This window comes from Rhizophagus irregularis, chromosome 5 (genome assembly GCF_026210795.1).
Source record: "Rhizophagus irregularis chromosome 5, complete sequence".
Lineage (NCBI taxonomy): Eukaryota > Fungi > Glomeromycota > Glomeromycetes > Glomerales > Glomeraceae > Rhizophagus > Rhizophagus irregularis.
In genome coordinates, this window is record NC_089433.1 from 1,944,789 (window position 1) to 2,063,542 (window position 118,754).

Consider the following 118,754-nt stretch of genomic DNA (forward strand, 5'->3'; position numbering starts at 1 on the left):
AACCATGCTACCTGTTCTGTGCACTGGTCAAAATCAATACTATCAGGTACATATCGGGTACCTGATATGTGTATAATATATGTGATATATGTGTATGATATTTAACAATACTACACATATCAGGTACCCGATATGTGTAGTAGAAATGTAGAAAATCGGTGACATATACTGTAAACATCACATATACATCTTACACATATCGGGTAGTCAAATATCGGTGACATATCTTGTAAACATCATGTATATATCTTATACATATCGGGTAGTCAAATATCGGTGACATATCTTGTAAATATCACGTATATATCTTATACATATCGGGTAGTCAAATATCAGTGATATATATTATAGATATCATATACTTAACACACATATATCGGGTAGTTAGCTATAAATTTCATATTAAAACTAATAGATATATATCTTTTTTTTATTTTAATTCAGATAAAATGAAATTCAACTTTATTAAAATTTAAACAATAATACAAGTCTTACTCTATCTACTACATACGTAAAATCAAATAAAGTTGAACATTAAAAATAAATAATTATACTATGTAATATGTAAAGTTCTACTGAAAGTAGCAATGATAATAAAATTATCTGTTTAACATTTAAAAAAAATATTAATGAAAATATTAGTAAGTATATTAATTAATAAGAGAAATAAAAATAGAAATGTTAATAAAAACGTTAGTGGTAAAAATATAGAAAATGTTAGTAAAAATGTTAGTAGAAAGAAAGAAAAGTTAGTAAAATAGAAAATATTAATACGAGAATGTTAATAAAAACATGTTAGTAGTATTTAATATTAATAGAAAATGTTAATAAGTGGTAAAAAACATTAGTGAGAGAAAAGAAAAAAAGTATTAGAACGTCAATAGAAAATGTATATATATAAAAGAAAAAAACAAGCATAATGAAAATATACCTTTATGTTTATTTCTAATATAAAAATAAATAAAAAAATATAATAATATTATTATTTCATAATAACTAAGTAAAGAGTTTGTTTTAAATAAAAAGTAAAAAGTTTAAGAGAAAGGTTTTTACGAAAGGAAAAAAAAAAATAAACAAAGTGCGAAATATAAATACCGAAATCATGTGATCAATCGCTTGATTACAACAACAAATTCTGATTGGGCCATAATTTTAACCCCGGGTTATTATAATTTATAATAGAATTACACTGCAAGTTAAACTCTTTATTGCTTTAAATTACCAATTAGTCACATATCGGGTACCTATCGGTAACCTATCATGCATATACCAGTCAACAAGTTAAATCACTGATTTTTCGTAATATCACAATAATAAATATTAATTTAGAATCTCCTTCATCCACTCAACTTACAGTTTGTATTATTATCCAAGAATCCATGCACTGGTTGAATGATGGCATATCAGGTCATAAGATATCATGGCATATTGGTTAAATATCAGAAACCTGATATAGCTTGATATGTAATATTAAAAATCATATACATATCAGTAACCCAATATGACAATGATTTGTTACCATAAGAGATATCGGTATTCTAATAGGTTGTTGAAATCTATATGAAAATAATCTGATTTATAAGTTACTCTTAAGTAGCTTTAATTGATTGATCGGCAAAGAGAAACTTTAGTTTTGGAACGGTTTAATCCATCTGAAGTATATTGTTTCATTTAATAACGGAAATACTTATTTATCATAAATATAAATATTTTTTTTTTTCCTTTTTTAGGGTAAATATTTTTATTTTTATTATTCATTTATTTGATTTTTTAACTTACAGTTCAGTTTTCTTGCAGGTTTCGTTCTCATTGGAAATAGATTTTGGTAAGTTTATTTTACATTTTTTCCCCTATATTTAATCCCTTTAATTTTATATTTCTTAACAAACTTTATTAATTGTTCATTATTTTCTTTCTATTTTAGGTGGATTTTCGGTCTTCTTTAGGACTTCGGAACTCGGAAGTTAACTTCCTTAACTTCAGTTGATATTAGACAAAACTTTTTGTAGATCGGTATCCTGGAATGAAACAGTAAGTTTCAGAGTATTTCATTTTACTTCAAAACTTTTTAAAATTTATCTTATCTTTATTAGTATTTTTTTTGTAGGTATCGATAGAGTGAGTTTCTTGGATCGTTTTTTTAAATTTGCTTTGAAGAAACTAATTATTTCTTCTTTTGTCAAGTTTGTAGGGTTCGTCTTCAATTATCAGGTCAGTTCTTTGGTAAGTTTTGAATTGAAACTAAAAGGAATTTTTTTTTTTTAACGAGCATTGCTAACGTTTCGTTAATATATTTTTTTTAGGTTTTGGGTTCAACTGGACTCCTTCAGTGAGTTTCTATTCGAACTTTTAGAAAAATCAAATTTCTTTTTAGCTAACATTTCATTGTTATTTTTTTTTAGGTTTCAGGTTCAACTGGATGACTGGATTCCCCTCCGTTCTTCAGTGTATTTCGTTCCAAACTAAAAAAAATTTTTTTTTAACGAAATTTCGCTAATGGTGGTAAATCCGTAATGATCATCACATTAATCTGATTTGTAATTGCCGATATCGATAATCTAATTTTAATTCTTCTTCAGTTTTATTTTTTTTTTCATTTAACTGAAAAAATTTTAGTAAATAATTGGTGAAGTTTTTTTATTTCTATTTTATTTTTATTCCTTTTATTATATTTTCTTTTTTATCTTTAGGGATATCTCTCAGACTTGGAGCTCAGCCCTTTATTTCAATTTGAGAACATTATTAACGTTCCCTTTCTTTTTTTTCTTTAGGGACAGTGAGACGCGGACTTCGGCCTCTTGGATACCGGGCTTTGGAATGGTAATTAGAATGGGAGAGGATTCTTTTTTTTTGATTTGAGAACATTACTAACGATCCCTTACTTTTTTCTTTAGGGATAGCGAGTCGTGGAATTTGGTCTTGAATGCTGGACTTCGGAATGGTAACTAGAATAGGAGAGCAGGAAGGGGATTTTTTTGATTTGGGAACGTTACTAATATTCCGTTTCTTTTTTTCTTTTGTAGATTCCGGAACCCGTTGGACACCATTTCGAAAGGACCCCGAATAATACTAATATAACTCACAAATGATCGGCATGCATTTACTATTAACTCTACGCAACTTTTTTTTTATAGTAACGCTACGCAAATCCAAATCTTAGTTCAAAAAAATTTTTGTTACTAATATAATTCATTTCACATTTTTTCTATTAAAATATTAATAAAATCATGCAAACCTCACCATTTTATATTAAAATAGTGTAGTTCGCACTTTTTTCTATTAAAATATTAATAAAATGGTGCGAAAATCACCATTTATTTGTTAAAATGGTGCGTTTCGCACTTTTTCTATTAAAATATTAATAATATCATGCGAAACTCACCATTTATTTGTTAAAATAGTGCGTTTCGCACTTTTTTATAATAAAATATTAATAAAATGGTGTGAAACTCTCCATTTATTTGTCAAAATGGTGCGTTTCGCACTTTTTTATATTAAAATATTAATAAAATGGTGCGAAACTCTCCATTTATTTGTCAAAATGGTGCGTTTCGCACTTTTTTATATTAAAATATTAATAAAATGGTGCGAAACTCCATTTTTTTGTTAAAATGGTGCGTTTCGCACTTTTTTATATTAAAATATTAATAAAATGTGCGAAACTCCCGATTTTTTTGTTAAAATGGTGTGTTTCGCACTTTTCTATTAAATTATTAATAAAATGGTGCATTTCGCACTTTTTCTATTAAAATATTAATAAAATGGTGCGAAACTCTCCATTTATTTGTCAAAATGGTGCGTTTCGCACTTTTTTATATTAAAATATTAATAAAATGGTGCGAAACTCCATTTTTTTTGTTAAAATGGTGCGTTTCGCACTTTTTTCTATGAAAATATTAATAAAATGGTGCGAAATTCACCATTTTTTGTTAAAGTAGTGCATTTCGCACTTTTTTTTTATTAAAAAATATTAAAATAATGCGAAATGCATTACTTTTTGTTACTATATACAATTAATTACCAAAATCCGTAATATTGCAAATTTCATAAATATATTACGGACCCATCCTTAATGGTTTTGCGCAACTTAATTTTTATCAATATTATACAATTGATCAACATATATTTATAAACTCTACGCAAACGTGATATGTGAGTTATCCCAAAATTGACCGATCTACGCAAACTCAATTTATGGGTTTAAAAAGTAATTTCATATAAACTCTACGCAAACCCGTTTGTGAGTTATATCAGTATTATTCGGGGTCCTATTTCGAACCAGTAAGTAAAAAAAAAAAATACTTTAAAAAGAAGGCGTATAGATATATACTAACCTTCTATTTTCTTTTTTTTTTGTAGGTTCCGGACGCCATTTCGAACCGGTAAGTTAAAAATCGTTCTAATAGAAGGCGTATAGATATATACTAACCTTTTATTTTCTTTTTTTTGTAGATTCTGGACCCTATTCGTTCTTATTTTTTGTAGGTTCAGAATGCCGAAGATACACATTTCGAAGGTAACTTCAGTTTATTTTATTTATTTTTTTGTTATATTCAAGCGAAACGTTACTAATGCTTCGATTTTTTTTTTAGGGTTTCGGCTCTCTGGAACTCTCCTGGGCGGAATTTCGAAGGTATTTCTTTGAAATTAATTTATTTCTTTGTTTTATTTAAATGAAACGTTAACTTAAACGTTTCAATTTTCTCTTTTTATAGGTCCATGGCTTCCCGAGCGGCATTTCGAAGGTAAAACTTCAAAAACTTTTATTTTTATTTTTATTCAATGAACATTAATTAACGTTCGTTCTATTTTTTGTAGGTCCAGAACACCGAAGGTATAGTGACGGACTCCACTTCGAAGGCAAAACCATCGAAGTTTTTTAATTTTATTTAATGAAACGTTGGCTAACGTTTCATTTGTGTTTTTTTTATAGGTTTTGTAGGTCCACGGCTTTCCGGACGCGAATTTTGAAGGTAAAACTTTGAAATTAAAATTTTTTTTTATTTTAATTTGATGAACGTTAACTAATGTTCGTTTTGATTTTTTGTAGGTCAAGACATTGCCGGGTTCTATTTTGAAGGTGAAAGTTCGAAATGATTTTTTTTATTTTTTAACGAACATTATACTAATGTTCATTTTTCTTTTATTTTTGTAGGTCAGGACGCTGCCAGACTCCATTTTAAAGGTATTTTCTTTGAAAGTTTTTTTTTATTAATTTATTTAACGAATGTTAGCTAACGTTCGTTCTTATTTTTTGTAGGTCCAGAATACCGAAGGTGCGATTCTGGATCCATTTTGAAGGTAACTTCAATTTTTTTTTTTTTTTCAGCTAAACGTTCCTAATGTTTCAGTTTTTCTTTTTTAGGTATTTGGCTCTCCGAAATTCTCCTGGATGGAATTTTGAAGTTACTTCTTTGAAATCATTTTACTTTTTATTTTATTTTGTTATATTTTAGCAAAACGTTACTAACTTTTCGTGTCTTTTTTTTTAGGATCAGGAAGTTGAAGCACTCCCATTTCGAAGGTGAAACTTTTATTTATTTTTTATGTTTTATTAATGAAATGTTTTTATTAATGAAAGGTACTAACATTTTATTTTATTCTTTTTGTGAGAACCCAGCCGTCACTACTGCCATTTCGAAGGTAAAACTTCGAAGTCTGTTGTTTTTTTTTATATTTATTTAAACGAAATGTTGACTAACATCTCGACGTTTTGTTTCCTCTTTTTGTAGGTTTTTGACTCTCTGGACGCAGAATTTCGAAGGTAATACTTCGAAATTCTTTTTTTTTACTTTCTTCTAACGAACGTTATACTAACATTTATTTATTTTATTTTTTAGGTTCCAGGTTCCCTTTCAAACATTTCGAAGATGACAATTCGAAATGTCATTTGTTTTATTTTGTTTTTAACGAACGTTTGCTAAAGTTCGTTTTTCTTTTCTATATGGAAACCCGGGACCTAAAAAGTAAAAGTTCGAAGGTAAAGCTTCAAGATTGAGTTTTTCTTTTTTTCTTTATTTCTCTATAACGAAACTTTATTTCTTTTGTAGGTCCTGGACACCGTTTCAAAAGAATTGAATAGTTGTTTGCTGGAATCGAACCAACTGGAACAATGTTCCAAACCATTAACAACATAATGTAGATAGATAGATAGAATAGGATAAATGAATGTAATTTATGTATAATAATGAAATAAAAAATATACGTTTAAATAAATAAATAAATAAATAAATAATGTATATAAAATAAATAAATAATAAGAATAATAAGAAATCAGGTTTCGATGTAGCAAATATGCAACTAATATTATAGACAGTTCGGTAAGGATTAAGATTGCTAAAATTCTTCCGATATTCATATTACACTTACCCGATGCTGCTTGACCCAAAAGTCACATGACTTATACCTGATCTGCGCCGAGAACCGGTCACAAATCAGGTGGACTGATCAGCTCCCATTCAGGTTAAAATCGAAAACAAATAATAGGGGCTATCGGGTATATGAAATTTACCCGGTAGCCCTTCATTTAACTAGTGAAAGGTAATGAAGTATGTGGTCATTGTGGTGTGAATGGTGTTAGGAATTCCACTAATGCCATTTCTTTATCTTTTTTAGGTTTTTAAGCAGTTTTTAAACAGCTCTTAGACAAACGGCATGTAATGGAGTGTATATATATATATAGTTGAGTGTGGTATTGCTAATGGTGTTATAAAAAATAATAACTAGTAACGCCACTATTTTTTATTTTTAGGATTCTTGATAGTTCCTGGATAATCCTTCGCGGTAGGTCTTTTGGTTGGGTATTAATGGCGTTATTAAACTATATAATAATGCCTTTTTTATTTTTTTTTAGGTTTTAAGTCAGACGATTATTTGCAATAAGTTTCTTTGGGTGATTATATGGAGCGATATTAACACCTTTTACTTCTTTCTTTTTTGATTTTTAGACGATTCGTTGATAACTGTTTATGGTAAGTCTTTCGGGTGGGTGTTAATACAGTAGTACTATTAAACTATAATAACACCTTTTTTTTTGTTTTTAGGTTTTAAAATAGTTTCTGGATGTCTCCTTGCAGTATGTTTCTTTGAGTAGTTATGTGGTGATATTAATGGCATATTAAATCCATTTGTTTTTTTTTTCGTTAGGTTTCTGAATGGTTTTTGTGGATAAAAAACACAGATTTCTGTACTGGTAATAAGTTTCTTTTGGTTGGTATGTGAATGTTAATGACGTTAGGATGCAGTACTAACATAATTTCTTCTATTTTTTAGGTTCTTGGACAATGCTTTGAACGATTTTTGGATAAAACATTATGGTAGGTTCTTTTGTTAATGCAATAATGGTATTATTAAACAAAGCTAACACTTTTTTTTTATTTTTTTATGTTTCTTGGATTAAAACGCGTAATGTAGATCAGACATGATCGTAATGTCAAGATCAACTAAGACGTGACATCTGATATTAGAACTTAGAAGTTGCTTGTTGGAATCGAACCAACTGGAACAATGTTCCAAACTATTAAAACATAATGTAAATAGATAGAATAGGATAAATTAATGAACAATTTAAATATAATAATGAAATAAATATATTATATGTTAAATAAATAAATAAATAAATAAATAATAGTACATATAAATGAATAAATAATAAAAAGAAATCAGGTTTCGACATAGCAAATATACACCTGATATCATAAATAGTTCAGTAAGGATTAAGAGAAATATCGGATTGCTGAAATTCTCCCGATATTCATATAACACTTACCGTTATGTTCTGACCTGAAAGTCATATGACAAATCATTTGACCTGTGATTAGTACCTGATATATATTAGAAATATATCGGTGACATATTGGGCGATATATATCTGATTATATAGGTGCCCGAAATATACCAGTGTATATCGGTGACATATTGGGTACCCGATGTTGTACCCGATATATGTAAATGCCCGATATATATCTGATTAGTCACCGATATATAGGTGCCTGATATATACCCGATAGCATAGATTTTGACCAGTGGTGTACGAACACTTTGGTTGGTCTAAGACCTAACAGAAGGTCAAACTACCACTAAGACATTGCACTCTCAGCCCTCAGCTTTACCATTTAGGACGACCATCTAGCTATTACTGACTCCAAGTGGTATCGTAGAGTGACCACCTGGACAGGAAGTCTCCCCCAAGGTATAGTAGTGACCTCAAGAACAGGACTGCGCACATACCAATGGCCTCATAGGGAACGTTAGAAAGACACCATGACCCTTAGTTGAAATGTGCGGTCTAACCGTACACACTAATTCACCATGATGCAGTCCAACTACACTAATCCCTGTACTTTCATGCTATTGGTTGTAGCGTCCGCAGTAAAATTCTTTTTATTTCCGTGGTCATGGGAATCGAACCTGCGACCTCACCATACTCAGGCTTAATGAGGGACTCAGTTACTATCTACCGAAATAGGGTGACCAACCTTTAGTTTTATCCTTTTACTTTGCTATATTTACGGCCAGACCACCTATTGCCTCTTTTTGAGGCTAATCTCGGGTCTGTGTCCTATTATCTTCAATGGGCAACCATTATACCGAGTACTTAATTCCTCAGGTAACAGCACCACTATAGAAGACATCCCACATCGGGCCATTTTAGGCTGATCTGAAGCTAGGTACACACCGCCTACTCATCCTATACCCATTGCATGATACTGATACTCAATTTATTTTACGATCTTTAGAGAGCATCTACTTTCATGGAGGACTTTTGACAGGTAACATCAACCATCTAGTACTCTTCCATACCACTATTTTAGGTACTAAGTCTCACTCAAAGGCCACTACAGCTCGCGATTACCTAGTACTGATAGTACAGTTGTTTACCCCAAGTGGTATACTTTGTAGTGACCACTCAGACAGGAAGTAGCAGGCATCTGTCCAGGATCACCCCTTATGGTGGGTATCAACCACCAGGGATCACCAACCAGGACCCAAAGAGTAGGGAATCGAACCCCATAACCATGCTACCTGTTCTGTGCACGAACACCTTGGTTGGTCTATGACCTAACAGAAGGTCAAACTACCACTAAGACATTGCACCCTCAGCTTTACCATCTAGGACGACCATCTAGCTATTACTGACCCCAAGTGGTATCGTGGAGTGACCACAGGACCCCGAATAATACTAATATAACTCACAAATGATCGGCATGCATTTACTATTAACTCTACACAACTTTTTTTTCATAGTAACGCTACGCAAATCCAAATCTTAGTTCAAAAAAATTTTTGTTACTAATATAATTCATTTCACATTTTTTCTATTAAAATATTAATAAAATCATGCAAACCTCACCATTTTATATTAAAATAGTGTGTTTCACACTTTTTTCTATTAAAATATTAATAAAATGGTGCGAAAATCACCATTTATTTGTTAAAATGGTGCGTTTTGCACTTTTTCTATTAAAATATTAATAATATCATGCGAAACTCACCATTTATTTGTTAAAATAGTGCGTTTCGCACTTTTTTATATTAAAATATTAATAAAATTGTGCGAAACTCTCCATTTATTTGTCAAAATGGTGCGTTTCGCACTTTTTTATATTAAAATATTAATAAAATGGTGCGAAACTCTCCATTTATTTGTCAAAATGGTGCGTTTCGCACTTTTTTATATTAAAATATTAATAAAATGGTGCGAAACTCTCCATTTATTTGTTAAAATGGTGCGTTTCGCACTTTTTTATATTAAAATATTAATAAAATGGTGCGAAACTCTCCATTTATTTGTCAAAATGGTGCGTTTCGCACTTTTTTATATTAAAATATTAATAAAATGGTGCGAAACTCTCCATTTTTTTGTTAAAATGGTGCGTTTCGCACTTTTTTATATTAAAATATTAATAAAATGTGCGAAACTCCCAATTTTTTTGTTAAAATGGTGCGTTTCGCACTTTTTTATATTAAAATATTAATAAAATTTGCGAAACTCCCAATTTTTTTGTTAAAATGGTGCGTTTCGCACTTTTTTATATTAAAATATTAATAAAATGGTGCGAAACTCTCCATTTATTTGTCAAAATGGTGCGTTTCGCACTTTTTTATATTAAAATATTAATAAAATGGTGCGAAACTCTCCATTTTTTTGTTAAAATGGTGCGTTTCGCACTTTTTCTATTAAAATATTAATAAAATGGTACGTTTCGCACTTTTTTATATTAAAATGTTAATAAAATGGTGCGAAATTCACCATTTTTTGTTAAAGTAGTGCATTTCGCACTTTTTTTTTATTAAAAAATATTAAAATAATGCGAAATGCATTACTTTTTGTTACTATATACAATTAATTACCAAAATCCGTAATATTGCAAATTTCATAAATATATTACGGACCCATCCTTAATGGTTTTGTGCAACTTAATTTTATCAATATTATACAGTACAATTGATCAACATATAATGCAATATATTTAAAAACTCTACGCAAACGTGATATGTGAGTTATCCCAAAATTGACCTATCTACGCAAACTCAATTTATGGGTTTAAAAAGTAATTTCATATAAACTCTACGCAAACCCGTTTGTGAGTTATATTAGTATTATTCGGGGTCCTGTGACCACCTGGACAGGAAGTCCCCCCTAAGGTATAGTAGTGACCTCAAGGACAGGACTGCGCACATGCCAATGGCCTCATAGGGAATGTTAGAAGGACACCATGACCCTTAGTTGAAATGTGCGGCCTAACCGTACACACTAATTCACCATGATGCAGTCCAACTACACTAATCCCTGTACCTTCACGCTATTGGTTGTAGCGTCCACAGTAAAATTCTTTTTATTTCCGTGGTCATGGGAATCGAACCTGCGACCTCACCATACTCAGGCTTAATGAGGGTCTCAGTGACTAACCACTAAGATAGGATGACCAACTTGTTTTATCCTTTTACTTTGCTATGTTAATGGCCAAACCACCCATTGCCTCTTTTTGAGACTAATCTCGGGTTTGTGTCCTATCATCTTCAATGGGCAACCATTATACCGAGTACTTAATTCCTCAGGTAACAGCAATACTATAGAAGACATCCCCCATCGGGCCACTTTAGGCTGATCTGAAGCTAGGTACACGCCGCCTACTCATCCTATACCCATTGCATGATACTGATACTCAATTTATTTTACGACCTTTAAAGAGCATCTACTTTCATGGAGGACTTTCGACAGGTAACATCAACCATCTAGTACCCTTCCATACCACCATTTTAGGTACTAAGTCTCACTCAAAGGCCACCACTGGTAAAAAATGATTTATCCTACACATATCTTACACATATTGGGTACTCAAAATGTAGAAAATCATACACAAATAATACACATATCATACACATATCGGATACTAATATATATATCATACATATATCAGGTACCTGATAGGTATACTATATATATAAGTACCCGATATGTGTATGATATGTATATTATTTGTGTATGATTTTCTACATTTTGAGTACCCGATATATGTAAGATATGTGTAGGATATGTGTAGGATAGACCATTTTTTTACCAGTGCACTACAGCCCGCGATTCACCACAGGTACCGATAGTACAGTTGTTTATCCCAAGTGGTATACTTTGTAGTGACCACTCGGACAGGAAGTAGCAGGCATCTGTCCAGGATCACATTTTATGGTGGGTATCAACCAATAACCATGCTACCTGTTCTGTGCACGAACACCTTGGTTGGTCTATGACCTAACAGAAAGTCTAACTACCACTAAGACATTACACCCTCAGCTTTACCATCTAGGACGACCATCTAGCCATTATTGACCCCAAGTGGTATCGTGGAGTGACCACCCGGACAGGAAGTCTCCCCCAAGGTATAGTAGTGACCTCAAGGACAGGACTGTACACATGCCAATGGCCTCATAGGGAACGTTAGAAGGACACCATGACGCCCGTTGAAATGTGCAGCCTAACTGTACACACTAATTCACCATAATGCAGTCTAACTACACTAATCCCTCCCCGTACCTTCACGCTATTGGTTGTAGCGTCCACAGTAAAATTCTTTTTATTTCCGTGTCATGGGAATCGAACCTGCGACCTCACCATACTCAGGCTTAATTTATGTGATAGCGACTAACCACTGAGATCATTTTATCCTTTTACTTTGCTTATGTTTACGGCCAGACCACCTATTGCCTCTTTTGGACTAATCTCGGGTTTATGTCTCTATCATCTTCAATGGGCAACCATTATACCGAGTACTTAATTCCTCAGGTAACAGCACCACTATAGAAGACATCCCCCATCGGGTCCACTTTAGTCGATCTGAAGCCAGGTACACGCCGCCTACTCATCCTATACCCATTGCATGATACTGATACTCAATTTATTTTACAACCTTTAAAGAGCATCTACTTTCATGGAGGACTTTCGACAGGTAACATCAACCATCTAAGTACCCTTCCATACCACCATTTTAGGTACTAAGTCTCACTCAAAGGCCACCACTGGTAAAAAATGATTTATCCTACACATATCTTACACATATTGGTACTCAAAATGTAGAAAATCATACACAAATAATACACATATCATACACATATCGGATACTAATATATATATCATACATATATCAGGTACCTGATAGGTATACTATATATATAAGTACTCCCGATATGTGTGTGATACGTATATTATTTGTGTATGATTTTCTACATTTTGAGTATCCGATATATGTAAGATATGTGTAGGATATGTGTAGGATAGACCATTTTTTTACCAGTGCACTACAGCCCGCGATTACCTAGTACCGATAGTACAGTTGTTTACCCCAAGTGGTATACTTTGTAGTGACCACTCGGACGGAAGTAGCAGGCATCTGTCCAGGATCACATTTTATGGTGGGTATCAACCAATAACCATGCTACCTGTTCTGTGCACGAACACCTTGGTTGGTCTATGACCTAACAGAAAGTCTAACTACCACTAAGACATTACACCCTCAGCTTTACCATCTAGGACGACCATCTAGCCATTATTGACCCCAAGTGGTATCGTGGAGTGACCACCCGGACAGGAAGTCTCCCCCAAGGTATAGTAGTGACCTCAAGGACAGGACTGTACACATGCCAATGGCCTCATAGGGAACGTTAGAAGGACACCATGACCCTTAGTTGAAATGTGCAGCCTAACTGTACACACTAATTCACCATAATGCAGTCTAACTACACTAATCCCTGTACCTTCACGCTATTGGTTGTAGCGTCCACAGTAAAATTCTTTTTATTTCCGTGGTCATGGGAATCGAACCTGCGACCTCACCATACTCAGGCTTAATGAGGGTATTAGTGACTAACCACTGAGATCATTTTATCCTTTTACTTTCGCTATGTTTACGGCCAGACCACCTATTGCCTCTTTTTGGACTAATCTCGGTCTGCGTCCTATCATCTTCAATAGGCAACTATTATACCGAGTACTTAATTCCTCAGGTAACAGCACCACTATAGAAGACATCCCCCATCGGGCTACTTTAGGCTGATCTGAAGCTAGGTATACGCCGCCTACTCATCCTATACCCATTGCATAATACTGATACTCAATTTATTTTACGACCTTTAGAGAGCATCTACTTTCATGGAGGACTTTTGACAGGTAACATCAACCATCTAGTACCCTTCCATACCACCATTTTAGGTACTAAGTCTCACTCAAAGGCCACTACAGCCCACGATTACCTAGCACCGATAGTACAGTTGTTTACCCCAAGTTGTATACTTTGTAGCGACCACTGACAGGAAGTGGCAGGCATCTGTCCAGGATCACCCCCTTATGGTGGGTATCAACCACCAGGGATCACCAACCAGGACCCAAAGAGTAGGGAATTGAACCCCATAACTATGCTACCTGTTCTGTACACGAACACCTTGGTTGGTCTAAGACCTAACAGAAGGTCTAACTACCACTAAGACATTGCACCCTCAGCTTTACCATCTAGGATGACCATCTAGCCATTACTGACTCCAAGTGGTATCGTAGAGTAACCACCCGGACAGGAAGTCCCCCCAAGGTATAGTAGTGACCTCAAGAACAGGACTGCGCACATGCCAATGGCCCCATAGGGAACGTTAGAAGGATCTGTGACTCGGATTGAAATGTGCAGCCTAACTGTACACACTAATTCACCATGATGCAGTCCAACTACACTAATCCCTGTACCTTCACGCTATTGGTTGTAGCGTCTGCAGTAAAATTCTTTTTATTTCCGTGGTCATGGGAATCGAACCTGCGACCTCACCATACTCAGGCTTAATGAGGGTCTCAGTGACTAACCACCGAGATAGGGTGACCAACCCTTATTTTATCCTTTTACTGTGCAAACAGTCTTTTGACTTTATCTTTTATTCATATTTTAACATCGAAAATTGACGAACAATATTACAAAAATAAGAAAATAAACTAATAAAAAATAAAAAGAGTAGCTTCACGACTCATATAAGTAAAGAAATCTAAACTAAAATAAAATTAAAGCAAAGAAAAACTAAACTATTACAGAATCGCATACCCCAACTTTACCCGAAGGCCAGTGTGAGTCAACTATCCAACGTCCAAAAATCCAGTCCGTTACCAGAAAGAAATCCTAAGAGGTTGAACTGTTAAGCGGCGCAGAAAATCCAAGTGCGAGATCCATGATCCGCCCCGAATTATAGAAGAGGATATCCAAGAAATCCAGGAATCCTGAGAGACTGACGCCAAAGAAGAGTTGTGAATATGTGAAGAAATAGCAGTAAAAGGAGGATTTGAAGATGGGCCACGTAATTTGGAAGCAGCCGAGATACCCTGTGACTCTTCCCAAGCATGGAAAAGAATATTACGACATAACCAAATTTCACCATATAGTTCGATCTGGAAGTCGTTAAGAAGAGTCGAAATAGTCTTATAAATAACCGAAAGAGGGAAATATTGTTTCAGAAAATTCGTCAAATGCGCAGGTAACAATCCTCTAGTAAGCCAAAGATAGGATGAAGAAGGAGTTTCATAGTTCCAACAATCAAGAGCAGAGAATGCAACATGGAAATTAGAGTCCAAAGGTTTCAAGGACAAAAATGAGGATAGACACGAATCTCTGAATTTAACAACTTCAGAACGATGTGTCGAACATGGATTAAGTTCTGGAAGAATATAAGGACAAGTCCAAAGATGGTTCAAATCTTCAGGAGCGGAATTGCATTGTGGACAAAGCCAATCCGGAGAGTATAAATAAGGTTTGCGTTGTTGAAGAGTAGTTAAAGTGGGCAGCATATCCAGAAGAAGTTTGATACGGAAGATCCAGAATTCAGGACGACCATTCTTATGCGAAGCAAAGCCTTTAATTTGCGAAAGGCAAAAGTATATACCAGCCCAATCAAAAAGTGATGGAGAGCCAAGAGCAGTGAATCGTGCCATTGAACAAAAAGATAAAAGTGCGCAAGCATCTGCTATAGACCGGAGGAAGTGCCGAATATTCATGTCAATAGGCAAAGAATTAAAAGTTAAAAAGCATGGGACATGACAAAATGCCAAAGGTGAGACGGTAGGTTGCGAAGACAAATGAGAAGCTTTTGCCAAAGAGTCCACTTGTACATTGTAGAAATCATCACCATGAGCAGGGACTTTAATCAAATTGACAATAAGCTTACGATCTTTGATCAGTTGTCGAATAGAAAGCCAAAGAAGGTGATTGTGTTCACGAAGCAACTTCGGTGAGAAGGGAACATCAACAAAGCGTTTCCATAATGAAATTAACTGACTACAGTCGGTATAAACAGAGATTGAAGAACCATGGGAAAGAGCGTTTAGCCCTAATACAATAGCATAGATCTCAGAACGTAAGGCTGAAGGGAAACATGAAGGAATTTGTAAAGATGAAGATTCAAGGATAAGTCCGTCATCATCAAGAGCAAGCCAGGCAGAAGCCATGGAAGAAGGTGAAGAGTCTGTAGCAGTATGAAAAGAACCATCAGTATACAAAGATTGCACAGAAAGTGGCAAAACTTTATCATCAGTCGTATCCATAAAGGGAGAAGAGAGGGCGGAAAAAGTAGGTAAAGACGGGTTTGTCAAATGAACAAGAGCCAGAGAAGTAGCATAACTTCATGAAGTAGATAAAGTTATGGGAAGATAAGCCGCAAATACTTTGGCATTTCTGGTAGGATAACCTACGGTATCTGATAAGATCACATTAAAAAAGCATTTCTCACTATTACAGCGTTGTTTGATTGCAGATTTCTTGGATAGAGCGGGGATATTAAAGGAACAACCAGGACAAGGATTATAAGATCGTTCATCAGCAGAAGAAGATACAGAGAGCCAATGAGACATGATAGCAGAGTTTTGTTTCTTGTAGGTAATACAAACATGGCCTACGGATAGAGTTTGGGTAGCAGAATCAAAATTGATAGCCCATTGAGGATAAAAGTGATAATCTTTAACAGTATGATCTAATAAACAAGGTGAAGCTAAAGTAAAAGAAGAATTAATAAAATACAAGGGTAAAAATAAAGAAGAAGAAGAAGAAGAAAGAAAATTATTTTTAATAAAGTTAAACCAAATAGGGATCCGTCCTTTACGGCCCACAATACCAAGATAACGAAGGTCAGACCAATTCATAAGATAACGTCCACAAGGAGAAGCCAACTGGGCAAGTACGAAGATATTCAAATGTTTCCAAAGTTTCCAACTTATTTGAAAAATTGATTGTGGTAAAACAGTTCGGAGTGGTAACGCTAATTGTAAATCCTGCCTCGGAGGTTGGAAGGGAAGGGACCACGTGATACTTAGACGCGAAGAAAATAATAATGAATTAAACAAAGTATGCGTCCGAAGAGAGACGACCTGTGACCATGGTTCCAAGTTGATAGTAGTTGGGCAACTTTCAGCACCCAAATATCCTTGAAGATAGGAGATAGCATAGAGGGCAAAATCTTTGAAATCAGGATGAGTGAAAATTTTTTGCCAAGATGCAATATGGGAAGAAAGAAATCGATAAAAAGCATTCTGAATCGAAAAGGGAAGTTTAAAAAATAACAAGGCCAATGGAGTAGTCGCAGCAAGTCCAGCTTTTCTTCGAAGTACTGAAAACATAGGCTTGACTATTGAGTGAATAGTACTGTCAGAGAAAAGGGTGGTTTGAAGACGAAATTCCAATCGCGGAAGAAGGACAGCGTTATAGAGATAGGCCACATGTTGTGCTAATAGTTTCTTTGGACCCAGAAGAGCAGCCATATCTTTAACCATGGAGCGCGCTTGTTTAAGAACAAAAGCAGAAGAGGCGGATAAGGAAAACCAAACACCTAAAAAGCGAAAGGAAGTATTAAGAGATAAAGAAGAGAGAGAAAGAAAGGTATTGGAAATTAAACATGAAGGTGAAAGTTCGAAGGTAATCTTCGAAGAAGGAGAAGAGGATGAAAGAAGAACATATTTTGCTGAATTGGCTTGAACATTATTTAAAGTATAAAATTCAGCAGTAATAGAAAGGCAATCTTCAATTCCAGATTTTGAAGAAGCAATAAGGGTAGAATCGTCCATGAACGTCAAATGTGAAATTGGTAAAGAATGTTGTTCAAATTCAAGTGGAGAATAAGTTAAAAGAGCTGAAGATTTTAAAATAAAAGGATCTCGTGCTTCACAATTCAAAACAGTAAGTAAAGGGTCCAAGTAAATAACCCAGAGAAGAGGGAAAATAATTTCTCCTTGATCGATACCAACACGTACTCGATAAGCAGCTGTATCACCGTGACAAGTAATTATCTTATTATTTCATCGTGTAAAAAGATTCAAAATAAATTGCACTAAAAGTGCAAGGATATGTAATCTATCTAAAGCTAATTTAAGCATATTTAAGTCCATGGAATCAAAAGCTTTAGAGATATCTTGAGAAACGATCCATAATTCCTGATCATCAGTAGAGTCATGTTTTTGTTGATGGATAATCGCATCAAGCATTTTGATAGGGACATCCGTAGAACCACCAGGTAAACCAGCAAAATTACCACCTTGGAGAATTTTATTATCAGCAAGGATGTTGGAGAGACGATTCGTGACGACCTTAACTACACATTTACGAACTGTTTCCAGAAGAGTAATGGGTCGAGTGTTCTTAAGTTGAGCATCAAAATCATGAGGTTTAGGAATAGGATAAACTACAGCCTCACGCCAGTCAGCAGGGATATCACCGCGAGAAAGGCAGGTATTCGCAAGTAAAAGAGAGAAATCCAAGGCTTCACCGGATAAATGCTTTATTATTTCATAAGAAATTTTTGAAGGGCCAGAAGCTTTGTTATTAGGCATGGAAGAAATCACATCAGACCATTCTTGTAGAAAAATGGGTGCCAAAACAGGGTTATATAATGAGGCAGACACATCGGAGAGAGGGTGTAAGCTTGTTGCCAACGAACAGGAAATGAAGCAATAGAAGAGTAGTGGACCAACGGAGGAGAAACAATTGATTGGAAATGAGTAATAGCAGCTTGCTTAATATCCGAAGGATCCGTTAATAAAGTAGGAGTAGAATCCAGGACAACTAGGACGCGGTCGAGAACAATCGAACGTTTTTCTACTGATAAGGCAGAATCTATAAAAGTGCCAAGTGAGTTCGAAAAGTGTTCATCACGTAAGGCAGTGTAGTATTCCACGGAGTCCGTAAGATGTTGGGCAAATTTAGTAGATAGAAAGGCAGAAACTAAATTCTTTTGCGATCGTAAAAATGATTTAAATCCAGATACGGGAGTAGTAGAATAAGTAGGAACTGAATAATCAGGAAGCAAGGATGCAAGATTCATTAGATGAGTAGGCAAAGCAGCAGTCATTTGTGACAGTTGAGTAGGCCGATTAGGACGACGAGTTGTAAGACAATATAAAAATCGATCTAAAAACTTGTTAATGGCAATAAGTTTAGTTAATTCAGGAGAGTACGAATGTCGGTGTGTATTGGAGACTTTTTGAAAGGGTAAAGTTTCAATTGCAGCACTGAGTATGGTGGCTTTCAATGCATGCCACATACGATCAAGAGAAAGAGAGGAGAAATCAAAATTGGGGTGATATTGCTTGTCTAAATATACTCCAAGAGAATCATCTACTTACGTGGTAAAATTATTCCATTGTTCAACTGAAGTGGAAGTATAAGAAAAAATAGTACGCGTTTCTTTTTTTTGTTTAAGACGAGATTTAGCTAAAATAGCCAGACAAGAACTGAAGTCAAAAACAGTTGTAAGAACTTTGTGATCTGTAAAAGGACGATCAAGGAGATTGGGGCAAGTAACCACTTGCGAAAAGAGACCAGGAGCGGGAAAACCAGGTGAAGACCAGATATAATCCAGTCTAGAAGATCCATTATCATGAAAAAAGATAGGATCAGGACCATCAATAGAAGAATAGGCTTGATGATCGGTAAAAAATCGAGAAGAAAGTAAACGAAGGAGTTTAAAATGATTGGGGGGATAATTAGAATGAGCAACTTCATCAATATTGAAGTCACCAAGTATTATTACAAAATAATTATTAGTACGTGCATGATCAAGCCAAGAAAGAAGTTTGGCAATAAGATCATTGCAAATAGATTGATAAATAGAACCAGAAGGGGGATAATATATAGAAATAATAGAGATTTTAATTTGATGAAAAAATAAATCTAATTTAAGAAGTCGACCTTTCCAAGGATCGATTGTTTGAACATGTTTATGAAGGGGGTTACGTAATAAAATGCCAACACCATCATGAGGATGAGAGGAGGATGAGCAGGCCCAATAGGACTGAAAATGATGTTGGGAGTGTTCGTTTTTAAAAATAAATTTAGTATTAGAAGGGGAAAGGCGGGTATTATTAACAGATAGAGCACCAAAAGAAGAATGAAGAAAAAAATTAAGCAAATGTTGTTGTTGAACAGAGGAACATAATCCATTTACATTAATTTGACCAAATTTAATAAGGGGAGAAGGGTGGGGAGAAAAATTATGTTTATTGTTGTCCATCATTATTACACACTGATAAAACGGTAATAAAGAAGGGGAAAGAAAAACAACAATTATTGATTAGCTTGGCCATGTTGGCGAGCTAAGATGAGGTTGTTTTGTTGGATTCCTTCTTTAATTGAACCAGCCAAAGAGGCAACAGTATCAGAAAGAGAGGAGAGACGCTGTTCCATATCAATAGGAGAGGAAGGAGCGACGTTGGAAGGTGGAATAGGAGCAAATTGAGGAATCGGAGTAAATCCACTTGTTGATTGTAAAGGAGGAGAATTAATATCAACAAGGATATTGTTATTAGTATTGTTCACTAAATCATCCCATCCTTGCATAGAGGAAGGGATGTAGGAGGGCGGTTTTGCGACAAAAGGTCCTGGAACAGGAGCACAAGCAGCCATAGCAGATTCCAATTTGGTGATGCGGCTGTTCATGGTAGCAAATTGTGTGGTAAGAAGGGCTAATTCTTCAACTACTTTTTCAAGAGCAGCACCGATAGATTTCCAATCAGTAAGCACAGTAGGAGGGGCAGGGTATGTAATATTCATGCCATCAGCATAGTGATCAAGTTCATTTGCATCAGGAATACGACGATGTTGATTATTGTTGTGCTTATTATTAAGATTATCACGATTCTATGGTCGGCGTTGAGAGCGAGAACGAGATTGTTATCGATTATTAGGTCTGGAATTAGAACGATGGCGAGAAGCACTAGTATGGTGATGTCCATCATTATTATTATCAGGGCGGGCAAAACGATTATGTCGTTTAGCAGGATGAGAAGGAGGCAAATGCTTATTATATAAAGCACGTAATTTATCATTAGATTGCCAAGGGCGAGAAGGGCGATTAGGTCTAGATGAAGAACCACATCGGTCAGGGTTACAATTAGGGCGACCACATCGATGACAAAGAAAAGTGACTTCATCCGGAGAATGCCAGGTAAGGCCAACATTCTTGAGGGTGCATAAAATAGATTTTGCATTTTCCATAGCCGTTTCAGAGGCAAAATGGCAATAGGCATAAGGCTTGGGATTATAAGAATTCATAGAGAAGGGAACATTAATAGATTTAGCGGAAATTTCATCAGCAATTTCGGCAAGATCGACCGCAATAGTACCACGCGGAAGACCAGCAAGTAAAGCAACAAAAGCGCGTCTTTCAGCGCGTTGGTCAGGTGAGAAAGTAGCGGGGCAGACGCGTAAGCAATGTCCACCACAAAGGACGCCCCAAGTAGAGTCGAGGTTCTGTAATGCACCAGTAGATTCAAAGGTAATGTATGCAGTACGATAAAGTTTAGATAAATGGGTATGGCAGCGAGTAATATTGCCATAACGACATCAGGAAATTTTATAGCGCAAAAAATTGCGTAAGTTTACGATTTTGTAAGTTTATGAAAGTTTATGGCATAATATTTCGAAAAATTTCAAAATATTACGTAAGTTTACAATTTCGTAAGATTTATGTGATATTACGGTTAAAATATTACGTAAGTTTACAATATCGTAAGATTTACGCAATATTATGGTCAAAATATTCTGCAAATTTACGAAACTGTAAACCTGCGTAATATTACGGTTGAAATATTTCGAAAATTTACGAAACTGTAAACCTGCGTAATATTACGGTTGAAATATTTTGAAAATTTACGAAACTGTAAACCTGCGTAATATTACGGTTAAAATATTTCGAAAATTTACGAGACTGTAAACCTGCGTAATATTACGGTTGAAATATTTCGAAAATTTACGAGACTGTAAACCTGCGTAATATTACGGTTAAAATATTTCGAAAATTTACGAAACTGTAAACCTGCGTAATATTACGGTTGAAATATTTCGAAAATTTACGAGACTGTAAACCTGCGTAATATTCCGTTTCGAAAATTTACGAGATTGTAAACTGCGTATGCAGTAGAACGTATACAAGGGGCATGTGATACTATTGAATAATCAAAAATAATATAAACACCTTTTCTTTTATATAAACACCTTTTTTTTAAGTTTGGGAAAGCAAATTTATTTTTATTTACGAATTTTTTATTATTTACAATTTTTATGTTAAAAATTAAAGTAAATTCTAATTTTTATTATAACTTAATAAAAAAATATACATTTGATACTTGTTCGCTACTATTTTATAAAATAGTACCCAGGCTGTACGGCGTGGACGTCAGTATCAGTCACAGCCCAAAAAAAACGTGAGTCTCCAGCCGATATTTGGTACGGACTGGGCCTAGCTACTCACTTAATAAATAAAAAAATAAAAATAATTATCTTCTACGATACGTAGGTAAGTTTCTCCTTCTCCTACGATCATCACGCGTATCTAAAATTGATCAAATTTATCAAATTTAAAATGTGAACGTAAAATAGAATGTAATATTAATTATAAAATTTTATTATAGTATAATTACCCGGCCTCTCCCAAAATCTCGTTCTAAATTCGCGATAATATCTTTGGCCGGTACGCGTCCACAGCCGCCGCCCAGGCCGATCAGGGGTACCATTACGATAAAGGACATAGTTCTAAATATCAAAATCAGTTTGAATATTCGGTAAATACATTTAATTTAAATGAATGTAATTTTATTTATTTACTTACATGGTAATCCCTGACGAGGTTCCTCCACTTTTGGCTGCACTGTTGCCCGGAAACCCTCGTTCGAAATATTCTATTTATTCTGATTCAATTAAATGGATTGGTTAATTTGAATTTAAATTCTTTCTTAAAGAAAATTATAGATATTAGTCATATGAACCTATTGGCAACAGAGTCCCCAAAAATCATGGCGGCTTCTACCATTAATATTATGGTAGGCGCGGTTTCTGTCGCGGCGTATGTCGACAAGTTCGTCCATCATAGCCCAGTTCCAATGGACGTTATAGGAACGATGACGTGTTTGACGAGGCATTATTAGATTTGATTTTATTTTTATAATTTGATTTTGGGATGAGTAAAAATTTGAAAGAAAGTCGTAAAATGTCACTTTAAATAAAATTTGAACAATACCTCTTTGGTTTGATTTTATTTCTCGTTTCAATTAAAATTTAATTTATTAGACTTTTCATCATTAAACATATTAATTAAATCTCATGCGGATATGGATTATCTAAATATAAATATCATGATTCTAAATATAGATATAAATCACTTAATTTATTTTAATTTTTTTTTAAAAAAAAATCTTAGTTTGATTTCAATTAAAAATAATTAAAAATCATGTACATGTTTTGGTTATTTAAATATAAATATCAATATATTATATTTAAAAATAAAACAATTTATTATTAGCACATTCTATTGAATTTTAAAAAAAAATCATCAATATATCATATTTAAAAATAAAACAATTATATTCTGATTAAATATTTTGCGTACATTTCTTAAAAAAATCATAAAAAAAATCTTGTACGTCGTACATGCAATTACTAAATATCATCCCCTTGTGATAAATAAAAAATTACGCAACACAAATTCAACACAAACTCAACACAAATTTAACAAATTTAACGAAATTTGGCCAAAATTAACAAATTTTTTACTAGAATTATCAACACAAATTGAACACAAATTTCAGTCACGATTTATTTATGTCACGCCCGTGTTGTTAATAATTAAATAAATAAATCTGCATTTTATTTATGATATGGAAAACGTGACCATAAATTCTTTTAAGGATATAATTTTATTAAAATAAATCAAAACTCCTATATCAAGTGACTAAAAAATATATTTATTTACGAAATATTCATTTTGTTTATCAAATCGGGGTACTATGTGAACGACACCATGTATAGACTCTATAGCTACAAAGTTATATAATTCTATTAATTTTAAGTGAGGACATCCATATAAATATGGGTTCCTTTTAGATTTAAAATCGTACCATTGAATTAATGCAAGATTTAGCGGTGGGTCTGTTAATACTTCTGCTAACAATAAGGCCTATAAATAATAAATATTTATTAATACTTTTATAATAAATTATTACATAAATTGGAAAAATACCTGTCCATAACAAAGTCCTTTGTCTGATATATAATCATTTGATTCTTCAGAATCCATTGAAATAGCTATGTCGCTAAACCATACTTTATTATGATACCTGTTTGTGGCACACATTATGGCACCATTTTCCAGTGTTACCGATCTGTATATGTTTATTCGGATTTCACCAATAATTGTGAAACCATCAAGTAAATCTAGATATGAATCCAGACAACTTATAAATCTAGCAAAACCAGTCTGCATTTTATTGTCTACGGAATCTTTTTTTTCATTAAAAAATGTATTTGCATTTTGTAAAGAGAATTCAAAGAGTCTTGCAGAAAATTTACAAGTGTGAGGTGTTTTTGCCGGATTCACTGAATGTTGAGACATTCTAATAGATATTGCTTGACGTTTTATCTATTAATTTAATTTCCATCTTAAGTTATATAATAAATATATACAATAAATAAAATTTTCAAATACTTACAGTTCGTAAAATCTGAGGTTTGACATCTTTTTTATTGCTAATTCGGTAGGGTATTTTAACGAAATATTTGTGAAGACTTTCGTAAGTTTCTGTAGTATAGCCATTTATTACGCCATAAGATCGTATTGAGTCAATAATATGATAAACCCATGAATGCAATTTAGGTAACTTCAAATTGGAAGGAGAAACAAATTTAAAAGCCTTGACAAACATCCGAGCCCATCTATGTATTGCATTCTAAAACTTAAATGTTAATTTAATTTATTTAATTTAAATTTTCAATTTTACTAAAATTTTAATACATACATTAAATTTCTCCAAGTCACTTTCACTAAATTCTTCATATCTACTTAAAATATACATTTCATTCCAATATTCGTACAATTTCGTAAGATCATCATTATTTACAAAATTATCTACTTCATTGTTATTTTCATCATATAAATTATCAATAACAAATATCATGACTTTCATCAAACTTCGATATTCATTAGCAGTTAATCTTGCAATTGACTGCAGTCCATTGGAAAAAATTTTAATGGCGGGAAAACGTGGGATTGCTGCTAGACGGTGATCTACTTCTTCAACTAATTTATTACCATTAACATGTTGCAATTTTAAGATATCGCACGTGAAGATAATTTGATAACGAAATAAACCTAAATCTAAATGATGCATTCTGTCAGGAACAGTAGCCAAGTAGATATTTATATTCCTTGATAATATAAATATTTATAATTAATAGATATATATGTTATTATAATTATTTCTACTTTTGCATACTTACGGTAAATCCCAAAAAAAATTATGTACAGATTCTATGCAAACAGATCTTTGTGTATCATTTTCAAAATGTTTACGCATTTCATCATGAGTTCTTAGTATTACATCGTTAACCGATAAGTCTATATTTGCAAGATTTTCCCTTTTAACTAAACAGGAGTGACATGGAAGGTTTGAATTGGAGGATTTATAAACTAAACAAAAACTTGCGGCTTTCGGCCAATCTGCAATAATAGTTGAAACTCTAGGATAAAACCAGGTATTTTCATTATTTATAAAAAGGTCTATACCATCTTTTAATAAAATAATAGGTTCTAGTAAATGACGTAAAGATTTATGAAAGGTATCACGAACCAGATCTTTATTTGCAGCTTCTAAAATTGGTAAATATCCCAAAAGTTGCTTTGCATCCTGTTTATTACGACGCCATATTGGGATATTACCTAATGTAATATATATTGGATGCAATTGACTTTTTCCTAATGTATCTGTAGTTGTTGCATCTGAATATAAAATAATTGATAATAATTTGGAACCAGTAGGTAAGGATTCTTGTGTAGTTTTCCACCATTTTCCAGTGTTTTGTTCACTGTAAATACTTTCTCTATTATACTATAAAATAATATAAATAAATTAAAATAAATATTATTTAAATTATTGAATTAACTAATATTTACTATTTACCTCATAGTTTTCGTAAGATAGCGCAAAATTTTGTGTTATGTCAGGAACAGTTAAGATATTTTTGATGCACTGTATTAAGTTTTGATAATAAAGAAAATAATCTTTATCTTTATGTTTTGTTATAAGAACTTTACTAAATTTTAAATTAGAAAACTTCATATTATTCATAAATGCTCGTCAGGACCCCGAAAAATACATATAAAGGTCACATGTAAGTTTGCTTAACCATATTAGTAAAATTTCCAAAAGTCATAAAATTTTATTTGCATAGATTTTGAGATTTTTTAAAAGGTTATATATATAGTTTGCGTAATAACAATCATTTTTATATATGTCATATATTTTAATTTGTGTAGTCAACGGTATTTTTTAATAAAATATATATATATATATAATTCCAGCAGTCTTCTACTAATTAGCAGCATAACGCCTTGGAATTCCAGCAATTTTCTACTAATTAGCAGCATAACGCCTTGAAATTCCAGCAATTTTCTACTAATTAGCAGTATAACGCCTTGGAATTCCAGCGATTTTCTACTAATTAGTAGCATAACGCCTTGGAATTCCAGCGATTTTCTACTAATTAGCAGCATAATGCCTTGGAATTCCCTAATAAGCAGCATTACGCATAGTATAATATATAAATTTTTGAAAATACATAATTGACAGCTAATCTGATTGATAATAGATAATTTTTTTTTCAATTTTTTGACTTTTAACAGACCGTTTTATTGAAAGAAAAAAATAAAATAATTTTTTTTGGTCTGTAACAAACCGTTTTATTCAATAAAATTTTTTTTTTGGCCTTTACTGTTATATTTTTTTAACAACAGGCCATTTTATTAAAAAAAAAATATTTGATTTAGAATGTTATTAATATTCCTTTTTATTATTTTTCTTTAAAAGTAACTTCTTAAATCTAAAATTTATTATTTTAGATACCAATATCTTGGAAAAATATGAGTTAAGAGAAAAGTATAGTCAATTTTTTTGGGAATATTACCATACTAATATTCCTTTTACTTTTTTCTTAGGAACTTGGAATTTAGACTGGAACTCCAATGCTCACTGTAAGTAAAGAATTTTTTAGCTTTATTTTATTTATTTTAGAAGTATTATTAACATTTCTATTGTTTTTTCTATTAGAAATAGTTTTTAGATTAAAACTAAACTGAAATTTTTAGTAAGTTGAGAATAGGGTGGAATTTTTTTTGTTTTATATGTGAAGTAGTATTAATATTTTTTTTCTTTAGAAATAGAATCTTCTTTTAGAAATGATTTTATAAATTATATTCTAAGTTTTTGTTATAATTTATAAAAAAATAATGAACAATCTTTTTGTTTTAGTGTTAATACTTGAATTATCAAATAATTAAATATAGTAGTATAAATAAATACGTCAGTACAAATTAATTTATGCAATTTGGCATTATGCTAGCAATTGAAAATCAATTATACTGGAAGTATATTCTAAATACAACTAATTAAATTAAAAAAAAAGCCATGATTTCATTTTTTTAATATACAAATGTCATAAAAAAAATTTGCTTATTCTAATATAAATTATAAAGTCAGAAGTCAACTTTGCGTATTGATCTTAGTAAAAACATTTGCTTATTTTAAAGCAAAATTTTGCCGATCATCTCTGACTTTTATATGTATTTTTCGGGGTCCTTGCTCGTCCCTGTTCGATATTTTTTGGTAATGGTGATTCTGTAAGATTTGAATGTTTATTAAAAAAACGTATTATTTCATTACCACCTTTATTATTTATTTTATATTTCGTTACTAATAACATTAGATTTTTATGAGCATCATTAGGAAATTCTGTGCAAGTTTTGGTATTGAGATTTTTGGGTTCTTCAAAAATTTCAGGCTCTTCAGAAATTTCAAGCTCTTCAGATGAATCTAATATATTTTCAAAGTTACTATCTTCAAGGCTCATCTCTGATATTGCACTTCCAATACTGTCAAATGACATATTTTGTACATCATTATCATCATCCACCTAAAATTATAAACCAAATGAGTTAGTATAATTTGAGCTTTTTTCTTAAGAGCTTTAAAAAGAATAATCTGGAATAACATAATTACCTCAACTTTATCATTTTCATATTCACTACTTAGATTACTTCTTGTATCCATTTCACTGCTATATTTTTCACTATCATTATTATCATCATCTTCTTCTACTTCTAATTCTACATTTTTTAAGCATTTTTGGGCGTGTTGAATATATGCAAAGCGTTGACTGAATATTCGCATACAAAGGGGGCATTTAAAACTCATGTTGCTAAATTAACGCGTCAAATTTGATGAAAAGTATCAATTCACTATTCAATTTATAAGATTTTGTGTGCTAATAAAATTATATTGCAAATTTATTGTAAAAATTTAATGAATTATTGAATGGATTACAATTGATTGAGTTATTTGAATAGATACAACTACGCAAATTTACGCATTAATGAATGGAACTAAGGCTGTAGAATGCTGATGGCTAATGTCGCGAGAATAATTAGCAAATTTACGCATTATATGAAATTCAAAATATGCGAAACACTCAGCAATTTTGCTGCCAGTACAACTACGCAAATTTACGCATTAATGAATGGAACTGGCTGTAAGAATCTGGTGGCTAATGTCGCGGAATAATTCGCAAATTTACGCATTATAGCAAAATTTAAAATATGCGAAATACTCAGCAATTTTGCTGCCAGGAACTTGCCGAGTTCGTGGGCTGGCAAATTTTGAATTTGCTGTAACGGGCTGTAAGAATCCGGATGGCTAATACGGCTTATTCAATCGGCTAATCATCTGATAATCAGCCGCAAATTTATTGGCTTAATACATTTTACAATAATGGACGGATGATCAGTTACAAATTTATGCGATAATCAGTTATAAGCGTTCAAGATCACTATCAATCTAATCAGCCAAATGAATTCACTCGCTGCAACTTTTTTTTGCCATGCATACAAGCCCCAACATGTGTAACATGTTATTTTTTTATAAATGGATGTTGATTAATACTTCAATTGTACTATATGCTTTTACGAGAGTTTTTTTAAAAATTCTCTCATGAAAGTGTTACAATTTTTTTTCGTAATATCACAATGCAAAATTTTTGCATTAGTTCATTCATTTTTCGTAATATTTCGCATTAGTTCATCCATTTTTCGCAATATTTCGCAAGTTTTTTTTCTTTTTTAGTATAGAATGGCGGAAATGACGTTATGACAACTTCCTCCTTTTTCTGAACCTCTGGTTCACGTATTCCCCCTTTTTCGTATTTTTAGTTCCTCATTTTCAAATTTCTGATTCATGTCTTTCCCTTTTTCTCATATTTTTCTCCTTTCGTATTTCTAGTTCCTCTTCAAATTTCTAGTAATATCTTTTTCTCCCTTTCGAGTCTAGTTCATATCTCCTCCTACAATATTATCCCGATGGCTACAAAACGTGGTGAAAAATGAAATATTGATGATAATGAAAGAATCTCAAGACGTAATACTGAGAAGAGTAGTGAAGCCGAGAAACGAATAAGATTATCAGACGATAATGTTGAAGGTATATATGACATGATATATATCATATTTTTTATAAGAAATTATATAATATATAGTAATTATATTTTATTGTTAAAGTTAATAAAAAAACAATAAAAAAACTATTAAGAACCAATTCGCAGATAATTTCTAAGCTTGAAGTTCTTATTACCGGACAAAAAAATCTTGAAACCCGTCTCTCGGGTATAGAAAAAAAGCTCAACGATGATAACAAAAATAATAATACAATAGATACAGAGTATATAAAGGTAATAAAGATGAATATTATTTAATGTAAACCTGAAATGCTAATCTCATTTGATTAGGAGCTCGTTAAGAAGGTGTCAAAAATTTTATTTGAAAATTTTGTTTATCCTTCGCAAGAAGAGTACAGACTTGCTACCGAAAAATATTTAAAAGACGAAAATCCAGAATTTATACGCCAGTTCAAAAAAAATCAATGGATTCTTTTTTTCGAAAAAAAAATTGCCCCAACTGTAAGTTAAAGCAATTATGAATTTTATTAAATTTCATACTAATATTTTTTTTAATAGTTAGTACAACAACATAGGAGTATAAGAGGGACGTTCACGTCCAGAGTAAAAGATGTAATGTATTCTGTTTATGAAGTAACTGGGCATAAATTACCGTCCATTAACACTCAGGCTAGTCCGTCAAAGATTCAGGAATGGAAGAGTAAGCCGGAGGTGAAAAGATGTTACAACATCCTATTTAAAAAGGTTAAAGATGGACAACCTACGACATATATGTCGCTGATAATTGATAAGTTGCGAAAAGATAATAAAAATCCCTCAAAAACACAAATAGCGTATGCGATTAGCATATGTGAAACGTACTTAAATCCTAATAATCAAAACATTCAAATGAGTGAAAGTATAATGAAGTCGAAGATAATCAACAACTTAGTAAGTTTTTAATTTACAATTTGCAAAATGTGAATTATTTGAATTACAGTTTATTTATTTATTTGTTGATTTTTAGCAAAAGTTGGAAAATAGGGATAAATTTATACATTCGGACGATGATTCTCATGATGGTAATGATGTAGATGATGGTGGTAATGGAGCAGCTGAAGGTGCTGCGACTAACGATGGAGCAGATGCTGCGGTTAACGATGGAACAGGTGCTGCGGTTAACGATGGAACAGGTGCTGCGACTAACGATGGAGCAGGTGCTGCGGTTAATGATGGCATAGCTGACGATGATATACTTTCTAGTGACTCTTATAATACAGAGGAGGAAGGTCGGTATGTAGATAGTTTATTAGAGAATTATGGGTTGCATACTTTACTAAAAATGGCCAATTTTTTGAAATGATTTTGTAATAATTTTAAAATACTACAAAAATACATTTAATACATCAAAATGTTTTTATTATATTTTTGCTATTATTTTGTAATTATATTATATCTAGGTCTATAAAAATAACTTAAAATAATATCACAATAATTTTTTAATGTTTTTGTTATTATTTTATTATTATAATATAATTAACTTTAATATTATTTTAATATTTTAATCTCAAAAAATACCTCAAATATATCTTGATATATTTTAAAAATTTTACAAAATAATTGCACAATTGTTTTGAAAGTTATTGTATCTAGATCTATAAAAATATTTCAAAAAATTGGCCATTTTTAGTAAAGTAGGAAATAAAAGAAATAAATATTATTTTTTATATATATCACACGTAATAGCATTTTTTTTACTATAATAATATAGTTTTAATAAATAAAATGGTTATTAATTCTTAACAATACGGGTGTGACATAAATAAATCGTGGCTGAAATTTGTGTTCAATTTGTGTTGATAATTCTGGTAAAAAATTTGTTAATTTTGGCCAAATTTCGTTAAATTTGTTAAATTTGTGTTGAATTTGTGTTGATAATTTTTAATTTATCACGAGGGGATGATATTTAGTAATTGTTTTTCTGGCCAATCAAAATTAGGCTGATCCTTGCATGTGATTTAATCATTTAATCATGCACGCGTTTTTTGTCTTATTTATTTTTGTCTCTTATTTCTTTATTCTTTTGTTCAATATTTTTAATTTTTTTGTCTCTTCTTTCTATTATTTCTTTAATTATATACAAACAATATATTTACATATATTTCATAATTTATTGTTTTGCAGGTATAGAAATATTTGTTTATTAATACTAATTATTTTCATTTTTTTTTACCTCTTTGTTACTTTGTATCGTAATACTAACAATAATATCCATGTTTTCTTTATTCCTTTTTACTTGTACTTTAATACTAACGATACTAACAATACTAACAACATGTTTATTTTTTTTTCTCTTTATTTCTTTATTCTTTTGTTCAATTACTTTGCAGGTATAGAAATATTTATTTATTAATACTAATTATTTTAATATTAACGCGTTTTTTTTACCTCTTTGTTACTTTATGTCGTAATACTAACAATACTATCTACGTTTCCTTTATTCCTTTTTACTTGTACTTTAATACTAACGATAATATCCATGTTTCTTTTACTCCTTTTACTGTTTCTTTAACTCTTTTTACCTTAATACTAACAATATTTCTTTTATCTTTATATCTAATACTAACGTTACTATAGCTGTTTCTCTTCTTTTTACGTCTAATAATATTGTTACTCTTTACTCTTTCTTTTTTTTACTTTTATGTATTCTGTATATTAATAAATACTTGTAATTTTTTATGGTTTAATAAAATTATATCTAATAAAACATACATTATATAAACTTATAGTACAGAAAATGAAGTATTATTTTTGAAACATTACGAAATATTAAGTTGTGTAAAATCACAGAATATTACGAATCGTCAAATTATAGAGCATTACGCATCATAGAATTTCGAAATATTTTAAAAAGTTGCGAAGTATTACGCAGTAAAATTACGGAATATTACGAATCGTAAAATTACGAAGCCTTGCATATAGTAATATTTCGAAATATTTTAAAAAGTTACAAAATATTACACTTACGCAAACTTGCGGCGGGTCTGAAAACTTACGAAATATTATGTAAAATTACGAAATATTGCGAACTGCAAAATTACGGAATATTACAAATCGTAAAATTACGAAGCTTTGCATATCGTAATATTTCGAAATATTTTAAAAAGTTACGAAATATTACGCTTACGCAAACTTGCGGCGGGTCTGAAAGCTTACGAAATATTATGATGTGTAAACTTGCGCAACTTTTCGCACTATATAATTTCCTGATGGAAAGAAGGTGCCACGCAAAAGCGCGTCAGTAATGAAAAGGGGAATATCAGTAACCACCAGGGTACGTGCGTGTTCGTCTGCCTTAATAGCCTTGGGGTCATATGCATGGAAATGTAAGCTGAACAAAGAATCCATAGGGGAAGCTGTGGCTTTGTCAAGATCTTCCTTTTTCCGGAAGTGTACGATGATCCTCTTCAAATCGTTGGATCCACTACATGTGGCACGACTACCATAAGAGGAGAACAAGGAAAGTTATCAATCAACCGCGTTGCACGCGTCACGGTTCGAAGCGAAGTGAGTCCAAAAGCCTTCGACGTCATTAGGAGCGGCCGAGGCGTAATAGAGTGTAGGTTGAGATTGTACTGCAGCTTGGGACGCGTCCAGGAAGGCAGCACGTTCTGGGAAGGAGACTACAGGAGTAATTTCTGGGCTTTTGCCTTTATCATTATTATTAGCAGGGGCGTGTTGAGAAGCGTCAAGAGAAGAGGTATCAGGTTGAGAAGGTATCTCAGCGGAAGTTGTCTCAACAGGGCCAGGAGGCGTGAGAGGTTTATCAACATTCATGACAGAGTCGTCAGCACTGACTCTGGTACGTTTATTAGTAGAGGTGGTCGAAAGTGGAGTGTTCAAAGTGTCAGGTAAAGCGGAACCTTGACCAGAAACGTTGCCGGCTGGAGAGCTAGAGGCAGGACGTTTAGAAGTAGTATCTTTGTTAGACTTGTTATTTTGTTTCTTGTTATCTTTAGCCATGTCGTAGAGTGTCGTAGTTATCTAAAATAAAGAAAATATAAAGAAAAAGTAATAAAAAACTTCGAAAAAATTTTTTATTTTTTCCGTAAATATTGTCAAGTGAGCAGAACGGGAGAGAGTTCCGTTTTATCCTTTTACGATCATTTGTGAGTTATATTAGTATTATTCGGGGTCCTGAGAGAATCCAGAGTGGGTTTTTATTGATATCAGCATCATGGATAATAGATTCTAGAGTAATAATAGGGTCACGACAAGAACCACCAGGAAGACCAGCGAAGTTACCACCTTTAAGGACATCATGTGAAGCCATAATAGTAGAAAGGCGATTATAAAAAAGTTTGACAAGAGATTTTCTGATCACTTCAAGTAGAGTAATAGGGTGAATGTTTTTTAGTTGACTCTTCCATTCGTGAGGCTTGGGGATGGGAAAAACCATTGCTTGTCACTATAAATCAAAAATATCAGCTTTGGAGAGGCATGTTTGAATTAAAATAAGTAGCAGAGCTGAGGTGCGAGTTCCAAGATGTTTGAGCATTTCATAAGTAATCATAGAAGGACCAGAGGCTTTACCGTTAGAAGTGGAAGAAACGGTGGATAACCATTCGTCAAGGGTAGGGGGATTCATTAAAGAATCATAGATGGAGGAAGACACATCATCTATAGGTTGGTAGGCAGCAGACCATCTATCAGGTAATGTATCAATAGACACCGGTGGTGTGGACTTGATAGGTACAAAGTTTTGGAAATGATTAATAACTGCAGCATCTATATCCTTAGGATCAGTTAACAACTGAGGGTGAATGGGATGGTCGATAAAAATACGATTCAGAGTGATACAGCGACGGGTGCGAGAAAGCGCTGAATCAATAAAGGAGGAAAGGTCAGTTTCAAAATTATTATTTCTATCATTCAAATAAGCACGAATGGAGGAATCTTGAAATTCTTTTTCTTGAAGCAACTGAAATCCTCGTAAGGATTTTGAAATAGTAGATAAATCATCAAGGAGTAATTTGAAATTATCTTGTCGACATGATAAAAGGGAGGAGGGCAAAATAGGAGTGAAAGTAAATACTTTCTTATACAATTGTAAAATGTTTTGAAGTCTAATTAAATGAGTAGACCACTTATGTTCATGAGCAGCAGAATAAGTTGAAGGATGTTTGCGCAATATACGTATCGAATGCAGCAGGCAATTTAAAAAACAATAATGTTGAGTTAAAATTTCCAGATCTTTAGGGACCTTAAGAGTATAATTGTTGCCAACAATAGAAGAAGGTAAAGTAGCATTGGCAGCTTTGAGGATTCGTGATTGAAGATATTCGCACATTTGATTGATATGCCAGGAGGAAAAGATTAAAGGTGAAACGTCACATAAAGCATCAGCTTTGTCAGTGAATTCCGTCCATTGAATATCAGTTACAGAATCAAATTTGAAGATGCGACAGGTTTGGCGCTTAAGTTGTCGAGCGCGAGCCAATTTAATAGAGGCAAAAAGTAAAGACATATCATAGTATGTGATAACAGGGTTATGATCAGATGTGCAAATGTCTTGAGCATCAAAGATGCAAGTAGTAAGAGCAAATCCTTTGAGAAGAGGGCAGGACCATACATAATCAACACGAGTAATACGGTCATTGCGATGAAAGGTACCTAAGGAATCAGAAAGATTAACAGGAGTACAGTCTTCATATCCATGAGAGAGGAGATGAAAAAAAAGGCGGTGGATATGTTTTGAAGCAATTTGAGGTTGATTAAAATAAATAGAATAATATTTATCTAAATGTATATTAAAATCGCTACAAACAGCATGGTAAAAACCAGCTTGTTTAGTAGAGGAAAGTTGCTGAATAAGCAATTCAATAGTGTCAGAGCGCAAAACACTTTCAGCAGGAGGAGGAATATAAATAACAAATATGCGCAATTTAACATTACCTTTGAAATATAAATTAACGGAAAGTAAACGTGAAGAATGAGATTTAAAATCTTGTATATGTGAAGCATGGGAGTTTTCAATAAAAAGAGAAACACCACCAGAAGAAAGAATTTGTTTAGAAGTATCCAAATCAGAAAAGAATACAGTATAATTAGAATGCGCTTGGATAAAAACTTCATTTGTTTAGGATGAAGATGAGTATCAACGATACCACCAAAAGAAATATGTTTTAAGGAAAAAAAAGTTGAAATTTCTTCTAGTTTAGTTTGACCATACATTTTGAGGCCATTAACATTAAAGGAGGAAATATTAAATGAATTGGGGATAAGAGAGGTGTTACTAGAGGAAGAGAATAACGATTCATGTGAAAAAATTTTTGTAACATTATCGGGGTTGGGAGGATTTCGTACAAAGGTATCATAATTAAAATTATTGTCTGACATTAAAACACAATGATAAGAACAGTCGGGGAGTTGAAAGTTGAAGAAGAAAGTTAATTAGAAGAAGCTGAATCAGCTTGTTCCAGGGGAGCACCACCAATGGAACTAATGAATTGTTTGATATGACCAGTGAGTTGGTCCAATTTACTTTCAATAACGACTCTACTATTTTGAGATCGTTAATTTCTTCTTGCGTGGAGGAGATAGGGGTAAAAGAAGGAGCATTCGGAAAAGGTGAGAAGAAGAAAGCGACGTGTTAGAAGCAATAGTGAATGTAGGCGAAGGTCACGTTAAAATACTTTTGGACGGTAAAGAAGATTGAGCAGATGACTGAATATTAAGCGGAACATGAGTTATAGGGGCATCTTCTTGCATGAGATCCAGTTCAGGTTCATTGGGTTTAGGAAGTGGATCAAGGCCAAGGTGTGATTCAATACGAGTCATCCGTTGGTCAGCAAGTTCAAGAGCGGAGATGCGTTTGTGAAAGTTAGCAACTTCACATTGTAATTCTCGCAAAAGGTTTAAAATGTTATTAGCATCGTCAGGAGATAATGCAGAGTTAGGAGTTTGTCGGGGTAAAGGACGTGCTGTAGAACGAGAGGAGGAAGAAAAGGAGACCGATCGTTCTTTGCTATTATGACGGGCACGTTGGGAGGTATTGGGAGGGGGTTTATTATGATTATTATCATTATTAGTACGGTCGTGGGAAACGTTATTGGCTCGTCCAGAATTGGAAGCATATCGATCTTTAGATTTGGAGCAAGATCGAGAGTGAGAACGTGCATTGGCGGTATTGGAATTGGAGCGGCGAGGTTGATTAACATTGAATCGTTCTTTGAGTTTGGCAACAGGGTCGCGAGTGCGACTTCTACCTCTGGTTTGCTTGAGTGGGCAAAAATTCGGAGCACAACCTAATTTGCCACATCTGTGACAAAGTTTATTAGTATTATCCGAGGAGGACCAGAAAAGCACTTTGCCTTGGAAGCTGACAGTCTGTTCCATAGCAGCATCCATAGTTTCTTGGGAATTGAATATACATGCTGCCCAAATTATTTTGGGATGCCATAATTATAATTTGGGATGCCATAATTCATTCGGTTTATATATAATTTACTATGTAAAGTGCCAAAATAATTTGGGATGCCATAATTGAATTTGGGATTTTACTTATAATTATGGCAGTCCAAAATAATTTGGGTGGCATGTATAGAATTGAAGTTGACGTAAGCCCATCTTTTGGGTTTGTAGGAATTTAAAGAAAGCGGAACATTAACAGCCTTAGCGCCAAGGTCACGGGTAAGAGGAGTCAAATTAATATCCTTAACATTGGGGGGAAGTTGAGTGAGGGTGGCAACGTATTGACGGCGCGCAGCCTTTTGTTCCACGGTATAGAAACATGGAGTAATTCTGAGACAGGTGGAAAAACAGTATACAGCCCATTGATCGGTGAAATGAGCGATTGAATCGGCGTGATCATACACAATGCGGGCTTGCTGGACTTTAGCATTGGGCCTGGAGAAGAGGCGGCAAGAGGTAATATTACCAAATTTTTTGAAATAAGCCATGAGGTTATCCTTCTTAATAAAGAAAGGGATATCAGTAACTTGGATAGCCCGGAGGTCTTCATTGGATCGGAGTTGGCGAGGGTCATGTGCATGAAAGATCAAGTCAGGGAACTCAGGATGAGAGGAACCAACGCATAAGTCGCGTGCTTCAGCGGTATGGAAGTGGATAACGAGGCGTTTAGCCTCACCAGAACCAGTCATATGAGCTTTTCCAGTGAATGACTCGTATGTTTCTAAAAAAAGGTTATTCACAGCCTCAATAAGGGCTTTATTGGTAGGGAATTTCTTGAGAGATTCAGGGGCAGCATTCGGCGCAGCCGCAGCCTGAAAATCATCTTTGGTTATGGCAAAGGTCACCACTGGATCAGGAGTTTGATCGTCAACTGGAGCACCATTGGTATCCAAATTGGGCGACGCGTTAGGGGGTTGTTGCAAGTCTTTGTTTGAAGGTACATGCATGGATGCGTCCACATTTCCAGAAGACGCGACGTGACTGGGCGCAGTTGGCACAGCAGAATTTTTCAGGGAGGAGGTCAAAGTATTTTTGCCAGAGATATTTTGTTGAGGAGAAGAGGAAGGTCCATCTACTCCAACGTCAGCCGTCTGGGCATCGGCAACGTAGTCTTCTTCCATAGAATTTTCAGTAATCGTACGATTACGTTTCTGCTGAATAGTGTTTTCACCATCGGAGCTTGAATTATCGGAGTTATTATTATTTTTTCGTTCTTGACGGGAAGCTTTCCTACTGTTAGGGTTATGACTTCCACGGCCTCTCTTGGCATAGTTACCAGACATAGTAGAGGGCTTTGAGTTGGGAATATATAAAATATAAAATTTTATTAGTAGCTTGTATTATTTTTTAAAAATAATAAAAAATTATTTTCGTCGGAAATTTTCGTTTTTGAAAAATTCAGGAGAGAGTTACTAATCAAAAACCACTGCTAGTTAAAAACCAGGCAAATGTGGCATAGTAGCCTTTATCTTTATTAAATTTATTCGAACATTACAATTTACAAAAAATAAAAAGAAAAATATAAAAATAAAACTAACTAAAAACAAAGCTATATAGTCTCCTAAGAAAAAATAAAGTAAAAAAATTAATCTAAAAAAGAAAAATCGCATTACACTAAATTTCCCCAGATCTTCTCCCTTGATATATTCCAACCAAAGTAGAAGCAACTATGCTAACAAAATAACGAACAGCGCGCCCACTATAAAAATCGACACTCCATCCTGCAAAAGCTGTTATTAAGTAGCACCGTTAGACGACCCATAAAACCCGAAAAGTGATTAAACCAAGGCAAACCATATTTCATCGAGTTTTTCAACCAATCGGTTCCGGAGTCACGTGAATCGTGTAGGGTCGGAGGTGGTAAAGATGAGTAAGGTATGTATATTGACAAAGGCAAATTAGATGGCTTCGGAGTAGTTTTCAATTTATAGGTGATATTCATCGCGTTTTCCCATCTACATTTTTCATAAGAACGCGGATTCCAAATTCGTCTTCTGAATTTTTGAACAAAATTATTGTGAATAGCAGCGACAACCTTAATCGCAGAAAATCTTGGAATGGATAAATCGACAAATAAGTCGATAAAAAGTTTGGGTAAACAACCACGGACAAGGGCAAAAGAGGACCAATTTGTAGAAGAAAAGGACCAGCATGAAAGAGAAGTGAGTTTAGCAATAAATGGAGTAGGATCAATGTTAGCCAATATACCGGCATCCAGAATTTTGGAAATCAAATGTTTTTGATAAGATTGGAGAATTTGTTGCATAGGTAGACGACGTCTTTTGCACATAAAAAGGTGCATTAGGTCTTCCATGCGGTCGATACAAGAACGGCAAGTTAATTCGTCTATGTATAAGTCAGGTCGGGTCCGTTTAAGCTTTTCCAATGTAGGCAAATCATCCAAGAAGAGTTTGAATTTAAAGGTTAAATGTCTTGAAGCGTGCTCGAGAGTAAAAGATGCGTCATAAGAAGGTTTGAAATTCAAAGTGAACCAAGTAAGTTCCCAGTCAACAATATAATCTGTATTAGATGATAATAAAGAAATAAAGTAAAATCGCGTTAAATTTAACAAGTCACGCATTAACTGCGTTTGATAATATTGTTTGAGGAGGTGTCGTGGATTAGATTCACAGACTATATCATTGTCATAAGTTAAAACAAAATCATGGGCAGAGGCTAGGTCCATTCCAGAAATCAAAATACTGGATGACGCAGTATGAGCAGTGTTGGCCAAGGAATCAGCGAAATCATTTAAATAGTTGCCAGAGTGAGCTTTAACTTTGACAGGAAGAACTGTCAAATTCTTGGAAAGGATGGTCCGTTCAATAATAGCCCAAAGCTCAAAATTGGAAGTTTTATAGTACAAACGACTATTCAAGTAGACGGAGGAAGAGCAACTTCGAAGACCATCAATGGCAGTTTGCGAGTCAGTATAAATAGTAACTTCTGAGTCGCGAGGGGAAATGGTTAAAACTGCGTAAATAGCGGCAGCTTCAGCTCGAAAAGAAGAAGGATTATCTCGAATAAGGCCATGAGCATAAGTGGCAATGGAGTTGGGAAAACCAGCATCTGGAACAATTTGCATCCAGGACCAGCCCATGGAAACATCAGGGGTGCCTAGATTAATAAGGGACCCATCAGTGAAAAAGATATAACGTGAGTCTGAAGACACAACCAACGGGGAATTTGAAAAAACAGCAGCAGCTGAGGATTCTATAGTGATAGGAGGAGCAAAAGCTTCAACAATATCATCAGAAGAAGAGACAAAATCAAAATCCAATCGACTATAATAAAGACGGACACCATCTTCTATATCAGCCCAAGTAAAAGAAGAAGTCACTTCAGAAGTGTTGCGTCTAATTCGCTCATTGGTGGTCGGCAAAATAAGCGAATGTTGTAAAGAAACCGTAGGCGTGCAAAGGGTTAAATCAGCATTCTGTTTTTTGGAAGGAGGCAAAGGAGTATGAGCAGCGCAACCAGGGCAAGGAGAAAGTCTAATGAGATCACCAGGTGAAGATTCACAATCAGGAGAAATCCAATGGACAATAGAACAAGTACCACGACTTGCTTGGACCAAAAGCTGTTTGCCAAAGAGGGGAGAGCCGTAGTCGTCTAACGTGACAATCCAATTTTTAGTAGTGGGAGGAGAGGATGTGCAAGGAGCCAATTCATAAAATGAAGAGTCAATCGTAGGCGTAGCAATAAACTGAGCCAGCAAACGATTGTTGGTGTCAGGAATAGTGGTAGCTTGCTGGATATCTTTATACCAATAGGGGATACGGCCAGGGCCACGTCGTCCAACCAAATTATCATAATAGGCTTTCCAGGAAATTAAATGAGTTCCTTGAGGAGTGACAAGCTGAGATAGATAAAACAATTGACATTTTCGCAAAATAGGAAAATACGCTTTGAAGGCCTTAGGTGTCATGCATTCGAATAAAGGAACGCGTCCATTCAACAAAGTTAGGTTCGGAAGCTTCGAAAGTTGAGTATGAAGCAAACGAAAAGGAGTAGAAGATAAGAGAGCAATAGTGCATGCGATATAATCTTTCTTAAAAGAAAAAAAGAGAAGACCATATAGACCAGTCCTTAATTAAAAGAGGAGAAATAGGAATTAAAAAATTATATTGTATCAAACTCAATCTATAAATAAAAAGAGATTGAATAAAAGAAAAAGAAGAATTAGCCATTAAAAATAAATTAGTAATATGACATTGTCGTTGATGAGCAAACAAATTAGTCAAGCCTAAGGCTTGAGATAAAAATAAAATGGGATTGGGTAAAGAACGAGAAAAATTTACTTTGTGTTTTACAACAGATCGTATACTTCGCGTAATTAGGTGGCAGTCAGATTCAGACAAGTGGGTGACTTGCATCCGGTATTCAAGTTTCGGTATAAGGACAGCATTATGCAAGTATACAACTTGTTTGGGAGAGAGCTTTGCAGGGCGGATGGTCGCAGCGAACGAGCAACATTCGCGTTTGAGTTGTTTTTTGACAAAATCCCGGGAGCTTTTAATATTAAACCAAACACCTAAAAAATGAAAAGAAGTTGTCATAGAAATTGGGGTAATAGTAATAGAGGGAATATTATTTAAAGAGGATAAACCCAAATTAAAAGTGATAGGAGATAAAGTGGAATTCGAAGTCAAAGGCAACGAATTAGTAATTAACACATATTTGCTATAATTAGCAGAAGTGTTATTAATCTGATAAAATTCTTCTGTAATGGATAACATAAATTCCATGCCAACTTTCGACGAGGAAATAAGAGTAGAGTCATCCATAAATACTAAATTATTAATCTTCAAATCGAAAGAAGGATTTGGAGAATCAATTAAGGAAGGTGTAGATAGAACATAAGGATCCATCATTTCATTCTTCAAGACAGTCAGTAAAGGATCAATATAAATAACCCATAAAAGAGGAGAAATAACTTCGCCTTGGTCAATACCAATGCGAACCCTATAAGCAGGCGTGGATCCATGAGCAGTAAAAACGCTATTAATGCGTTTTGTGAAGAGGGAAAGAATAAACTTAACAGCAGAAGCTGGAAGGCGTATTCGTTCTAGAGCAAAACATAACATCGTCAAATCGACCGAGTCGAAAGCTTTAGAGATGTCTTGGGAAAGAATCCAAAGTGGATTTTTGTTGATATCAGCATCATGGATAATAGATTCTAGAGTAATAATAGGGTCTCGACAAGAACCACCAGGAAGACCAGCGAAGTTACCACCTTTAAGAACATCATGTAAAGCCATAATAGTAGAAAGGCGATTATAAAAAAGTTTGACAAGAGACTTTCTAATCACTTCAAGTAAAGTAATAGGACGAGTATTTTTCAATTGACATTTCCATTCGTGAGGTTTGGGAATGGGAAAAACCATTGCTTGGCGCCATAAATCAGGAATATCAGCTTTGGAAAGGCATGCTTGAATTAAAATGAGGAGTAGAGCCGAGGTACGGGATCCAAGATGCTTGAGCATTTCATAGGTAATCATGGAAGGTCCAGAGGCTTTACCGTTAGGAGTAGAAGAAACAGTGGTTAACCATTCGTCAAGGGTAGGGGGATTCATTAAAGAATCATAGATGGAGGAGGACACATCATCCATGGGTTGGTAGGCAGAAGACCATCTATCAGGCAATGTATCTACAGATACAGGAGGAGTGGACTTTATAGGTACAAAGTTTTGGAAATGGTTAACAACAGCATCATCAATGTCCTTAGGATCAGTTAACAACTGAGGGTGAGTAGGATGATCAATAAAGACACGATCCAAGGTGATACGGCGGCGAGTACGAGAAAGCGCTGACTCAATGAAAGAAGAAAGGTCCGTTTTAAAATTATTATTTCTATCGTCCAAGTGAGCACGGATGGATGAATCTTGAAAATCTTTCTCTTGAAGCAAATGAAATCCCCGTAAGGATTTTGAAATATTGGATAAATCATCGAGAAGTGACTTGAAATTATCTTGTCGACATGATGAAAGAGAAAAGGGCAAAGTAGGAACGAAAGTAAAAACTTTCTTATATAATTGCAAAATGTTTTGAAGTCTAATTAAATGAGTAGACCACTTATGTTCATGAGCAGCAGAATAAGAAGAAGGATATTTGCGCAGTAAACGTATCGAATGCATTAGGCGATTTAAGAACCGATAGTGTTGAGTTAAGATTTCCAGATCTTTAGGGACCTTAGGAGTATAATTGTTGCCAACAGTAGAAGAAGGTAAAGTAGCGTTGGCAGCTTTAAGGATGCGCGATTAGAGATATTCGCACATTTGATTGATATGCCAGAAGGAAAAAGTTGAAGGTAAGACATCACATAAAGCATCAGCTTTGTCAGCGAATTCTGTCCATTGAATATCAGTTACAGTATCAAATTTGAAAATGCGACAGGTTTGGCGCTTGAGTTGACGAGCGCGAGCCAATTTAGTAGAGGCAAAAAGTAAAGACATATCATAGTATGTGATGACAGGGTTATGGTCAGATGTGCAGATGTCTTGAGCATCAAAAATGCAAGCAGTAAGGGCAAATCTTTTAAGAAGAGGACAGGACCATACATAATCAACACGAGTAATTTGGTCATTGCGATGAAAGGTGCCTAAAGAGTAGGAAAGATTAACAGGAGTATAGTCTTCATATCCATGAGAAAGGAGATGAAAAAATAATCGGTGAATATGTTTTGAAGCAATTTGGGGTTGATTAAAATAAATAGGGTAATATTTATCTAAATGCATATTAAAATCGCCACAAACAGCATGGTGAAAACCAGCTTGTTTAGTAAGGATAAGTTGTTGAATAAGCAAATCAATAGTATCAGTGCGCAAAACACTTTCAGCAGGGGGAGGGATATAGATAACAAATATACGCAATTTAACATTGCCTTTGAAATATAAATCAACAGAGAGTAATCGTGAAGAATGGGATTTAAAATCTTGAACATGTGAGGCAAGAGAATTTTCTATAAAAAGAGAAACACCGCCAGAAGAAAGAATTTGTTTAGAAGTATCCAAATTGGAAGAGAACACAGTATAATTAGAAAGACGTTTGGATAAAAACTTCATTTGTTTAGGGTGAAGATGGGTATCAACAATACCACCAAAAGAAATATGTTTTAACAAAAAGAAAGTAGAAATTTCTTCTAATTTAGTCTGACCATACATTTTAAGGCCATTAACATTAAAAGAAGAAATATTGAATGAATTGGGGATAGGGGAAGTGTTACTGGGGGAAGAAAACAACGATTCATGTGAAAAAATATCAGTAACATTATCAGGATTGGGAGGGTTTCGTACAAAGGTATCATATTTAAAATTATTGTCCGACATTAAAACACAATGATAAAAACAGTCGGGGAGTAAAAGTTAAAGAAGAAAATTAAACAGAAGAAGCTGAATCAGCTTGTTCCGGGGGAGCACCACCAAGGGAGCCAATGAATTGTTTGATATGACCAGTAAGTTGGTCTAATTTGCTTTCAATGGCGACTCTACTATTTTTGAGATCATTAATTTCTTCTTGCGTGGAGGAGATAGGAGTAAAGGGAGGAGCATTTGGAGAAAAGTGAGAAGAAGGAAGAGAAGTGTCAGGGATAATAGTGAAGGTAGGCGAGGGTCGCGCTAAAATGCTTTTGGGAGCCAGTGGAGATTTAGCGGAAGATTGGATATTAAGCGGAACGTGAGTTATAGGGGCATCTTCTTGCATGAGGTCCGGTTCAGGTTCATTGGGCAGAGGGAGTGGATCAAGGCCAAGGTGTGATTCAATACGAGTCATCCGTTGGTCAGCAAGTTCAAGAGCGGAGATGCGTTTGTGAAAGTTAGCAACTTCACATTGTAATTCTCGCAAAAGGTTTAAAATGTTATTAGCATCATCAGGAGATAATGCAGAGTTAGGAATCTGTCGGGGTAATGGACGTGCTGTAGAACGAGAGGAGGAAGAAAAGGAGACCGATCGTTCTTTGCTATTATGGCGGGCACGTTGGGAGGTATTGGGAGGGGTTTGTTATGATTATTATCATTATTAGTGCGGTCGTGGGAAATGCTATAGGCACGTCCAGAATTAGAAGCAGATCGATCTCTAGATTTGGAATGAGATCGAGAGCGAGAACGTGCATTGACAGTATTAGAATTGGAACGACGAGGTTGATTAACGTTAAATCGTTCTTTGAGTTTTGCAACAGGGTCGCGAGTGCGACTTCTACCTCTGGTTTGTTTGAGAGGGCAAAAATTGGGAGCACAACCTAATTTGCCACATCTGCGACAAAGTTTATTAGTATTATCGGGGGAGGACCAGAAAAGCACTTTGCCTTGGAAGCTGACAGTCTGTTCCATAGCAGCATCCATGGTCTCTTGGGAGTTGAAGGTGACATAGGCCCATCTTTTGGGTTTGTAGGAATTTAAAGAAAGCGGGACATTGACAGCCTTTGCGCCAAGGTCACGTGTAAGAGGAGCCAAGTTGATATCCTTAACATTGGGGGGAAGTTGAGTGAGGGTAGCAACGTATTGACGGTGCGCAGCCTTTTGATCCACAGTATAGAAACATGGAGTAATTCTAAGACAGGTGGAGAAACAGTATACAGCCCATTGATCGGTAAAACGAGCAATTGAATCGGCGTGATCATAAACAATACGGGCTTGCTGGACTTTGGCATTAGGCCTGGAGAAGAGGCGGCAAGAGGTAATATTACCAAATTTTTTGAAATAGGCCATGAGGTTATCCTTTTTGATAAAAAAAGGGATATCTGTAACTTGGATAGCCCGGAGATCTTCATTGGATCGGAGTTGGCGAGGGTCATGAGCATGAAAGATCAAGTCAGGGAACTCGGGATGAGTGGAACCAACGCACAAGTCGCGTGCTTCAGCGGTATGGAAGTGGATAACGAGGCGTTTAGCCTCACCAGAACCAGTCATACGAGCTTTTCCAGTGAATGACTCGTATGTTTCTAAAAAAAGGTTATTCACAGCCTCAATAAGGGCTTTATTGGTAGGGAATTTCTTGAGAGATTCAGGGGCAGCATTCGGCGCAGCCGCAGCCTGAAAATCATCTCTGGTTATGGCGAGGGTCACCACTGGATCTGGAGTATGATCGCCATCTGGAGCACCATTGGTATCCAAATTAGGCGACGCGTTAGGGGGTTGTTGTAAGTCTTTGTTCGAAGGTGCATGCATGGACGCGTCCACATTTCCAGAAGACGCGACGTGACTGGGCGCAGTTGGCGCAGCAGATTTTTTCGGGGAGGAGGTCAAAGTATTTTCGCCAGAGATATTTTGTTGAGGAGAAGAGGAAGGTCCATCTACTCCAACGTCAGCCGTCTGGGTATCGGCAACGTAGTCTTCTTCCATAGAATTTTCGGTAATCGTACGATTACGTTTCTGCTGGATAGTATTTTCACCATCGGAGCTTGAATTATCGGAGTTATTATTATTTTTTCGTTCTTGACGGGAAGCTTTCCTACTGTTAGGGTTATGACTTCCACGGCCTCTCTTGGCATAGTTACCAGACATAGTAGAGGGCTTTGAGTTGGGAATATATAAAATATAAAATTTTATTAGTAGCTTGTATTATTTTTTTTAAAAATAATAAAAAAAAATTATTTTCGTCGAAAATTTTCGTTTTTGAAAAATTCAGGAGAGAGTTACTCGCTAGTTAAAAACCAATATATCGGGTAGCAGATATGTATCAGATATGTACCCGATATGTAGGGATGGTTAGGTCGGTCCTGATCTAGTCCTGGTCCTGGGACCTATAAGTCCTATTGAACGGACCTGCGGACCAGGTCCTGTTAGGACCAGTCCTGGACCTGGTCCCAGGACCTGGTCCTGACTAAGTTATTTATAGATTTTATGAATTTTAGTAATAATTAAATACAAAAAAAGTGAGTTGCGATATCGGGATTCACTTTTTTATATTGATTTTATATAAAAAAAGTGAGTTGCGGTATCGGGATTCACTTTTTTATATTGATTTTATATAAAAAAAGTGAGTTGCGGTATCGGGATTCACTTTTTTATATTGATTTTATATAAAAACAGTGAGTTGCGGTATCGGGATTCACTTTTTTATATTGATTTTATATAAAAAAAGTGAGTTGCGGTATCGCGATTCACTTTTTTATATTGATATTAATATAAAAATGTGAATCGCAATATCGCAACTCATTTTTTATATGATTTTAATAATATAAAAATTGTATTGCAATATTGCAGTGCACTTTTTTATAATTTATAATTACTTAAAATCAAATTTACAGCAAATTATACATATATAATTTAAACATATAGATCTCTTATAACCTTATTGGCTAGGACTTTTTAGGACCTGGTCCGCTTCTGGTCCAAAATTTGGACCTAAAGATCTGCAGACCAGGTCCTAGGACCAGGTCTTTAGGTCCAGGACCTAGGACTTTACCATCCCTACCGATATGTGTAGTATTAATGCAGAAAATCGGGTACCCGATATATGTAAGATATGTGTAAATATATATATCGTCTACATATTATTTACATATCATATATATATCGGTACCCGATATATATATGATATATATATTTACATATATCTTACACATATCGGGTACCCAATTTTCTGCATTAATACTACACATATCGGGTACATATCTGATACATATCTGCTACCCAATATATTGGTTTTTGACCAGTGCAGGTGGGCTTTCATGTTCTGAAAAACAGAAAAACTAAGATTTATAAGTAAGTACGAATCTTGGTTTAATTTTTTTAATTTTTTTTTAATATTAATGAACAGTTACTAATAACCGTTCTTTCTTTTTTTAAGCTTCGGGTGGGCTTCTGATTTTCGGGAAAAGAGGAACCAAGATTTGTAAGTACGAATCTTGGTTTATTTTTATATATATATATTTTTTTAATATTATAAACGATTACTAATAACCGTTCTTTACTTTTTTTTAGGTTCGGGTGGGCTTCCAAAGAACGGAAAAGATTCTTTAACGTCAAAAATTTTTTTTCTTTAATATTATGGCTCATCCTACAGAAGAATGTGATCAAAACGCTACGGTCTATATCAGTAACCTTTGATGAATATTGTACTGAAACTCTGATTTAGGAGTTAATACTTCTGGCAGAGGACATGTTGGTAATTTTCACTCTCTCTGCTTATTTTATTTTGTTATAAATTCAGCATTACTAATCAGAAAATATATTTTAACTTCAAGTCAATGTTCATTTACCAAAAGATTGCATAACTCAAACACATCAAGATTGAGTTTTGTGAGTTTACGAATAAAGATGATGCAGATTAAAATAATGAATCAAATCAAGTTGTATGGGAAGCCTATTCGTGTTAATAAAGTAGGCAGTTTGTTTTTATTGTTTGTTGTGTAGCATACTCAAATATTGATTTATTTTACAATATTTTTAATTTAGATTGCATGAGATCCCGATACTGGTAATTAGTAAAAGATATGGGTTTATTTCATATATTTTTTGGTTTTTTATCCGAAATTTCTTTTTATTTCTTTTTTTTTATATAAATACTTTATTTATTTTTTAGATACACTTTTTTTTATAGGATGCTGAACTCAAACGAACAAGACAGCAGGACAGGTAAATGGGGTGAATGGTATGTGTTAATTAAGGAATGTTTCTAATGTTCTTTTTTTTTTTTGTAGCACTGGACTTTTGGAATGGACTTAGCTTGATGAGGTAAAGTGAGAGTAGTGTTTTTTTTTAAATTTATTTTTAAGAAACGTTCTAATGTTTCTTTTTCTTTTACTATAGAGACGCTGGCTTTTTGGGGTTGAAATGGACGAATTAGACTTTATGCTGATGAGATAAAGAGACTTAAAGGAGGATAGGAAGCGTTTATTTTTAATTTTTCTAAATTTTTCTATTTTTAGGACATTTTACAGCATTAAGATTGTGATATTAAAACATTATAATGGAATTATGATATTACGGCAGAATTATACAAAAAGTTATACAACTATCAGATTGTGGAAGATTCATTTCTCTTTTTTATTTTTTAATCTATTTACATTTATTTAATTGATTAATATTGAAATTTTGCTTTATTTTACTTTCTCAGGGACATTACACAGGTCAAAAAGTGAAAAATCAGGCACCAATCAGTCACCAATCAGGTAGCTGATTGGTGACTGATTGGTGACCGATTGGTACCTGATTGGCATTTTCGACAAATACCATCACCAATCAGGCAGTTTGCTAACTTTTGATCCAGTGATCAGAAAAGAATGAAATATAGCTCATTGGAATCGTCTCAACAAGACGAATCTAATGGTAGTAATATCATATTTCTAGGATTAATACTTGATGAGAAATTAAGTAAAATATAAAAATAAAAATGTATCATTTATATTTTATTTAATTTTTTATTAACTATTAATCCTAGAGATGCGATTTTACTACCATTAGATTCGTCTTGCTGAGACGATTCCAATGAGCTATATTTCATTCTTTTCTGATCACTGGATCAAAAGTTAGCAAACTGCCTGATTGGCGATATTTGGCGAAAATGCCAATCAGGCACCAATCGGTCACCAATCAGGTACCTGATTGGTGACCGATTGGTGACTGATTGATGCCTGATTTTTCACTTTTCGACCTGTGTTATTTCTAATATTTTAATTTTTTTTTTGATATATATATATATATATATTGCTTCTAATTATTTTTTTTCTGAAATGTTTCTTTTTTTTATAGTACAATTTTATTTCATGATATCCTTTAAAGATAACTTCAGAATTTTATAGATTTTTTACTAAAAAGATATTAAAGATATTAAATCATATGAGCCAATCCTTAGAATCTAATTTTTTTACACAAAAATAATTTTATTAAAGCAAATATAAATTATCATTTATATAAGAATAATAAATTTATACTAGATAATGCAAAAAAAACTAATTAATTATATAATTTTTAATTTTTTTTTAATATAAGATATCATTAAAATTTAAAAGATCAAATATAACTCTCATGATAAAATCATTGATAATTCTTCGTAGAAATAAGCTATACAAATAAATTTACATTCATTTAAAAGAAAAATTGAGATCTATCTAATGAATCTAAAATCAAATGAATTGAATCACTAGTTGCTCAGTAATCACATTCAGTATATTTATTGAATTTTATCTAAATTTGATCATTAATTACTTCACATGTAGTGATTCAATTTGAATGATAAATTTAAAATAATTCGTTTATATATAGATGTTTAGGAATCATCAATTATATTAATAATATAAAATTTTATATGTTTAATAAAATCTGATATAAAAAAATTTATTAAATACCTGTAGATGCAAGCTACACAAATGAAATTATATTCATTTGAAAATTGAGGTCTATCTAATAAGCCTAAAATCGAATAAATTGAATCACTAGATTGTGAATAATTACGTCTAATATATTTATTTTTAATTTTTTAAATTTGATTTGACTTTGATCGTTAATTACGCCTCATCCAGTGATCCAATTTTCCTGATCTTTGATTTTTACAATAGAGCAAATTCTCAGCTTTCAAATGAATGTAAAATGATAATGTTAGCATATCTCCAGGAATAATAATGCATGATTTTGTCACCTGCATAAAGTTCGATCTGAAAATTTTATTTCTTACCAAAAAATGCTTTCATAAGAGAATCCCAAATTCTTTTACTTTATTTAAAGGATTAGTAGATAGATTAAGTAGACATCACTATATATATAGTGATGTCTACTTAATCTATCTACTTACACCATAGTGATGCCTACTTATAGATATTAATGCCTACTTACTTATTTTTAGGTGTCTATGCCCCTTCTGATGCTTTATTGCTACCCATCTGTTTTCACTAGTCTGTGACTGTTTGGTTGCTTTATAGATATTTGCTTGATTTTATTGTTCTGCCATCTTTTTACTGCCTTGTAACTATTTGCTTGTTTTCATTGCTCTGTAGCCTTTTTGTGGCCAAAATGCTTGGCCGGCCTTGATTGCTAAAAATCATGTTGTGATCGGGTGGCGCAGTAAATTTGCTAATCAGATTTTGGCCGGCATTATGCTATATTTTTGACCTAATCTTTAGGGCGGAATATCTTGGCTTCCTGTGATTGGATTCATGCGGTTTTAAGCTCGTTCTGATGAGGACGTTGAGAGCTTTCCAATGATGCTAAGATCGCATGAATCAGATGCCTGGATGCCGAGATATTGCATCCTGAAATTTATGCAAAAAAAATATGGAATAGTGCTAGCCGAAATTAACGAAATTCTACTGCGCCTACTGCGTTAATCATGTGATTCAGTTTCTCGCCAGTTCCAGGCACTTTCCCGTCACTTTCTCGCAACCTTCTTGCAACTTTCAAGGGATATTCAGGATTCGATCTGGTGTATCAGTTGGTCGGAGATTTGGAGATGCCTATTTGATTGCCGGATGAGGCACAAAGTGCCGAATTTGCAATCCATCTATTTGCCGAAGACATTTCACAATCCATTTCCTCACTTTTTGATTGCCAGGGATGAGGCACGAAGTGCCGAATTGGTGACCTAGATGTGCAATCCTGCCTTCCATAACCCTTTTGATTGCCGAGAATGAGGCACAAAGTGCCGAATTTGTGCCCATTCTTGCAATCCCGCCCTTTATATGCCCTTTCTGATTGCTGTGTGAGGCTCATGCGAAGTGTCGAATTGGTTCAGGCTATATCGCTTTCATATCTTTTTTCGTGTATTCTCCTGAACCTTTCTGCCTTTCCAGTCTCTTTCCTGCCTATCGGTGGTAGGCCACTCAAGTGAAATTTCTCTTTTCTTTCCTATATATAATTCTGCTTGAGTGGGTTACCATAAACTTGCTTGTTTTCGCCTTCTAGCTCTTGTTCCTGTATAGTTTCTACTCTGGGATACTTTGGAGTACTACTACATCGATTACTTTTAGGCATTATTATATTGATTACTTTGGGGTACTACTACTGACCCAGTATTTTGCCCACGCTAGCAAGCATATTCGCTCAAAATTATATAGAATTTTTATTTTGAACTTTGCTAGTTTCTCTGTTATTTTATACTGCTTTCTTGCATATACACCATGCTTCTTGCGCAAAAAAATGCTGGGCCTCACCCCGGAGTAATAAAGCTTTTCTCAAGCTTAACTGACCTTAATTATAAGCCTGGTCATAATAATCATGTGTATTTCCAAAACTTGTCTATCAGTAAAGATGATGTCGCTCTTCTAGATACTTATGATCCTGAAGAGATTTTAAATAAATATATAGTTCGGGTTGCAGGAAAGGGCTTTACAGTAGTCGATCATCCATCCGAAGTTTATGGGTTTCCTGATGCTCACGAGTGCATTGATGGGAATTTGCCTCTCCGTCTGGTTCTAGATATTGATGCGAGGCAAAAGCCCGATCCCATGAATCCTAAATTTCCTTCCTTAGATGAGAGTAAAATTTCTCGTGAAGATTTATTATCCAAAATCTTAATTGCCTGTGTCGATATTATAAATACTGATTTAAATTTTGCAATATTAGATGCTTTTACTTTAGCCAGCTCGTCTAATGCTAATAAATGCAGTTGGCATATTGTATATAAATATGCACGGTTTATTGACTACAGAGATCTTAAGGGTTTTGTGGAAAAAGTCGCTGATAAGGTTGGAAAACCATACTCAAAGTTTATTGATATTGGACTTTATAAATATCGCTTTAGTCTCCGGCTCCTTGGATCAGCAAAGGAAGATAGAGTTAAAAGACCTGCGATTTCTTCAGTTAAGAAAGGATATCACAAACTAGAAGATTATTTAGTTCAGCCTAAGTGGAACGCTTCTGAAATCTGGCCACAGACCTTTTCTCCTGAGAAAGAAGAGAAGAAATTTCAGCCCATCGAAGATGAAACCGCCTTAAGTAACGGAGCCAGCTTAGTTATCGCAAAATATGGATGGCTTGAGATCAGAAAAATTGGGAATGGATTTGTCCACTTTCAAGCCCAATTATATGAAGCATGTCCTATTTGTGAAATCAAGCACGAAAAGGATCAGTTATATGGCTTTCTTCGAAGTAATGGCTGTTTTGTACTCAAATGCTATCGGCAGAAAATTATAAACCAGATCATAAAGGATTAGCATTTGGAAAAGTGATCAAAATTTCTGCAAAACCTAAGCGAGGAATAGTCGAAAGAATAGGTGATGCTATATCAAATCCACGCCCCCTTGTAGAATTATCAGAGACAATGATTAATGTAGAAAAATTAAAGGATGCTCCAGAAGTATATCCCGATTTCTTGGGTATTAAGAAAATGACAACACTTATTCGTTCTCCTCTGGGAACATGGAAAACCACTACATTAAGAGAGATTATTATGGCATTGAAAAATAAGATACATGATCTCTCTTCTTTGCCATGTTATATCTGGGTTTCTTACCAAAAGTCTCTTAGTAATGAATCAAAAACGAAACTTGATGAGCTAAAAGCATCTGGTTTTCGAATTTGCAATTATCAAAATATACAAGGAGACTTATCTATAAATGAGTGGGATATTATCATAGTACAGGTTGAGAGTCTTTTCCGTATCGAGTTTACAGCCCGTCCATTTGTAGCTATTCTTGATGAAGCTAATGCCATTATGCGTCAAATGTTTAGCGGTACAAATGCACGAGAATCTGAGAATGCAATACGTGATGTACTAAGATCTGCGAGACATGTTTTGGCCATGGATGCTTTTGCAAATAAATCAACACTAACCTTCCTCCAGACTTATCGTGGTGAAAATATTTGCATAGTTGATAATAAGTATCAGCCTCGTATAGGTGAGACAGTTGAATTTATTTATGATCCGAATAGCGGAGCTGAAGCCATGCGAATAGGATATGATCTTTTGAGGCAGGGCAAACGTGTAGCATTCGTATCTACTGGAGCAGTGATGGCTAGAGCGTTAGTAGAAAAAGCATCTAAGTTGTTTAAACCCGACAATTCTCCTGTTAAAGCCCGTGCATATTATGGGAATATGGATGGGAAGCAGAGACAAAAAGACTTCTCTAATATTGATGTTGCTTGGGGTGAGCTTGACTGTGTAGCTTACACAAATACAGTGGAGGCGGGAATATCATTTGAGGTTACGGGCCATTTTGATATAGTTATAGCTATTACAAACATCACCACTCCAGTTCATGTTGAGGCTCTTGCGCAAATGCTTTATCGAATTCGTGACTGTCCTTGTCGTATTGTTTCTGTGTTTTATCAAAAAAATTCTAATGAACTTTTTCGTCCACCAGGTCGTGAAAATATCCGAGCAGAACTTGAAAGTGCTCGACCTAATAATTTGCCTACATCAATAAAGGGTCACTGTGAATGGGATAGCAACGCCGTTTCTTATAAAATCGATGAATCTCCTGCTGTAATAACATTTGTCGAAGTTGAGCATCAGAAACGGCTTTCTGCGAGATATTTTATTGAGAAGCTTTGTAGTCTTATAGCCAGTACTGGTGCTTCTCTCCAACTAATAAAAATGGATGAGAGCCGAGGAGTTATAGGGAATCGTAAAAAAGTCCGCAATGAGGTTAGAGTTGAAGCACTAGTTATCAAGGAAACAGATTTTGATGCAGTTGCTACTTCCCGAAATCTCGATCCTGAAGAAGCTGAAAATCTTAAGTTTGACCAAGAACGCTCTATCCCAGATACTATGGCACTTAAACGTTTCTATATGCGAAATATTTATGGTAAAGATATAGACAATGAGATTTGGGATAATCTTTGCAATAAAAAGTTTGTAAAACATTTCAGTCCGCCCGAACCTCGGAAACATTTCTTGTGGTTATCTCACTTTAGAAAGCAAGGCTATGATGAGGAAAGTGCAATGAAAGGGTTAGAGGTCAAAGATATTGCGCAATGGGAAGATAGCCATTATAAAGCTGGTTATAATTCTGAGAAATCAATAGCAGAGGACTTGCACAAATCATATTCAGCTAATCATTGGAAAGTTATAAGGGAACTCTTTCAAATACTAGGCTTTACCGGCATAGATGATAAGCGTATTCTTTCCAGTAATATAATATCAGAAACATTCACACAATCCTGCGAGAGGTTTATAAAAGTCCTGGATCAATCCCTATTACTCTTCGGATTTAAGTCTCGTGCTAAGGTAACATCGGATCTTAATTCAGCTATAAGGGCAATTAATGCAATTGCTGGAAATTGGTGTGGCTATACTGTAAAGATAAATAGGAAAAAAATAGGGCCTAAAGAAAAACAGGTTTGGGAACGTTCATATCAAATTAATCGGCAACCATATGATGGTCTTGGTTTTGGAGATAAAGGTACGCCAGAGCTTCCACCATATAGGCCGAAAACAGATAATGATATTCAGGAACTCTTTGATTCTATAGGGCAAGACAAATAATACTTCAGCTCAGATCGTTATTCAACTAAGTCTTGACCATATCTGATTCTGTTTTAGTTTTTTTACTTTCGCGCCAGGCATGGTCATAAATTCCACCATGTGTGCTACAGATTCCAGTATCGGAATAGGTTCCCATCTTACAAACAGGGCATATTGTTCTAGGACGGGCATAAAAATGTCTGGAACATCCTAATTCGCTCATGCACCCTTTTCCACAAATCGAACCATCTCTCTTGATATATTGGCAGATAAAACGACCCATACGAGGTAATTTTGATACTAATAATCTCAAAACTTCATCTTCACTTTTATTATAGATATTTAAAATTCCTTTGCTTTAGCGGGTCAGCTTAGTAACCGCGTCTTCGGCCAAAGTTACAAACCCTACTCACTCTTTTTGCGACTCTCTAGCCAGTTTTTCTTATACATCATACGAAAGCCAGTTCGAGAATGGATTGGCCCATTATAGGATGCACACATTTTATTTGGTGGAGACTTATAGTGTCTGACACACCCGCCCTCGCGAAAGTATCTTTTCCCGCCGATAGACCCATCATCTTTCTTATTTAGGCAAGGCCAAGTTGGGTAATTCTCGTCCTCCGAATCAGATATGTATTCATCAAAGAGACCAAAGGGCATAGTACTTCTTTCTGGAAAAGTTTTTAAGATTAATATACGTTAAACTTATCTTCATTTTTATTATAGATATTCAAAAATATATTATGCCAGTCTGGGAAGTGCCTTAATGGCAGAGCATAAGCTATATCATTTTTTTTTTCGCTCCTAGTCAAGAGCCATCTCTGTTATTTTTCCTTTTCGAAGAAGTATAGCTCTGAGGGAATTTTTCGAATTGAATTTTTTCTCACATAATATAAGTAGAAGAAACAACTGAAGTCTACTTATATCAACATGTCTACTGTAGAACCCACCCAAAAGACCCGGAAAGCGAAAACTAATAAATTTGTTTTGATTCTAGAACAGTTCTTAGAAATATATAACTTATCCGCAGAGTCCAGCCCAGAGCAATTAAGCGAACATGCCCTGAACTTAATGCTTTACTTCCAGATTGGAAGGCCCGTAAGTGCGTTAAGGAAGCCCTTGCGAGAGGCACTGAAAAGAGAAGTGCATTTAGCAAAGAGCAGAAAGAGGCTCTCGTGCCAGATCAGAGAAATATAATATATTCAGTCAGGAAAAGGGCTCAAGAAGTCACTAAAAGTGAAGATAAGTGGGATATTTTTATTAATACTTTAGATTTGGGACCAAAAGGAAGTAAGGATGGAGTAATTGATGATAAGGAAATGGTTGCTTCTAGCTCAAACCAATCACGATTTCGTAAGTATTTAGCAGAATACGGGGCCGATCGTGAACTTATTGATCGCTATGCCAAAGATTCAAAGACCACTACAGCTTCCAATAAAATCCAGCAAGAGCGGACTGAGAAGCGCTTGGCTAATCCAGGTAGAACTCCAGAACATTTCACCTTTGAGAAAGTGCATAGGAGACTCCAGAATATCGATACTTCTAAAATTCCCTCTATGCAGGATCTCGCGGATGTGAGAGTGATGCTGATACGATGAGGCCTGCTGAAGTATCATCTCTCCAGATTATTAATTACAAACCAGATTCCGAAGATCCGCCAGCGTGGTATAAAGCTGGTTATTCTTGGTATTGCACTGGATGTCGCAAACAGAGAGATAAACCGATGCCTATGCGCTTACTCTCTATGGAAAAGGATCCAGAACGTGCTAGGGAATTACTTACCTGGATTCAAGACGCTATTAAGGCTGGGAAGTTGCGTGATCCAGTTTATACTGAAACTGGAAAGCGTAATAATGTGCCATTTGCCAAATTCATAAAGAGTTTAAAAACTAATCAGGACGAAGATGAGATTACCCCCGAGCTTCTAAGAAAAATAGGAGCTAAACACGCCTCGATGATTCATGCCGGTCCAAATCCAACCCCTCAACATCTCGACAATCTTTCAGAAATCGCATTAAGACATAAAATTAACCGTCTTGATGCAGGAAAAAATTACGCTTTGGGTGATCCAAAATCAAAGAAGGAGCCCAAATCTGAACCAGAGACAGGTGATGGTCCAAACCCCCAAACACAGGCTTCTTCACCTGCATCTCAGTCTAGAAATAACGATCCAAAAAAGTCTCAGACTATGGATATGGATTCAATGTTAGCAGAAATCGATGCAATGTTAGCTGAAATTCGGAAATAGACGAGCCATACACAGCGCCTTCGGCCAGATTGTGCGATAAATATTCAGTTTATTTTTTTCAGATATATAAAAATGTTAAGAAGTGATATAGATGAAATGCCAGGTTGATTAATCAGCCCTCCCTTATTTCTCATATTTGTTCAGAAAAAGAATAGATTAATTGAATCAGACAAACTATCTGGTAATGGCTAAAAAATCAAGAAATAACAGGCGCAAGACAATGGGTAAGTTTACTACTAATCCCACACAATATTTGCCCCTATGCAATCCAGCCAAATATGAGCACACATATGATAGGGCAACCGGCTTTATCACTGTCAAGAATAAAAGACAGGATAGGATTGTAGGCGTGTTCGATTATCCCGAGCTGAGTGAATATCTGGGAGTTCGATCCAACTAGTCCGGAGCGGTGATCACTTCGCTCGAAAGAAGAATTTGCTGGGCCACTCCTGTGCGACAGAAAAATAAGTGGATCATCAGTCAGGTCATGTGCAACATAATTTTCACATATACTGAAAAGAAGCTATGCACGCTAACAGTACTTTATTTTTTATTAAGTATAATTGATCTACAATATTAGCAAAATGTTTGATGACGCGGATGAGGCCTATAATGAATTTATCAAAGAATATGGGGAAAGGTATGAATGGGGCAATGAAGGAATTCCCGAATTTACACCAGAGTGGGAAGACTGGGAAGATCTTTTTTGCGAAATCAAAATCTATTGGAAGACAAAGGCAATTAGGCATTGGAAAGAAAAAATACTTAAGAAATTTATATATAGTCTGCCCGGTATAAGAAATCCAGCATCATTATTCCATGTATTCATACAATCCAATGCTTTTTACCTCCCACAAATTTTAAGCCTAATAGAATTACCGTATAGTGCCGAGGAACTTCGATGGGAAATATGGCCGGATGGTAAAGATACAGATGAGATCAAGGTAGAAAATAATGCAGATGAGGTTGATAAGTTCCGGTGTGGATCATTGCTTCAAGATGAAGACTCAATAGTGGATTATTACTCGAAGATAAAGAGATGTAACGATGTTATCAAACTCTGTAAAAATCATCTTAAAGAAGTATTCATTAAAGGGTTAACGCCCAAAAATAAGCATTTCGCTTTAATGGATTTTGAATATATTTTTCCACCAGATTTACCTCTTGATGTATTGGTAATAATGCTTATTCAAGTAGAAAAAGGTACAACGTCTAAACTACTCTTGCAAGCATGCTTAGACTTTATATCACAACAGCAAAGATTTGCTATTTATAAGTCCCCAATCGGTACATACAAGATTCTCGACCGGAAGAGGAAAATGGATGATAACCGTAAACCGTCTTACATTTAGGTAAATTTAGGTAATATCAGTCCTAGTATTGTTAATCGGCTTGGATTTTTTTCGAGTTTCATCATTTTTTCGAAGCATTTTGCGATAATAGTTTTCGTGCCGGATTAACAACACTAATCAGTCCGGAGCAGTGATCATCAGCTCGGAAGATTTTGCTGAGCCACAAATTGTGCGACAAAATAAGTGGATCATCAGTCAGGTCTTGTGCGACATATTAATTTTTCCCGAACAAATGTGAGAAAATGTGAAAGGAGGTCTAGTTGCAACACAGGACCAACTCCAAAAGTAAATACTGACGGCAAAAGCATATGTTATGAAAGGCTGAGGGATAAGCAATTTCGAGATCGCCAGGCGTAAAACCAACTATGTCTTTCCGGTAGATCTACATGTGAAAAGGTATGAGAATTCTATTTGCATGTGCCTTCATAGAACTCTTGGCATCATACGACAATGCTAATCACTATTCTTATCTCCTTAACTTCGGCTTGGCGCTCTTTTTCCAGCAAGATATAAAGCATGTAGGAGTATGTGGAAGTTCAGCCAACTTTCCGCAAAAAAATTTAAGGTGCGTATGTGATAGAAGTTATGTATGGGAGCGAAGTGCGACATAAAAAATACTCACTATAGGCTCTTAAATTTAGGAAATTCGCTACACAATGACCGATAACAATGATAGGGATGGTATTGATATCACTCTCAATTGTCTTATCGTTCCCATAGGGAACCTCTTCGATCTTCCAAGCAACCAAGTAGATCAAGCAATTACAATCAACACAGGTCGAACGGTTGGCGGACTTGAAATTGCAATTCGTAACCGGTTAAACCAGTTAGGCCTGTTGGGGGTACAATTTTCTAATCTTTCTCTAAGTATTCGTCAGATCCATCCCGGAACAGTTAGCGAAAGACCAATGAACTCTCAAGCCTATATTTCTGTTTTTTTTAATGATCAATTTCAACCTCGAGCGGGTCACTTCCATGTCACCGTATATTCTCCATAATTTTAGTGTTATGTAGCGCTATAGTCGCAATTTTTATGTATTGTAAGCCGGCTTCCGGCAACGTTTTTATTTCATAAATAAAGTATTTTTATCGAACGTTATGAGAAACGGGTCACGTCTAATGAAATGGGGTGCGAACCCGATCACTATGTAATATCGGACTATAAATCTAACCAATCTAGCCTATATAAAAAAGCGTAGCACTATATCAGGTGATAAGTGAGAAGAGTCTTCACAGTTAGGGAGGCGCAGTGATTAGGCGTTCGTTGCACCATGCAATTGCTGATCATACGGCAGGCTTGTGAAACAGAATAATTTCTCACATATAGTGCTCACTCAGTATTCAATAAAATTCTTTTTACTCTTGTCCTCATATACCGCACTTTGAGCCAATAACATTTCGCAAAAAATACTATATAAGTCGGAAATATGTCTATCACTTTATTCTGTCTCGTTAAAGGAAATACAACCGCGAACGCTTTCTCTGTTAAAATAAACAGGGACGAGCCTATTAGTGAACTCAAGGACGCTATTAAGGCAAAAAAGTCACCAGAGTTCGACAATTTTCCTGCAGACAGGCTCAGGCTATGGAAAAAGGAAATTCCTGACGATCAGGACGATCTCTTAAGCAATCTCATTCTCAATGACGAACCCGAGCTCCTTGCAACAAGAGAAATTGGAGACTACTGGACTGAGAAACCGCCTAAGAGGCATATCCATGTTATTGTAAAATTGCCCCGTAAGTGTCTGGAGTGTCTGGTATAGTCTAATTTTTCGTCATTTGCCCTTGTAATATTAACACGCATTCGTTTCCAGTTCTCAGCTTGGAAGAGGCGTTGTCGTGTATTCCACCACCCATAACATATTCTCCGGACTGCGTTACCTCGAAGACCACTACTAAGGCTGTAGGTGACCCGCCGGCAAGTGTGCAACTTTGGGGAGACTTTTTCGAGCAAGTGAACAGCTTTCATTTCGACCAACAGCCGATATTCGAGAGGCCGAGATTTAATGATAGATTTGCTGTGGTCGATGAAGAGGATGTTCGTAATGCCATAAATGTTAATATTTGTATGATATTGAATGATCTTACAGGACCAGACTACGTATATTCAAGGAAATCTACTGACACTCCCGGCATACCAGATTTCAACTGTCATCTCGTGGGTTCATTGATCTTGGTGATGGAAGCTAAAAGAAAACATGTTTTAGAAGATATGGGGGAACAAACATTTCCCGAATTTTATCAGACGAGTAAAGGCAAGGATGTAGTTCAACAAATCTATAATTATATGGGAGGAAACGAACTTAGATATGGTATTCTCTCCACCTATGATAATCACTGGTTTCTACTCCGAGAGCATACAGAGCTCCGGATCTCAAAAACCCTCCCACTTCAATCTGAAACTCCACCTGTACTCAAGGCATATGCTTATCTAACTCGACGGGCGAAAGAGAATCCCAAGTCTCCTAAACCTCAAGTACTAGTGCCGGCTCATGGAGACAATAATTCACGTAATCTTCGGTCACATTCGAAATCGACTTCCAGCTCCTCAATAGATCAACAATCAACTTCCGGCACTTTTGCAAATCAACAATCGTCTTCTAACATCCCAGTAAACCAGCAAAAGTTTAGCTTCGCGGACTTCAAGTTTAAGGGCATACTAGGTGAAGGACGAAGTGGTAAAACACTCCTTTGCGAGTTTCGTGGCGATACGATTGCTTTGAAGAGCGTAGACTTGTCGAAGGCTCCATCGTATGTTCTGAAAGAAATGCAGAAGGAAGTAGAGATTTACAAGGAACTCGCTGATATCCAAGGCAAGTATATCCCGAAGTTGGTCTGTTATGGATATTATGGAGGAGGTATGAGCTTCGTTATCGGCATGACTATTGTCGGCACTTCGTTGAGCGACCAAAAAATAAAGAAACAGCAAAAGACAAGGGCTATTAAGGGATTAGAAGCGATCCACAAGCATGGCATCCTCCACAATGACATTCGGGAGGAAAACATCTTAATTAACGATGACGGTGGCGTCTATCTGATTGACTTCGGTATGGCAAGTCGGGAGGACACAAAAAAGAAGAGAAAGCTTTTCGAGGAGGAACAGCTCAAATACTCTAACTTGCTAGATAGATATAATACGTAAGATTTATTATTTCGCAAATTCCTATTTCTTGCAATCTTGCGAAGCGCCTGCGAAGCGCCTTAATGGCTAACGGCTAATTTTTTATAATTAATAATCATGTATTTTACAGACATTTCGTAAAGAAGGAGGGGCGAATTTCCAAGTCACGTAAATGTCAGGTGGTTAGTTAGACTGTAGGGATATACATTAGACATTTAGTATAGAAGCGTCATGTATCACGGGCAAAGTCCCGAACATTTGTATTTATTTTTAGCATGTATTAATAAAAATTTTCTTGGCATTTTCCGAGACCGCGCGGTCCCGGAAATCTGGTGACTTTATAACCTATTTCTCAATGACACAGTTTCTATATAATTATATATACTAACTATTTTTTGAATATTTCACTTCTTATATAAAATTTATCAATAATGTCATCCGAGCTTGAAGTATTGAAACAGCGTATCTTTGAACTTGAGGCTAAGAATGCCGAGCTTGAAGCCGAAAAAGCTGAACTTTTAAAGCGGATTATGGAGGAGAATACTAGACGTGATGTTAGAGTTGAGGAACTGGAGCAAAAAAATAAGGAGCTTGAGACCAGACTTGCGATAGTGGAACAGGCTTCCTTACCAGTGGAAGAGCAGACGTATAATGATAATCCTTCTGACAATAGTACATCTAACTTTAATTCAGTTACAGAGTATCATGAGAAACCATTGGTGGATGTGGAAACAGATAATTCCTTTCCTGAAGAGGTTTGCTATAATAAACAAGAACCGTTGGAAGAGAAAGATATGGATAGTTTCTTGCTTGAGGCTCATAAGAAAATCGTTAGTGATGAGATAAGGCAGAGAAAGCGAGAGGAGAAACTTCAACGTGAATCGACAGTTGCCAGCCCATCATACAACTCTGAAAAAGATGATCGGGTGATTTCGGAAATTTCGGGAGAGTTCGAAAAAACCGTTCCCTCAGGGAACGATCAGAGTCATGTGACTTCAGGTGAACCGGATCTTCTATCTGTGGAGCAAGACGATGACATGATTCAAGAGGAATCGCTTGATGAAAATCAAATCGTAGAACAAGGCCTAATACATGAATTATGTTCATCCATATTACCTGAAGATAATGTCAGCTCTACCGAAATCATCAGCTCTTGCGTTAGTTTAGAGAATTTGATTTCGGGTTCTGCCCAGCACTTATCTTATTTATTTGAAACAGCAATAAAATCCAGTCAGCAGGAAATATTAGACTGGTACAATTATTCCTTTGAATTTGAGAGCAAGGTTGATGCTCTTATGGCTGATGGTAGAATTAAGGATAAAACGGCAAGATCAACGATTTACAAGGAAATGAAACCATTTCTCCCTACTAAAATCACACAAGCTAACTTGCGCAAGAAAACTCATAGGGCTAGAAAACATTTTATGTTATTTGGAAAAAATGGGATTGGACTAGATAAAATTAAGCTAGTCTCATATAGCGCAACTGAGATTTCAAAACTGACTAATGCACAAATCCAAAATGTCATAGATCAAGTAAAAAAATATACTAGTGATCATCAGAGTCATATGACTTTAATAAAAACCGTTCCCTCAGGGAACGATCAGATTAAGGCTGAGGTAAGTACATCAGCAAATGTATTATCTGTATCTTCCTCCAGTCAATCTAAGCCAACTTATGACCGATCCTATTTTTGCAACAAGACATTGGATCAATATCCAAATTTATATAGAGAATTTAGTAGTGAAAATTTCGATTATTATGGTATTACCGATGAGAAATTATGTCCATTATGCAAGTTAGAGCATGGTGATGAGGAAAGCATAGAAGGTACATATAAAGCTGGATCTTATTTTATTAAATGTGAACAGCGCGAAATTGAGATGGTTGCATAGTCAGGTCACTTTGTGACTACATTTGCCAACTTATTTATTGTGATATTTTTTTACACATGTCAACTATTACCTAATTAGATTGATTTGCAATTATAAAAAAAGGCAACATGACCAAGTCCGATAAAATATTAACTCCCGAATACCTGGATTTGGCATGCCAAATTAACTGGGTTACCAAGCATTTTGACGGATAAGATTCGGTCCAGCTTATACAAAAAATATAAAAAAGAAACTGGGCATGAGCCATGGCAATTATCAGAAGTACATGCATCGGAAGTCATAAATTCGAAGCCAGAAAACAAAGTATCCTATTTATCTTCTTCTGAGCAATGTGAAGAAAAAGGGCCTATCACCTTCGAAGCCAGACCCGATCCAGAATTAATTATCAAATCCGTCTTAGAGCATTTCACATACTTGAAATTCCGAAATAGTTTCAGAGGGATTGATAATTATAATTTTGCATCACCTCAGCCGTTGAGCTCACCATGCCCTATTTGTGATGGAAAACATGGGAATTATGGATTACATGGCTCATGGTACTGCGAAAATGGGAATCAGTTCCCTTATGATCCTGAATTAGCGAAGTTGCTATCTCAAGATAAGTTGGAATATTGTCTTACCTGCAACACTTCAAGCAATAAACTCAAGTTCGCGATTGTGGCTTAGACCGGAGGAATTATGAAGAAAAAATATTCGTATATTATTTCGTTTCTTTTTTTTCGAATCTCGTGGGTGGCTTATGCAAAAGAAACTGGAATCGGATGCGCAGTTGATATTGGGAAAATTCTTGCCGAGATTTTTCTGAGTACGTCATTGAAATTAAAGTTTATCATATGATTAACCGGTAGATCCCGCTTCTATTGGTTGGAAGTGTGAAGAGTCTTCACGATTATCATATGACATAGCATGTATCGTGGATACGTCTCCTTTGCCTCAAGCTAGAATAGAGAAATATCGTTCGAAAAAATAATCGTGTATAATAGTCTACAATCATAGAATGGCATCATATACCCAGGGCTAGTCCCGCACCATGTAATTTATCTCAGCTCAATGTATTGCAAATAAAAAACGTTTAGGGCACTAACGGAAATCTGGATCGGCAAATTAAAATTGCCAGCGAAGATCCAGGGACTTTTATTCTCAAACTTTCTCGCATATTCTCAAAATTATTACGTATATTATTGTAAAAGGACTCCTTGATGATCTTTACATATGGGTAGCGTTAAATTCTTTTATTGTTAAATTTAAGGAGAGTCCGTTGATCAGATTTTCGTGATGCGATCATATTAACGTAATTTCCCCAAAAGCGTATAATAAAATCAATCCTGCAAATATTATAAAAAGGTGATGTCCTGGTTAGTGAACCCTTTTATCCGCCTTATGCAAGTAAAACGAAAAAATCAAGCAAAATAATAAAACTTACATCATCAATATTATCAAACTAACTCCTATATTCCGCAAAGTAATAACAAAGTAAGTTGGTTTATTGCTCGGCTAGTTTCTCTAAACATGTCATCACGATGTTAATCGGGTTTCCCGCCTCTTAGATGTTCCAAAATAAACCAGACATATTACTTCCTCCGGTCTTCTTGTTATATATCGGCATTTTGATCTTCGCCGAGAAAATCACTGACCATCATCACGCGTACAATAGACGCTGTGAAATTGCTCACATGAATCTCGTCACACGCAACGGCACAGCAAAAGTCTGGCGTAGTATATCAAATGGCACAAGCATCTTCACGTGCCGAATTCTTGAAACTTTGCGCAGTATCGTTCTGGCGATAACGCAGAAAAAATTAGGCAATCAATCCTTGTATATGAGGCGGAATGGAGTTATGTGAAAATGAAGCATAGCGGTAAGTGTGAATCGGAATATTGCATTGTTTATTTACCTCGGTTGCTAATCTCCGGAATTTATGCTATAGGTTCGAAATTTCTTAATCCCAGAGAAGTTTTCTTTCGAGAAATAATGTTTTGTGTATTTAGGAGAGATATAGATAGACAAAAATTCTGTAAATATGGGTGGAATAATTTATTTCGGAAATCTAGTATAGTAAAAGGGTGTGGGAGTGAGAATCACATAATTAGCAATAAAAGTATAAACAAAATTAGTTATAGATACTTTTCGTAAATGTAAGAGAGTAAAGAAATAACTTGATGCTGGGATTCGCATTAAATGGCCTAGGATCCGCGTACTCCCTCCCTCCTTGATAGCATCATATGTTTCATTTGCTTCTCTAACATTTTAGCTATGTATCTGAAAAATCAATAATAAAGTTTCGGAAATTTGCATTGAAAATTTTTCTTGGCAAAAGTGATCGTACGTACTATGTAATTCACGTGATGTTCATTTTTTATATATGGACGCGTGTTAAGTTCATCAGTATCAGTTAACTCGCGTTTCATTTTTCAAACACTAACTCAAACTTTCACAATTGATCATTTTTTTTTCTCTACTTAACGTTTTTTGCTTCTGCTTTCAGAAATTTTCGCACAATGTCCGTCACTCAAATAGATCTGTTGATGAATTCATACTTTGAGCGTACACCTACTATAGAGTGGTCATACGTAGGATTCCTTGAGGCAATGAAACCTTACTTAAATTCAGTTCAGGGTCCGCAGGACAAGCAAAAGTCCGTATGGCGAAAACGGTTTCTAACCCTTCTAACTAATATTCTTGTTGATGAAGAGGATCAAAAGACACAAAACGATAATAGTAAAACACGATTTGAAACAGCAACTTATCTGGTTCAACAGGTTAGCCAGCTTTCTACTTATTTAAACCTTATTTCTGAATCATCAAGTGCGACTTCTGGACGGTGTCGTCCTTCTAGGAGTACAGGGTGTCGTTCCCTAGCACATTTCACGAGCTTCTCCACTGTTGCACAGCCCAGGGCGGTGTCGTCCTCCTGTGGGTATGGGGTGTCGTTCCCCAGTGTGACAAGTGTGGGGTGTCGTTCCCCTAGAGAGCTCCTGATCATATATGGCATATACTACGCTTTTGATTTATATTTACTAACTGTAAGTATCCTTAGCAACATCCACCTGAAGCTACGAGATTTTTGGAAAATGTTGATTTAGATAGACAGCTGGTGACGAAAAAGGTGTGTATAGATCTTCTTTGAAGTATACAATGATTTGATTTTAACGTGTTCACTTGTCAAATTCTAGGATATCTTTGATAAAAAATCGCAAATAGAAGCATGGGATGTGCTCTGCATTTCTCGTAGTCAGAAAGCTGGCGAATACGTTAATGAAGTTAAGTCACGCATAATGAACCAAGCTGAGATGGCAAGAGATGAAGAAGCGGGTACATCATCTGGACATAAGCATACCGAAGGAGCTACAATTCCAGCAAAAAAGGTGAGATTAAGTGACTCTATTAACGTATTAATTCTTATGTTCCCAAAGATTTCTAATTTTTCTGTCCATTAAAGTCAGCGTTGGAAGATCCAAAAAAAGAAAATTCCAAAAAACGACCAGCCGAAGAAGCTCCATCAATCATCACACCTGCCCCCAACCTTCGCGGTCGTTCTCCCCCTCCATCCTATAAAAGTGGAGATAATTCTTTTGACGCCGAAGCATCAACTCCCTCTCCAGTAATGTTTCTTCGTTTTGTTTGCCATATGATGTGATAAGTTCGTTTCTAATCTGCATTGCTCTTCAAAGTCAAACGACCATGACGTGTCGGATACAGGGATTCATGAAGACGAAGATGAAAATCCTTTCATCACAAAGAATGAAGAGGGATCAAGGAACAATAAGGTTATTATTAATCGGTATTAAGTAAAGAATTTTTATTCATAAAACGTCCTTAATATAATCTTTTTATTAATTAATTCGATTTCTAATTATAGTTTAAGACAATTCTATCATGGCAACATGCCATAAACCGTATTGATATAAATGATGCTTCTACAAATGACGTAAATATCGAGAAGTATTATGAATTTATCATCACTTTTCCCGATATAGTAATAATCTTTTCTTGCCTATAGTGGGTGGCAGATGGTTACAACATTTCTCTTGATTTCCGTGAATTTCAATTAACATCGATAAACCTATTAGAAACCAATCAAACTTTTTCGTACGCAAAAGATATAGATCGGATACTGTAAGTGTTTGTTATGCAAACAAATCAATTTCAATATCTAATTTTTGTATATGTCTGCAGGTGTCTATCGTCTATAATGTATTGTAATGAAGTCAAGCCAGAATTTGTAACATGTTCCGAAAAAGTATGGAATAAAATTCGGCCAAGACCCTTAGTTCCAAAGATGTTGCCATCTGTCGTGCATTTAATAATAATTGAATATAATATGGTAAGTTTTTCATCAATTCTAACAAATGATCGGCAAAATTATTAATTTGTTATATTTTGTGATTAGTTTTTAAACGACAAACAGTTATTGGACATAAAATGGCATGAAAATTGGGTTAAATGGAGTACATTATCAACAGACGAGGATAAATCCATCTTCGATTGTGCACAAGAAGTCACGAAAAATTTGTAAGTTCTAATTATTGAGAACATCTTTGTACGTTGTTGATATTTACTGTATGTATGTTGCTTTTCAGTTTTACATATCTGTCTTCAGTGAGTTTCGATGAGGATAAAAAACTGGACGAAGATACCTTCGTTCACCGATATTGTCATAGAATTCTCGAAGAAATTTTTAGTAAAGATGATTTTTCATTGATCTGGTAAGTTCCATGTAAAATTATTACAATACACTATACAGTATATCAACCTATGCTCATATTTTTTGTTATCGGAACAAAGGGCAAATGGAGAGTCCGAAAGTTCGAAAGAAAGACGAATACTAGATGGGAATAATCATGGGAGGAAGCCAGATTTTCGTGTACTCTAGAGCTTGGACTCGCACTCATGTAACTCGAGTTGACTCGAGTTGAACTCGCACTCGAGTTAGAAATTTCTTGACTCGAGTCAACCGGGATCACGTGGTTTATAGTGCCGGCTGAACCCTATTTGTAATTCCTGCCGGCACTATGACTATAACAGTCTGGGTAAAATTATGGGTAAGTTTTTTGGCCCGCACTTTAACTTTGACTCAAATTAACTCGAGTTAACTCGAGTCCTGACTCGAGTCCTAGACTCGAGTACTCTTCGAGTCAAAAAAATTCTTGACTCGTTTTACTCGAGTTGACTCATCCTAACTCGAGTCCAAGCTCTAGTGTACTCTCAAAGATAGATGACGTAAATATGGAATTTTTATTTGGCGAGATTAAACCTCCGAGCAATTCAACTTCCATAAATAAAGGTATCATAAAGTTGGCAGAATTCACAAAAGGATCGTTAGATCTTATTATTAATAGTTATGGTTATGTTGACGGTCTGGAAACATATGGAGTATTGATTTATGGTAAGTTATCGATCACTATTGTAACTTTATGATGTTTTAATGCCGAGCTAATTAGATTTAAATCCAATAGGAAACGAAATCAAGATATTTAGCATGGATTTAACTTTTGACGGTTTATACCGTTATAATCAATTATCAAAAATCTTGTTGCCAACGGAAAATGCGAATTTCTTAAATATAATTACTGTAATATCTACCTTTTATTCTTTATTGGTAAGAGTCTTACTTTATAGTTCAAACAAGTTGCTTTGCTGTTTAATCACTAATTATTTTTATTATGTAGGAAAGGATAAGATCCACCATTGTAACTATGAATTCATCTCAACCATCATCATCCTCTGGTCACTTGTATTGTCGAAAGTCGAATTCGTCACCTAGAAAAATTCGTGTACCGATAGTTAGAGTTTAGTTATGTTCACACAAATTCAAATGTTGACTTGAAATTAACAGTATTGTGCTTTTATGTTAATGTAATTACTTATAATATTGATGTATGTGTGCGCTATATGTATATTAATAAAAATATTAGCAATATTCACGGTATTATAATATTGTCAGATAAATGCATTGTATTATTTTGGTGATTTTTGCCATTTATCTTTGCAACCTTGTAGTGAATACTGAAATATGTACATCGGAAAAATAAGAATTATGTGGAAATTTCCGTGTTTATTATGTCAAATGCGTACTAACCTACATATTTTTGCACGCGATTTCTCATTTTGATCTGGCTGAGCAATGAAATGAATAGATCAAGGGAGGTGAAATCTGATTGGCCAATCATCTTATGATTTATAGAAACTCGCCAGCGCCTAAAACTCTCCTAGAACTATCGAGGAACTGGCAGGGAGTTAGGGTGATACTGTGATATGATATACGTTGTACCACAAACCAATTTAGCCAAGGCGTTGTGCATATGCATGTAAATATAAAATTAGCATAGTCGAGATATGGCCCTATATAAATCCTCAGTATGCTTATAATCGAATAAAAATGAATCTGATATTTATTAGAGTATACTATTGCTAAATTGGCTAAAATCGCTAAAAACAGTATAAATCAATAAAATCGTTATATTCTGTTATAATCTACCAAAACACTAATATGGATTTAGATAGTAAAGCCTATTCCAAGTTAATTCATGCACACAATAGTATTGGAGGCTCTGAAGAATATATAAGAATTATTGTTGCAATATTGCCTTTAGCAGAAAAACATGATTATGAAACACCAGAAATGTGGTGCTCTCGTATTCGTGATCCATTTAGGAAAATACTAGAAGAGAACTATTCCAGGGGAATCCTTTCTAAAAATGGATATATTACAATGTATGGAAAGCTATATGTAGATGATAAGATTCATAATCGTCTAACCAATTATATATATTGCAGTGTATGTAACTCCTTAGTTTTCATACCTGCAAATAGTCTTTTTGAGGATTGCTATGGAGATAACCACTTGAAGAGATGTATTTCTGGAAATACTATTTCGAATGAACATGCAAGAAGAAATGAAATTCTCCAAACTATTGATAGAAGGGAATTTCAGATCTGGCAATATAAACAATACATATTACAAAAAGAGGCTAAAATTAATCGTCTTCAGCTAGAGCTTTCATCCCAATCTATTCCACATTCAGAAAAGGATAAATTGGCATCGGTATCATATGATATTGATGGAAATTTTACGGCTAGCTATGAAAATTATGCACAATCTAAAGCAAAAGATACTATGCCAAATGCTTCAAATTTCGAGCCAGCTTATATTTCACCTACTAGACAAGAAACGATTTTACCAACTTCTTATCAATCATCAAGTCCTAGCCAAAGGCGCTCAGAGCAAGGGATTACAAGTGAAATATTTATCTCATCTCGGTATGCTAAACAAAATAACTTATTACCATCTATAGACCATCTTAATCAGCCCGCATTAAGATTGAGAGATAGTACAAAAATCACATTCGTTTAACGACTGAGAAATATATTAATTATAGACTATTGAAGATTAATATCATTTAGCTAAAAGCGCAATGTATAACTTATACTTTATTTTTTATGCTAAATAATCTGCATACATGATCGCCTAGTAAAATTGGTTGAAGGCGCTATACATTTCATGTATCACCTGCCAAATTTTTCAGATTAGTCCTTAACCCAGATCCTGGTTAAGATCATGCGCTTTCTGAAGATTGATATAAATTGATCCAAGGGGTTCTCCCATTCTCTTTTATAATCACAAAAAAAGAATGTCATTTCACAAATCTCACCCAAGGCAGAGAAGAACATGTGAAGAATATAAAGCTGAGCTGGAAGAAGAGAACTATCATCTTCATAGTGAATTGCAGATAGAAGTTGATACTAATCGCCAGAATGAGAGACGAATTAATCAACTGGAACGGGATTATACCCGATGTGAGCAAGAAATTCAAGATCTTAATAAGGAGATAGAGCGTCTTGAAAATGCTTCGAAAGAAGAGATAGTAGAGTTAAAATCTGAAATCTCTACCCTAAAAAGTCAGCTATATCAAGCTAGGAATGATGTGCGAGATAAGGGAAAATATATTTCTAGTTTAGAAGAGCAGTTAGTAGAATCTGAGGAACAAGTTAAGAAATTGCGATGCCGGATCAGAAGCATCTCATCACGAAAAAATTCGCCTGAACGAGGGAATTCTCCAGACTTGTATAATTCTGATGATAATATGGCCACAATCACAGAGCTAGCAAATGCTATAGATGGTTATGTGGATAATAGAACAACAACTAGGGATATTCTTATAGACCAAATAAAAAGAGCTACAAGGCAGATACGCCGAAAAGAAAATAATTTGCATCAGGATTTAGTCCGTGAGCAACGAAGGCGTTATGATGCAGAAGCTGAACGTGATAATGAAATTATACGAAGGCAACTTGCTGAAGGTAGGATAACTAATGTTATTGGTGATCTCCATCAATATCAAACTAATACTCAAAACCAGGTAAATAGAATGATAGGTAATATGGCAAGAAAACAAGCCCGTATAGGTGTGCTGGTACAAGAAAAATTTGCCTTACAATTATTGTATCAGCGAAATGCCCACCACTTACAGCGAAGTAGAGGGGATATAGGTCTGTTAGAATTTAATCGAGACAGGCTCTATGAACGATATGAGAAATGGAAAAATAAGACCCAAGCAGAGCGCCAGAATAATTTAAATTTACAGGGACAAATTTTGGCGCTTCAGAATAATCCACCTAATCAAGTAAACATGGCAGGAATACCTCATCCATATTTCAACTGGGATGATAGTATCCCAGACTTTCTTGCACAACTTAGACTAGACTTGCAGAATCGGGGAATAGATCCAAATGATAATGTAGCAGGTCCTCCAACAGGAAGAGATAATGCAATAGGACATTTAAGAGCCTGTATGAGAGGAAGGACTTTAGAATGGTTCGATGATGAGATTACTACAAAGCAGAATTGGGAGCTAACTAACTTACTCGATAATACAGGGCAGGCTAACTTAGTTGCAGTAAATGGGCGAACTGCAGTACAGATAGGGGCTAATGCATTAAATGAGGCTGTTGGCCAACCAGGAAATGCAATAGTCAAGTTAAGAGCTGTAGAAGATGCTTGGAATGAAGACTGGCGTATAGCAGGTGGCCGTCCTACTAATGATCCTGTAAATGCACCAAATGCTAATGCTGAAAATACAGTAGTTGTAGCTGGTATTCGATTTGGTCAAGCCGTATGGTGGCTAAAAACTCATTTCCCTACAGTAGAAGAGGAACTTCGGGATTTGATGTATGGAACAATCAGAAAGGGAGACATGACTATAGATGAATTATATAGAAAAATATTACGAATAGGTAGACGAGCCAACTATAGACCTGAAGAATTACGTAGAAAGTTCTTAGATGCTTTACCACTTTTATGGCTTGAAAAAGCTGAAGATATTGGTGAACATTTGCCATTAGATGAATTAGCTAAAAAGCTTTATGAGATAGAATTACGCCGAATAGCTAGACATAAAAGAGATAGAACATCTGATCCGCTAGTATCTAATCGAACATCTTGGCAAATATATGAACCTTCACCTGTTTCAGCCTCACAACAGCATGGAATATCTTTCGAAGATATGCAAAAAGCAATCCAGAATGCACTAGCACAGCAAAAAACTGAATACCAGTCTTTATTAGAAAAACAAAAAGCCGATTTCCAATCACAAATGGTCCAGCAAACTAAAAAGATACCTCCACCAGTTCCTCCTAAAAATATGGAACAGCTTCTTAATACATATGAAAGCGCTAATCCTTTCCCTGATACACTTACTAGGGAAGAAATAATGAGAGTGGTCGCAAAAGCTTATGGGCCACCTCCTAAACCGCAAAAAGCCAGAAAAGTTGCAATCATCTAGAATCGATAGATTAGAGTCAAAAATAGATGAAATTGGTCAAATGACATCTAAGTTTGGTAGGATATCACTTAATGATCAATCTCGAAAGCCTTTTTATTGCAGTAATTGCGGACAGGAAGGGCATAAGAAAAACAATTGCTCAAGGTTAAATCCTGTAGCTAAATCCAATTTTACTCAATGTTACTATCCTCAACTTCCATCTACACAGCCCCAATATACGCCTCCAGATTCAGATAATGAGGAAGATGGTTATGATAAAGTAGAAAATGCGTGGTATTATACACCTGAAAAAAAAAACAACTACCACTAAATGATATGTTACCTCTAGAGTCCAGTCAGCCAAAAACATATGATGAATTATTTCCAAAACTTTCACCGGTAATGCGAAAAATGTGTCAGTCTCATACAGTTCAGAAGAAAGAATCAATATCAGATGAGTGGTTTTCATCATTACAATATCTGAATGCTAAAATAGATGATTTAACGATCTCTAATTCTTTTTTAGATAGTGCAAGTGAGTTCAGGGGAGCGAATGATGCAACAATTAATGCCCTTGGGTGGAAAGCTGATAAGCCATCGGACTTCGCAATAAAAGGTAATTCCAAACACATTACCGATTCATTGGGATGGTTTACTGATGTACCAATCAGTATAAAGGATAAGGATGGTAAAACTGTCACAGCTACTGGAAATTTTACTCGTATTGATAATGGAGAAACCGAACCAATGTTATGTTTAGGTATGACATGGATTAGGAAAGTTCAAGGTGTCCTCGACCCAAATAAAAATCAATTCCGAATGAAGTTACATGGGAAAGCTTACATTATCCCAACTTTTAGCAAAGCTCCAGAAGTTGAAGATCCGCCAAAAGAAGATCAGGACTAAGTATCTACCGATTCCTCTAACCTGACTAGTGAGGAGGATTTAAAAAAAAGTGTGAAGAGCTTGAAGAGTGACTAATAAAAACTGAGAGATGGCTTGACATAGCATTAAATGCAGGTAATATTCTTGCAGAAAAATGCTCACGACTTATGGAGAATAGATCGGATGCATGACAGCTTCTCTAGTAATATTTACTAATTTATTAAGATCAAATTCCCGTCTAGATGTATCATCTTTAAAAGAATTGGCTACTTTATCTGCAGAAGAAGATTCGTCTTTTGGCTTTATACTAGCCTTTTTTTTCCGACTAACTTTATCTTTTCGCCCATTAGTTACTGTATTCAGACCATTAGAATTTGCATCATTCTTATTATCCATAGGATATTCTGTATGAGTGATCCCGTCTTCTTGTATGATAGTGGAGGAGGAAGTATCATGTAAAGATTCCTGATTATTTTCTGAAATCTGGTCAGAGATGCTAACAGATTCTATGATTCTACGCCATTCCTCAGTAGGTTCAGGAGGCCTTTTATTATCAATTATTTTTTGATATGTTGTTGATCCTATACGATGCTTTTTACACATAATACGCCGAGCATCTGGAATATTATTCTGAGCATTTCTAATTTCTTCAATAGCTTCAGATGACAAGCGTCGGGCATCTGATCTAAGAAATTTACGAGTATGGGTTGTTTGTTTTTTGCTCATAGTTTGCTAGTAATAAATCTGTATAATACTAATAAAAAACTTGTAGAAAATTTATTTGATATTGGTCTGGCATTAGTCTGGCATTAGTCTAGCATTGGTTTGTTACATATATGTAGTTCGCTTTCTTTACAGTGTAGCGTGCTATAATCATGATTCAAATAAAAAATAGGTTTAGGATATATATACTTCAAATATCATATTTGTTTTAAACTAGTTTGTTATTGGTCTTTTATTAGTTTGATATTGGTTTGATTCTGAACTCCTTTTTTCCATATTCGAAGAAAAAATATACATATGAATGATAATTTCGCTGATGGCCGTCAGGAAAAAAAAAATCATAAAAAACTTTGCCTTCAAATAAATTCATATGGCAAACATATATACGCTAAATGAAATAAATAATGGGACACCCTTGGTATCTGGCAATAAACTTGGAGATTCACCATTTAATCGTTATCCATCTAGCCGAACTGAGCTTGAGAACCAACGTTTAAAACATGATCTAGATATCGCTTTAAGCTCAGGTATTCAGCTTGGCACTAGAAACAGTCTCTTGATAAAAAATAATGAGAGTTTTTCAGAGCGTGTATGCCAGCTTGAAGATGAGGCGAGAGAATTCAAAAATGAGATTAATCAAAAAGAGATTTCTCTTGCAAGTACTAAGAGCGAGATCGCTATAAAATTAGAAGAGATACAAGCTCTTCAATCAAGAATAGAGGAATTAGAGCAGGATGTTTCTTTGGTACAAAAGAGATTATCAGAGATGGATTTTCTTAAGCGTAAATCTGAACTGGAATACATAAAACTATCTGACGAAAATATTAGTTTAGAATTGGCAAATACGGAGTTAGAAGATACACTGGCCAAAAAAAAGGATGAATTAATGCGGGTGAGAGATGATTTACTTTTAGCACAAAAGGCAGTGATAGAGAAAGATTCCCTTCTTCAAGAAACTAATTCTCTTTTATTAGAGCATATTTCAAAAACATCCAGTGAATCTAAGCAAAATGAAGCGATTGGAGGTGATAAAGGACTGGAGAAAGGTAACGAAATCACTAGCCCCGAAATAACCTCAGAATCGCCTTATTCCTTATTTTTTCAGCATGCAATCATCTTCATAATAGTATTACTAATCATATACATCTTAAGGTGCGTATTCTCTCGTCTATATTCATCTTACAATGAAGAAAAAAATATTCCGAACTATAAAATACCCTTAAATAGAAATCAAGGTTATGCATTTCAAATCTGATACGCAGAAGAACCAAAAGACAGGACTACCCCCTATGAAACTTTACCTTATGGATATGGATGAGGCCACAAAGCACGAATCAATCATTTTGCCAATCCTTTAAAGGTTTGTCCCATCTAAATCTAATTGATAAGGGGTCATCAGATGGTCTTTGGATATCAATAACCACGAAATGTTTTTTTATCACTTCATAAACTTTTTTTGCTAGAGGCTCATAATCATCATACATATCTTTAAGAATTCGTTTTATACTATCTAATGTTCCACATCCACGATGCAGCGAAATATATTTAAAATTTCTGCGTATATTTTGATGGATTTCATAGAAACGCTGGGCAATATAAATTGAGCTAATTCCTTCATGTCTGCCTGATCTAAAGAAAAGAACAATTTTTAGCTGAGTTGCCAAAGGTTCCCCAGCAAGATCATCAAAGACTATAACAGTAGATCGGCCAGTTCTTTTGAAAGATGAAATATCAGATAGATCTTCAGGTGCGATTAGCTTGAATCTCACATTTTCATACCATGGAGCTTGCTTATCCATGGCTATAAATTCATAAAAACATTGTACTACTTCCCATAGCTCATCTTGGTGTTGCGCAACAACAATTAGATCATTACACGGAATATATCTTTCACCAAAATTTTTGCTTCCGCCTTTTGGTATTTTATGACCACGTTTTTCACCAGACATCCATGGATATACTTTTGGATATTTACTTCCTAGGAGCTGATGTACTACCATCTTTGTCTTTCCTGACTCAGAGGTGCCCGCAACTCCTAGTCTAAATGGAAGTTTAGGAGCAAATGGATTCTGTTTTTTCGAAGGTACAGTTTCGTCTAATTTGCATAGCTCGTAATACTCCATAGTTTTTGAAAAGCTAGGATACTTATTCAAGAAACATATTTTTGTTAACCGCAAGGAAAAAAGTGCCCTAGCTAATAAATAGAATCTGACTTTATAGATGCTAGCTTTTTTTCGTAATTATAAAAATTGGAATGGGAGAGCGTCAAGTCGAAAGACCGGTTATTTATATCGATCCTCAAAAAGCGCGAGAGCTAAATCAAATCATAGCAAAACAAATACCTACGATTAATATCGATTCCCAAAAAGCTCATAATTTAGACCAGCATCTTGCCTTGCAAAAACTATATTATTGTCCTGAAGGTCTGTATCAAAATGTTAAGGGATTGTGGGATGCTTGTAAAAAAGCCGGCTACAGCTTTCTATTTATTAATGTAAAAAAATGGCTTGAGGGCCAAGCAATGTATCAAATTTTTCGTCCTTCACCAAAGCATATACCTTATGCCAGTTACTCTAAAATCACGAAGCCAAATACTGTACACCAATGTGATTTAATCAAAATACCATATGATGAAAATGTGGATACAAATTTACTAGATAATGATGGCCCAATATATTACTATGTACTATTGGTTATAGACTGCGCGACTAGATATAAAGATTTCATTTTTTTAACATCAAAAAGCAGTGAGGAAGTTGCGGAAGCATTTAAGAGTATATATGATAATCCTGATAAACCTCTTAACTGGCCTCGAAAATTGCAATGTGATAAGGGCACTGAGTTTATGGGATACGTGACTTTATTAATGGATGAACATGGCGTTGAGATCCGAAGAATTATAGCACGTTTCAGGCATACAAGTTTCGCAATGATCGATCGTTATGCTGGATTATTCGAATATAGAGTTTTTAAAAATCAGTATTCAATAGAGTTTCTCCTACCTACTGGCAAGCGCTGTAGAGAATGTGAGCGGTTTGCAAGAAAAATTGTTGATAATATGAATGATAGCCCAACTCGATTGATTGGGATGAGTCCTAATGACGCCACAAAACTTGAGCAGATATATTCCAAACCATCAGTAAAATATAATCGCTCAATAGGTGTTGATGAACCACAACTACCAAAGGGTACTACTATCCGATTTTTGCTCGCTCCTGGAGAGTGGGAAAACGATCCTTTCGAACGACGCAGAATAACAGATCCGATATGGTCTCCCAGCCTGCATAAGATTCGGAAAATTGTTGTTGGAAAGAATCCTCCAATGCCTATTTTATATTATTTAGATGAATCAGGACCCCAACGCCCTTTCGTGAGAGAACAATTGATGCATATTAAGGAAGAGCCCATGTTACCTCCTAGGTGGGTATTGGGAGATAACCGAATGCGTACAAGGCGCTCTTTATAAAAGTTTCTAAGTCTACTACACAGTAAGGGATTGTAATAAGGATTACTCCTTTCCGATAGCATAACACTTTCTTTTTCCAATCACGCCAGATTTGTGCATCTAGATCCATCTGCCCTTGCAGGTGAAAAAAAGGGACGATTTGATAGTGCTGATTACCGCTATATTCAAAAGCCAAGCCTAGCTCTTCATTATATCCATCTAGATGTAATCCCTCCAAGAATTTAGGTTTTCGGAGAGGAAATTTTTTATGCGATAAATCCTCAAATATATACCGGCATGTTCTTTCTGGTACATTAGGACAAATATTGCACCATCTATAATTCTGTTTCATATTTTTATATGGCGCCTCCCATTGATGGCCTTTTTTACATGCCCATAAATATGTATTAGGACTAACTTTAGCTAAGCATCTTCCTTCACGCTTTTGGGCATATGCCAAAGCTTTAGTATTAATATCATCTTGCATTTTATAGGTACAATAGAATATCACGTACAGAAATTTGCGGTAGTGATCATTAGCTCTGGACTAGTTTGGCCAGAAGAATCGATCTGGATATATGCAAATCCAGGTGCAAGTTCGAAAGTAAAATTAAACTTGGCTACTACTATTGCATAAGTAAAAATAAATATCGCCAGTATTCTTAGCAGGAAGTGGCAATTTCGGCTAAGAGTACTTGACAATACAACTCAACAATCTTGTCTATATATTCGCTCTTTTTATGTATTATTGATATTATCAAGTAGATCGATATCTTTTAACAATTTTTTCGTTTGTTTATAAAGATTTTGCCATTGTACATGAAATTTGTTTCGTAAGACAGAAGACTTAATAAGACAGGGAAGAATACTTGTAAGATTATTTATATGGGATTTGATTACTGCATGAACATTTGCAATTTTTTCTCCTGCTGTAATCCAATCATAATACAGAGTATAAAGAACTGTATGAATACGGGTTATTTCTTGTTTACTCCAGTTTAACCGATATTTTATAAAATCAAGATCTTCACGAAGTTCCCTTTCTTTTTGCTTTAAAATAACTCGAAATGCTTCAAAATTCCATTGATGATTTATAGTAAGACAGGAATATAGTATATCTTTAATCTTGAGATTACTAAAAATTAATTCAAGCAGTTCAGAACAAACAAGTGGGCCAGGCCCAGCATTTTTTTGCGCAAGAAGCATGGTGTATATGCAAGAAAGCAGTATAAAATAACAGAGAAACTAGCAAAGTTCAAAATAAAAATTCTATATAATTTTGAGCGAATATGCTTGCTAGCGTGGGCAAAATACTGGGTCAGTAGTAGTACCCCAAAGTAATCAATATAATAATGCCTAAAAGTAATCGATGTAGTAGTACTCCAAAGTATCCCAGAGTAGAAACTATACAGGAACAAGAGCTAGAAGGCGAAAACAAGCAAGTTTATGGTAACCCACTCAAGCAGAATTATATATAGGAAAGAAAAGAGAAATTTCACTTGAGTGGCCTACCACCGATAGGCAGGAAAGAGACTGGAAAGGCAGAAAGGTTCAAGAGAATACACGAAAAAAGATATGAAAGCGATATAGCCTGAACCAATTCGACACTTCGCATGAGCCTCACACAGCAATCAGAAAGGGCATATAAAGGGCGGGATTGCAAGAATGGGCACAAATTCGGCACTTTGTGCCTCATCCTCGGCAATCAAAAGGGTTATGGAAGGCAGGATTGCACATCTAGGTCACCAATTCGGCACTTCGTGCCTCATCCCTGGCAATCAAAAAGTGAGGAAATGGATTGTGAAATGTCTTCGGCAAATAGATGAATTGCAAATTCGGCACTTTGTGCCTCATCCGGCAATCAAATAGGCATCTCCAAATCTCCAACCAACTGATACACCAGATCGAATCCTGAATATCCCTTGAAAGTTGCAAGAAGGTTGCGAGAAAGTGACGGGGAAGTGCCTGGAACTGGCGAGAAACTGGATCACATGATTAACACAGTAGGCGCAGTAGAATTTCGTTAATTTCGGCTAGCACTATTCCATATTTTTTTTGCATAAATTTCAGGATGCAATATCTCGGCATCCAGGCATCCGATTCATGCGATCTTAGCATCATTGGAAAGCTCTCAACGTCCTCATCAGAACGAGCTTAAAACCGCATGAATCCAATCACAGGAAGCCAAGATATTCCGCCCTAAAGATTAGGTCAAAAATATAGCATAATGCCGGCCAAAATCTGATTAGCAAATTTACTGCGCCACCCGATCACAACATGATTTTTAGCAATCAAGGCCGGCCAAGCATTTTGGCCACAAAAAGGCTACAGAGCAATGAAAACAAGCAAATAGTTACAAGGCAGTAAAAAGATGGCAGAACAATAAAATCAAGCAAATATTTATAAAGCAACCAAACAGTCACAGACTAGTGAAAACAGATGGGTAGCAATAAAGCATCAGAAGGGGCATAGACACCTAAAAATAAGTAAGTAGGCATTAATATCTATAAGTAGGCATCACTATGGTGTAAGTAGATAGATTAAGTAGACATCACTATATATATAGTGATGTCTACTTAATCTATCTACTGGATTTTATTTGCCATTTAAGGATTTTAGTAGAATAAATCTAATAAAATAAATTTAAAAGATAAAAAACAAATATATAATTAGTTATTTTGAAAAAAAAAGAATATCTTATTATTCATTTTACAACTATTTTACATCATAATTATTTTTTATTTGCATGTATTTTTTACAAAGAAAAAACAATAAATTAAAGCTAAAAATTATGAAAAAATATGTCTTTCTATGTATATAAAATATTAAGTTTTTTTTTTACTTACCACTTAAAAATAACTGCTATATTTGCTTATAAACTTTTTTTTCATATTTAATAAAAGTGAATAGAAAAATGATGGAAAAGTGATGGGCAGTGATGGGGAAAAAGAAGTGGTTATTACCGTTATTTTTAAATATTGATTAAAAAAATTTTTTTTATTTTTTATTAAATCTGAGTTATGTAAATATGTAACACATATTTAATTTAGATTTGTGTAATGTTAATTTTACTAAAATATTAAATTTTTATAAAAATCTTAATTTAGACTAATTCCAAAAATTAGCACATATGTAATTAATTATAACGATAATGTATTTTTAAAAATGTTTAATAAAATATCAAATTAATGAAAAATAAACTAAATAAAATTCAGAAATAAATCAGCTGGCTTTAGATTACAATTCTCATATATGAATACAGATCGAATCATTTACTAATGTAAGTCAAATATCCTTTCCGAATATAAGACGATTGGCACCCTAAATGTGCCCAAAAATTTGATCTCAATTTGATACAGGTTAGATCATCATTCGACCTATATTCGACCTGATCAAATTTAGGTTGAATTGTCCTATTTCAACTAGATAGTGTAACACCTGCTTTTCCAGAAACATTTTTATTTTACATCAGTCAATCACTCTGAACGTAACACATTTTTTTATCTGAGTCTTATAATACATAATACTATATCTAAAATTAATACGCAACTCAGTACTAAATGTAATATATTATTAAAACAAACTCAGAGAGCAAGAAATATATACAAATTATTTGAAAAAATAGGAATTGATAAAATCAAGTATATCACAACATATACTGTGAATTCTATTGCAGAATTATCTGATAATCAGTCAAACTCAAACTATTATTGGCTATTTCTCCAAGAATCCTAACATTGGATTACCTGATGATCAAGATAACTCTATTATCGATTCCGAAGAGGAGATTTCAAATGAGCAGACTAACACATCAGAAGTGCGAGTGAATACTTTAGTTTCAGATAAAGCAAACGTCTCAACAGTACCTATTCCGTTAACTTATGTCTCTGATTCTGTTAAATCTCAAGTCACAGAAAATAGAGTATGGTAGGTTGAATGGAATTACTGTGAAGATAAGGACATGTATGATAACTGCTATTATGAGAAGATAAAGGTTATTATTATCATAATGGAAAATATGAAAGAAAAGTCTCACCGATGACGAGTCCAATCATCACTCCAGTATATGCTTAAGTATAATACCTGCTACTTCAGAGCTGAAATACGCAGTATAGACTAGGATAGTTCTGGATGATATGGTCTTAGCAAGTTATTAGCTTTTTTTGTATCGAATAAATAAAGCGCATGTATTCTAAATTACTAATCGCAGCCGCAGTTATGCCTGCAGCCGTAATATAGACTATTTATTTCTGATTTAGCTAGTCCAGATGTTGATCATATCAGCTTTACCAAAATCATGTGATATACCAGATACTATTAATTCTGCATATATTTATAGTACAACCATTTTTTTTTTGTAGAAATCATCCCAAAGCATTACAACTGTTAACCTTCATAGTGGTTTTCAATGTAGTACATTTTAGAGAATATGTTACTGGTGGAGAAATGCGTGAAAATGCCTCTTTCAGACTGAGAAACGGCCCTAAATACAAAGATATTATATTAAGATAACTGTTTCATACACTTTGGAAATAATTCCTCTAAGTAACATAAGTGTAACTATGTATATTTTGGCCATTTTGATACTAGTAAACATAGTAGATATTACATCAATTATTATGATGAGGTTCCAATCATTATATTCAGGAGCCATGCTGAGAACTGGAAATAAAAACGTGTAAATATTACAAGGGCAAAAGATGAAGAATTAGACTGTACCAGACATTTATGTAGCAACTTTACGATGCCTCTTAGGCAGTTTCTCAAGCCAGTACTCTTCTAATTCTCTTGTTGCAAGAAGTTCATCCCCATCATTGAGTGTGAGATTCCTCAAGAAATCGTCCTGATTATCACATTCCATAACTTTAAGTCCTTCACTTTGAAACCAGCAGGAACATCTATTTCCGCTTTTATAGCTTTGTTGAGCTCACTAACAGGCTCGTCCCTACTAATTTTGAAGCATTCACAGTTGTATTACTCTTAACAAAGTAAGTGATAGACATTTTTCAACTTATATAGTGTTTTTTGCGAAATGCTATTGGCTCAAAGTGTAACAAGAGTAAAAAAGGAATTTTATTTGCGAATGGCACTAATGAGAGAATTGAGAAATTCATCGGTTGTACAGACCCCCCTGTTGTATGACTCATTTATTTGTGACACAAATGCGGTGATATTAATCAATTAATGCTCCGGATCAGATCGGAATTAGTACTACATCAAGTGCTTACGACCTGAACAGCTCTACTGCGGATGAAGCTATATAAGATCATGCGTTCAATAGATAAGTATAGACATATCAATCAACAAAAGGCAATTTTTTATTACGTTTTAATATTTAGGTGGAATTTCGATATAAGTTTGAGGCATATAGTTATTTTTTAATTTCTTACATTCTCTAATGTTCCCTAGGAATTTCCCTTCACGTTTAATTAAAATGTTAGCGGTGCAATTATGATAATCTTTAGGTCTGTATTCTTTATCTAACTTAAACTCATCAAGCAACCACTCTTCAAGCTTATTTAACGAAGAAATTATATTTTGTTTTTCTTCATGATCAATAAGAAAGCAATGGTTAATTTGCCATCATTAATATTAGTTACCCTACATCCAATATTAACTTGTTTTTTATACTTTTTCCCGTCTTTTAATTCATAATCTTTTAATATCCATAACTCATCATTTACTCTAATAACTTCAGCATCACATGCGTCCCGAAGATATTTATCTGCGCTTTCATCTAAACATTAAATGTATGACTGTATCAGAATCGTATATTAATTATACCAAAAAATGTCCCATTAGTTGCGGAACAACGACACTTTCAGTAGAGCGTATCGTCGCACTACAACTCTTTTAGTCTAGATTGAACTGTAAGACGCTCAAATAAATACCTGGAGCTTTTCCTTTATCATCCAGATGCATAGTATCAAACGTTTCTGCTACTATAAAATTAGGTTATTTGATAGGTTTCTACAAATAAAAACACGTTATTATAAAAATTACTTACAACTTCCTATATTTGGTTCATCACCGAACTCTTTGACTTTCCATCCGAATGCGTCTCTAAGTACACCCAAAATATCATATTTGTATGTTTTTTGGGTTACCGATGTTGCATTCAAGTAAGAAATGGCATGGAATATAATGTATGCACGTGGTTTATCACGGATAAGTTCTTTAAGGGTTGGCTTTTTTAATGCGATCCATGTATGAATATCGTTAGCATAGAGACGTTCCATGGCGTCTGTCGTCTGTTTGTACCAGAGTTCGATAAGTAAGTATATCTCAGTTATTAGGAAATCTCGCACGCCCCTCAAGTCATCATCTTTATGGACTAATTCCTTTAACTCTGCATTGGCCTTAATTTCACATAGATTCCAATTAAGATTTTTTATTGCATCTCCGTACTCTGCTAATGTCATTTGCATCGTTGGTACTATACAAAAGTGCCATCCTTTTTGACAACACGTAGGAAATCGAAGTCTAGTCTTGTGGGTGAAAACAATAGCTAATCCTTGAGGTAGGAGAGTATCCTTGGGAAGAAAGTAGCAGTCAATTTGATCACTAATAGGATTTTTATGAGGGGGTTCGCCCAAAGGTGTAAAACATGAAACTCCTATTGGGTTAATATCATCGTGTATGTAGTGTCTTACGAAATTTCCATCCACAAGTTCGTAGTCTACATGTCTAATCTCTTCAGTTGTAACTCCAAGTCGGTGAATGGGGCAAGGAGTCTTTGTTAGAAGCTTACCTTTCCTTGGTGGTCTTGAAGTTGCAGATTCCATGGTAAATAATTAACCAGAAAATTAATATATATGTTGCTGATATTTTCAATTTTCGTCTCCAAATTTGACCTTTTTTATATTTTGCTGAAAGTAGGAAAGTGATTAATAAGCGGCAGAATTTTAGTATGGGAGAATTAAATCCCTTTTAACAACATGATTTTTTTTTTATAAATCAAGCATAATCGACAAAATTTCATGAATTACACGTGATATTTATCAAGTAAACGTTTCACATAGAGACCTTCTGACTCGTGGAGATCACGAAGTTCATAACAGGTCCCTTTTTGGGACCACATATGGTTTTGTCCCTGCTCTCCACACCATGCTTGACAAGGCAGAATAACGTGACTGACATTTTCGGGTTTTATACGGTTTTTCGTGAAATGTTATTGGTGCAAACTAGCGTGAGAAATCAATCTGTTATACAAATATGTTATCAGTTATGTGATCGTTTATTTTGTGACAGGAGTACATTAGGGATGTTATTCGAGTTCGAAGTAAAAACTACTTGAATCGAGTTTTATGGTCAATAGTATTTAAAATTCAATGAAATCAATTTTTGAGCATAAAGTATAATAGCATAACAATTCATATATGCATTAATTTTACAAATGAAATAAAAATAATTATTTTGCGTATTATATTATTAAATCAGGGTTAAACTAATTGCTTGAGTAAGCAAACTTTACTAATACACTTATAAGCATAGTTTCAAACATGATTCAAAAATTGGTTTATGTAAATCAATTTAAAGCCGGATTCAAATTAGTTTAATCAGGTTTAGAACCTGAACTAAACGCTTAAGCAATCTAACATCCCTAGAATACATGCATGTTGGCAAACAAACATCTTAAATTGTGAACATACACATGGTAACAGAAATGGCCTATTCCTGGTATATCAATATTTTATTTAATATAAAATTTTGCTACAGTATGAATATCAATACATAATTTTTCATCTGGAGGGTTGTGATCTGCCTGATTCACTTTAATAACTATGGCAATATCAATCCTATATAATTCACCCAAAACAAATGAGTTTAACATTTCATCGCTTTCAAGTAAATCATTTATAAAGACTAATGTTCCAATTCTTGACTCCAACAAGCTCAGAGAAACATTTGTGAACTCTGTCCTTTAATCCAACTAATGCCATATCGCAACTAATATTTCAGCTAATATTTTTCTTATTATACCTATAACAAAGTTTGTAACAGATTTTCCTCTAATTCATAGAACTCACCATGATAGGATCCCGAAAAATACATATAAAAGTCAGCAAAATTTTGCCTTAAAATAAGCAAATGTTTTTACTAAAATCAATACGCAAAGTTGACTTCTGACTTTATAATTTATATTAGAATAAGCAAATTTTTTTTATGACATTTGTATATTAAAAAAATAAAATCATGGCTTTTTTTTTAATTTAATTAGTTGTATTTAGCAGTATAATTGATTTTCAATTGCTAGCATAATGCCAAATTGCATAAATTAATTTGTACTAACATATTTATTTATACTACTATATTTAATTATTTGATAATTCAAGTATTAACACTAAAACAAAAAGATTGTTCATTATTTTTTAATAAATTATAACAAAAACTTAGAATATTGATAACATTTTAAAGTTAAAGAAAAGTCAATATAATTTATAAAATCATTTCTAAAAGAAAATCCTATTTCTAAAGAAAAAAAATATTAATACTACTTTCACATATAAAACAAAAAAAATTCCACCCTATTCTCAACTTACTAAAAATTTCAGTTTAGTTTTAATCTAAAAACTATTTCTAATAGAAAAAACAATAGAAATGTTAATAATACTTCTAAAATAAACAAAATAAAGCTAAAAAATTCTTTACTTACAGTGAGCATTGGAGTTCCAGTCTGAATTCCAAGTTCCTAAAAAAAAGTAAAAGGAATATTAGTATGGTAATATTTCCAAAAAAATTGACTATACTTTTCTCTTAACTCATATTTTTCTAAGATATTGGTATCTAAAATAATAAATTTTAGATTTAAGAAGTTGCTTTTAAAGAAAAATAATAAAAAGGAATATTAATAACATTTTAAACCAAATATTTTTTTTAAATAAAATGGCCTGTTGTTAAAAAAATATAACAGTAAAGGTCAAAAAAAAATTTTTATTGAATAAAATGGTTTGTTACAGACCAAAAAAAATTATTTTATTTTTTTCTTTCAATAAAATGGTCTGTTAAAAGTCAAAAAATTGAAAAAAAAATTATCTATTATCAATCAGATTAGCCGTCAATTATGTATTTTCAAAAATTTATGTATTATACTATGTGTAATGCTGCTTATTAGGGAATTCCAAGGTATTATGCTACTAATTAGTAGAAAATTGCTGGAATTCCAAGGCATTATGCTACTAATTAGTAGAAAATTGCTGGAATTCTAAGGCATTATGCTGCTAATTAGTAGAAAATCGCCAGAATTCCAAGGTGTTATGCTGCTAATTAGTAGAAAATTGCTGAAATTCCAAGGCATTATGCTGCTAATTAGTAGAAGACCGCTGGAATTATATATATATATATATTTTATTAAAAAATACCGTTGATTATGCAAATTAAAATATATGACATATATAAAAATGATTATTATTATGCAAACTATATATATAACCTTTTAAAAAATCTCAAAATCTATGCAAATAAAATTTTATGACTTTTGGAAATTTTACTAATATAGTTAAGCAAACTTATATGTGACCTTTATATATATTTTTGTGGGTCCTACCATGATATAAAGATATCTCAAATTATAAATACAGTCGGACCTCTATGTACCAATACTGTTGTTTTAGGAAAAATATATCAGTATATCAAATTATCGTTACATAAGGACCCCGAATAATACTGATATAACTCACAAACGGGTTTGCGTAGAGTTTATATGAAATTACTTTTTAAACCCATAAATTGAGTTTGCGTAGATCGGTCAATTTTGGAATAACTCACATATTACGTTTGCATAGAGTTTATAAATATATTGCATTATATGTTGCGCAACACCATTAAGGATGGGTCCGTAATATATTTCTGAAATTTGCAATATTACGGATATGATAATTAATTATATATAGTAACAAAAAGTAATGCATTTCGCATTATTTTAATATTTTTTTAATAGAAAAAAAGTGCGAAATGCGCTAGTTTAACAAAAAAAATGGTGGATTTCGCACCATTTTATTAACATTTTAATAGAAAAAAGTGTGAAACGCACCATTTTAATAAATAATTGGTGAGTTTCGCACTATTTAATTAATATTTTGATATAAAAAAGTGCGAAACGCACCATTTTAACAAAAAATGGTGAGTTTCACACCATTTTATTAATATTTTAGTATAAAAAAGTGCAAAACGCACCATTTTAACAAAAAATGGTGAGTTTCGCACCATTTTATTAATATTTTAGTATAAAAAAGTGCAAAACGCACCATTTTAACAAAAAATGGTGAGTTTCGCACCATTTTATTAATATTTTAATAGGAAAAGTGCGAAACGCACCATTTTAATAAAAAAATGGAGAGTTTCGCACCATTTTATTAATATTTTAATAGGAAAAGTGCAAAACGCACCATTTTAACAAAAAAATGGAAAGTTTCGCACCATTTTATTAATATTTTAGTATAAAAAAGTGCGAAATGCACTATTTAACAAAAAAATGGAGAGTTTTGCACCATTTTATTAATATTTTAATAGAAAAAAGTGCGAAACGCACTATTTTACAAAAAAATGGAGAGTTTCACATGATTTTATTAATATCTTAATAGAAAAAATGTGAAACGAATTATATTAGTAACAAAAATTTTTTTGAACTAAGATTTGGATTTGCGTAGCATTACTATGAAAAAAAGTTGCGTAGAGTTAATAGTAAATGCATGCCGATTATTTGTGAGTTATATTAGTATTATTCGGGGTCCTGTTACATATACATCATCAGTGAATCATAATGCGAGCCAAAATCCAATTCTTACCAGCATTATGTAAACTCTGGATAGCTAATATATTAAAATGTCATGTGATTTGGATGGAACCTTTATGTTTAGTAACTCTGGCCAAATTCATAGTGTTGACTCAAATTAATACCAGTGTAACCTAAAGTATCGGTACATCTTCTTTACTAAAAATGGCTATTTTTTTGAAATACTTTTATAATATTCTTATTATACTTTTGCAATACTGACATTATTTTGTAATGGTTGAAATTGTTTTTATATATTTCGCAATTAATTACAAAAATTATATCACAAGGGCTAATAAAAGTATTACAAACCATAATTTCAAAACAATTTAAATATTATGTTGCAATGGTGTTTGTAATTGATTTATTATTAATAATATAATTATAAATTGAAATTATTATGAATTGTATTGCAATATTTATAATATTAATATAAAATTGTATTGCAATGGTTTATATATCTTAATATGAAATTGTATTGCAATGGTTTATATATCTTAATATATATGAAATTGTATTGCAATGATTATATTTTATATGAAATTATATTGAAATGGTAATTGCATTAAACTTTACTACTGAAGACTCCTCTTTTTGTCACTATAAACAGATGGAGAAGCAGCAATAGCTCTCCTCCTATAGGTACTAAAGACCTCTACCTGTTTACAGAGGAGGGCTTTTCGTAAAGTTATTAGATATATATATATGTGTATATATAAGCATATATATATATATCATTAAAAAATTATAAAAAAAAGAATTGGATTTTGGGGGAAAAGGCCTATTTATATAAAATAAAAATCACGTGATCGCGTTATATCACGTGATTCATATTAATAATAACTGCGGTTGCGAGCCACAGTTAAGCTTTTTTTTGACTTTTTCCCGCACTTCGTCCTTTCTGATTTTCCCATTTCCTTTTCTCTCGTTTTTTCCCTCTCCCTTTCCTTCGTTCTCTTTTTCCCCTTCCTTCGTTCTCTTTCCTTTTCTTTCCCTTTTTCCCATACATTCTATTAAACAAACTGATCTTTTTTCTAGATAGTTCTACCGGTCTTCCTGGACGCGACATTTTGTAAGTAATTAATTTTTTTGTTTCATTTTTTTATTTTAAAAAATGATTTTTTAAAAATTCGTTTTTTCTTTTTCTAGATGGTCGGATTGCATTGAATTAGGTAGGAAAGGGGGGAGGTCGGGAGAGTGTATTCTTTCGTATTTTCATTGACGAAACATTTATTAAAGTTTCGAGTTTTCTTTTTTTTTTAGACGGTTTTCTGGATTTCTTTGGACGGGCGAGTTTTTTCGGCTTTTTAGTTTGGGATTTCGGTAAGACAATTTTTTTATTAATTTTTCTATTTTTAACAAACCTTATTAAAGTTCGTTTCTTTTCTTTTTTGGGTCAGACGTTAGTAAGACGTTTTTTTGAAAAAATATTTTTATTTTAACGAAACAGCTACTAACGTTTCATTTTTTCTTTTGTAGACGGTCAGTCTTAGACGCATGAAATTTCAGTGAGGGGAATTTTTGGCTTTTGTAAATAATCTTTTTCAACAAAACTTCTAACATTTCGGTTTTCTTCTTTTGTAGGCTCCGGACCTCGGACGCACGCGTAGAAAACTCAGTAAGGGGAAGGAGGTTTTGTTAATTCTTTTAACGAAACGTTCACTAACATTTCATCTATTCTCTTTTGTAAATTTCGGAAAATTTAACGCGTGGGTATGGGCAATGGAATTTAAATTAATGGGAATATCAGAACGCTGGTGGGACTGTTCCAGATTTTCAGGTCTTTGGCGCATAGTAGGATTTTCTGACACAAAGAAGAAATATAGAACTTTAAAAGCTCGGCTGGGTCTTCAGACGTGTGTGACGCGTGAGTTTTGGTATTTTTGATTTATTTATTTTAACAGACTGTAACTAATAGTTCGTTTTTTTCTTTTTTTTAGGTTGCTAGCTCTTCGGGTTTCTTTGGATAACTTTGGACGTGTAAGGTTCGTTCGGATTTCACTTTTTTTTCTTTAATTTATGCATTTCAACGAAAAGTTCTAACAATTCGTTTTTTTTTTCTTTTCTTTTTTTAGACAGCTAGTATTTTCTGACTTTCCAAGTTTTTGTTTTCAATGACATTTCCTTCGGCTTTGATTTCGGATTTTTGGATATGCTGGATATAGGTAGATGTGCTTTTGTCAATTTTTTATTTAACGAAACGAAACATTTACTAACGTTTCTTTTATTCTTTTTTTTTTATTTTGTAGGAATCTGACTCGAACTTTGAAGAAGTCGAATGCCCTGGTAAGTTTTCATTTCGAAAACTTAGTAAATAAATTTTTATGTAAAAATTATTTATTGTTTTATTTTCTATTTTGTAGGTGTCCCGTTCTGATTTCAGAAATAGGGATTACTTTTTAAACTTTTTTTCCTATTATGTGGATTAAAGTATAGACTTTTTTCCTATTACGTTTGTGAACAAGATAATAGTGTTATAAAAAAATATATTCGCGTTTAAAGGAGGGGAAAGGAGAAATGAAGGATAATAATATTTTTAAAAAGAATGGAGAGGCAAGTTTTCGTTTCAAAAACATTACCTTTTTTTATAATAAGAAGTCATTTTATTAACTTTTTTTTATTTTTTTGTAGGAAACCGCTGAAGCACTTTCAAACACTTCTTTTAAAAGCTTTTTTTAAAACAGTTTCTTTCTTTTATAGAACATCTGTAGAGCGGGTAAGCACTTTTTTAACGAAAATTCCAAATTTCCTTTTTTAAAGACAATATTATTAACTTGTTATTTATTTTTTTTATAGGTCTTCAGCTTTTGATTAATCGTAGGTATATCTCAGAAGAATTCGGAACATAGGAATTTAACATTTTCTTTTATCTGGTATCAAATCTTAGATTCATTGTTGATTCTGAGTGAGTATCCGAAAGATTTAGAAAATAGCCCAAGAAATTTTTTTACCAACATTTTTCTTTTTTTGTAGGAACTTCAGCCCTGGATTCCCAAATAAAATTTCAAAACGCTATTAGAAACAGTTTAGCTTTTAGGAATCCTGCTTTCAGGATGAGTGGATGGTAAATTTCGAAGTTTTAACTTCAAAATCTTACTTTTTTAATTAAAGAAACAGTATACTGACCATTTCTTTAACTATTTTGTAGGTTTCGTATTTTAAAGTGGTGGATGCAGTCACGTGAAAGGCGTATGGTGACCTAAATGGTCTAACTGCAGAACGTGTACTGGGAAAAATACGATCAGTAGATACTATTACGAATTAGCCATTGGATCAGGATAAATTTTACTATAGTGTTATAAGTGTTATAGTATTTGTATTAACATTTGTAAAACAATTAAAAATCAATTGAAAATATATTATTACATTTGTATTATAGATTCACTATAAATTCATTATAAATAAATTATAAAGCTATTTTAAAACTATTACAAAAACTATTACGAAAACAAGTATAAATAATTGCAGAACTATTTCACATTATTTCGCAATGAAATTATAAGCCTAGATAACATGCTTTTAATAGTTGACGAAATGCATATGAAATGCATTAAAACTATATAAAAATAATATTATCTGTTATAGCTATATCAAAAGCATTTCGAAAAAATAGCTATTTTTAGCAAAGTTATTATGTATTAATTATAAAGGGGCAAAGAAAAGTATCGGTACATGTTATATCGTGAAACCATATATAATATCGGTACAACGACTTTACTAAAAATGATACTTTTTTTGACATATATTTGTAGTATTTCTAAATGTCTTACAAAAACCCTACAAGAACATTTTGTTATGCATTACAACCATGTTATCTAGGCTTATAATTTTGTCTCGACATATTTGATATTATTTCGTAATACATTTTGAAATAGGTTTGAAATAAACTTGAAATATATATTTATTAATTTAGTAGTTAATGCATAATAGTTTTACAATGTATTTGTAGTATTTTATTAATTAATTTGAATAATTGCGCAATCTTTTACATAATGGTACTATAAAGTATATAATTACTAACTATATAGCAGTATAATAAAAAATATTATGTACAGTCACGTCGGAAAGTATCGCCCGATTCACTATTACATAGTAAATTACATATAAAAAATGAATACTGAGTTTTAAAATTAAAACAGCTCTTGCATTTTAACCTTCCCAAGGATCAAATATTGTTATTTTAAAGAATATTATATTGGCTTTATAGTGATATAAAATTTAGAAATAATTAATAAAAGAAATATAAATATATATGCAGCTCATTTTTATATATAAATTTTATTTTTCGGGTCTAAAACATATAAAAAAAAACTTTTTTACCTTATAAATAATATAGCTCTTGCATTTTAACTTTCCCAAAATTCAAACATCAATATTTCAAAGAATATGGTATTGGGTTTAAAATGATATAAAATTTAAAAATGGTTATTAAAAGAAAGTTGAATATGTATATAGCCTGAAATTTTCTATTTTTTATATGTTTTACTATAAAATTTGAATCGGGCGATACTTTCCGACGTGACTGTACGTAGTATACATTATTTTCATTATGCTTACCATTATTACAACCTGATTTTCGGCATTGATGTACAAAATGCACATTTGGTTGATGATCTACCCATTTAACTACATAAATTCGATGCCATGTTTGATCAGCTGAACGTTGAAGTCTATAACGTGGACAACATAATTTTAAATCATTAGTATTTAATGAAATAAACCAATCTAATATTAAGAAAGGAATTTCTAATTGATCTTTGGTATGAAGAAAAATTGCCTGAATTCGTGCATAAGAAATTGTTGTTTTTGCTTCATTTTCTCTACTATCAGTTGTATCACTTGATACATCTTCTAAAATATCAATAACATCACCAACATGAAGATTTACATTAACTACTTCATCATCATCAACTATAGTATAGCTAATACTTTTGAAATATTTTACCTTTTGTGATGCAATATGTTCAGTACAATTAAGTTCATCCTGGTATGAACGTTCAAGTTCAGCAAATAGATCATCATTAAGAATGCTTTTAAGACCAGCAGTTTGTAAGTCATCTTTTTTGTACATTTCCTGAACTCTTATATTAATATAATTTTTGTCCATGCATGTTATTTGTGTATCATTATCTCGTTCTAATTCAATTTTTGGTAAAATATACCATGAATCAAGAAGTAAGCGTATACAGTGGTCTTTTGATAATATATTAAAATCAAATTGTTCTGTTAAATTACACCTTTCATCAGTACCTCCATCTAACAAAAATTGCAAAGTTTGCAAGCAGTTATCACGACGTACAAAGTCCAGTTCAATATTCTTTTTGTTTGAATGAGGAATGATAGCTTTATATAGTCTATGAACCATTTCTTTCGTAGGTACAGCTATATTTACTAAAGTTGCAAAATTTCTTGCATGCATAATAAAATGGCGTTGAATATGAAAATTTGGTAATTGTGCAATATTAGGAAAAATCTAAAATTAAATAAACAGTTATTAATAATTATAAATAAAATATTGCATGCAATCAATCTAATAATAAAAATTATATGTTATGCATTCAAATTTTTTGTACATGTGACTTACTTTTGCAACTTGTACAGCCCATTGTACTAAATTTCGTTGCAAATCGTTGAAACAATTTTCAGAAAATTCTTTGCGAAATACTAAATATACCATTTTAGAAAATGATATCTATAAATTTAGCAATTGATCTATTACGCGACTTTTTGTGATAGTGCATGCTTTAATTAAATGTTCAATAAATGACTTGTTTAACATTGTAACATTAGATATTGCTCGATTAATAAGAAATGGCATGATCATACTTAACCGAAGATAATCAGAAAAAAAGTATGAGCCTAAGTGAGTAATTGGGTTTTGTTGGCAAGATCAAATTAAGGGAAATTCAAAATTACACCAAGTTTTCAAAAATTTTTCTTCTCCAACTGCAGTTAATATTTCAAAAGTTGCTTGGAACATTTCTCTAGCCATGCCACCCATACAGTGAAATAGGTCGTGTGGACACTGAAGATGACGATCACGCATAACTTTGTTAAAAATAGAAGGATTTTCTCGAATACCATATTCTGTAGCAAAAAAATCTCGTTCAGTTTAAGTCTGTGCATTTTTTACATCAGCAATTTGCAACATAGTTTTGTGATGATATCGTCCATGTTTTGCAATATTAAAAAAAATATCATGTAAATCGTTATGATGAATCATACAGTTACAGCATCCATAATTTGCATTATGATTCTTTACTCCTGCTTGTTTGTTGCCTTCTGGTAAATCACTAGTAATAACACCCAATCCACCACTTACCCACACACGTTGATTATTAATTTCTAATTCATATCCTTTCTCAAGTTCTTGAATATCCTTAATAATTGGCTGAAGTACCTCATCACTTGCGGCTGAATAAGGGATAAATCCATAAAGAAAATGGTTTTTAAATTTTTGGCGTAAAACCTGCTTCATATTACTAATTTGTAGATAGATTCCACCAATGGCATGATATGCATTACGAAATGGGCCAAACTTATCGATGTAAATATCTAAAAAAAATTTGTATATAGGTAAATTAGGTGGAGAATTTTGAATGGTTATATATTCAACAGGATGTTGATGTCGTAAATCAATTGGTCTTGTGATCCACCGCCCATTTATATAATACACTATTTCATTTATAAAATACTGATAATTGCTAAGTTCGTTAATATCACTTAACCAGATATCTACTTTTGATAAAATATTTATTGGATTAATAATAATTGTGTCATCTGTCATCCATAGACATCCATCATTAGAAGCAGCTTTTCTATGTTTAGATTTGAGTACCAAAGGTAACAAACCAAATTCAAAAATACGTTCAATTTTAATACAGGTATCTTGAGTATCATCAACACGTAATATAGAAACAATTCTACCATGCATACCATGTTTCATTTGTATCTTTATCACAATACGTGATGAAATTACCAAGAATGTAAACAACTATTAAGAATAATAATATAAATTAGTAAATTATATAAAGAGTTTTACGTTAATTAGCACATAATATTTACCATCATTTAATTTGAAGCTCATTTCACCAAATAATGGTGTAGTGTTTGAAATCGAATATATTCGAATATACTCGAGTATTCATTTAAATTTATAAAGTGTATTCGAATAATATTTGAATAAGTTAAATTTCTTTTTATAGTAACGATTTACATAATTTTTAGCCTGAATTATGATTTTAACTCAGTTAAATTTAAGGATTTAATGCCCAATTAGAATTTTAACTATACTATATCTGGCTAAATGAATACTCAAATAACCACTATGCTTATTCGAATACTCGAATATATTCGAGTTATTCGAATAACTATTACATAATTCCAAACACTATAATGGTGATTTATGCCAGAGATCTCCATGCCATATTTCACGTTTATTTTCACAATATATCCCTGGCCCAAAGTACATATGCTCATGTAATTATGGATTCGCTAATATACGACAAAGAATATTTTTCAAAGAAAAAATTAAAGCTTGACCTGCAGATTTAGAGGTAGATGGTGTATTGCGATAATTAAGGTTAACAGGATGGCCTTTAAATGGGAGGAGTGGTAAACCATCTCAGTATTTCTTAATAGTTGCAAGTGATAGCAGAACATCTTTTGGATTGAACTTAGAATGTTTAACAATATTTGCAAAATCCCTATATGCTGCTAAACCTGATTTTACGAAAAAATAATTAGAAATCACGTTAGTTACATATTTAACAAATTAAATAATTTTTTATTTACTGAAAATTAGTTATATGTTACCTATTTGATGCTTTGTCACCCACAAAAACAGTAAAAATGTAGTGTAGTTTGGAAAATACGAGCCTGTTGTATTTTTAGAGTAATGATTCTGTTTTTTACTCCCATCATACATTTTTTCGTTAAACTCTCCATTTGTGTCTTGGTCATCATCATCATCAGAAATATTATAAAAATCGCCACTATCATTAGGGATATTTAAAAAAATGTTATTATCATCATAAAGATTATCGCTTTCATTTATAAGAATGTCCTCAAGTTGTAATGGAATCTTGTTTTTTTCATATAAATTCTGAGTTTGCGAGTTAATATTGCTTTTTGTGAAAGGGGAAGTTGTACCACTTGAAAAAGCATGATTTGATAGATTTGGACTTTTTGCTCGTATATATTTAGGTTTTTGTAAATGAAAATTAGAAGTTTATTGTTGTTGATCAGCTCTAACCTGTCTTAAGAACATTATTTACAAGTTTAAAAAGGTAAAAAAAATTTTCTTAATTTATACATTCCTTTACTGAATTTTTTTTTCAATTTTTTTTTTTTCAATTAATTCGTCCTGATTTCATAATTCCATACTTATTTTTTATAGTATAACTACGTCACGCTGCGCCAGCTACAAGATGTATTATGTTGCGTTAAAAAAAAAATTAGCCATATAAGAAAAAAATGCATTAAATAAAAAATTAGCCGTAAGCTTTTAAACTAACCAAATAAAGATAAGCAACAGTAACATTAGTAATCACCAACCAACGATTTTTAATTATAAAATCAGGAGACAAAGTAGGCGCAGTACAAACACAGCCTCAGATTATTTATATAGGATAATCTAAATAAACATTACCGATCGATATGAATTTTTTTTTAAAAAAAAAGATTAGATTAGTACTTAATAGTTTAATTAAGCTTAAATAGTTTTAGTAAATGATTAGTAAGACAATAAATATAAATATAATTGAAATTTTTTTAGCAATTAAATATTATTTTTTTTCTTTTATTTATTAAATATGCCTCGCCCTTGTAAAAATACAAAACATACTGCAATTACTAGAAATACGCCTCAACCTACTATTAATGAAACTTCTTCAACAACATCTACTGCACCTTCAATTACAATACCTTCAGTTACAATTACTGATAATTCCAAGGTAGATGTACTAAGTGATATAGGTAAGCACAACGGTAACTTAGTGAGTATAATTTATAAATAAAATATTAATAAATTCACATTTTATAGAAAAAAATGATTTAAATGAGCTAGTTGATAAAAACACGGCAAACTTCTCAAATAAACATAGGAAGCTTAGTAACGGAAAAAGTATGATATTAGGGTTTGAATTTACTAAGAGTTTTTTTATATAATGTGTATAACTACTAAATAAAACTATAGAAACTGTGGAATGTAATCATCAAGAAGTTGATAACGTCCTAGTTCATAAACCCTTAGAAATTAGTGATGACGATGATAGTGATACAATTGATGCTACAATCCAACCAGCATCTCCTGTAAATACAGTGTTATCCAAAGAGACAGTTCCGTTTAAAGTTGATACAGTTTTCTCTACAAAGGACCAGGACTCAGCAGCACTCATAGCATCTCTTGCATTTAACAATTTTACGCCGATATTTGCTGCATTATTTCAAGCAATGGCTTCAAGTATAATTCCTTCAATTACAGGATCTACAGCTGCGACCACTTCAACAATAACTAATACTACGAATAATACAGTTTCAAATAATATAAATATTTTAAATTTTTCATCAAGTAATTTTTTAAATTAAAAATAGTATCTAATAATTTTTCTTTTTATAGACTCAACAGTCTCAACTCGCCACATTATTTATCAATGAATCAAAGGTCTTTTTTCTCCATATACGTAAACCAACACCAGAGTTGATTCTATCATTAGCTAGAGAATGTGCAAGATATCTTGGGATTACTGAATCATTAAAAGCTGGTGATATAAAGAAAAAGGGTTACAGATGGTTTTCAACCTGAAGAGTACGATTGTATGACCAATGTGCTGTAATGGCCTTCAAATTTTTAGACTGTTACAGGTAACTTTTTGTATGATCTTTCTTTGATGCGTTATATTAATATTTAATATGGTAATAAAACTAATTAAATCTTTTTTTATATAGTATAACTATGAATGATCTTTCAAATTCGTCTCACCTTCGTAACTTTGTAAGTACAGATGATATTGCTGACATCTTTGAGGCACAATTGAAGCAAATCAAAAAGGACCAATTGTTTGAAGATCGCTCTTCTTTAACAATGCTTAAAAATTATTTGGCAGAAGCCATTTTAATTATGGTTTATTATTTTGTGTGCAAAAATATTGATTGTACTACATATAACAATGCGTCGAAAATTCGACGTACAGAATGGCGAAGTGCTATATTAATTGATTTACATGCTTTTGATCATATGACTGTTGATTTGCATGTTACTTTTGAAAGCGGAATAACAATCGCACAAGACATAAATATTCGTGGTTATATGAATTGGAACCATTAATTACTATAAAAAATGAAGTTATAAGTATATTTAATATTGAAAATTCTATAGTACTACTAGCTTAATATAATTGTATATGCATTGAAGTATTGTAAATACGTTTATTTCTGAAATAATACATAACCATTGTAATCATAGCAAAATTTATAAAATATATTTCATATTAATTTCAATTTATTTTATTTCGTAATATTTCTATTATTATTTGTAATCTATTCATAAACTATTTCAAAATGCATCACAAAAATAATACAGATATAATTTATTATTACAAATCAATTTCAATTTATTTTATTTCGTAATATTTCTATTGTTATTTGTAACCTATTCATAACAATTTCGAAATGCATTGCAAAAATAATACAGAGATATTTTACTATTACGAAATCATATTGACTTATTTTATTTTGTAATATTTCTATAACCTATTATAAACCATTTTGAAATACATCACAAAAATAATATAAATATGTTTTACCATCACAAAATCATATCATAATTACATAAAATTAATATCAATTTATTTTATTTTGTAATATTTCTATTGTTATTTGTAACCTATTCATAAACAATTTCGAAATGCATTGCAAAAATAATACAGAGATATTTTACCATTACAAAGTCATATCATAATTACATAAATACTTCTGAATTATTACCAAAACATTAAAAATATATGCCAAAAAAAGTATCATTTTTAGCAAAGGAGATTTTTTTATTAATTGTGAAATGGGACATAGAAAATTTATCAGTATAGGCAATTATCGGTACATAGGATATCGGTATATAGAGGTCTGACTGTATATGAAAAATGATTAAAAGTTTAAGAAATTTTTTCTAACAGTTTCAAGACATCATTCAGTTTATAATTAATAGGATTTAATAGTAAGAGGTTCATTGATACACATTAGCTTAAATTCATCATAAACTATACGATTAAAAAGAGAATTCCACTATTTCTTAATCATCACCAATGTTTTCCTTTATGGAAATTGTTATTGAATAATGAGAATCTGAAGGATATCCAGATATTCTACAATTGAGAATTATTACTGACAAAAAATGAGTTATCATTTACAATTATATTTGTTACAAAAAAGTACTTTATTACATACCATTAGGTAATTTAATAAATACATAGAGATATTCTTTTTTTGGCTGTGAACTTTTCTAATATTCATTGACCTTATAGACTGAAACTAATTCGCTAGAGTCAAAAAAATCTGGTCTTAGCATTAAACTTTATCCAAGTACTATTTCTGTTCACCATAATTTAAGATCATTTGCGCCAAAAATAACAATCACGTTTTTCAGCTTTAATAAGTCTCTTAAGATCACCAACCATTTCGTTCAAACTAATTTTAACAGGAAAGGCATTCAATATGCAGTAATATAGTAATAGATATCATGAATGCTAAAAGTGATCAACTATCAGATGCAAGGTTTATTAATAGACTGCATACTAAGAATAGACAACTGCAGTCCATCAAATGGATTTAATGAGTGAAAAGTTTGTTATCCATATATTTTGTATACTTTGCATGCATGAAAAGCAGGTTGTATTTTGATTAATAAAAATATGATATTATTCTTTATATATATGGCAAAAGTATAAATATTGTGTTATTCTATCCTACTGGTTAATCATGTACAATAAAACCATAATAACTCCTACTATCATAATATAATTGTTTATACAAAGACTGGACAATAAGTTTAAAGAAGCTGAAAAGTGTATGAATAGAGAGCTATATGAGGATATTAGGAAATAGCTTCTCAAACAGCTTGTAGCCATTGGATGTAATAGTAGAGAAATTGCTTTATATCAGTTTTTATGTAACACATATCCAAATGGTATTGACAAACCCTTTACTACATTTTATGAAAACTATGCAATTCAGACAAGTAGTTCAATGACTAAGAAGTAAGAACTTCGCTTCTTAGGCTTTAGAAGCTATCGGATTAAAAGCTAAAATGTTAAGAATTGACTTTAAAGAACGTAAAAAAAGTGCTATAATTCTTAGGGCTACTGTGAATGAACTTTGTGAGATTCTTACAAAATACTATTAATTCCTACTTATAGTACTTGGTGGTCCATACTTTAATACCTTTTATTATTTTTTGTCATTCAGAGAGTGATTAGATTTCAGAACTTTATATCAGGAAAATAATGACTTTATAGTTTTAGCCTTTGAAGTTTCTGTATTCTCCATATTTCTGTCAACCTCTGTGGCTCATTGTACTTTTGCTAGGAAATTTTGGAAATCTGATTCCAGAGTTTTTCCAGAGAGTCCATAAGCTTCCTAAAAAAGATACTTAATATACAGAATCAAGTTCCTTGAAATAGTTTTATAAATTGATGGAAACTCAACTGATGGATTTGATCTATAATAATCATTAATTCAAGTATATTGGAATTCTTTATCTAATTTACGCTCAATATATTACTACTAGTTCTTTTAACAATATTTTTCAATCTACAGGTTTTTTTTTTATAATATTATTGATTGATTTCACATGCTATATACAGTCAAACCTTGATATAGCAAACCCTTGATATAGTGAATTTTTCAGACAACTATAATAAATTTCCCCTTATTATAACAAATTAACCAATTAAATCTCTTAAAATCTTTACTATAACCCTATAGTGAAGTTGAGGTCTAGAACCTAGGGTTCGTTATAACAAGGGTTAACTGTACTTTCAATTCCTGCAGTAAATATTTTTGAGATACAATATATCAAACCCAAGATTCTCAACTGACTCCGTACCATTCTTCATGACACGATTAGCTTTATTTAAAGCATATACTCACTTTGTGTAACCATTATTTCCTTATATGGAAAGTATTACACAATAAGAATTTATAATTTAGGCCAGAATTACAAACAATTTTTTGTAATTCTAGCCAGAATTAAGATATACCTATATGACACTTATTTCTTTGCCTTCCTACATATAAATCATATGATTCTGACTTCATAGCATAAAAAACTTTCTCCCATTACTCTCGCGACAATATTTACAAAAAATAAAAATTTTTTCAAAGTATAATTTTACTATTACTTTGCGTTACTACTAACTATTACATATTTTCTAGTACCTACTGCTTTCTATAATCATGACAAGTAAATGAAATAATAAAGCTTCTGGTTCTTCTGCTATAAAACGTTCTACTCAGAGTTCTCCTTCTGGCAACGTTCAAGGTCAAGGTTCCTCTACTTCCACTCCCGTTAATACTTGCAACCTTTGGCTAACACTTCTGCAAAACGCATAAAAGTCTCTGGATTTGAAACTATTATGAACCAAGATATCGTTATCCCTCCTCCTCCTGCTCCTCAGAATACTACTTCAACTTCTTCTACTCCTCTTGGTAATACAAACGCTTCTACCTTTGACTTTACCGTTGGCACCTCTCTTGATGACTCCCAACATCCGGTGAGATCTCCCTATTCCCTCTGTCATCAATTTATAGAGTTGCGCAATAATTTAAATTAATAATGAAATATTACCTGTAGTATGTAAACACGAACATCTTTAGCAATAGCTTTTTCACTTTTAATTTTATTAATAATATTTGGTATATCTAAATACACGTTGATTGTTGTCTCTTCTTTTGAAAGTACTGAACCAACAATACATCCAAGAGTTAGTGAATATCGAAGACGAGATTTTAGCTTTGTATTATCAGTCATAGCTACTACTGGACCATTATATTGAACTGAATCAATTAATCTTTTAAATCTAGCAACATTCTCATAACAACAATCTGGATTAGTCAAACAATCCTCATCGTTTCTTCTTAACTGCCTATAAAATTAAAGTAAAATAAAATAAAAAACCAAATTTAAATAAATATATATTTATAAATTTAATTAATTATACCGAATTGATTGAATTGTTTTGCCTTCTAAATTTTGACAAAATAAATCTAGAGCTCTTGAACTAAACCCTTCTAATATGACTAAAAAGTTTGTAAATTCATCACTATATTTCATATTTCTTTTACTTTGATTTTTGATTTTTCTTTCAATAGCGTTACCCATCACTTCGCAAAGACTAGTGAATACTGGTACGTCTTTAAAAGCACATTTTAGTGCTTTATCAGCCAGAGTGATCCACAGATTTTCTGCTTGAATTTCAGATTCATTGTTAAGATTGTTCCAAATGTCACAGAAATCAAAATTTTGTAGAATTTTTTTTAAGGGGTTATCTTCCCAGTAATGTTTTAGGGTAAATTTGATATTAACAGGCAATGGTAAAGGACGAGCAATTTTATTGCTCAAATTTTTGTTATATCGAATTGAAGAACATTCGATACATACATTCACTTTTTCAGCAATTCCAGTACAAGTTATTGCACAAACAGAATTACCTTTAAAAGATTATTAAAAAAATCAATAACTAAAAAAAAACTAAAATACTTGATAAAATACTTGATAAATACATACTTAATCGATCAATCTTCCATATGGATTCTGCAAAAAGTTGTCGATTTAATTTCCTTTTTTGTTTATAATCCATTTTTTTCCTGCTGAATTTCTGTAAAAACAAATGAGAAAAAAGTTCGCGTACAACAACTTCAACATGATGACTACCTCCAAATTGTGCAGAAGTTCGCTTAATGTATTTTAATATTTCTTCAGATTGAAAGCCAATACAAATTAACTTCCTTTTTTTAGCATTCCTTGTATCACTTGTTTCTTCGATATTAATATTATCTAAAAATTCTTGATTTTGATCGTCATCATCTATTTCATCAATTTGGATTAAATCATCATCATCCATATCATCATATACATCAAAATCATATTCTTCTTCTTCTTCAGTTTTTTCTATTAGTTTAAACCAGTTATAAAGTGTTCTTTGTCCTTTATTTGCTTTACATCCAGAATGTTGAACATGACGGTTAAGATAATCTTCTTCCCATTTTCAATTTAATTTTATTTTTTTTCCACAAATACACACTACTTTTTTAGGATGTATAACACAAGCAACATATTCATGTTTTGAAAGTCTTTCGAAGCTATATTTCCAACTTGGCATATTTAAGATAAGCAGATAACAAAAAGACAAAGAAAAAAAATTTTTTTTTTCAAACAATAATGCAAAATATATCTCTGATATATCATAGATTGCTAATCAACAGGTTAATTTTTATTCACAACGTGTTCAATTTTATATATATAATATATAATTTTCCAAATTTAAGCTAAAAATACGCAAATAGAATATTTTATATATAATAAATTTGGCCAAAAATATGCAATCTGATGATCAGACTATGGCCAAAAAAGTCTCAAATAATACACAAATTCAAACTTTACCTCGTATATTGTTACTATGATGGTGACGCATTCCTGTACCCTACTCCTATATATATATTTCTGGGTTCTGGTATGGCATTGTCTTTGATTGTTAGATTTAATAATGATCACTAAAATCTATTACTTGCTTAAGGTTTATTAATCGATAAAAGCCTTGATTCACATAATTGAATATTCAGCAATATTGTTAAAGCTACCGGTATACAGCCTGTTGTTATTATTACGGATTCTGATCCAGCTGTTGATGCAGCTATTCGTCAAATACTTCCTTCTACTTACCTGATTCATTGCGCCTTTCATATTTCTCAAAATTTGAACAAAAATCTAAGAAAGTTATTAGATAATGATTATCAAAATTTTATTCATAATTTTTACAGCTATCGTAATTGTATTATTGAAGATGTTTTTCAACAGTGTTTTAACAAGCCAAGCTTATAGAAAATTACTTAAAGCGAAAAATTATTTAGAACATCTTTATAAATTGAAGGAATATTGGGCTTATTGTTATACTAAATATCACTTTACGGGCAGGATGATAGCTAGTTCTAGAGTTAAATCGATTAATGCTTATTTAAAGCGTTTATTAAACAATTCTAATATTCTGTTATATGACCTTATATTTGAAATTCAAAGACTTCTCGATCAACAGAATAAAGAAGGGAATATGAATTCTAGTGTCTAGCAATTTCTAATATAAGAAGGTAAAACAATATAAACTTTTTGTTTACATGAATTGACAATGCTTGCAAGATTTTCTTATGTCAATAATATTGAAAATGCATTGTGACGAGATGAATCAATGATCTTTATATTATGTAGCAAGCAGGGTAAACCAAGATGTTGATATGCATGAGGTAAATTATTTTGGTAAATTGGTAATATTTGTTGTATGTAGAATACTTATAAAAATCTAGTAGTACTTTATACAGAAAAGAATATCTGAGGTTGTGATTGAGCAATTATCTAATGATATTCTGAAAGCTACTTTAAATCAAATGATAGAATTTGTTGAATCACATAACATTAGGGAAATCTGGGCTATTAATGTAGGAAATTCGTTAGATATCAAACATTATGTTTTATTGTTACAGAATTGGGGTATTTATATTCGTGTCTTTTAATTATGCAATATGGAATTATCTGCAGACATTACTTTCAGGTAATGCTAGTGACAAAAATGGCATTTTTTCATATACAATTTATTCCTTTTCGATAGTATAATAATGACAAAATGCTAAAAAAGTTACACAAGAACCATTTATAGTCGCTGATAAATTTATACAGAAAAACGTCATTTATAATTATGATGAATTTAATGATTCTAATACAAATTTTTGTTTATTTAATCAAAACAATAATGGATTTTGTGAAGAGAAATTAACAATTCTTGAACAGAAACTTATCTATGGAAAATTACATAGGATGTATAAGAAAGCACTAAACAAGGCTCTACAATCTAATTCTAAGTCAGAACAGCTCATCAACTTGTTACAAGAATTCACAGAAGATGGAGAATTAGATTTAGATAAATTGGATGACATTAATCATTAAGAAGATGAAACAAGCAATAAAGAAAATATTGATCCTTCAGTACCGATCTTGTAAAATCCAAAAAAGAGATGTGGCAAAGGATGACCCTTAGGTACCAAAAGATTTAAGTCATCCACTGAAATTCCCAAACCTAAAACATGAAATCAACAACATTGCAGGAAATGTGGGAAAGTTGGCCATTATCAAAAGAATTGTAAGGTAATAATCAGGTGTCAATTTTTACTTACATCTTTGTTTCTTTATATTGACCTTATTATTATATTTAGAAATAAGAAGTATAACTATAACATTTGGTGGAACAATCTGTTGGGTAATTACTTAGAGTGTATAATAAGACATTAATAGAAAAATGTATAAAATGTATAGAAAAATGTATTAATACCATAATGCTAAGAACTAATTAATTAATTCGTACAATTTATTGCTATATTTTTAACTAATAAAATCACATGATAAATTTGCTAAACACATGACATTTGAGGACCGGTGATATATCGCCATAGCAATAAAAAAAAAATCCTTATATAAATTTTATATTTATTTATTTATTACATTAAAAAATAAAAAACAATTAGGCAGTAAGCATATATAGTTAGTATGAAGGTATGAATCACGTGATTATTAGTAACGATTCGTAATTCTACCCAGCATTATGCTTAAAATTATGCTTGAATCTGGTCAAAATTTTACAGAATTTTTTTGATTCCATCACCGTTGTTATATCAAATTACATAAATTAAGTGTTTTTGGTTAAATACTTCAAGAGTTCATGTCACGTCTTATGAATAAAAATACATTCTAATTTGTGATTTAAATTTCTTTAATACCGTAATTAATTATTATTAAATACCGTAATTGATTTTAGTGATTGAAAATAAAAAAGACGTTCGATATAAATTTCTTGCTAATTCAACTAGTATTCAACTTAAAAAATTAAATATCAAATTATAAATTGGAATACAATTAATTTATCTAGAATTTAAAACATCACGTTAACCAACATAAAAAACTTATATATCAGACGCGTAAAAGTGTAGAACGCGAAAGATTAACAATTAACCTGTAAAGTAACAGTCGATAAAAAGATCAAACAATTATCCTGTAAAAGTATAGTTTAACAATTATTAAATATAATTAGTATAATTTAAAAAATCAAATTGTATTCAATGTATTCGGTAACTTCGGTAACTTTGATAACTGAATATCCTTTTAAGATATACAAGTACAGTATTACTAAAAAAATAATGGTCATTTCACCGTTCGTCCAAAATCGATAATAAAATTGATAATAGAAAGTAACAAGGTTTTAAAGAAATTTCATTAATTTAAAGTTACTAAAAAATTTGAGAAATTTTAAGGTTCTTCTTGTTATAATATGTTTACGTTTGTTATAAAGTATGAAACGTTTTAAAATAATTTAAAGTTCAAAGATGGTTAATAATTTTACAGTAAGAAAAAAAAAAAAAAAAAAAAAGAGATAAAGAACGCCGTGAACTTTTTTTTTTAATAATATAAAAATATGTTATCTAGGGGTTTTCTCCCTCAAAAAAGAAAAAAAAGAAAAAAAAAGGAGTACTACCCCTTAAAGATAAAAAAAGATAAAAAAAAGAATAAAAAAAGAAAAAAAGAAAAAAGGCGTTTACTTCGGAGTAAAGATATTGGATTTTAATCAATTATTCCGAAAAGCCAATTTCCCATTAACCATTACTTAACCATTTAGTCGGTTCCCGAATCACGATCAACGAATCAAAAAAAAACACGATAAGGGAAATAACAATAATCCCAATTTTGTTTAATTAAAAAAAAAACAAAAAAATATTTGGATTAAATTATAAATAATGAAAAAAAGAATTCCATTATTCTTGTTATTAAAATAGCCAAGAAACAATAATTCGGTGTAAACAACATTTTTTTTTTAAAGTGTTAATTAAATATCATTAAAATTAAATTTCATAATACGCCCAATGTAATAATAAATAAATATGGTAATTATCAATGTGATCCAAAATAACTTTAAAGTTTAATAAATGGCAAAATTTGGTTCATGACTATTTGAGTTAAATATTACCAAAAATTTTTACATTTTGTAAAAAAATAGAAATTTTTTAAAGCCAAATGAACATTTTCAATGCTTTGAAACAAAAATATTTAATAAACAAGAAAAATAGAATAATGATATCAATATTACGATTATTATTCAAATAACTTTAAAAACAAAAAGTATATATATAACCCATGTATAACCTAATTAAAATTAATTTTTATTCCGTACACAACACGGGGTCACGGGCACTCCTATATAAGTGAAATACAACGGAAAAATCATTAGCTATAAAAAAACAATAATAATAAATAAATAAATAATCAGCTGACGCAAAGAACACCTGAAAAAATTAGCCTTCAATCGTAAGGAAAAAGAAATTTTCTTTGTTGGCTGTAAGCTCTTATATTACTTGCATTTGAAAAGAAAATAATTCCTTAATTAGGAATGATGAAAGACAAAGGATTGAAAATTTCGTTGTGTAAGTAATTAAAATAAAAGTAGTACAATTACAAACGAAGAAATTTATTAAATAAAGTTGTGTAAAGTAAACATAATTAAAGGGGGGAAGATGTTACAAAGAATTAAAGAAGTAATATATAATAACAGCCTGAATGTTTGATGAATCGCGTAAAAAATGTAAAATAAAAATTCATTGTTATAATCGCGTTAAGAAGAAAATTTATTTATATCATGTTTACTATAATGAGATCAAATGCATAAAATTTAATACCAAGTTACAAATCGCAGCAGTATCAGCGTGAGTATATGCAAGTTATCAATGGTCCGTGCAAAATAATTTCACGTTTTAATATCTATATACCGAAGTTAGATAAAATCAATTCACCTAAATTGGATTTTGATATGAACAAATAAATTTTTTATGTTTGTCAGATGACAATTACAATTGTAAACAAGAAGATAATCAAAAAAGATAAGATCAAATCTTTTTTTGACAAGTTGAAAATTTATTATAAAGTTAAAAATTTCTATTAATTTGGTTATATTACCAGCCTTTTTTTACGCTCTACATTAAAAAAATATCATAATTGGTAATTGTCAAAAAAAAAAAAACCTTTGACCGGGTAAATTATAATCTCGCGTGAACAAAAAATATTCCAGTCATGATACTATTTTCAGCACAGCACGAGCCAACTGATTAAAAAAAAAAGAATTCTAACTATGATATTCACGATATTCAGCATCCCTTGAAAAAAAAAATATATCGTTTTTGTGATACATAAAAATATTGCCTGTGCTTTATGCACTCCACACGACCAAATAAACTCCAACTTTTACTGCGCTCCTCTGTAGTGATACATCAATAAAAGTAAATATGTACAAGACAAGTAAATCGTAACGATATTTGGAAGTTCATTGGCTAAACTATAAAATCATTTTTGGAATATATATAAACTTTAATTTAGAAGATACTATTAAAAAAATTTCAACTTTTTTTGAACATAACAATAGCAACAATAGAAAATGATCAAGTGATAATTGTCAATTGTTTTAATAATGCATAATTATGTTATATGGCGGAAAAAAACCCCCCTCTTATCTTTGGCAAAAAGATGAAAATTTTAATTGGTTTCGGACTGCTTAGAATTTCTTAACATTTATTTATTCAAAATAAGACTTTTTTTTATTTTAATGTTCTGTTAAAGTAATCAACTGCTTTTTAAACGTTTCATATTTGAATGAAAAATATGATACGGGCATTGCCTGAGAAAAAATTTATGCATAATATTCACTAATATGGAATTGCTTTCAATATTTTCCTAAATTACAATTCCCGAGTTATAAATTGAAAGATAGGAAATATTCGAAATTATTTTAGGTTAAACAATAAAAAAAAAACTTTAAATTAGTTTCTAAAATAAAAATTTTTTTTTTTATACCGTTAAAATAATAATGATGATGATGATCAGGGGTTAAAGAACGGTGTTATCCGAAATGAATAATGTGGACAAGAACATTTTTTGCATTATCTATATAACAATAAAGGGGTATATTGTGATAATAAGTAACAAAAGTGGGTTGAATATCACGCGTATTTGCGTTTTTTTATCTACCGTACCGCAGTAATATTTGGTTTTTTAACTGTGTAACAAAATTTATATATTATATATATATAAATGATAATATAATATGTATAAATGATAATATATATATATATATATATATATATATATACAATAATATTATATTATTAATTTATTAATTTATTAATTAATTAATAAATTAATAATTAATTAGAACTTAAAATATTTAAAATATATTTAAAAATACCTGGAATACTTTTAAATACTTTTACTTTGAATATTTGAGAATACTTTACTATACTTTACTATACTTTACTATACCTTTACTATACCTTTACTATACCTTTACTATACATTTACTATACATTTACTATACTTTACTATACTTTTACTATACTTTTACTATACTTTTACTATACTTTTACTATACTTTATTATTATTAATATCATGCAAAATGTAAATTTTCTGACATCCAACAATACAAAATGATCTTTGATACGGATCTTCCACATATAATTTTTGATATCCAAGCTATATTTGTAATATTTTTTTTCAGAAATAAAAAAAGACTTGCAAATAAAAAAATTTCGATTTTCGATTCGATGCTGTTTTTTTTTTATTCTTATCGTACCAATCAATCAGGATTCGTCAATATTCAAATATTTTTTAAATATTTTAAATATATATCAAATGCAAGATGAAACTCATATGAATGAGATTATGTTGTTATGCAAAGTATGCTGAATATCAAGCTTAAGTCATATGTTTCGTTCGTAAATTTTTTCCCATGAATCCTCTTTACAATCAAATTTTATAAACCCATTATGAATTTAATTAACTTGTCATTTATTCAATTTTAAATCGAAATAACTAAACTTTAATTGTAATCTCATTTGGTTTCAATTTCGAATATTTATAAAAGATATATTATATATCCACTTATAAAAGATAATGCACCATAAAATTTTAATCCCTTGCATAAATAATAATAATAATAATAATAATAAATTTTTCATTCATGTTATTAACTTGTTTGTTGTTGTAATACTTCAAGTAAGAAATAACTAAAAGATAAATAATATAAGAATAAAATTATTTATAATGGTAAAAAAGAAAAAATATTTCTGTCAAAATTACGTCAAGATCTTAGAGAGATATGGTCATTTGGCGCATGCTCTCCGCCATAAATAAATTCTCCTAAATTAAATTTCTTCAAAATCTTGAATATTTTTTTTTTTCTCGTATGACAAAGGTTATTTCCTGGGGTTGAACCGATAAACCTGGATTTATTTACATAGTTCCAGACCTTTTAATGAACACGTGGAAAGGCACGGATGATTTTTTTTTTTCACCATTCACAAAGTACAAGAAAAAAAAAATAAAAAAATAAAAAATCATTTATTTTTTATGCATAATGTAAAAAAGTTCATCGAGAATATTTTTTTTTTTTTTTTCAAAAAAAAAAAAAAGAAAGAAAGCAACTTTTTTGAATGTGCCTCAAAATAGAAATTTTCATACTATATAGTTCACACATAAATGGTACATAAATAACATGTTATTTTGCATAAAAATTATGCATATAACACAAACATTTTAGCGTGAAATTTTTTTATAAATCGAGTTTATCAATAAAATATAAATAATAAATAATACATATATACATAAAATACATACATATATATATAAAGTATATAAAGTATATAAAGTATATAAAGTAATATATATATATATATATTCCCAAAACTGAAAGAATAAATAAAAAATGACAAATTTGGATGATGTATCTTATTGTCTATTACGAACGGGTATTACGTGACTTGTGAAAATTTAATTGATAAATGAAAATTAAACCAAAAATTAATGAGGAATTAAAAATTCCGTCTTTTTTTTTATTTTAAACCGATGCAATCGTTTATGATGAGAACAATAGAATTATTATAATGAAAGAAACTTTAAAGTTCTTATAAGCTTTGATGATAATGAATAGACCATTGTTGACACGTTGACGGCTTTATTCGGCTTATTTTTTTAAGGAGACTTTTACTTTTTTGCATTAAAATGCATTTTTCATTCAAACGTCATTATATAACTTACATAATGCAAACGATGCATTCATCAATTATAACGTTCTTCTCCTTAATAATAAACGGCTTTGTTTTTTTTTTGTGTAAGATTGATTATTGATTATTGATTATTTTTTCTCACTCTTAATTCCTGATGGTGGGAGGAAACAAATATCTTCGGGGTTATTAAATTTAGAAAAAAAAAAACTAAAAAAAAATTTTTTTTTCTTCAAAGAAATATCCTTGCATTCTCTATTGTTGTTTTTCCTATTCACAAGTTTTTTTTTTCCTGCATATTCATACTTATTCTCATCGGGGTAGTCTTTCAAAACATTTTTTCACTTTCTTACTTTTTTACTTTCTAAATAAAGAAAGTTCGTTAAACTTTTTTTTTTAAAAATATAAAATTTTTTTTCTTGTAAAAAAACTTGATTATTATTATTATTATTAATTATAATAAATAATACGTGGATAAATTACAACGAATAAAAAAGAAAAAAAAAAAAAATTTTATAAAAAAAAACAACGAAAACTTTTTTGGACTTTATTTGTATTTATTTCGTTATTCATCGTGATTTTTTTTTTAACCTTTTTTCTTCAAATAAAAAAGGAAAATCTTGACAATCATTTTAATTTATTTAATTTATTTTGTGTTATAAAAAAGATTTCAAGCGGAATTTACTAATTTATTCGAATGTGCACTTTTAAAGCTAAAAATATTTATTATTATTATGATAATAATAAAAAATAATAAAAATATAATAACTTTGTTTATAAATAAATAAATAAATAAACAAAAATTGGTCCGTGTTCATGAAACAAATTGAATTATTGGAAAAACCAAGTAAAGATGCAAGTAAAAAAAAGAAAAAAAGAAGAAAAAAAAACTTGTTATTACTCATTTGGTTTGAAAGAAGTGTTATATGACTTAATGATGCATATTTTTTTTTTTCAATCGTTCATCTAACGGAGTACCAATTCCGGTTCTTTGGCTTAAAGGAATTTTTTGGTAAGAACAATCATATCAATTACGTGTTTATTTTAAAAAAAGAAAAAAATGTTTTATTATATATATTATAATTAGGATGATAATACAGTATATAAAATATTTATATATATATATTTATCATATATACATATATATATATGTAATATATATCGGGATTTATAAAATAACTAATTACAATAACGTGAATCCACACAAAATCCGCGTTTGTATAAGCAACAAATCATGCACTAATTTATTATTCGAGCATTCATGCTATAAAAGAATAATTTACGGATAATCGTGTTTTCTTCTAATCTATATCATACTCATTTCCATATACTGTTAGTTAAACGGGATTCAATTGGAAAAGAATCTGGTTTAAATATTAATATTTTAATGTACATTGCAACGAATGAACTTTTAGTAGTTTTGATTAAAATTAAAATTTATTATTTTATTATTTTATTATTTTATTATTTTATTATTTTATTATTTTATTATTTTATTACTTTATTACTTTATTACTTTATTATATATTTATCATTATTTATCATTATATTATCGTTATTATTATTGTTGTTGTTTTACATTTACATTTATATTTATATTCGGTCATCGTTTTTTTTTTCCAATCATTCATGGATTAAAAGAGTATATAAATTGTTACACATCATTTTTTTATTTGGTTATAAAATTGTGTTTTTTTTTGAAAGATTCTTTTTTTACCGAATCTGAAATTTTTTGTTGTTGCATAATCAGCTGCTTTTTTCTTAAAAAAATGATAATAACAAATTGTTAATACTTACATAATCCAATTATTTGTAATGGGCTTTAAATATTATTTTTCTGTCCCCGAACATCATCATCTGTTCATCAATGAATATAATTCAAAAAAAAAAAAATTTTTTTTTTTTTTTGATAAAATTTTTTTTTTCTCTGCAATATGCACTATCCCTGAGAAATACTATAAACAAACTAGATGGCTGGACTCATTTATATTTTCATTAATAGTAATATAAAAATATTTTATCTTTAGATTAATTCGGGGGTTTTTTTTTGTATAATGGAGTTCCGTATATACTTTATATACTTTTACATATACTTGTTAAAAAAAAAAAAAAAAAAAAAAAAAAAAAAAAAAAAAAAGGCCTGAAATTTTATATATATAAAGACCTGGTCAGTGAGCTATTTTTCTTTCCACAGAATTAAATAAAGTGTAGGGTTATTAAAACCACTCTTCTTTTCTTCTAAGATTGTATGATAGGTTCTCAAAATTATTATTCATTACCAATTACCTCCTCCTTTTGTTTTTTTTACACTCTCTTTCATAAACCTCGAAAAACACGAATTTTTCTTTACGAATATTTATAATATATATATATAAAAAAAAAAAATAATAATAATTTTAGAATCTTCAATTATATAAAATAATAGGTCATAAATTATTTATTATTTATTTATTTCTTATATAAATAAATAAATATATATAATATATATATATAGTTTTTTTTTTTTTAAAAAAAAAACAAATATATCATTACATACGAATACAAACCTTACACACCAAAAAGATGAATACCGATACATCAGATGTTGCTGGAAAAAAACCTTCCATAAAGAAGGGAAGGTGGTGCAAAAAAGTGAGATATTTTTTTCATATGATATATATACACATATATATAATAAACAATTTAATTTTGTTCGGCTGACAAAGCAAAAACCACAGTAAATAATATAATTGTACCACTAACATATTATTATAATTAATTTTAGGACGACGATTTTTTAGCACATCTGGTCTCCTTAGAGTCGTCGAAACCCAGATGGCGACATATTGCCGAAAAATTCGGCAGTAGGAGTGGAAAACAATGTAGGGAGAGATGGGAAAATCACCTCAAAAATGGAAGTGAGTATTCTATGTTTACTTCACGTGATTTTTTCGAATTAAAAAGAATTTTATGAAACAAAATTAACTTAATGAACCCCTTTTACTTTTTAGTCGTCAAACGACGATTCACGGCCGCCGAGTCGGCATTTATTCATAATGAGGTGGAGAGATGCCGACCAGAAGCACCAAAATGGGCCTTAATTTCAGCGAAGCTGGTGAATTCCACTCCGCTGATGGTGAGGAACCATGTCAACAATTACCGCAGGAAAAGGACTGCAAATGCCCTAAAACATCGGAGGGCAAAATTGTACCAAAACAGGTCAACCTCAAAAATAACAGGTTTGTTCGTCATTCGTTTTTTTTTCTTGAAAAAAAAAAAAAAAGAAAAAGGATAATCATTAATTTTTTAATAAATAATTTTTAGTTAACCTTATGCCAAAGCCACAAAATCCACCGATAACGAAAATGTCTGTAACATTTTTGTTAAACTGAATTGTGGCCGGCCCATAATTTTTCATCATATCATATTTCCTATTTTCCGCAATTTTTTTTTTCTTTGTTATATAAGCTATTCCCCTTTCGTATTATTGTCATTCGGACAATTCATCCGACTTTCATATATCATATTTTTTTTTATAATTTGTAAATACAGAAATTTTTAAAAAAAAAAAAATTTTTTTTTCTAATTTATATATATTTTACTCCATTTTTACCATCTTTACCTTACATTCGGATGTTTATATATTATCACTAATTACTATTATTTTATTTTATTATTTTATTTTTTTACATGAAACATAACGTAAATTTTTTTATAAGAGTCATTTTTTTTTTGCAAAATTATTTTTTTTCACGAAAAAAAAAATAATTTGCAAATTTACGGGAAAAAAAAATCTTTTACTTAAAATAGTAACAAGATTTTTTATTTTTTATAATTACTTATTATTTATTTTATTATATATTTATTTTATTTTTTTTTTTTTAGTTAGAAATTTTATTATATTTTTAACTAGAATTATTATGTTTAAAAAAAAATGAAAAAAAAACCATCATTTAAAGAAAGTAAAACAGAAAAAAAAAAAGAGAGGAGAACCTTTTTTTTTTTTTCAGTAGATATGCTCTTTTTTTAATATTATTTTTAATATTTATTTTATTTTTTTTTTAGTAATGAAAATGAAAAAAAAAAATAAATAAAAAAAAAACTATCGATCGATATTTAAAAATTAATTAATTATTTATAAGTTTTTAAAAGTGGTTTTTTTTTTAAATTTGTTTAAATTTGTCGAAATATTAATTTGTTTAATTTGTCGTATCAACTATCAGGTATTCGAAGTATTAAATTAAAATATTTTTAACTTGTCTAATTTGTCCAATTTGCGAAATTTAAATATTTTAACTTGTCTAATTTGCGAAATTTAAATATTTTAACTTGTCTAATTTATCGAAATCTTATCGAAATATTTTAACTTGTCGAAATATTTTAATTTAATTTATCGTTAATTTGTCGAAATATTATGTTTAACTTGTCGAAATATTTTAACTTGTCAATACATTTTAACTTGTTATTTTAACTTGTCAACATATTTTAACTTGTCGAATATTTTAACTTGTCGAAATATTATATTTAATTTATCAAAATTTTAATTTATCAAAATATTTGTAACTTGTCGAAATATTATATTTAACTTGTCGAAATATTTTAACTTGCCAACATATTTTAACTTGTCGAAATATTACATTTAATTTATCAAAATATTTGTAACCTGTCGAAATATTATATTTAACTTGTCGAAATATTTTAACTTGCCAACATATTTATATTATATTTAACTTGTCAATACATTTTAACAACATACATTTTTAACTTGTCAATATATTTTAACATATTTCAATACATTTTAACTTGTCAATATATTTTAAGACATATTGTAGAAATACTAATAAACTTTAAATACTATAAAAGATAATCTTGTAAATACCATATGTCCATATCCATATCCATATATTAACGCGTAAAAAAAAAAAAAAAAAAAAATTTCATCATCTAAGGTTACGTCATTGACCCATTGCCCCATTGTCATCATTGTCATCCTCACCCGCATTGTTACACTCTTTTGGGAAGAGCGGGATAAATTTGAAACTCTCGGTAAAGAAAAGGAATAGAAACTTTATTTCTATAGATGTACATTAATCTTATATTAAAAACATGTTATCCATTATAATTTTGTTTGTTACATCACGTTTATAACAAAGAAACACGATTACTCTTTTAATAACGTTAAAAAGATAAATTTATTATAAAAGAATTTCTTCTTGTAAACCAACTTTAAGGTTTTTTTTTTCATAGAAATCTTTTATTTACAAAGATATTGCATGATTAAATTTTTGGTAACAATCAATGAAAAAAATACAAAAGGTTTAAATTAAACTTGAATAGGAAATAAACGGAGAGCGGAGAAACAAAAGATTAATTTATGCAATTTATAACTATATCAGGATTCTTTTTAAAGTGAGAAAACAGAAAGGGCCTTTTTTAAGATTAAAATATTCTTTTCATTAAAATGCGAGATAATTCAACTTTTACCTCTTCTCAAAAAAATATTTAATATTTTTTATTTACATCTTGTACTTGCGTTGCCTGTCACTGCAAAAGAAATATTTTTATGCATTTACATGAGACTTAATGTGGCATGGGTTAAAAATTGGCTGAATAATGGCTAAATCAGATTGCGTCACCAATATATGCAAGTGAGCGTGTTTTGGAAAAAAAAAAAAATTTTTTTATCGGAACAGAAAGAAAAAATAACTGGAATAATTTGAAACAATGGTTCTGGGAAAACTAAAAATAAAAATGGGAATTAATTCTTGAATGAAACTATTTTAAAAAATATTTTGATATCCTTGTGAATATTTAGTTAGTTTAATGATTTTATTAAAATATAAAAATTTTGAAACTTAATTGGAAGGAACAAAATAATAATTTTTTTTTTTTTTTTTTTGAAACAATTATGTTACATGTTCTTATTGTTCC

General features: G+C 32.3%; 26 protein-coding genes across 26 annotated transcripts; 16 read left to right on the forward strand and 10 right to left on the reverse strand.

Annotated features, from left to right (window-relative positions):
* Window positions 1-4,492: 4,492 nt before the first annotated feature.
* Window positions 4,493-6,137, forward strand: OCT59_024940 (uncharacterized protein; the record flags this gene model as incomplete). The annotated part of the gene is made up of 13 exons (XM_066135104.1): window positions 4,493-4,516; window positions 4,593-4,633; window positions 4,716-4,745; window positions 4,819-4,834; window positions 4,943-4,973; window positions 5,051-5,080; window positions 5,156-5,185; window positions 5,261-5,276; window positions 5,366-5,405; window positions 5,493-5,524; window positions 5,733-5,764; window positions 5,841-5,980; window positions 6,051-6,137. The coding sequence occupies 13 exons, from the start codon at window positions 4,493-4,495 to the stop codon at window positions 6,135-6,137; spliced, it is 549 nt and encodes a 182-aa protein (XP_065991763.1).
* Window positions 6,138-27,593: 21,456 nt separating this feature from the next.
* OCT59_024941 (uncharacterized protein) lies at window positions 27,594-28,243 on the reverse strand (the record flags this gene model as incomplete). The annotated part of the gene is made up of 2 exons (XM_066135116.1): window positions 27,594-27,962; window positions 28,049-28,243. The coding sequence occupies 2 exons, from the start codon at window positions 28,241-28,243 to the stop codon at window positions 27,594-27,596; spliced, it is 564 nt and encodes a 187-aa protein (XP_065991764.1).
* A 1,269-nt stretch (window positions 28,244-29,512) lies between these two features.
* Window positions 29,513-30,837, forward strand: OCT59_024942 (uncharacterized protein; the record flags this gene model as incomplete). The annotated part of the gene is made up of 5 exons (XM_066135122.1): window positions 29,513-29,521; window positions 29,643-29,768; window positions 29,826-29,996; window positions 30,054-30,425; window positions 30,502-30,837. 5 exons carry the CDS (start codon window positions 29,513-29,515, stop codon window positions 30,835-30,837), a joined length of 1,014 nt encoding a protein of 337 aa, XP_065991765.1.
* Window positions 30,838-51,999: 21,162 nt separating this feature from the next.
* On the forward strand, window positions 52,000-55,307 carry OCT59_024943 (uncharacterized protein; the record flags this gene model as incomplete). The annotated part of the gene is made up of 2 exons (XM_066135131.1): window positions 52,000-52,969; window positions 53,029-55,307. 2 exons carry the CDS (start codon window positions 52,000-52,002, stop codon window positions 55,305-55,307), a joined length of 3,249 nt encoding a protein of 1,082 aa, XP_065991766.1.
* Window positions 55,308-55,332: 25 nt separating this feature from the next.
* OCT59_024944 (uncharacterized protein) lies at window positions 55,333-55,946 on the reverse strand (the record flags this gene model as incomplete). The annotated part of the gene is made up of 2 exons (XM_066135135.1): window positions 55,333-55,612; window positions 55,696-55,946. The coding sequence occupies 2 exons, from the start codon at window positions 55,944-55,946 to the stop codon at window positions 55,333-55,335; spliced, it is 531 nt and encodes a 176-aa protein (XP_065991767.1).
* A 270-nt stretch (window positions 55,947-56,216) lies between these two features.
* On the forward strand, window positions 56,217-57,534 carry OCT59_024945 (uncharacterized protein; the record flags this gene model as incomplete). The annotated part of the gene is made up of 3 exons (XM_066135143.1): window positions 56,217-56,225; window positions 56,324-56,765; window positions 56,849-57,534. The coding sequence occupies 3 exons, from the start codon at window positions 56,217-56,219 to the stop codon at window positions 57,532-57,534; spliced, it is 1,137 nt and encodes a 378-aa protein (XP_065991768.1).
* Window positions 57,535-58,118: 584 nt separating this feature from the next.
* On the forward strand, window positions 58,119-58,886 carry OCT59_024946 (uncharacterized protein; the record flags this gene model as incomplete). Its single annotated transcript, XM_025322857.2, has 1 exon — window positions 58,119-58,886. One exon carries the CDS (start codon window positions 58,119-58,121, stop codon window positions 58,884-58,886), a length of 768 nt encoding a protein of 255 aa, XP_025165185.2.
* A 526-nt stretch (window positions 58,887-59,412) lies between these two features.
* OCT59_024947 (uncharacterized protein) lies at window positions 59,413-62,198 on the forward strand (the record flags this gene model as incomplete). The annotated part of the gene is made up of 5 exons (XM_025322858.2): window positions 59,413-59,451; window positions 59,528-59,852; window positions 60,459-60,623; window positions 60,701-62,024; window positions 62,138-62,198. 5 exons carry the CDS (start codon window positions 59,413-59,415, stop codon window positions 62,196-62,198), a joined length of 1,914 nt encoding a protein of 637 aa, XP_025165186.2.
* A 603-nt stretch (window positions 62,199-62,801) lies between these two features.
* On the forward strand, window positions 62,802-63,985 carry OCT59_024948 (uncharacterized protein; the record flags this gene model as incomplete). The annotated part of the gene is made up of 2 exons (XM_066135166.1): window positions 62,802-63,837; window positions 63,981-63,985. The coding sequence occupies 2 exons, from the start codon at window positions 62,802-62,804 to the stop codon at window positions 63,983-63,985; spliced, it is 1,041 nt and encodes a 346-aa protein (XP_065991769.1).
* Window positions 63,986-64,030: 45 nt separating this feature from the next.
* On the reverse strand, window positions 64,031-64,805 carry OCT59_024949 (uncharacterized protein; the record flags this gene model as incomplete). Its single annotated transcript, XM_066135176.1, has 5 exons — window positions 64,031-64,108; window positions 64,256-64,315; window positions 64,387-64,392; window positions 64,523-64,563; window positions 64,745-64,805. The coding sequence occupies 5 exons, from the start codon at window positions 64,803-64,805 to the stop codon at window positions 64,031-64,033; spliced, it is 246 nt and encodes an 81-aa protein (XP_065991770.1).
* Window positions 64,806-66,401: 1,596 nt separating this feature from the next.
* On the forward strand, window positions 66,402-69,831 carry OCT59_024950 (uncharacterized protein; the record flags this gene model as incomplete). The annotated part of the gene is made up of 14 exons (XM_066135184.1): window positions 66,402-66,662; window positions 66,941-67,009; window positions 67,077-67,268; window positions 67,343-67,504; window positions 67,575-67,670; window positions 67,763-67,831; window positions 67,904-68,019; window positions 68,080-68,227; window positions 68,294-68,415; window positions 68,484-68,609; window positions 68,689-68,700; window positions 69,243-69,289; window positions 69,360-69,502; window positions 69,573-69,831. 14 exons carry the CDS (start codon window positions 66,402-66,404, stop codon window positions 69,696-69,698), a joined length of 1,689 nt encoding a protein of 562 aa, XP_065991771.1. The 3' UTR covers window positions 69,699-69,831.
* A 562-nt stretch (window positions 69,832-70,393) lies between these two features.
* Window positions 70,394-71,257, forward strand: OCT59_024951 (uncharacterized protein; the record flags this gene model as incomplete). The annotated part of the gene is made up of 1 exon (XM_025329669.2): window positions 70,394-71,257. The coding sequence occupies one exon, from the start codon at window positions 70,394-70,396 to the stop codon at window positions 71,255-71,257; it is 864 nt and encodes a 287-aa protein (XP_025165192.2).
* A 1,276-nt stretch (window positions 71,258-72,533) lies between these two features.
* On the forward strand, window positions 72,534-73,685 carry OCT59_024952 (uncharacterized protein; the record flags this gene model as incomplete). The annotated part of the gene is made up of 1 exon (XM_066135198.1): window positions 72,534-73,685. One exon carries the CDS (start codon window positions 72,534-72,536, stop codon window positions 73,683-73,685), a length of 1,152 nt encoding a protein of 383 aa, XP_065991772.1.
* A 40-nt stretch (window positions 73,686-73,725) lies between these two features.
* OCT59_024953 (uncharacterized protein) lies at window positions 73,726-74,570 on the forward strand (the record flags this gene model as incomplete). The annotated part of the gene is made up of 2 exons (XM_066135205.1): window positions 73,726-73,958; window positions 74,021-74,570. The coding sequence occupies 2 exons, from the start codon at window positions 73,726-73,728 to the stop codon at window positions 74,568-74,570; spliced, it is 783 nt and encodes a 260-aa protein (XP_065991773.1).
* Window positions 74,571-74,714: 144 nt separating this feature from the next.
* OCT59_024954 (uncharacterized protein) lies at window positions 74,715-75,275 on the reverse strand (the record flags this gene model as incomplete). Its single annotated transcript, XM_025326904.2, has 1 exon — window positions 74,715-75,275. One exon carries the CDS (start codon window positions 75,273-75,275, stop codon window positions 74,715-74,717), a length of 561 nt encoding a protein of 186 aa, XP_025173910.2.
* Window positions 75,276-75,642: 367 nt separating this feature from the next.
* On the forward strand, window positions 75,643-76,590 carry OCT59_024955 (uncharacterized protein; the record flags this gene model as incomplete). The annotated part of the gene is made up of 2 exons (XM_066135223.1): window positions 75,643-76,318; window positions 76,535-76,590. 2 exons carry the CDS (start codon window positions 75,643-75,645, stop codon window positions 76,588-76,590), a joined length of 732 nt encoding a protein of 243 aa, XP_065991774.1.
* Window positions 76,591-76,606: 16 nt separating this feature from the next.
* Window positions 76,607-77,272, reverse strand: OCT59_024956 (uncharacterized protein; the record flags this gene model as incomplete). Its single annotated transcript, XM_066135234.1, has 1 exon — window positions 76,607-77,272. The coding sequence occupies one exon, from the start codon at window positions 77,270-77,272 to the stop codon at window positions 76,607-76,609; it is 666 nt and encodes a 221-aa protein (XP_065991775.1).
* Window positions 77,273-78,201: 929 nt separating this feature from the next.
* Window positions 78,202-78,738, forward strand: OCT59_024957 (uncharacterized protein; the record flags this gene model as incomplete). Its single annotated transcript, XM_066135244.1, has 1 exon — window positions 78,202-78,738. One exon carries the CDS (start codon window positions 78,202-78,204, stop codon window positions 78,736-78,738), a length of 537 nt encoding a protein of 178 aa, XP_065991776.1.
* Window positions 78,739-79,455: 717 nt separating this feature from the next.
* On the reverse strand, window positions 79,456-79,923 carry OCT59_024958 (uncharacterized protein; the record flags this gene model as incomplete). The annotated part of the gene is made up of 1 exon (XM_066135248.1): window positions 79,456-79,923. The coding sequence occupies one exon, from the start codon at window positions 79,921-79,923 to the stop codon at window positions 79,456-79,458; it is 468 nt and encodes a 155-aa protein (XP_065991777.1).
* A 4,122-nt stretch (window positions 79,924-84,045) lies between these two features.
* On the reverse strand, window positions 84,046-85,502 carry OCT59_024959 (uncharacterized protein; the record flags this gene model as incomplete). The annotated part of the gene is made up of 4 exons (XM_066135257.1): window positions 84,046-84,231; window positions 84,318-84,454; window positions 84,609-84,659; window positions 84,725-85,502. The coding sequence occupies 4 exons, from the start codon at window positions 85,500-85,502 to the stop codon at window positions 84,046-84,048; spliced, it is 1,152 nt and encodes a 383-aa protein (XP_065991778.1).
* A 4,851-nt stretch (window positions 85,503-90,353) lies between these two features.
* OCT59_024960 (uncharacterized protein) lies at window positions 90,354-90,560 on the reverse strand (the record flags this gene model as incomplete). Its single annotated transcript, XM_066135262.1, has 1 exon — window positions 90,354-90,560. One exon carries the CDS (start codon window positions 90,558-90,560, stop codon window positions 90,354-90,356), a length of 207 nt encoding a protein of 68 aa, XP_065991779.1.
* Window positions 90,561-93,640: 3,080 nt separating this feature from the next.
* OCT59_024961 (uncharacterized protein) lies at window positions 93,641-95,168 on the reverse strand (the record flags this gene model as incomplete). The annotated part of the gene is made up of 3 exons (XM_066135268.1): window positions 93,641-93,690; window positions 94,049-94,964; window positions 95,076-95,168. The coding sequence occupies 3 exons, from the start codon at window positions 95,166-95,168 to the stop codon at window positions 93,641-93,643; spliced, it is 1,059 nt and encodes a 352-aa protein (XP_065991780.1).
* Window positions 95,169-95,381: 213 nt separating this feature from the next.
* On the reverse strand, window positions 95,382-97,760 carry OCT59_024962 (uncharacterized protein; the record flags this gene model as incomplete). Its single annotated transcript, XM_066135279.1, has 2 exons — window positions 95,382-95,516; window positions 97,746-97,760. 2 exons carry the CDS (start codon window positions 97,758-97,760, stop codon window positions 95,382-95,384), a joined length of 150 nt encoding a protein of 49 aa, XP_065991781.1.
* A 544-nt stretch (window positions 97,761-98,304) lies between these two features.
* OCT59_024963 (uncharacterized protein) lies at window positions 98,305-99,296 on the forward strand (the record flags this gene model as incomplete). The annotated part of the gene is made up of 4 exons (XM_066135285.1): window positions 98,305-98,467; window positions 98,535-98,615; window positions 98,688-99,025; window positions 99,111-99,296. 4 exons carry the CDS (start codon window positions 98,305-98,307, stop codon window positions 99,294-99,296), a joined length of 768 nt encoding a protein of 255 aa, XP_065991782.1.
* A 150-nt stretch (window positions 99,297-99,446) lies between these two features.
* OCT59_024964 (uncharacterized protein) lies at window positions 99,447-99,818 on the forward strand (the record flags this gene model as incomplete). The annotated part of the gene is made up of 1 exon (XM_066135291.1): window positions 99,447-99,818. The coding sequence occupies one exon, from the start codon at window positions 99,447-99,449 to the stop codon at window positions 99,816-99,818; it is 372 nt and encodes a 123-aa protein (XP_065991783.1).
* Window positions 99,819-115,032: 15,214 nt separating this feature from the next.
* On the forward strand, window positions 115,033-116,749 carry OCT59_024965 (uncharacterized protein). Its single transcript, XM_025313690.2, has 4 exons — window positions 115,033-115,475; window positions 115,609-115,741; window positions 115,835-116,062; window positions 116,148-116,749. The coding sequence occupies exons 1-4, from the start codon at window positions 115,407-115,409 to the stop codon at window positions 116,213-116,215; spliced, it is 498 nt and encodes a 165-aa protein (XP_025186615.1). The 5' UTR covers window positions 115,033-115,406; the 3' UTR covers window positions 116,216-116,749.
* Window positions 116,750-118,754: the final 2,005 nt, after the last annotated feature.

What these genes read in the sequence shown, in the direction of transcription:
- OCT59_024965 (XM_025313690.2), top strand. Translation starts at nt 115,407, where the DNA reads ATGAATACCGATACATCAGATGTTGCTGGAAAAAAACCTTCCATAAAG. An exon ending in AAATCACCTCAAAAATGGAA is followed by an intron (nt 115,742 to 115,834) that starts GTGAGTATTCTA and finishes TTTACTTTTTAG; the next exon opens with TCGTCAAACGACGATTCACG. An exon ending in GTCAACCTCAAAAATAACAG is followed by an intron (nt 116,063 to 116,147) that starts GTTTGTTCGTCA and finishes AATAATTTTTAG; the next exon opens with TTAACCTTATGCCAAAGCCA.